The sequence below is a fragment of the Onychomys torridus genome, chromosome 3 (assembly GCF_903995425.1).
Source record: "Onychomys torridus chromosome 3, mOncTor1.1, whole genome shotgun sequence".
Classification (NCBI taxonomy): Eukaryota; Metazoa; Chordata; class Mammalia; order Rodentia; family Cricetidae; genus Onychomys; species Onychomys torridus.
In genome coordinates, this window is record NC_050445.1 from 41,946,731 (window position 1) to 42,068,626 (window position 121,896).

General features: G+C 39.2%; 1 protein-coding gene across 6 annotated transcripts; it reads left to right on the forward strand.

Annotated features, from left to right (window-relative positions):
* The first annotated feature begins 61,755 nt into the window (after positions 1-61,755).
* Znf800 (zinc finger protein 800) lies at positions 61,756-108,085 on the forward strand. 6 transcript variants are annotated; one of them, XM_036180917.1, is made up of 6 exons: positions 61,756-62,186; positions 62,846-62,968; positions 67,499-67,594; positions 77,834-77,977; positions 81,015-82,707; positions 106,741-108,085. In XM_036180917.1, exons 2-6 carry the CDS (start codon positions 62,908-62,910, stop codon positions 106,898-106,900), a joined length of 2,154 nt encoding a protein of 717 aa, XP_036036810.1. In that variant the 5' UTR covers positions 61,756-62,186; positions 62,846-62,907; the 3' UTR covers positions 106,901-108,085. The 6 variants fall into 6 exon arrangements, with proteins under 6 accessions (XP_036036810.1, XP_036036809.1, XP_036036814.1 ...); XM_036180916.1 differs by having other exon boundaries at positions 61,756-61,927; XM_036180921.1 differs by lacking the exon at positions 106,741-108,085 and adding an exon at positions 83,952-85,695 and having other exon boundaries at positions 61,756-62,367.
* Positions 108,086-121,896: the final 13,811 nt, after the last annotated feature.

Consider the following 121,896-nt stretch of genomic DNA (forward strand, 5'->3'; position numbering starts at 1 on the left):
GAACACATGTAGAGAGCCCTGAGATACATACTGAAGGAGATGGGAGAATGTAGGTGTTTCCATCTCCACTAAGACATTGGTGCCTGCAAGCCACCTTGGACCCTCCTGCCCAGCCCAGTTGCCAGCCAAATAGCACACCACCTAGTTGATGCTACATGGGGCAGAGGAGTCACCTAATGGCAATTCTCAAATTGAAAAACAGTGGACTACAACACAATGGATATTGTCTTAAGTCACCATGTTCTGGGGTAGCCTGCTGCATAGCTCTAGACAGCTAGAAAAGCTGGTGTTTAGAGATGTTGTCTGGGATGGCTCAATGCTCCACTGGCTTTCTTCTGGTGAAACAATATTCTCATATTCCAAGAAGGGGAACCCCTGGCCTTTGTAAGCACTAACAGCCCTTCTGACAGTGACTCATGGGCTTTAATTACATGAGGTGATTTGTGGAACTCGGCCACTGAAGTAACATCAATGGGTAAATTGTGAAAGTTTAGGGGACTTCCAAGGTAGTAGCCTCAAAATGTTTAGGATTTTTCTCTGAAGTATCTTTCTTCACTTTAATTGCATTTTATTACTTGTCATTTAAGCTGTGTATGAACACCTTGCCCTTTTTCAGATAAGGCACCCTTATGACAGGTTATTTCCTCTCCTTGGATTTATATCTGGTCTCTTCTAGTTCTAGTATATTGAGATTTATTGGAAAAGCCCATATTCACACACCTATGAATTAGTAGTTGCTCTGTACCCACCATATTCTCATTTGGGCCTCTTATTTTCATAGAATTTCTAATAAAATAATGCTATTCTTTCCCATCTTTAAAAACAATTTCTAAGTATTTTTTGAGGATTGGCAATTAATATACAAGATCAAATAATTGTGTGCTCTATGTTCTGTCTGACCCTGGCTTCCCTTGGACTTATAATTCATAAAGTCTTGGTGAAGATGTGGTGATCCTCTCTGTCTGCTGGTTTCAGATCACTTTCTTGTAGCTGAAGGGTTGCCTGCTCACTTGGTACTAAGGACCCCACAGCCACTTCTAAAATCACTCAGAAGCTTATATTCATTAAAACTATGTGGCCTAATGGCTCAGGCTTCTTGATAGCTAGATCTTACATCTTTTTTTTTTTTTTTTTTTTGAGTTGAGGATCGAACCCAAGGCCTTGTGCCTTACATCTTAAATTAACCTATTTCTATCAATCTATACCTTGCCACGCGGCTTGTGGCCTACCGGTATCTTTACATCTTGCTTCTCCTGGTCCGGGCTGCCAGCATCTCCTGACTCAGCCCTCCTGTTCCCAGAATTCTCCTCTCTCTTAGTCCTGCCTGTACTTCCTGCCTGGCTACTGGCCAATCAGCACTTTATTTATTAACCAATCAGAGCAACACATTCACAGAATACAGAGCAATATCCACACAGCAGTTGCTCCCAAAGAACTTTTGATCGTCAGGCATCCTGACATTCTACCGAGTCATTCCTTTGTAGACATTCAACATGGTTTCTCTCTCTCTCTCTCTCTCTCTCTCTCTCTCTCTCTCTCTCTCTCTCTGGTTTTTCGGGACAGGGTTTCTCTGTGTAGATTTGCTCCTTTCCTGGAACTCACTCTGTAGCCCAGGCTGGCCTTGAACTAACAGAGATCCGCCCAGCTCTGCCTCCCCAGTGCTGAGATTAAAGGCATGAGCCACCACCGCCCGGCTCAACATGGTCTCTTAAAGCCCCTGTTTCTGCTCAGGGTCCTAGCTCAAATAGTAGAGAGACAAATTAATTTACAACCTCAAAACTGTATCTGTTTGACTTTGAACACCACCTCTGTTCAGTGACATTTGCTGAATGGTCCACCCAATGAGATCCAAGCCTCAGGAGAGGCCCTTGAGTTGGAGTTGAGCAATGCTGGCGAACACACTCCATGTCCTTCTATTGAATGCGGCACTTTCAGAAACAGGTCTTCAAGCCCACAGGCTATGCAGCAAAGTTTAGGATGATTTTAGGTCACACTTACCATGGGCAAGTTTTCCCCATGAGACCTAAAAGGACGACCCATAGTAGTCTTTATTGTAGAAATGTTCAAACATACACAAAACAGAGAAAATAGAAAAGTTAGTACTCATCCCTCAGCTTCACCAATCATCAATATGTGTCCAGTTGTGCTTTATTCAGAGCCCCAGCTATTCCCACTCCTGCTCCAATGCACAGTTGAAAAACAAACTTCAGATACAATGTTGCTTCCTCTGTCAGTACTACATTTATTTCTACAATTTTTAGCCATAAAATAAAATCATGTCTATAGCAGTTATCAATAATTTTAGAGACATATTAAGTATCCTAAGAAAATAACTTGGCCCCAATACTATTACTAATGCAGGTATGAATTGCCCTTCTGAAAATGTATTAGCTGCCCTGAGACACACAGTGTAAAACCAGCCAGCCATTCATCTTCATTCACTTGACACCCATTGGCGAGAGGGCTTCAAGGCTCACCTACAAACTGTGCTTTCTACGCATTCGCCTCTTGATATTAGCATTAAAGAAGATCAATTTGAGCTCCACTTTCTGGAGAAGAAAACCTTGTACTTCTTCACCAAGGGGAAATCGCTTTCAATATCTGCCCCCTTTTAATGAAGGCATTTCCCTGTCTACATCAAAATATCAGCATCCTGCTATCCTTTTTGGCTCCTATTTTTAAAAATGAGAAAGAAAGCAGTATTGTCAAGGGGTGTTTCAACTTTATTGAGGTATAAATTGCATGCAATAAAACTCACCCATTTTAAGGAGACAATTCAATGGCTTTTGAGAAAAGGTGTGTAATTATATAAAAGCCACCACAGTCGAACTATAGAATAATCTTATTAAAAAGTCTCCACAATACCCCGCTAATACTCTACTGCTTGGTCTGTGGTAAAGACCACTGTGCTTTCTATAACGGTATACATTTCTAGAATTTCACAGTGGTGGAGGCTTTTGGCTAGCCTATTTCCTGTCCCTCTCCCATAGGTGATGGAGATCAGACTAGGGCCTCACATATGTTACTGAGCCCATGAGCTACACCGGCTTTTTTTTCATTGAACTTAGTACTTTTGTTTTTAATTGTTTGCACTAGTAGTTTTTTATTTGCCCTTAAATGCTGCTGTTCCTTCGTACAGAGCTAGTACAACTCTAACCCATTACAGTTGGCGAATACTCAGATGGCTTACAGTTTAGGGCGTCTATGAATGGGTACACTGTACATTTAAGAATAAATCTTTCTGTTGATTTTTGCTTCCATTTCTTTTGAGCAAATGGGGGAGGGTAGAGGTGCTGTATTGTATGATAAAGATGTTTGATATTATAAAGAACTGGCAATTTGTTCTCCCTATTGGCAGAATCAGTTTGATTCCCTACTAGAAAACTATGGAAGTTGAACTTTTCCCAGTACTGTCCCAGCAGTTATCAGCCTGTGACCTGGGCTTTCCCAGGGCTTGTGCAGCAATAGCTCATAATTTACCAAGTGAGTCGAAAAATCTTTGAAGGCGTTTTATCCTGTGTACTTTCTATTTGTATCTTTTGGTCATTTTAAGAATAGATTGTTCAACTTGTTACTTTTTTATGAGTTATATTTATTCTAGATAGAGTTTCTTATCAGGCTCAAATATTCTGAACATGTTTGAGTTGGTGGCTTATTTTTGCCCATTCCCATCAGGGATTTTTTAAAATTATTTTTTATAGAACCATAAGCTTTTTCTTTGAAAAATTGTGTTTTTCTTACTAAAAATCTTTTTCTAGCTGAAGGTCAGTCAGACATTTTCTTTCTTATAGAAATTATATAGTTTCAGCTTTATATTTAGGCTTCTAATCCATCTAACATTCATATATATATATGAATATATATGAATATATATGAATATATATGAATATATATGAATATATATGAATATATATGAATATATATGAATATATATATATATATATATATATATATATATATATATAATGGTGTGACATAGGGTGGAAGTTCATTTTTATTTTCCATATGGATATTCAATTTTACAGCACCATTTGTAAAGGTCATCATTTCCATATTTAATCATCTTGGCACCTCTGATGAAAATCATGGGCCATATGTGTTTGTATCTATTTCTGGAGTCTCCATTCTGTTTCCTTGATTTATGTCTATTGTTAGTTACTTCCAGTCTGTCTTGGTTACTGTAGTTTTACTGTATAATATGTGAATTTCTACAGAAAATACCTCTAGGTCAGTTATTGGGATTGCATTGACTCTACTAAACAAGTTGGGAACAATGAGAACAGATTAGAGCAGTCATCTTGAGGGTCATTGTCCCCAAGCTGCTGCTGCAATTCTTCTGACTCTTGAATCTCAGTGCAGAATGTCCGAGTGTGCCTGTCCAAATTTCACTTTTGTGCTCAATGGATCTTTGTCAAGTACTAAGGAACTTTCAGCCTTCCTTAATAATGGGGACAGGCCTTTCCAGAAGTTTATAAGGGAGGTACTGATGTATTCACATGCTATTTAATCATTCATTCTGCAAATATTTATTAAGGGTATTCTTTATGCCAGGAACTAGGTGCCTGGGTTGTAGCATCAAGCAAAGTAGATGAACATGCTCCAAGAGTTTGTCTCCTAGTTTTGTAAGAACTACTAGCTAGGCTTGATTAAAAGTAAAATCTTAAAAGCACTCTTCAATGTCTTGACCTAGTACAATTACCAACACTAATTCTTCGTTTGTTTTGAGACAGGGTCTTTCTATGGAGGCCAAGATGCTCTCAAGCTTACTGATACTGGCCCAGAACTTTTAATGCTTCTGCACCCACCTCCTGAATGCTAGTATTACAAGCTTGTGCCACCTTGCTGAGGCCATCTACTAATTTACCTCTAGAAAATCAGGGATGGTGACAAACTTTATGAAAAATGTCTCTGGGAGAATGCTGTTTGTTTATAGAATTAGGCAAGATTTGAAAGGACAGTTTCTTTGAATAAGAATTCTAAAATTTTTTATTTCGGCCAGATAACAACAAGCAGGGAGGTATCCTATGGAAAGTCGGAAATATAGCAGTACACCAGTAGAAGCTTGGGCTGGGAGGTAAGATTTGTACTTTGATGGCAACAAAGCTGTGGGTGACAGAGAGTGTGGATAGAAAATCTCACAGGTAAGAGACGTACATCACCTTAGGGAATAAGTATCACCAGGCAGTGGAACAGGAGCTGGTAAAGAAACTAGGAAGAAAAACTAGAAATCTAAGGGCAAATTTCCAGACAGGGATGGCCAACTTCAATAAATGCTGTTGCAAGCCTGGGAGGAAGAACAGAGGGGAGTTCTTCTGACTTCACAAGAAGGAAGACACCTGTGATCCTTCAGAATGCATCTTACAGAGTGAGGATGATGCTGACTTGTGCTCAGTCTCTCCCTCTCAACAGAATCCTTATCACTGGAATTGAAACACATTTCAGTGTCCATGGGATTGAAAAATTGTGCAAAGTCTTCTATATCACCCTGTCTGCTTCTGGTTCTGTCCTGGCTGTCACAGTAGGCTTTATAGATCCATGCTTGCCTCTACTTTCCTCACTCAATATATATCTTAGTTAGGGTTTCAGTTGCTTCAAGGAAACACCATGACCAAAAAGCAATTTGGGGAAGAAATACTTCCACATCATGGTCCATCACTGGAGGAAGTCAGAACAGGCACTTAAGCAGGGCTGGAACCTGGAGGCATGAGCTGATGCAGAGGCCATGAAGGGGTACCTCTTACTGGCTTGCTTCTCATGGCTTGCTCAGCCTGCTTTCTTATAGAATCCAGGAACACCAGCCCAGGGATGGCTCCACCCACCTGTGGTCCTCCCTCATTGATCACTAATTGAGAAAATGTCTTACAGCTGGATCTCATGGAGACATTTCCTTCACCGAGGCTTCTTCCTCTCTGATGACTCTAGCTTTGTCAATTTGACACACAAAACTAGCCAGGATAATATTCATTCTCCATTCTTCAGTTTCCCTTTTTCTGTCCTTACTCTTTACTGAACTTGCTGGAAACAGGGCCATACAGTGTTCCAGTCAGTCTGGGAAGCTGTAGCAAGAATGTCACAGGCTGACTCAATCAACAAACTGTATTTATCACAGTCTCCATCATTGGGTGCTCAGTGACAACATTTCCCTTGGCTTGTAGAGAGCTACCTTCAGACTGAAAGTGAGAGAGCAAGGTAGAGATAGATAGAGTTGTATCTCTCTCCTATAGTGGCATTAATCCCACTCAAAGGGTTCTATCTTCATAAACTCCCAAAGCTCCCACCTTCTAATATTATACTTAGAAATAGATTCAACAGATGAACTTTGAGGATCACATTTATGCAGTAGCATCAGTGATCCTATTTGTTGCTAAATGAGATAAACACGTTTTAATCCTCTTCACAGCAACAGACAAGGAAGCAGGGAGATGGCGTAGCAAGTCCTGACAACAGGAGCAGATAGTGCTTGTTTCTCAGTACTTCTGTTTCCCTTGGGAGTAAATGGCCTCCCCAGCTTTAACTTCTATTCACTGCTATTTCCAGAGTGATCTCAATGGGCTTAGTAGCTTTGCTGTCTGTTAACCATTGGCTTCCTGCTCCCACCTCCAGCATAGACCACTGTGTTTAAGCCAGAGGTACTGCAAAGTTGCCTAAGGAATTAAAAGGATAGAAAAGTGCTGGGCAAGGATTTTACTGAGATGAACTTAGACATGTTGACTGAAATATGAGGGTATAGTTCTTTTTCTTTGTCTAAAACATTACTCAACTGTTCTAAAGACTATGAATTATTTTTACTTATACAAGTAACTTATGAGCACACTAGTTTTGTAAGTCTCCAACTCCAAACACAACACAACCCATCAAAAGTAAATAGCACTGGCAAATGAATGTATATGCTCCCTAGATTTCTGGGTTTTCCTTTATTTCACACTGAAGATGAAACCAAGGCCTTGCACATAATGGGAAGGTGCTCTATCCCTGATCAACAGCTCTAGTCATTCCCTCACTTTTTGTCTACATGTCCATCTGTTCCATATGTACTTATTCAATGGTAGTGGTATCGTTTTCTGGTTTATCAGCCCCTGTGTGCATTTTAAACTGTCTGTGAGTAGTTGGGAAGAACACATGACTGGCACATGTAGAATTCTGAGAGGTGTAGAGAGGAGGAGGAATATGTCTTTCCTTTCCTTCTAGTCTGGAGGAGAGAGTGAGAGGAGATTTGTGAAGATTCCTATTCCATGTGGAAGATAGGCCCCTGAGCAGAGGGGCTCCCAGAGAAAGATGGCTGGTGAGATAGGAGGCTGCTTGCTAGGGGTGGAGCATTAGTTAGGATGTCATGGGAGTGAAGAATAGACAGCAAATGACTGTGGCTCCGCAGGGGCCTCCAAGCTCTCCCTGTCTATAATTAGAAAATATCAGTTAGTGAGGGTGCAGAGGTACCCTTTACACTTTGTTTTGTCTGGGGACAGGAACCCAGAGACTGAGCACCAGCCAGCTGTGATGCTGAAACCCTGGGGACACAGGTATCTAAATCAGTGGAAGGCAGTGTGCTTAGAGAGGGGCTCACTTATGCAGGCAGTACTTATCTGACCAGGCACCGAAGGCCAGGCTCATTTTGTACTGTATTGTAGGGGAGATGGTGGCATCCGTGGGGGCTTGGTGACGAGCACTCCTATATGAAGAACCATCTTACTGGCCCCGATGATTCTCCCCTGCAGTGACATATGGGCACGGAGGCTCTATTCTCTATCTTAAGGCATTTAAGTAGCTTATTCTACTCCCTGTCGACGGGGGAAGAGCATTAACCTGCATTTGTCACCAGGACGGAAACACCAGAACTATTAAGTCATGTAGTACTTGTAAAGTCAAGTAGTAAGGGATATTTCAGTGACTCCTTTACATGATTTTCTCTACAGTTTTTAGGGTCTTAATTTACTTAATCCCATTATCTTCAGCTCTAAGCTAAAGGCTTCCCCTTTCTTCCGGACCTTAATACCTATTTTGTGACTTTATCTCTTGGTTCTGTCATCTCAGCAGGTTTTGTGTGTGTGTGTGTGTGTGTGTGTGTGTGTGTGTGTGTGTGTGTGTGTGTGTGTGAGCATGTGAGCTAAATGAGGCTCTGAAGACTCCTTTTAATAGGCATGGCCAGATCCTCGGCTAAACCGGTCTCTCGTGTGCTCCATTTGAATGTTCCACAGGTCTCAGTAGGCAGCGAGGAAAGGTTGTCTTTGCTTTCCTACCCAGTCCAAATCAGCTGACCTGCTTACCACTTACGTCATCAGGAACCAATCAGACTTGTGTCCTTATCACGCTGCACTCTCCCAGCATTCTCTGCTGCACCTCCTCGTCCTCTGTTGCTTTCCAGGCTTCTCTATTATTGAGAAACCGTGCAGGGAGGAATTCCTCCAGGGGCACTGGATTATATCTTTTCAAGATTTAAAAAAAGGCATGGTTACAAGTGTACCACATGCACGGTTTGCGTCTGGGCTAGCCGGTCTTTGTAATACTCCTATCGCTGTGCCAAGATAGTACTTGAAATGTAACTTAATGTACCTTAAACTTCCTCTTGCAAACTGTTGTTCAATAGTACCAAAGCAACAGCAGCCTACATTACAACAGCTTCCAGTGGACAGGCCTAAGACATTTTCTTTCTTCATAGACATTTCTATCAAAGCCCACATTTCTTTTTATCCACTTTTCTGAATATAATCCAATTATAAAAATGCATTTTTCTGTAAAACCTAAATCTCTCTCTCTCTCTCTCTCTCTCTCTCTCTCTCTCTCTCTCTCTCTCTCTCTCTCTCTCTCTCTCCATGTGTCAGTGCCTGTGTTATGAATGTGTGTGTGAGTGCACTTACCCATGTAGGCAGGTGTGGAGGAGAGAGATCAGCATCTAACATCTTCCTCTTGTTCTTCATCTTAGTTTTCAAGGTAGGATGTCTCAATAAACTCCCAGTTCCAGCTAGACTGACTGTTGCCATCTGGTCTAAACTGGTTGGCCAGCAGCCCCTAAAATCCACCTGGGTGTTTCCCACTGTGAGTGGGGTTACAGACTTGAACTTTCGTGCCCAGCTCTCATATGAGTGTTGGGGATCTTCACGCTTGTATAGGAAGCATTTTGCCCACTCAACCACTGTAAAATTTGGATGGCTCCTTTGCTGGGGCATACATGATGCACAGATGGAGATTCCTTATCCATGCATGCTTCCAGTGGCTACCAACAACAAATTATTTCCCTTTCTTGGTTTCTTGCCTTTCTTCATCTATACTTTAATAATTTTAAAATTTAACATGAGCTTTGTGTTGATGTAACTTAAATTGGACTTCTGAAAAGTATAATATCTCTATTTATAGACTCAGCATCCTGGCATTTATTGTAAAATTTTCTCTTATACTGATGATATTTAGTCTCTGATTAGTGGAAAAGTATGAGCTATTAAAAATATAACTTCAGCCAGGCAGTGGTGGCACACGCCTTTAATCCCAGCACTCAGGAGGCAGAGGCAGGTGGATCTCTGTGAGTTCGAGACCAGCATGGTCTACAGAGTGAGTTCCAGGAAAGGCACAAAGCTACACAGAGAAACCCTGTCTCGAAAAACCAAATATATATCTTCATTAAAAACCCCCAGGATAAAATGCAAATCAAAATGATTCTGAGATACCACCTTACACCTGTCAGAATGGCTAAGATCAAAAACACAGAAGACAGCTTATGCTGGAGAGGATGTGGAGCAAGGGAAACTCTCCTCCACTGCTGGTGGGAATGCAAGCTTGTGCAGCCACTTTGGAAATCAATATGGAGCTTCCTTAGAAAATTGGGAATCCATCTTCCCCAAGACCCAGCTGTAGCACTCTTGGGCATATACCCAAGGAATGCTCAATCATACCACAAGGGCATTTGTTCAACTATGTTTGTATCAGCTTTGTTTGTAATAGCCAGAAGCTGGAAACAACCTAGATGCCCTACAACTGAAGAATGGATAAAGAAAATATGGTACATATACACAATGGAGTACTACTCAGCAGAGAAAAACAATGACATCATGAGGTTTGCAGGCAAATGGATGGAACTAGAAAAAATCATCCTGAGTGAGGTAACCCAGACTCAGAAGGACAAACACAGTATGTACTCACTCATAGGAGTATACTAGATGTAAAACAAAGATGACTAGACTGCTACACAACTCCAGGGAGGCTACCTAGAAAATGGGACCCTAGGAAAGACCCAAGGATCACCCAATGACAGAGAAATGGATGAGATCTACATGAACAACCTGGATGACAGTGGGAGTAATGAAGGGCAAGATTTGAGGGGAAGAAAGCTTAGCGGAGCAGGAGATCCCAGCTGGATCAAGAACAGAAAGGGAGAATGAGGAATAACAGACCATGATAAATGAAGACCACATGAGAACAGGAATAGGCAGAGTGCTGGAGAGGTCCCCAGAAATCCACAATGATATATCCTCTGTAGTCTGCTGTCAATGGTCGAGAGAAAGCCTGATCTGACCTAGTCTGGTGATCAGATGACTAAACACCCTAACAGTCGTCTTGGAACTCTCATCCAATAACTGATGGAAGTGCATGCAGAGATCCTCAGCCAGGCCCCAGATGGAGCTCCAGGTGTCCAACTGTGGAGAAAGAGGAGGGACTGTAAGAGCGTGAATTGTTGAATCCAAGATTGCAAAAACACAGGGACAAATAGCCAAACGAATGGAAGCACATGAATTATGAACCAAAGGCTGTGGAGCTCCCAGCTGGATAAGGCCCTCTGGACAAGTGAGACAATTGAATAGCTTGATCTGTTTGGGAGGCACCCAGTCTGTGGGACCAGGATCTGTCCTTAGTGCATGAGCTGGCTGTTTGAAACCTTGGGCTTACACAAGGACACTTTGCTCAGTCTGGAAGGATGTGACAGGCCCTGCTTGTACTGAATCCACCAGGTTTAAATGAATCCCCAGGGGTGCCTTGATCCTGGAGGACATGGGAATGGAGGGGAGGGGCTGGGGGGAAGGTGGGAGTGGGGGTGGGAGGGAGGAGGACAGGGGAACCCATGGCTGATGTATAAAATTTAAAACACATAATAATAAAGAAAAAAAACCAGGATAAAAAAGTTGAAATGATAGTAGTTTGTCTGCCACAAGGAATAGTATTTTAAGGCAGAATATTGTTTTTTATATCAATATAATTTCTTATAATTATGTTGAAGTTAACTGTTATCAATATTCAGTGTGTTTGGTTTTAGTCTTTCTTCCTGTATGTTGTTTTCAACTTTTAATAATGGAAACTTGGGACACATAGGAAAAGAGAAAGATCATGAGGAGTATGTGTGCACTGCACAGGGATACAAGGCATGGGGCTGTGCAGTGCAGGACCTGTCTGTCCCTGTGCCTCTGAAACTCACATCTCTGCTTCTCATTCTTTCTGTCTCTTAAAAATTTATTTATTTTATGCATATGAGTGTTTTGCCTGCATGTATGAATATGTACAACATATGTGCTTGGTACCAGGGAGGCCTGAAGAGGGCATCGGATTCCCTGGGACTTGAGTTACAGGTGGTTCTGAGCTGTTTGTGTGTGCTGGGAACTGAACACTGGTCTTCAGCAAGAACAGTGCTCTTAATCTTGAGATATCTCTTCAGCCCTCTTTCCCTATGCCTTTTGGGAAATTGACTCAAGCTATTTAACTTTGAAAACAAAGCATTATGATCAAGATTAATCACTCCTCTACATAACAAAATATCCAGACCATATTTAAAATGTTTCAGATTTCCCCCAAATATCTTTTCAATACAGCTACTTAAAAAAAACTCTTTTAGTGATATTTTATTGATTTTGTGTGCATGTGTGGGGAGGGTCACAAATGTCATAGCACTTGTGTGGAATTCGGAAGACAACTTCCAGGAGTGGTGTTCTCTGTCCTCCATGTGGGTGCCAGAGAGTCGACTCAGGTTGTCACATGTGGTGACAGGTGCTTTTACCCACAAAGCTATCTGGCCAGCCCAAGAAATAAATATGTTTTTAAAAATCAAGAGGCAATGAAGGATGATCATTGGGTTATTATATTTTTTTCATATTCTTCTCAAAACACTGTCTTTTTAAAAGGCTAGCCTTATAGAATGTCCCACATTCTGGTAGGTGATTGTTTTTGCAAAGAGACATTGACGGAGTCTTCTGTTTCTTGCATTTCCCATTCCCTTGCTTTATGGCTTTAGTTATGTTGGGATAATGTTTTGGTGAGGACTGTTTGTAGGTGGCGCTGAGTATCTCCTGCTGGTCCATGTTAGGCAGGACATGTGAGTAGGTTGTTCACTAGAAACAATAACCCTTGCTTCTACAGGTGACATGGAGCACACAACCTCCCCCCCCTCCTTTAGTAACGGGCAGGGTACCTGTCGGGTGAAATCTTAGAACTGGATATCTTAGTATTGAATATCTATTTCTCCACATTTGATGAAGATGGCAGTTTGTCCTGTTCTATTTTTGTCTACATTTGTTAGCTGCAATTATTCTGTCATTCCTCTTGAACAAATGAAGAGTCCCCCACCCATGCCCATACAGGAAACCCTGAAAGTGGGACTTGGGGAGAAGAAGAATTTTGATAGGTGTGGGAGGGTACAGAAAGAGAAGGGGGTTGTGATTAAAGAACATTATATATGTGTAGGAAGTTGTGAAAGAAAAACAAGCTAAACCAGGTGGTGGTGGCACACGTCTTTAATCCCATCACTCAGGAGGCAGAGCCAGGCAGATCTCTGGATCTCTGTGAGTTCAAGGCCAGCCTGGTCTACAGAGCAAGATCCAGGACAGGCACCAAAATTACACTGAGAAACCCTGTCTCAAAAAAAACAAACAAAACAAAAAACCCCAAAACAAACATAACCCCCAAACCCCAAAAAACCCACAAAAAACAAAAAACAAAACAAAACAAAACAAACAAGCAAACAAAATAAGCTAAATAAAAATAAGACAAACTCTCTCTTATGACTTTTGGCTTCTTATTAATAGGATACACTAAGGACATAACTTCTCTTATTTAGTAATTTCAGGGTAAACATCTTGTTAATAGTGCATACTACTTTATTATTAATATTGGTACATTGTGTGTGTATGCCACAGTCCACAAAGACAACTTTTGGAAGTCAGTTCTCTCCTTCTATCTTGTGGGTCTTGGAGATTGAGCTTAGGCCACTAGCCTTGGTGGCAAGTTCCTTTTTTTGCTGAGCCATCTGGTCAGCCCATCCATTACTACTTTCTTCTTCTTCTTCTTCTTCTTCTTCTTCTTCTTCTTCTTCTTCTTCTTCTTCTTCTTCTTCTTCTTCTTCTTCTTCTTCTTCTCCTCCTCCTCCTCCTCCTCCTCCTCCTCCTCCTCCTCCTCCTCCTCCTCCTCCTCCTCTGCCTCCTCCTCCTTCTCTTGCTCCTCTTGCTCTCCTCCTTTTCTCCTCCTTCTTTGGACAGAATGCCATTTTTTCAACCACTGTTATTCACAGTTAGTATAAAATAATGTATTATGTGAAGCACTGGGCAGATCATTTTAAGCAGCTCAAGTATCTTCAATGGACACATGATTTAAAGATTTGTTTTCATTTTGTGTGTTTAAGGGTGGCCAGCATGTATGTATATGTACTGTTTGTGTAGCTTGATGAGGTCGGATCTGTGAAACTAAAGTTACAGATAATGTGGGCATGCTGAGATCCAAACACTGGTCCTCTGTAAGAGGAGCGGACATGCTTATGTGCTGAGCCATCTCTCCAGCCCCAGATAGACTGTCAATTATTGGCACAATGAGGTAGGGAGACTAGCCACTAAACTGCATTGTGCCCTGGGCTTGCACTTACCAACTTGCTGTTATGTGTGTTGTTATCAAACTTGCCAAAGTCCTTAAAGTGGTTCTGGAACCCTGTCATTCACATGTTCCATAAAGTTCTCATGTTCCTCACCTTCCATGTGACTAAGTGACCCTGTTTCTATCTGAACACCTATGAGGCCACCATCTGTTCTATTTTTATCTCAGAGTTCCTGTCTATCCCCAGCCTAGTTTGAGGAAAGAACATACTACTGACTTCTGGAGAACTAGACACAGCAGACCGATGGTGGCTCTGTCAATCTGTGCTTTGTGCTTTGGCTGTGTTTTTGAAATTATCTATGATCTATCATCTATTATCTATCTATCTATCTATCTATCTATCTATCTATCTATCTATCTATCAATCATCTATCTATCCTTCTATCTATCTACCTATCTATTGTCTATAATCTAGCTATCATCTATCTATCTATCTATCTATCTATCTATCTATCATCTATCTATACTTCTATCTACCTATCTATTATCTATCTATCTATCTATCTATCAATCAATCAATCAATCAATCATCTATCTGTCTATCTATCTATCCTTCTATCTATCTACCTATCTATTGTCTATAATCTATCTATCTATCTATCTATCATCTATCTATCTATACTTCTATCTACCTATCTATTATCTATCTAACTATCTATATACCTGTCTATTGTCTATAATCTATCTATCTATCTATCTATCTATCTATCTATCTATCTATCTACCTACCTACCTACCTATTATCTATCTATCTATGACCTATAATCTATCTAATCTATTGTGTTTGTACAACATCTGTGTGTATGTTTGCCTATCTGTATATGTGCACGTATATCGGGGCATGTGTATTCACTTATAAAGGTCAGAGAACTACTTGCAGGAGTTACTTCTTTCTCTCTTTCTCTTCTACTATGCAGGTTCCAGGTCTTGAGCTCAGCTGGGCAGCTTGGCTGTAAGAATCTTAACTCACTGAGCTGGCTCCCCAGTCCTATACTTCCCCCCACCCCCAACCTTTGGATTTATACCACTACTTCTACCCCAGCAAGAAACTTGAAATACAGAACTCCTTTTAGGCCTAGTTGAAAGCATCCCAGGCAAAGCACCCAATATAGACAGCAAACTGATAAAGATGTGGCTACGGAAACATGGGGTGTGGATGTGGACGTAAGAATTCGACAAGGGCAAATTTTAAGCTCTATTCGCAAGACGGACTTTTTTCCCTTTCAGTTGCTCCCTTCCCTGTTTCTGTTGGTTACTCCACGCTACCGAGTGTGAGAGCCGAAAACAATGATGGAAAACTCCCTCTGAGGTTTACTGCAGCACTGTCATCTTTATAACCTCTGGGACTGTAGCTAATGTCACTCCCATTCTACAGCTGAGGAAACAGGACTTCAAAGAAGTTAAGTGATTGTGGAATCAGTAAGCAGCAGAACTTGGGGCTTCTCCAAGGGCTTTTGCCTCCTTCTGTACTACACGTCACTAAATCATGGTGGGCAGACAATAGCTCGGTATTTGGGAAATGACAAAAATGAGCGTAAGGAAAAAGATGACTATATTTGAGATTTCAAATGCTAGTCTAGCAAACTCACATACAGAGTCATTTTCTGGGTGGGAAATTGTAGAGAAATAGAATGCTAAGCTTTCCTTGAGCTCACTAGATTGGTACAAGTCAACCTCATAAAAGGTCATGCTTCATTGCTTTCAAAGATGACAGGTACAACACTACAAAGGATGGGGGCTCACAAAACTCACAGGAAGTACCTACAAGAAATCTAAATGAAGAGCATTTAAAAAGTGAAAACAGTAGTTTGATGTTAAAGAAAACACGTTTTAAAGAGTTAAAGTGAAGGAAATAAAAACCTGCAGTCAGTCATGGCAATGAACAGAGGACAGCTAAAATAGGAATCCTTTTTTATTACAACATAACTGCCAATCAACTGAAGAAGAGCAGCCTATGGAATGGAGGGCCATCAGGCATGATGAGGGCTATATGCAGTGGCTCTGTGTATTACAGAAAGCATTCCTCTATGGATTCCAGAACACTCTTTACTAAGAATGGAAAATGTTTCAACGTTTAGAAGAACTCTATTACAATTAAAAGAAATCTGTTTGGACTCCTTCTCTGGAACAGCTCCCGTCTATTTCCCACTTAATATAGTCAGTCCATCTGCCACCTATGAGAAGGCAAAAGAGAAAGGTGATGGAAAAAATAGCCGTGTTCAGTCCTGTTTGTTAAAAATGCTTTCTACATGAATGTTCCAAAAGCACAGTTCTTTGCCTCTTAACTGGATCTTGCTGTAGCAATCATGAATGATGACTTGGATTTGATACAACGTGTATGCTTATTTAACCTCACCTTAATTTTCTCCCTAAAATGTAAAAATTAATCAAGAAATTGGACTCTGATTCTTTCGCTCAGAGATAAACACTGTTAACATTTTTCATGTTATTAACTTATGTTTAAGAATTAGCATATATTAGTTACAAAAATGATATGTTTCACTGTGATTTTTTGTAGATGCTCATAACATACTTTGGTCACGATCAACCCCTTGTCCCATTAGCCTCTCATAGCTTTTAGAACACTTGGAGTAGATAAAGCTTCCAAAGGATATTTTCATAGAAATAACACTTTTTCAAAGGAGAATGAAAATAAAAACATTTTTAAAAAGTACCTATATTAGTTTAGCCCATGAGGCCTCAATCCTATACAAAGTACTACAGGCAACTAAGGAATATTGAGAGCAGGAGAAATGTTCTTCCCTGAGGACGAGCATACTACTTGGTTATCCAATACCAAATAGTCAGCCCTGAACACATGAATACAAGTAACTTTATTTGAAGTTAGTCTATTCTTGAAGAACTCTCCCCAAATTGAATCCCATTCTGAGACACTGGGAGCCTGACCTTCAGTGGATGAATGAGGGAGCAGAGCAGCTTGAAACAGTGGCTAAGACGCTGTGCTCGATTTTTCCCTGCTCTGGGTTTGATTGAAAAACATGATGAATTTATCTTTAGCTTTTGGGTTTGTTTCTGCCTTGGTGAATCACTTCATGATGAACTTTTGCCTACGCAAAGCAACAAAGCCAAACAAGCAAGCAAATAAACAAACCAACACCCCCGCCCCATATTTCACCACTGTGACAATCAAAACCCACAGGAAGCAATTGGTTGTGACGTAGCTTTTGGTTCTGATATGCCTCAGGACTACAAATGCACACTGTTCAGCTACAGCCAAGGGCATTAGTGACAAGAAACAGTTTTCACATTCCATGCTTCCTGCTGTGGATACCCATTAACCAACAAGTTAATGCCCTGGTGGGCTGTTGCCTGGCAGTGCTCTGTGATTCACTGAACCTCTTTTTCTGCCTCATGATCTTAGTGCATAAGGAATTAGTGATTGCCAGGTCAGCAAATGTGCTTGTTAAGACATATGTGGACACAGTCTATTGGTAAACCAGTAATTCTGCCACTGGAGTTGGAGGAATGCATCCACTTACCTCAAGGTAACACATCGCCTAGGTGTGAAGGAGATTATGTTTAAACACATGCCAAGCTTAGTGCTTGGGATGAACTTGGTGTTCAGGGAATTTTCTAGTTATTGTTCACTCTGTCAAAAAGTCTCAAATCACTATGGTTATAAACATGAAGTGGTTCAGTTGTTTTCAAATTGTACTCTGCTTGGCATAATAGGCTCCTGTGATGCATGGGGTATAATCCTCACAGCTCTGAAGGCACACAAGTTATTAGAACAGTCTCTCAACCATGTGGCTTAATACTATTTCCTACCAGCTTGGTATAGGAAGAAAAATTTAATATTATTAATTTTAAATGTTAAACTCACACTTGACCCAAATCTCTGCTCCTACACTGCACATTACAGGCAAAGCCCTTGACTCTAGTTAGATGGTGCTGGTAGTGCTGGTGATGATATGGATAGTGGTTACAGTAGTAGTGGAAGTGTTGTGGTGTTAGTGGTAGTAGCAGTGGTGGGGTTGCTGAAGATTGGTGATGGTGGTGGTGGCAATAAGAGGGCTGCTACAGAGTGGTGGTAGTGAAGCCACATGGTTACGGCGGCAGTGGAGTTGTTGCTGGTGGTGTTTGTAGTGGTGATGGGACAATGGTAAGGGTGGAATGATTTTGGGGATGGTAACTGTGGAACTGCTGCTGGTTGCTGTTGGTAATAGTGATGATGACTCTGGTGATGGTAACTTTGGGACTGATGGTGGTGATGGTATGAGCTAAAGAATGGTTTGTACTCTGAGTGGAGTGTGGATACTGCCTTAGGTCCCTTAGTCTCCTTTCCTTCACACTGTTTCTCCTCTGCAATTACAGTGGGAACTGAATAGGAAGGTCTGAGGCAGAGGCCTCCCTGTCGAAGGGCTATAGTGGCATACATAGCTGCAGTTACATCTATCAGACACAATCTCTGAGCCACTGTACAGGTCAGTGGATGATTCTCCTTCATGTCACCATTAGGACAACTACTTTATTCTTGTCACTCTGCAATCCCTGCCATCCCATAGCAGTTTTTTAAAAGTCATATTTACTTAGTTGTAATTGTTATACAATACAATCTTTCCTTTTTAGGTGTACAAATCAGAGTTTTGAAAAATCTAGACTCTTGTGGAACCACTTTACATTTGAGGTACAAAATGAGGTCACTGCTCCAAAAGGCACTCAGTATCGTTTTGTAGGAATCTACTTTCTCTCTTTCCAAGTTCTGTCTCTGCAAATTTGACCTTCTATGATAGTATAGATCTTAGCATAACCCCCAGGTTTTCTAAAGTTTATGGTGTCTGTTAGAGACCACTTCCGGAGGTCTCCTCAAGCACCAAACTTCCTTCTTTGAATAACATTTACAAAAGCATAAAATATATGCAAGGTTCTATAATGAAAATCTGAAACTTTGTTATTAAAGCATTAAAGAACTCTTTTTTATGATATGTTAGTATGTACTTTCTACTAACTCCTTAAATATTAAGAACTAGCAATAGGTCTAATAGGTACTGCAACACCAAGAACTGATGGGAATACATTGTATCTTGAAATATGTATCTGTAACAAATATACTAAAATACAACAATACTGGTGGTTTTTATTGTGAAAAAGTTGGTTTCTGTTCATATATTGCCTTGGGTATCTTGATATGGTAGGAAATGGTGGATTTTAAATAGAGGCTGGTCAAATAAAGTTTTAATGATCTTTCTAATCTAAATCATAGATTCCCTGACTTCTATTTATGTATTGTGGCTCCCATGTTTCTGGATTTTCTGTTTCAGGTTCTCTTTATCATCTGTAGTTTGTCAATGTGCAGAGAAAGGGCTGCAGGAGATTTTTCTGGGCCTGGCATGAAAGTGGCAGATGTCACTTCTGCTTACATTCTCTGGGAAAGAACTTGGTCATATGGCTCCACCTACCTGTGAGTAGCAAGAGGAGACCTGCTGTAACACTGCACTAAAAAGGGAGGTGACTGGAATTTGGTAGACAAGTCATGGGCTCTGTCACACTGCTCCTGCTTGCTTAGCCCTTGTAGTAGATCTCCTAATATGACATTGTCTTATTGATAATAGCACGATTTTGAAAAATTTAATGATAATAACTTTCAGTTAGTAAGCCTGAAATTCAGGACAAATGTGGGTCTTCTCATCCAGACTTTATGCTTTTTGCAGGATGTTTTATTGTCATTTTAAATGTCACATGGTTGAAGGAACATTGTAAATATCTACATGGGTGAGAATATTACTTCCTTCTCTACAGAGCCCCCGTGTTTGGGGTTTAATGCTCTGTGGTTGCTGTCTTGAAACTTCTTAACAGTAAGTTTGGTGGAACAATGTCTTAGGGATGTAGAGTGCTGACACACAAAGTGTCTCCCCTTTGTCTCTCTGCCATCTGTTGTTAAGTTTTTCAGCTCTCTGTATCCTGGTGCCCTGGATCCACCTTGCCTCCACAAATGACCTTTGCCACTGTCTTGCTGGGTTAGCAACCAAGTTGCTTCAGGAGAACGTCATTGTTGCCTCCTGCCCAAATAAGGGTCCTGGGTTCGGTGCAAGGAGGCCCAGAGTTTGATGCATGCTGCATATTGTCTCAAGACAGGATAAGGTGTCAGCCATCTCTGTTTTAGAATTATAGTATCATGGTGTGTTTGTCAGGGGGGAAAGACAAGGCGCAGAGCTTATTAAGGAGGTTACAATCCTTTGGATGGTTGCCTGCCTCCTATGAGTTAGAAAGTTGGGTATGGGGATCTACATTTGCTTTAGACCTTAGGTTCATTAGTTCATTTAGTTTGCCTTTCCTAAAAGTCCCAACAAAAGCTATTAGGCTTGATTAGACAAATTATAGGACCCTCCTTCTCCACCCTGTCTTTTTATTTTATTTTATTTTATTTTATTTTATTTTATTTTATTTTATTTTGAGACAGGGTTTCTCTATGTAGCTTTGCGCCTTTCCTGGAACTTGCTCTGTAGCCCAGGCTGGCCTCGAACTCACAGAGATCTGCCTGGCTCTGCTTCCCAAGTGCTGGTATTAAAGGCCTGTGCCACCAACACCCCACATCCACCCCATCTTAGGATTTTTGTTGCTGTGAAGAGACTCCAGTTGAGAGACACAGTTCAGAGGTTCAGTCTGTTATCATCATGGCAGGGAGCATGGCAGTGGGCAGGCAGACATGGTGCTGGAGAAGTAGCTGAGAGTTCTACATCTTGCAGGCACTGCAGGAAAATGGTCTAAGAGTCACACTGAGAAAAGCTTGAAAAACCTCAAAGCCCATGCCCACAGTGACACACTCCCTCCAACAAGGCCACATGTCCTTATAGTGCCACACTCTTTGGGGGTCATTTTCTTTCAAACCACCACATACCCCAAACTGGTCTCTCTCTTTTTTGTCTCCAACAGTCATTTTCCTGGATGGTTTAGAAGGATCTTGGGTGACTTCTTTCTTTGCTTGTATGCCACATTAGCATGCATCAATTAGTTAATTTTATTTTACACAACCAAATAAAACATTTTAAAGAGTCTAATGCCAGAGAAATATCGAACTGACGAACTTCTCTATGTGAACTCCTAATAATAATTCCTAAGCAGCAGAGGCAAGTAGGACCACACATCAAGACTCAAGCAGGTAAGTTAGAGTACTCAAGGTGTGGCCAGAAAGGGCAGACAGGGCACAGAACAAGTCTTTAAGCATGCTAGGGGGATAGGGCAAGACAGGCAGGGAAAGGGACAGCCAGAAGGCAATTCTTCCTTTTTTTTACAACTTTGCTTGCATTGGATTTGGCTTTAAGAAATCGAAATCCAGAAGGAAATGGTGGAGGTGCATAGTAGCAGAGCTTACATGCTCAAAAATGAAGGAGCAGGGACTGAGAGATGGCTCAGTGCTTGAGGGTGCTTGTTGCTCTTGAAGAGGACTTGGATTCTGGTTCCCAGAAGCCACGTGGAAATTCATAATCATCTGTAACTCTAATTCTAGGAGATCCAATGTCTTCTTCTGGCCTCTACAGGTATCAGGCATGTGGTACACTTGCATACAGACTTTGCTAATTATAGACATATTACTTATGTATTAAAAGTAACAGCATAAATAATCTTATGTTTTATGGGGCACATTATGATAATTTGGTGCATATATAGTTGTTATATACTATATGCATTAATTCAGTGGGGACACTAAGTATTTCCAACTCTACTTATTAATCATTTCATGTGAGGGGAATTTTGAGCTCTTCTAGCTATTTTGAAATATATTACACAACTATTGAAAAAAGAAAGTAAGGATGTCTAAATTTTTAAAAAATAATACTATTTTTGAAGATGTAGGTTGGTTGGTAATTTCGCCAGTTTGTTCACAAGTAGTTAAATTTCACGTGGCATTATATTAGCTCTTACGGAAATGCTCCTCAGCTTTCTTCCTCACTAGGTAAATGGAAGGACTAGAGAGTGAAAGCAGAAGTCGCTGCTATACTGCCATTGGAGGCCATTGTTTTACTTCCCTTCTCTTCCCACAGCCACGACTTCACAGACAACAAGCATTATTGCTACAGCGAAAAGGAGTGTGTCATGTATGGCTTGAATTATGTTCCCTTCCTCAAATTTTTTATTTTCAGGTCCTAGCCCCTAGTCCTCAGAATGCGACTTTGTTTAGATAAAGGGTCATTACAGATTAATTACAGACTAAAGATGAGATTATAATGTGTGTCCTTAAGCCACTATGACCAATGTCTTGATACAAAGAGGAGTTGGGACATATGCATACACAGGGGGAGACCACGTGAGGACTGAGGCCATGCTTCCATTAAGTCAAGGAACTCACCAGCAAGTCCACGCCTTCACCAGCATTAGAGCTTACTTCTTCAGGATTCTGGAATATACTGAAGACCAGCTCAGATTCTTGGACCCTCCCCATTGGCAAGCAGCTGTTGTTGGACTAATGGACCACAGCCTGCAAGCCATTTTAATAAATCCCCTTTCTATATATGTATATGTGTATGTACATTTAATAAGTTTGTTCTTCTAGAGAACCCTGACTAATACACTGGAGTTTATAGAATCAGACTTGATTAAATTACCTCCTACCTGGATTAAGCCCTTTTAGTTAGCAGTCATTGATAACATATATTTCAACGTATCTCTTTAAGTTTTGACTTTTTTTTAGCCTTTGAAATTGAGCCAGGGCCTTGCTGTGCTGGGGATGGAAGGGTAGTTACATGATTTTACTAATCTTAATACCTGGCTTGTGTTAGTGAAGATTATCTAGATTCCTTTGACATACTGGGAACCCAGACCACTCACCTGAGCCACAGCAGAGAAGGTGTCCTTCCCTCGCATGAGATCAGGAGGAAAATGTGAAGTAGACTCATGTGCTCTTACCACCTCAGACCTGCTGGCCTACTTCTATAATGAATGTGTTATGAAAAATCTTTTATTACCCTCAAATGAAAGTCACAGATAATACAAATTATCTCCACATATAATTCCCAAAACAAATATAATAACCTAAACCCAATAAAAAAGAGAACCAAGAAGACAGTAATATATTACAAAATAATGAGTCTTTCAATGTGTAAGTGCCCAGGCATGTTCATACCAGAACACATAATGAAGGAGTCAGGTGTGTCTGTCTTATGTGTGGAAAACTTGAATTTAAGGGAAGAAACTGCTTTGAATAAGAAGTTCGAGAAAATGAAAGAGGAGAAGTATGGGTGGAAATAAAAATACCAGCTAGAATTAGGGTGTGCAATAATAGATCATGCTTATTTGAATGTGGTGAGGAGAGGAAATAACCATAATTGAAGCATGGATAATAGTGAGAGAAATGACAGGGAGCTGAGGAGGAGAAATGGGGAAGTACAGTATTCATACAAATGAACTTGGTCTTTCTTCTTAATACACTGGAAACTAAGTCCCTTTATTATGACACTGGAAAAATGTGATAGAATATCATAAGCAGAAGGTGCCTCTCTTAAAATCCTACTATGTCCAATTTTTGGTATCTGAAAAGATTTTAGATATTAAATCCTTGGCTAGGCTAAGAAGAGGGCTGACTGAAAAGCAAAATAGTACTGGAAAGTGGAACCAAGAGGATTTTTTGCAGGTTTCTGGGGACAGGATTGAAATACGGTTCAAAAACAATAGACCACTAAAATTATGTAATTTTAATATGTAACTTTTATACCACATGTCACTTAATCTTATATAACATCAAACAACATTGAAATATTTTAGTTGGCAATGACTGAGTATTTTAATAATGACTCATTGTTACTATTCAGTGAGATATCTATGCTTCTGAGTCTGTTAGAAAGGAGTCTTGAATTCTGTCATGGATGTATGTGTATGACAAGGGGACAAGTGCACACTGATAAGAAAGATGCTGCACTAGCAATTTAAATACCACGAGGACATTTTGCCTGTCACTGGCAATGTGATGTTTTTAAGTAATGAACAGTTCTTCCAAATAAAACAAGGTGTAATTAATACTGTTCATATGGTTCTTGCATCCCTCAAATTCATTGTATGTGTCATTGTGCACATTATCATTCTATGTGGACTGGTGTTAGATGCTGGGCTTAGATAGTGGTAAGGAATGTTTTTACCAGTAGGAAAGTTTACTGGTGTATTCTGGAGATAGGCATGGTAATTCTCCAACAAAGATACACAAATGGGAGGCTGGGAAGATGGCTCAGAGGATAAAGTCTTGCTGTGTCCTCTGAAGATATAGTTTAGATTTCCCCAAACTGACATCAATGCCAGCTGTGGGTGTGATGGCCTACCTGTAATTCCAGCACTTGGGATGCAGAGACAGGGGATCTCCAGGGCAAATGGATAGCTAGACCAGCTGAATGGGTGAGCTTGGGTTCTGAAATAGACATAGAGTCAAGAAGGACTGATCAAAACCCCTGGAGCCAACCTTTACTTCCTCTCTCCCTCTCCCTCTCTCTCTCACACACACTCCCACACACGTGAACATGCACATACATAAGCATACTCACCACCACTTCCACCACCACCGCAACAACAAAAAGATATACAAATGACAAATCAACATGGAAAGATGCCCAGCCTTATTAGCCATCTGGGAAATGCAGATCAGACCCTTTGGACAATAACAAGTATTGGCAATGCTTCAAAATTGAAACCTTCATACACTTCTAACAGGATTGTAAAATAGTACAGTAAATTTGAACAGTAATTTTCCCTAAAAATCTTAATTGTAGAGCTACCATGTGAACCCAAAATTACACTCCTAGATATATATTCAGGAAAAGCAAGACTATTTGCCCCACAAAACTTCTAGACTAATGCTCATAATTAGTATAGAACTTAACTATAGCAACTTAACTCATGATATCCCCAAATGGAGGCAACCTAAGCAGATGTAAACTTAGAGGTATACTGATAAAATAGTATATTATTCAGACATAAAATGAAGTACTTCAAAATGATACTACATAGATGAACGTTAATGGCATTGTCTTAAGTGAAAGAAGTCAGGCACACACTGGATAACTCTTTTTATGTGAAATGCACATAACAGGCAAATCCACAGCTACAGAAAACAGGTTTTTGATTGCCTAAAGACAGGGAGTTGAGGAAAAGTGGGGATTGGTTGTTAAAAAAGGTACAGGGTTAAATGCTCTAAAATTGGTAATAGTTGCATAACTCTGAATATACTAAAAACCTTTGAGGGTAGGGAGGGATGGGGAAAGATTTGTATAGTTACATAGTTAAAGTTATGCTGTTATATTGCATAGTGAGATGACTATTGATAATGTATTTAAAAAAAAAAAACTGGAAGAGAGCTGGAGAGGTGGCTTAGTGGATAAGGTATTGGTGCTGCCAAGCCTGATGACCTGAGTTTGATCCCTAAGATCTACATGATGAAAGGAGAGAGCCAGCTCTCACAAGTTGTCTTCTGACCTCCACATAAATACCATGGCATGTGTGCACTACCAATAAACAAACAAACAAATGAATGAATGAATAAATAGATGTAATACTGTGGTGGTGTGAATAAAAATGCCCCCCCAGGCTTAAAGGGAGTGGCACTGTTAGGAGGTGTGGCCTGTTGGAGGAAGTGTACTGGAGGGTGGGCTTTGAAGTTACAAATCCTCAAGTCAGGCCCAGTGCCTCTTTCTCTTGCTAATGCCTACGGGTCCAGATGTAGAACTCTCTGTTCCTTCTCCAGCACCATGTCTGCCTGTGTTCCACTGTGCTTCCTGCCATTATGATAATGGACTAAACCTCTGAACTTGCAAGCCTCATTATGTAGCTCAGGATGTTCTGAAACTCATTATGTAGACCAGGTTGGCCTCAAACTTATAAAGATCTGCTGGCCTTTGCTTAGTATTAAAGGTGTGAGCTCCAAGACTGGCTACTCAAGGCATTTTAATGTTGAAAATCTGTTGCCACATTTGGGAGAATTGCAATGTCTATGTTAAAGCCAATGTACAGCCTATTAAATATGCATAAAATGAAAAAATAAAAGCTCTTGAATAATTCTTTAAGTAGGTGAATTTTATGGTTTGTGACTTGTATGTCAATAAAGCTGTTACTAAAGAAGTCAGAGCAGAATATTACAAGAGATGGTTCAATCAAAGAGAGACATCTCATGTCACCTATCCTGTTCAAATGAATGCTGACCATACCTCATCCACCACTGTGACAACTAACTGCTCCTCTCACCATTTCAGCACTGCCCTTAGTAAGAACTGCCAAGGTGTAAGAAAATTGAAAAAGATAAACCTACCCATTTTGATGGACCAGAAAGATGAGGACAGAAAGTAGGATGGGAAAAATTTTGAGCAAGTTCTCATGTCTTTATTCTAAAGCTTTCAAACTCCACAGGAGAGAAGAGAGATGCTAGTCTTCTCTTTGATTTTCTCATTATACACAAATGTATTAGTTAAGGAGGAGGAGCCCCCAATGTGGATGGATTATTCTTTGATTTACTGTGTAGATACAGAGAGGAAGCTTCAGGGCAGGGCAATGCCACACCCACCAAAAGGGTAGTGCTGTATGGTCAATCAAAGAGGGGTGCAGTGTACAACCCGATTCTTTCAGTTCTTCAGTGATGTGGGTGCTGAGTTTAGTGTTGTCAGCTGCAGTGGACAGTGTGGACAAATGGCTGAATGGGGCGTGTGTGATCAATGCACCAGTGAGCTCAGAGGAGGTTGAGTGATGACCACATGCATTGAATCTTCGTCCTTCCTCACAAATTTCTGGCCACAATGAAGGACAGGTTAGAAGTTCATCCCCCACACATGTTAATAGTGAACAGTAGTAGAATATTAGCTGGCCCAGGATTCTACTGCTTGGAATACACTCAAGAAAGATTAAAATATATATTCTAAAAGAAACTTGCATAAAAGGTTCATGCCAACATTATTTGTGGTAGTCTATAACTGGAAACAACTCAAATGTCCAACAAAGGATAAATAAAATATGGTCTATATTGAAACCATAAGACTGTATTTGCCATTCATCAGAAATAAAGTGTATGTTGTAGCCTGCATGAACCTTGAAAGCATTACACTAAGTTGAAGAAGCCAGAAACAAAACCATCCCATCCATGGCTCAGGGAACACTGCAGAAGAGGAGGGTAGGAAGACTAAGTAAGAGCTAGAAGTATGGAGGAGGGTAGTGAAACAATATCTTCTGGAGATACACAGTCATTGCAGTCATGAACTATCAACTACTGGGGATGACAAGAATGGGTCCATTAACAGCCAGGCAAAGATGGAGGACAGATTCAGGGGCCAGCTCCTCACAGCTGAACTATTTCAAGGAAAGGGCAAGTCATTGCCTTCAGTGGTGTACTGCCCGGTGACCTCACTAGGCTCTGATATATAGTCTTAATCCAATGGCCATCCACATATATGGCTCTGGTTAAACCACTGGCCACATAATAATACTGAAAGTCATGAATCTGGAAAAGGCACAGGTAGGGCAGATTGGGGTTTAATAGGAATGGGAGGGAGAAAAGTGAAAGTGTGTGAAAATGGGGGGAGAGTAACCAGAATGCATTATATACATGCACAGAATTGTGAAGGAACTTAATAAAAAACAAAACAGAAAATGTAAGTACAAAAAAGAGGAAAGATCATGTCTATGACTTTTATGAAATCCCAGGGTAGGCAATTCCATAGAGGAAAGCTGAAGCAGGTTAATGATTTCCAGACTTTCTCCTCCTGAGGTGGAGAGGTAGAGTGACTGCTAAGGGGTATGGGTTTCTTTGGGGGATAGTTAGAATTTACACAATTAGGCTGTGGATGGTCACACAATTTAGTAAATGTAATAAAGCCCACTAGATCATTCATCTCAAAAAGTGAACTTAATTGTATGCCAATGATATTGCAATGAAGAGAGATATGTATATATGAACATATAGGCACATAACAAAATGATGCTACATCTAATGTACACTTTTGAATGAAGAGTGATGTGTGTGTGTGTGTGTGTGTGTGTGTGTGTGCGCGCGCGCTACACACTCTGATGCTACTATTTTGATCTTTGTTAGGTCTCAAACCTGGGACAAAGGGCTAACTGTAGTGCCTATTTAACATATCAAAGTGGACCTGGCCTCCAGGTTCTCCCAGCATCCCTCAGTCCCTGTCTGTTACAGGATATGGCTGGCACACCTCACTCCCTACACTAAACTTCTGCAGTCCAGATGCTTCCACTTCACTCCCCCTAGCCTGGTCCTTATACAATCCAGTCATTTTGGCTCTGCCAGTCTCTCGGCCTCTTGGCCTGGCCAGCCTCTTGGTCTGTGGTGTCTCTCTTGTTCTCTCCCCGCCCCCACCTGCCCCGTCCCCATTTATTCTGCTGACCGTGTTCTGGCCTGGACTCTTTCCTCTTCCTGTTCTCTCCTTTATATCTACAATAAAAGTCTTCTCCATACTTTAGGAGCACCCATGTACTCCTCCTTTCATTCCATTTTTAAAATCCAATCTTAAGATTAAAGTCCTCTTTACATGGCCTCCGGGGTCTTCTAGCCTCATGTCACATGTGAACCTTGTGCAGCAATCACACTAACCCTCACTCCTACATGAAGACCTTTGCACCTGCCAGAACTTCTTCCTGGGACCTTCTACTTCACTTTCTTTTAGTGTGCTTCCTTGTGACTTCCTTAAAGAAGACTCCCCTGTCTTCCCTGTCAAGGTCAAATCCCTGTTCTAACTTTCACAGGCCGCATCCCTTATCAGGCCACTTAACATATTGTGCACATTAAATTTGCATTTTAATGGCATTGTTTGGAATAATCTCTCCAATTAGACTATAAACTCCTTGAAGGCTAGTATTATAGTGGTTTTGATGATCCTTAGATACATTACAGTATCTAACATCTAGTACTTAGCTGATCTGTAATAATTTGTATCTGTTAAATGAGTTAAGGAAAGAAATGGATCCTCTTTTGTCCTTGTAAGGTCAGGTTAGTTCATTTCTGACAATGCCTGTTCATTTGTTCACCAAAAAACGTCCACTGACTGTTTTCTATGTACCAAGCAGGGAATAGTTGCTTGGGAAGTGATAATCAGGAAAAAGAGTGAAGGAGACATTTTTACCTCAGGAGGATTCAGACTGGGTCCCAGGAAGAATACAGGAGTGCTTACCTCAAGTCATTCTCCCTTCCTGCTCTGCTCATCACCACCAGCTCTCTCTGCTGGGGATTGACTCCAGGATTTTGCACATGCTAGGCCAGCACTCTTCCACCGATCAACACCCCAGTCCCCTTTGGACTCTTTAGTACATTAGTCTTGATAGTGTCAGACAACCAATAACATAACATAATCTTGAAGTTTTTTTATAGGGCTTAACCTAAATCCTCCTGCTAAAATTCCAACTCAACTGCATAACAATTGAATTGTTTTGCAGCAAATCAAGCTACTGGTGTATGTAAGGAGACATAATGCCCAGAAATGTTTCTATTCCTAGTCTAGACATTCTTTGCCCATCTGAAATTGCCAAAAGGCAGCACTTCAGCTTTCGTAATGACGTCTAGTCCTTTGACCAACTGTATTCTTTTAATGAATGAAGTCAATGCAAATTATGTTGATGTATATTGAGTATAGGAAAGAATGACATACACATTCATTTAACTCCAGAAGTGTAAGTAGTAATATATTTTTGTTCTTAATAAATATGCTTTCTCAAATTCTGTGAATTGGATTCCTCTAAGCTGATAACTATCATTTTTCAGCTGAATTTCTCATGGAAGAATATTGCTTCATCCTTTTATAAAAAAGTAGTTTTTGTGCTTTTAATCAGAAAGTAGGTTAACAAAAACATGACAACAGCAGCCTCGATATAATCTATGGAGAGAAAGCAAGAATCATAGCCTATAAATTCTGGGAGGTGGAGCCTCTATCTCTTTTTGGAGTGTGTAGTCCTATGACTGTCATATAGCAGACACTCAATAAATATGTTACCCAAATGAATGGCCATGCTTAAATGACCTATTTGATGCCCACAGAGGGTATAATCGCAATGCCTGACCCCAGTGTTGTACACACCAACAAGTGAAATTATTGGTTTGTGTCTCAGTTTACAGAAGAAACCAGCAAGTAAAAAAAATAAAACAACAAATGTAAACCACTCCTTACTGCACAGTTTATGTGAGACAAGCTTGTTCAGAATTACTGTATTTTTGCTTTTGAGATTAGAGTCTTGGGAATTTGGATTAAAATTTGATATCAACCTACCCCTTCCATTTTTATATAATTCCAGGGTTAGACAGAACTTCAATGTTATTCCCCCTACAACCTCTCACCTAATCTTTACAATAGTTTGCCAAGGACATAGTCCAAGATTTCAAGTGAAGGGAAACTTACTACGTCCCATGATAGTCCGCTCAATTTTATTTCAGTTTAGCATATATTTTATTAAACTTTATCTTTCTAGGCTTCTCACACTACAGCAAGACTATGTACTTAAAATATACCTGTTTCCTTTTCCATCAAACACCCCCATATATATTTGAAGTTAATACTATCTCCCCATTTTATGTTGTAAGGAGAGCATAGTTTCCAGTCTGCCCTTTTCTGAGCTCCCTTTGGGGATTGTGTTCCTGTCCATACCCTTTAAAAAGTTTGTGGCACACACATGCTTGCCAGAATTTTAGGTGTGGTTTGTGTGTAGTCATTATGCATCTGCCATGGGGGTCCAAGATTGTTTTTTCCTGAGAGTGTATTGACAATTCCTATTAATCTCCAACTTTGTCTCATAGACGTGTCAACATGAGAGCAGTTCAGGTTGGGGCAAATGATTCTTTGCTAGATCTCAGAGCAAACTGTGGAAGAGAGTGTGTATTTCCTTTTATCACATGCTCAGAGGTCATATGAAGGTTAAAATAAAGCCTGGTAATAGTTTTCCTTTTGCTTATATGTGGATTCTGAATCTGATGTGTCCAGCCTGCTATCTGGCATAAAAATGACTCCTTTAGTCTTAGCCAGCTTTCTTTTCCTCCTGCCCCTCCTTGTAGTTCTTGGATTTTTTTTTTTTTTCTGTCTCGTTAGCACAAAGGAAATTCAGGGATGAATGAGCAGGTGGTAGATTGTTGGCTTTCCTTTACTTCCCAGAAGATGGGATTTCTTCTTTTTCTTTAAGCAAAATCCTAAGAGCTAGCTAGCCGGGCGGTGGCACACGCCTGTAATCCCAGCACTCGGGAGGCAGAGCCAGGTGGATCTCTGTCAGTTCGAGGCCAGCCTGGTCTACAGAGCTAGTCCAGGGCAGGCTCCAAAGGTACAGAGAAACCCTGTCTCGAAAAACCAAAACCAAAACCAAAACCAAAACCAAAAAAAAAAAAAAAAAAAAAAAAAAAAAAAAAAAGAGCTAGCTAGCTAAATACAAAGCAAGATATACTTCCAATATTTTCAAATGGAGCATTCCAGTTTAACAAACTCTACTCCTTCATCTTACATATTACATACATCCTACATGTGCACGAATGTATCTTTGTCTCTCTGCTGGGTTGTATGTCTTAAATGAGGAAGAACAAGCTTGGAAGGGTTTCAATGATGCCGTTTCTCACCTCAACTCCAGTGTTGTGCAGTTCTTAGTCTAACAAGAGATTAGGAAAAGAGAACTAGTACTGGGGGGGATTTTTGAACACCCTCCAGTACTTGTTTCACTTCTGAGAGAGAAAGAAAGGAAGCAACTTGGTTCCTGTTGTATAGATGAAATCTGGTTACCCAGAGCTCTGGCAGCTCTTCCAAGAATAAGATCATTAAAAAAAAAAAAAAAATCACTGAATGTCAGGGCAATTTGTTCCAGGCAAAGGTATCAACTTTAGAAAACTCCATATAGGCATTCCCCAACCAGGTGCCAGAAGGGTTTCTGAGCAGCAGTGAAATGGTGGTGCTGCCTCCACCCCACAGCTGGGTGTCTCTGGGTGATGTGATGCTGCCTCCATCCCCACAGCTGGGTGTCTCTGGGTGATGTGATGTTGACTGACAATATTAGTTACTTTTGCCTTCAGAAGTTTGACCAAAACACTTTTCAGAAACAACCTAAAGGAGGGAGGGTTAATCTTGGCTGCTGGTTTTGTAAGTTTCAGTCTGTCCTGGCAGAGAAGGCATGGAGGAATTTTCAGAGACAGGAAGGATCGTGGTGGAGACTCCTTACCTGAGGATGGAACAGGAGGCAGAGTGGCTGGGCCTGGGGCTGTGATGTCAAAGGCCGGCCCCCAGTAACTTGCTTTTCCCAGCCAGGTCTTGCCTCCTAAAGGTTCCTGTTTCCTAAAATATTGCCACGCACTGGGATATAGGCATTCAAAACAGAAACCTATGGGGATAATTCAATTCCAAGTAATATTCAATGCATAAGACTTGCAAGGATCTGGACAATGGTTTTACGGGGCTTTCTCCTACCTGGAAGGCTTCCCTGATCCCCTTCTTCAAAACCCTTCACTGACTTCATCTTTCACTCTGTAGAGAGCAATAGCTACACTGACATTGCTGTATGAAAAGGATGCTGACTGTCAATAGCTAATGACTTTCAGGTGGAAGAAGTGCTCTGTAAGCCCCTGACTACATATGAAATACATTCTTATGCTCTTATTCTAGAACTTTCTCAGATGCAATCTTAATTGGAAGAAAGTAGGAAGTTTGAATGAGAAAAAAATTTAAATTTAAAAGATGAAAATGGTCATTTTGTAAATGGAACTTTTGAAAACAGAATTGTGATGCCCACAACCATGCATCATCAAAGTGAAATGTTCTGTTAGTGGAGGGTTTTGTTGAAAATTGTGATTTTATTTTAGTCAATGTGTTCTTCTGGACTTTTGAGACCTGAGACATGGGTATGATTTTGAAATCTTGACTTTATGAGACTGTGGAAAGACATCCTTTCTACTTTCTAAGGAAGATCCATCAAGATGATAAAGAAATTAGAGTAACAAGTCCATGCATGTGAGAGCCAACTTCATTGTGTTCCACACCCTTGAACTTCCACTGTGCAAACAGATCTCCTTGCTCATGATGAGGAGCAACTGGAGAATGGATGAAAAACTCAAACACCTTTTGATGACATGGGGTCCAAACCTTTGTAGTGATTACCCATTTGACTTGAATCACAGCATTTCCAAGTTATGTACTGGGATGAACTACCCTATAATTTATAACAATAGCTAGGATTATTAGGCAGGTATCTACAAAACACATTTCGCTAACATAATATTTACTTTGAAAGAAATAACACATTGTCTTCATCACCTATTATTATTTCTTTTTTTATTCAAGTGGGTTGAAAAGCCAGTCCTGCACGTTTCCTTCTCCGCCTTTCATGACCAACCTCTTAGGTACCTTCTGTGTTCCATGGCTTCAATCATCTTTCTTGTTCCTATGCCATGTGATTATCACAAAAACATGCAATTTTTCTCACCTTCACTTTTAGGCTGGGAGTCCCTCAACCATTGTATCAGAGTCTCTATGAACAAGAACCTCTTTATTTATGGATATAGTTGTAGGATCTAGTACACAGACACTAAGGGAGTTTTGTTTCCTGAAGAGACTTTCTTATCCCTTAATATACTCTCAGTCTGGCCATGGCATTTGAAATATGACATTTAGTAAATGTTGATAAAATGGATTTGCTGATAATGACTCAATCCCTATGGTAGATGTAAATTTTTCTAACTTCATATTATATGAATTAACTTGAAAAACTTCTGATTCTATGATGTAACATTGTTTCTTATAATATTACACATTGAATTCAGTCACTGTTCACTCTTTTTTAACTTCTTTGACACAGATAAGTACTAAAAATTTAATAGCATCATGACAAGCACGTTAAAAAGAACTTTCTAAAAGCATTGCTCCTCCTAACAAATTGCATAGTAATAACAAAAGGAAAAATTAGTAAGTGTGTAGTGTGGAAGGGTGAATGATACCTTGGAGCAGTGGTTTTCAATGTGTGGGTCCTGACTGTAGTTGGACTTCTTCATTGGGACCATTGGCTCCCCAATATTGACATGGAGACTTATTAATTATAAAATCTCAACTGATAGCTTAGGCTTGCTCCTAACTAGTTCTTATAACTTTAATTAGCCCATATCTTTTAATCTATGTTCTTTTATGTGGCTCAGTTACCTTTACTCTGTACTCTCCATGCCACTTCCTTTCCATCTGGCTGGTGACTTCAACTTCTTCCTAGTGTTCTCTCTGTCCCCCAAAGCCTGCCTAGCTATTGGCCATTTAGCTTTCTATTAAACAAATTACAGTGACATATCTTCATACAGTGTAAAGGAATATCCCACAACACATGCTCCCTCCCTACAAGGGTTGCATATTAGATATCCTGCATATAAGATATTTACATTACTATTCGTAACAGCAAAATTACAGTTATGAAGTAGTAGCAAAATAATTTTATGGTTGGGGGTCACCACAATGTGCGGAACATTAGAAAGGTTGAGAACCATTGCCTTAGAGCCAGTGATAAAGATATCAAATACATATCATGCTGATTCTGCACGTGACAATCCGAGAAAGCTCTATCTTCCACTTTATTAAAAGTGCATGAACTCAATCTAGTCTTGAAGAATCATGAATCCAAAGTGACTCATCCTATAAAACAATTTGTTTCAATTCTTTCAAATGTCACAAAGACCAAGAAAGGCCAAAGAACTGGTATGATTAAAGGATAGTACATGTACTAACAGCATGCCCAAGTTTGGCCTTACATCAAAAGAACAACAGGAATGTCAGCAAAACTTGAAAAATGGTAAGAGGCATCATCACAATTATGATACAGATGGTAGGTTGAATAACAGCTCCACATCAATGTTAAGTTTTCTAATTTGTGGACCATGCTGTTACATAAGAGAAAATAACATCCTCCTTTCAGTAAAGACTTATGGAAATGAATGATAGAATGCAACCTCCTAGACAGGGCTGGGGGAGAACTCTTGGGTTTGAAGTCTCAGTGGGAGGTGTGTAGTGAGGGGTCCATTGTCACTGTGTTTGACAGATCATAGACCTTGGCTCCAGGGACTCGGGGCCTATGCTGAAGCAGAACACTGTGCCAATGAGACTACCTCATGGCAGAGAGAAAGGTACACTCCCAATCATTGGCTTCCTTCAGCTAGGCCCAACCTTCTAAAGTTTCTATTTTTCTTTCATTGAAAACAGATTTTTTTTTCACAAAATCTATTCTGATTATGGTTTCACCTCCCCCAAATCCCCTGAGATTCTCCCCACCTCCCCTCCCATCCTAATCCATGTCTTTCATGTATGGATTAGGATGGGAGGGGAGGTGGGGAAAATCTCGTGGGAGTTTATTTCTCTTGTTAGAAAACAAACAGGTATCTAAAGAATAATAATAAAATAAAATAACATAAAAGAAAAAAAACAGAATATGTCAAAACAAACAAACAACAAACCAAAGGAAAAACACAAGAAACACATAGACATAGAGACATACAGAAATCTCAGAAAAATGCCAAACTGGAAATCAAACTATATATGCAAAAGATCTGCAAGGTAAAAACAAAAATGCCCTGACAAAACATTATGAGACATCAAGCTCTTTTTGCATTGGTCATCTACTGCTGGGCATGGGGCCTGGCCTTAAGAGTGGTTTGTATACAGTGAGACACTTTTGGTGAAACTTAATTTTTCATTTGCGAGTAGTTATCAATTGGAGATAACTCTGGGCTAGGGATGTTGGCTGTGTCCACTTCCCCTCTCAGTACGGGGATCCATCTGGCATAAATCCCTGAAGGCCATATGCTTGCTGCCTCAGTCTCTGTGAGTTCATATGTCCATTGGTCCTGCTATGTTTAGAAGACCTTGCTTCCTCAGTATCTTCTGGCCCCTCTGACTCTTAACACTCTTCCTGCCTCCTCTTTGGTAGCATTCCCTGAGACTTGAGGGATTTGATGGAGACATCTCATCTGGGACTTAGTGTCCCAAGGTCTCTCACTCTGCTCATTGTCTGGTGGTGGGTCTCTGTATTTGTTCCCATCTATTGAGGGAGGGAGCTTTGTTGATGATGGTTGATCAATGCACTGATCTATGAGTATAGGAGAATGTCATCAGTAGTCATTTTATGGCTACATTTCTTTAGGAGAACAGTAGTCTTTGTTCTCCTAGGTCCCTGGCCTCTCTGCTCTCAGATTCTTAGTCACATGAGCAGTGTTATTGATGGGTTCCACCTGAGTGGGCCTTACATCCAATCAGCTGCTGGTTACTCTTGTAAGTCTGTGTGCCTATTGCAGTAGCACACTTTGAAGGCAGGTCATCATTGTCAACTGAAGGGAGGGTTTGTTGCTGGGCTGGTGTTTACCTCTCTCTTTTAATAGCATGCCGAGTACCTTCCAGTAGCATAAACACTAGTTCACAGGGGTGAAGACTCTAGGTAGGCACCAGCTCAACTTTGCTGTGTTCAATGAGTTGTGTAGGTGTTGTTTTCAGGCCTGTCAGTTTGCGGAGAGCAACCAATAGCCTTGGCAACAGCCTATTGTTTGGGAGTTTCCATGGGAACCCTTTGGCCAACAATTTGAGTAGATGTAACACATTCCCAGCACTGGAAGCTTCATTTGGTAGTGAGAGATTTCCATTTGGGGTTCTGTCCCATTATTTGGCAATTTCATTTAGATCACCTTCATACATGTATATATTTTAGGAAGATTCTACTGTATTATGTTTCCATATAACCTCTCCAATGGCCCTTAGGTTTAGCTGTCCCTTCTTGTATTTCCTCCCTTGTCTCCCTCTCCTCCTCTTTCCACTTCGATCTTCCTGCTCCTACCCCAGTTCATCCATAACTGTCTATTTGCTTTCCCCTTCCTAGGGAGATCCATGCCTCCTCTATATTCCCTTACCCTATACCTAACCTCTGTGACTATATGAATTATAGCTTGCTTATTGAAGTCTTTAACAGCTAACACATACATATAAACAAATATATACCACATTTGCATATTTGTTCTTTTAGGTCTGGGTTACCTCACTCAGGGTAATTTTTTTCTAGCTCTATCCATTTACTTGTGAATTTCATTTTTTTCTCCTCCTCCTCATCCTCTCTTTGTCTTCTCTCTCCACCTCTTCCTCCTCCTCTTCTTTTGGTTTCTCGAAACAAGCTCTGGCTGTCCTAAAACTTGCTTTGTAGACTAGGCTGGCTTTGAACTCATGTAGATCGACCTGCTTCTGCCTCCTAAGTGTTGGGACTAAAGGCGTGCACCACCCACCACTTTTTCAACAGCTAATACTCCATTTTGTAAACATACCACATTTTCTTTATTTTTCTAGGTTGTTTCCAGTTTTTGGCTATTATGAATAGAACAGTAATGGACATGGTTGAGCAAGTATGTCTGTGGTAGGATGAAGTGTTCTTTGAGTATATGTTCAACAGTGGCTTTAGGTAGCTATTTTCCTAGCTCCCCGTGGATTTGCCACACTGATTTCAGCAGTGGCTGTACAAGGTTTCATTCCCAACAGCAATGGATGAGTATCCCCTTACCCCACAGCCTCTCAGCACAAGCTGTAATTTGTTTTATTGATCTTGGTCATTCTAAATAGTGGAAGATGAAATCTTGATCCAGCTGGGATCTCCTGCTCCCCTAAGCTCTCTTTCCCTCGAACCTTGTCCTTCATTACCCCCACTCACATCCAGGTTGCTCATGTAGATCTCGTCCATTTCTCTGTCATTGGGCAATCTCTGTGTCTTTCCTAGGGTCCCATTTTCTAGGTAGCCTCCCTGGAGTTGTGTAGCAGTCTAGTCATCTTTGGTTTTACATCTAGTATACTCCTATGAGTGAGTACATACCATGTTTGTCTTTCTGAGTCTGGGCTACCTCACTCAGGATGATTTTTTCTAGATCCATCCATTTGCCTGCAAACCTCATGATGTCATTGTTTTTTTCTGCTGAGTAGTAGTCCATTGTGTATATGTACCACATTTTCTTTATCCATTCTTCAGTTGAAGGGCATCTAGGTTGTTTCCAGGTTCTGGCTATCAAGAACAGAGAGGGAGAAAAAGGAATAAGAGACCATGAAAATGAAGACCACATGGGAATAGGAAGAAGCAAAGTGCTAGAGAGGCCCCCAGAAATCCACAAAGATATCTCCACAATAGACTACTGGCAATGGTTGAGAGAAAGCCTGAATTGACCTACTCTGGTGATAGGATGGCCAAACAACCTAACTGTTGTGTTAGAAATCTCATCCAATGACTGAGGGAAGCAGATGAAGAGATCGACAGCCAGGCCCCAGGTGGAGCTCCAGGAGGGATTGTATGAGCGAGAATTGTTGAGAACAAGATTAGAAAAAGCACAGGGACAAATAACCAAACTAATGGAAACATATGAACTATGAACCAATAGCTGAGGAGCCCCCAACTGAATCAGGCCCTCTGGATAAGTGAGACAGTTGATTAGCTTGAACTGTTTGGGAGGTACCCAGGCAGTGGGACCTGGACCTGTCCTTAGTACATGAGCTGACTGTTTGGAACCTTGGGCTTACACAGGGACACTTTGCTCAGCCTGGAAGGAGAGGACTGGACCTGCCTCAACTGAATCTACCAGGTTGTGCTGAATCCCTAGGGGAGTCCTTGTCCTGGAGGAGATGGGAATGGGGGGGTGGGCTGAGGGGTAGAGGGGGAGGAGGGAGGGAGGAGGGAGGACAGGGGAATCTGTGGCTGATATGTAAAATTAAATTGCAAAATTTAAAAAAAGTTAAAAAAAAGAAAGATGAAATCTCAAAATAGTTTTGATATGCATTTCCCAGATGACTAAGGATATGGAACATTCCTTGAAGTGCTTCTCATCCATTTGTATTTCCCCCTGTGAAAATTCTGTTTAGATCTGTCCCCCATTTTTAAAAATTGGGTGGTTTCTTGATGTCCATTTTTTTTTTTTTAGTTCTTTACATATCTTGGATATTAGCTAGGCCTCTGTCAGATTTGTAGTTAGTAAAAAATCTTTTACCCATCTGTGGCCTGCCATTTTTTTTTGAATGATGGTGTTCTTTCCATACAGCTTTTCAGTTCTATGAGCTTCCATTTATTAATTGTTTAAATGTGCATACATTGAAAAAAATGTACGGTTGGGGATTTAGCTCAGTGATAGAGCACTTGCCTAGCAAGTGCAAGGCCCTGGGTTCGATCCTCAGCTCAAAAAAAAGTTAGTGGTACAATTTTAACATAAACAATCACATAACTAATACCTCTATCATATTTCTTCCTCTAAAATTCTGTGTCCCATATTCCTTTCCTATCCAGTTTAAATGTTGCTTCAAGTTCTCCAAAGGATAAGAAATCTAGTGGGTTTGGAGGACTGAGCATGTGAACTTGAGGGAGTACAATGTGCAACATCATATGGTGTGTACGGTGGTTTAGCTCTGTGGGAGTTTCTTCATTAACTGATTTCTCATGATCCTAAAATTGGCTGAAGCTTGAGAAAAGCTTCACGTGCTTAGAATAAAGAACAAAACCAAAAAACAAAAATAAAACAAAACCTTGGGATGAAGATAGAACTCCCAAGTTTGTCTGTTTCCAAAACAATTGCCATTTAAAACTAATGCTTCTTGTCAATATCTACCTTAACTATGTATGCTGTTGGCAGCCAAGGGGATTTTTTTGAAGCCAGGTGTAATTATACTTGGGAGCCTAAGGCAAGAGGATTGTGAGTTGGAGGCCAGCCTGGGATACATTGTGAGATCCTGTCTTAAAAAAAAAAAAAATAGGGCAGTAACATTAGACTCTTTTGGACTGTAATTGTGTATGTTGACTGATGGAATATCAGAGTGATTGGTGGTTACCAGGACCAAAGAGGTGTTTATTTCAGTGGCCTAGAAATGAAATTTGGGTAACAAAAATGATGGTGCATATTTGGACAGGGAATTTTATTTTAATAACCAAGAGCTTTCCAGGTTAGATGTCAGGGGTTAGTAGGAGAAAGATCTTGTATCAGTAATTTTCATTGCTTTTACAGCCTTACAATATTTCCTGGAGTCAGAACTTGGCCTTAAGTGGCTGAATGGATAGCATCACTATTATTAAAATATGGAAGGGGAAGAACAGGTTTGGTGAGAAGATAAACTTAGTTTTGGATGTGCTTATTTTGAGATGTCTGTTTCATGGGCAGTTAGAAACACATCTCATTGGCTCCAAGGGCATGTCAGAGCTGTAGCTAAAATTTTAGGAACTATCAGATTATAGGTAACTTGAAGCACAGACTCTGAATTTGGTATTTAATGCTAGCTCTGACATAGTGTTTCCTTATTTATAAATGGATACTATCTGACTCAGTATCTGAATCTGAGGGTTCAGAAAGAAAAACATAAGTAAGTTGTCTGAATCTGGTGATGAATTTTCCATCATTATGATTAGATTATGATAGAGGTACTTATGAAAAATTCCATTATAACAATTTTCAATTTTTAATGTTTGTGAATTTCTTACATGCATGTAATACATTTTGATCAAATGTATTCCCTATTCTCTTCCCTCCATCTCCTTTCTGATAACCTCCAGCCACCATTTTCCCTCCCAATTTTATGTATATATTTTTAGAATGCACTAAGTACACTTAATGCTGCCGGTATGTACATGGGTGTAGGGCCATCTACTGGAGCATGGGTAGCTTCTCAGGGGTCTCATCCTTGAAGAAATGTTTCTCTTCCTTGTCCATAAGCCATTAACTGCCAATAGCTCTTCAGCTAGGAGGTAGGAATTCATGAGCCCCATCCTCTGTCCATGCTGGGATTTTTGGCTTGCTCAATCTTGTGCAGATTGTCACAATCATTCTAGTTCATAAGTGCAGCAGCCCTGTTGTGTCCAGAAAACACTGTTCTGCTGTATCTATCTATTCCTCTGTTTCTTAAAATTTTTGATTCCCTCTTTCTGAAATAACTTCTGAGCCTTGGGGGAGAGGCTCAGAGGTTATTGCAGAAAGGGGGAATGATATCTCACTTATGGCTGTGCATTCCACAGTCTCTTATTCTCTGCGTATTGACCCATCTGGGTCTCTGTGTTAATTGCTCTCCACTGCAAAAAGAAGCTTCTTTGATGAGGTTGAGAGATACATGAGTTTATGGAAATAATACATCTTAGAAGTTGGTTTAAGACTGTGTCCATTTAGCAGAATAAAAGTAGCAGGTTCTCCCTCTGGTCATATAACCTAGCCACAGGTTCTTGTCCCTATTGACAGTACCAGGAATGAGTACTATTTTGTGGAGTGGGCCTTAAATATATCTGAAAATAGCTGCTTACTCCCATATTATTCATGCCACTATTGCATCAGAGGGCCTCTTTTTCCAGGGAAGTTGTTACAGTAGCTTTCAGAGTTGACAGGTAGGTAAGAGTGATGATTATTTTTTCCCCCTGGTGGCATGCACAATACTATCTATCACTGAAAGCTGGCCAGTAGAGATAAAGCTTCTAGGTCAGTACCAGCTTGCTTTCTTCACACTGTATGACTCAAGTATGTGGTGTCTTTATCAATAGGGTCTTACTGTCAAGTTCTGGGAGGCAACCAAGAGCAATGACCTGTAATGTATGAGTTATAGACCCCACAGACCAACAACTCTAAAGGAGGTAACTCATTTCTGGCATTGAACTTTTAATTTGATAGCTTATAGTGTTTAGGAGGGGTATTATACTCCTTGTTATGGTGTTACTCCATTTAAATTCTTTTCATATATGTATATGTTTATATTTTGGGAAGTTTCTACAGTAGTAGGTTTATATATGGTATTTCAAAGGTCCTTGGTGTTAGTTATCCCTCCTCACATTTTCTTCTTTACCCTGTACTGCCACCCTACATCCCACTTATTTCTTCTTGCTCCATTATTCCCTATTCCCTCCTTCATTTTTCTTAACAGCTAAGTAACATTCCATTGTCTAAATTTACGCACTTTTATTATACATTCATAAGTTGATGGACAACGAGGCTGTTTCCATTTCCTGGCTACTGTGAATAGAGCATCAGTGAACATGGATGAACAAGTATCTGCATAGTAGGACATAGAGTCCTTTGGATATATATGCCAAGAGTGTTATAGTTAAATCACTTGGTAGATCTTCTAGCTTTTTGAGGAACACCCACATTGAGTTATATAGTGGCTGCAACAATTACATTCCTACCCAAAGTGCAGTATTACCCCTTTTCCATATCAATAGCAGCTTCGTTGCCATTTTTTTCTTTTAATTTTAGACATCCTGACTGGGGTTAGATGAAATCTCAAAGTATATTTATTTATTTACTGTTTTATTTTATTGAAAATAGATTTTTTTTTCTCACAGAATAGCTCCTGCTTATGGTTTCCCTCCCTCTATACTTTCCAGTTACCCCCTACATCCCCTTCCACCTGGATGCAACCCCTTTATGTCTCTCACTAGAAAACAAATATGCTTCTAAGGGATAATAATAAAAGAAAATATAATAAGATAAAACAAAAACTAACACACTAGAATAGGCCAAAAACAAGCAGAAGGAAAAGAAGGCAAGAAAAGGCCCAAGAAAGATATAGACTCAGAGATCCACTTATTCACACACTCAGCAATCCCACAGAAACACTAAACTGGAAGCTATAATGTATACACAAATGACCTGTAGGTTAAAAAAGGAGAAAAAATAATATATATAAATAAAATAAAAAGATAAGAAAAAAGCTCTAACACACCATTATGAGACAAGGAACCTCCAAAGGTGCCATTGAGTGCCTTTTCTACTGGTCTTTTACAGCTGGCCATGCAGCCTACCCCTAAGAGTGGTTTGTTTCCCCGTGTCACTCCCTTGGAGAAAACTAACTTTTCATTTGTAAGTGGTTATCAATTGAACATAGCCTCTGGGTTAGAAATGGAGGCATGTGTTCACTTCTCCTTTTAGCTCTAGAACCTAATTTGGGGCAGACCTGTGCAGGTCATGTGTCCTCTGTCTGTGAGCTCTTACATGCATTGATCATGTGAGTTAGAGGGCCAAATTTCCTTGGTGTCCTCCATTTCCTCTAGCACTTTTCACTCTTTCCAACTCTTCAACAGAGTTCCCTGAACCCCGAGGGAAATGATTTGATGGAGACATACATTTTAGGGTTGAGTGTTCCAAGATCTCTCTCTACATATATTGTCTGTCTACAGGTCTCTGTGTTTGTCCCATCTGTGGGGCACATGGGCTGCAATGATGGCACCAAGAGGAAGTTTGACAGGTGGAGCCCAAGTTGTTTATGCTGAGATTAGATTGAATACAAATATAAGACAAGATGATGTCAACACATAAACATTGTGGACAAAGGAATGAGTATAGGGTGACCTTTAAAATGACTGGTTGGTTCCTTCCACCCCCTCCTAGGGTTCTGCAGTTTTCTGCTTTAAAAGATGCTTACTGCTTAATAATAAATGAGTTCCTGCTTGACTTGACTCCCTTCAGTGTCTGATTGTCTCTGGGACAAAAGGGTAGCTGGGGAACGAGTGAGTGGTGGTGCACTTACCTTTCCTTGGACCCACTCCATCCCCATTCAGGTGGGCTAAGACCCTACACCCATCTACTTGTGGAAATTTCATTGGTCATAGCTGCTTAAGGCAGTCATCTATGAGTATAGCAAAATGTCATTTTATGGCTATGTCTCTTTAGCAGAACAGTAATATTTGGTTTCCCCCTAGATCCCTGGCCTACCTTTTCTCATATTCTTAGTCACCCAAGCAGTGATGGGTATGGGTTCTACCTCATGGAGCGGGTCTTAAATCCAATCAGACGTTGGTTGGTTATTCCCACAAGCTTTGTGAAATCATTGCTTTAACATATCTTATAGGCAGGACACTATTTTAGATCAAAAAATTTGTGGCTGATTGGTGTTCATGTTTATTTTCTATAAGTGTGCAGAGTTCCTTTCTGCTAGAATGTAGCATGAATGCTTTATGTAAGTACCAGATTGACTTCTCCATGTCCAATGAGTTGTGTATCGGTGTCTTCAACAATAAGGCCTGGCCATCAATTTGTGGAGAGTAACCTATAGGCTTGATTGACATCAGCCTGGGTTGTTTGGGGGAATCTCATGGGACCCATTTGGCCAACAATTCAATTAGATGTAACACATTCTCAGTTCTGAAAACTTCATGTGGGGACAAAAGATGGCCAGTTGGGGCTCTGTCACCTCCACCATTTGGTGATTTTATTTAGATTGCCTTCATATATGAATATATTTTAGATAGGTTCTACTATGTTAGGTTACCATAATACCCCAGAAATGGCCCTTAATTTCAGCTGTCTCTCTATACTCTCTCCCTTATCCCCTCTTTCTTCCTCCTCCTCACTTGATTCTCCCATTCCAATCCCTTCCCTATCCATCTAGAAAAACCTGTTCTATTTATCTTCCCTAGGAAGATCTATCTGTCCCCTACTCCCTTACTCTGTACATAATCTCTGTGGTTTTATGGATTATAACTTGTTTATCACTGATTTAACAGCCAATTTCTACATATAAGTAAATACATAACATATTTTTCTTTCTGTGTGGAGTTACCTCATTTAGGATGATTTTTTTTAAGTCCATTAGTTTACTGCAATTTTTTTGTTTTTTCAGACAGGGTTTCTCTGTGTAGTTTTGGTGCCTGTCCTGAATCTTGCTCTGTAGATCAGGCTGGCCTCAAAATCACAGAGATCCACCTGGCTCTGCCTCCCAAGTGCTGGGATTAAAGGGATGCGCCACCATCACCTGGCCAAATTTCATTTTTTAATAACTGAGTAATGTTGCATTGTGTAAACCCATCACTTTTTTTTAATTCATTCACCTGTTAAGGAACATCTATGTTATTTCCAATTTCTGGCTATTAGAGCAGTGATGAACACAGTTGAACAAGTGCCTCTGTGGTAGGATGAAGTGTTCTTTGGGTATATACCCAACAGTGGTATAGCTGAATCTTTAAGGTAGATCTAATTCTAGCTTCTTGTAGAACCACCAACTAATTTTCACAGTAGCTTTGCAGTCCCACCAGCAGTGAATGAATGTTCCTCTTACTCCACATCCTTGCCAGCATGAACTATCATTAACTTTGTTGATCTTAGCCATTTTGATAAGTGTAAGTGAAATCTCATGGTAGTTTTGATTTGTATGGCTAAGGATTTTGAACAATTCTTTAAGTGTTTCTCAGCCACATGTCTTTCCTCTTTTGAGAATACCCTGCTTAGATCTGTGCCCTTTTAAAAATTATTTATTTTCTTGATATCTAGTTTTTTGAGCTCTTTATATATTTTGAACATTAGCTCTCTATCAGATGTACAGTTAGTAAAAAATCTTTCCCCATTCTGCAGGTTGCTGCTTTGTCTGAATGATGGTGTCCTTTGCCATGTACAAGCTTTTCAGTTTCATGAGGTCTAATTTTTAATTGTTTATCTTACTGCCTATGGTGTTCTGTTCAGAAAGTCCTGTCCTTGTGCCAATGAGTTCAAAGCTATCTCCCACTTTATCTTCTATCAGATTCAGTATATTGGGCCTTAAGTTGAGACCCATTTGAGTTGAGTTTTATACAGGGTGATAAGTATAGATGTATTTGCATTCTTCTACATGCAGACTTTCAATTTGATCAGCACCAATTGTTAAAGATGCTGTCTTTTTTTCCAGTGTATATGCCTGGCTTCTTTATTAAAAAAAACAAAAAACAAAAAACTAGGTGTTCATAGGTGTGTTGATTTGTGTCTTAGTCTTCAGTTAGATTCTATTCATCAACATGTCTGTTTTTAATGCCAATGCCATGCTGTTTTTATTATTTTAACTTTGTAGTACAACTTGAAATTGAGGATGGTGATACCTCTAGAAGTTTCTTTATTATTCAGGATTTTTTCAAACACCTGGATTTTTGGTGTTTGCATATGAAGCAGAAAATTATACTTTCTCAATCTGTGAAGAACTGTGTTGGAATTTTGATAATGATTGTGTTGAATATGTAGATTGCTTTTGGCAGGATCACCATTTTTAGTATATTGCTCCTATTACTGAGCATGAGAGATCTTCCCATTTTCTAATGTCTTCTTCTATTTCTTTCTTCAATGTCTTAAAAGTTTTTTTTTTTAAATCATATAAGTCTTTAAGTTTCTTGGTCATAATATTTATATTACTTGAGTCTATTGTGAAAGGTGTTTCCTTGATTTCTCAGTTCATTGTGTGTATATAGGAGGGCTACTGATTTTTGTGAGTTAATTTTGTATCCAGATACTTTGCTGAAAGTATTTATCAGCTGTAGCAATTTCCTAGTGGAATTTTAAGGGTCATTTAATGTATACCATCTTATCATCTACAAATAAGGATACTTTGACATCTTACTTTCCATCCCCCCCATGCTTGATTTCATTTACTTGTCTTATTGTCTTATTGTTCTAGTTAAGATTTCAAGTACTGTATTGAGTAGGCATGGAAAGAATCGATAATCTTGTCTTGTTCCTGATTTTAGCAGAATTTAATTTGATGTTGATTATAAACTGCCTTTACTACATTGAAGATTGTCCCTTGCATCAATATCTCTAGGGCTTTTATTATAAAGGGGTGTTGATTTTGCAAAAGGCCTTTTCCTCATCATGTGTTTTTTGTCTTTCAGTTTATTTATATGGTGGAATACATTTGTTTATGTTGAACTATCCCTGACTCTCAGGGATAATGCCTACTTGATAATGGTGAATGAACTTTATGAAGTGTTCTTGCATTTGGTTTGCAAATATTTTATTGAGTATTTTTGCATCTAGTTCATAAGGGCCTGTATTTCTCTTTCTTCCTTGGGTCTCTATACGATTTGGGTATTAGGGTAACCTTGGCCCCATAAAACAAATTTGGTAATGTCCTTTCTGTTTCTATTTTGTGGAATAATTTGAGGGGTATTGGCATTAACTCTTCTTTAAAAGTCTAGTAGAATTTTGTGCTAAAACCATTTGTCTCTGGGCTTTTTTGTTTGTTTTTTGACTAGAAGACTTTTAATGACTGTTTATCTTTCACGGAGTGTTACAAGTTTCTTGAATTTGCTTATGTGATCTTGATTTAATTTTGGTAAGTGGTATGTATTGAGAAAATTATCCATTTCTTTTAGATTTTTCAATTTGGTGGAGTACAGATTTTTAAAGCATGTACTTATGAGTCTATGAATTTCCTCAGTGTCTGTTGCTGTGTTCCCCTTCTTCATTTCTAATTTTGTTAATTTGGATATTCTCTCTCTGCCTTTTAGTTAATTTGGATAAGGGTTTGTTAATCTTATTTTTTTAAAGAACCAACTCCTAATTTTCATTGATTATTTTGTTTCTATTTTATTGATTTCAGCCCTCAGTTTGATTATTTCCATTTACTCCATTGGGTATGATTTCTTTTTATTCTCAAGCTTTCATGTGTGCTGTTAGTATGAGTTCTCTGACTTTTTTATGTGGGCACTTAATCCTATGAACTTGCCTCTTAGAATTACCTTTACTTTGTTCTTTAAGTTTGAGTATGTTGGCATTAATTTTCATTCAGTTCTAGTCTTTAATTTCTGCCTTGACCTGTTTTTAATTCAGTATAGAGTTTTTCAGTTTCCATGAGTTTGTAAGCTTTCTGTTTTTGTTTATATCTAGCTTTTATTCATGGTGGTCAGATAGGATGAAGTGTGTGTGTTATTTCTGTTTTCTTTTATGTGTTGAGACTTGGTTTGTATGCAGTTAATTTTGTAGAAAGTTCCAAGAAGTGCTGAGATGAAGGTATTTTATTTTGTGTTTTTGTAAAATGTTCTGTAGATATCTGTTAGGTCAATTTGGTTTATAATGTCAGTTACCTCCAGCATTTCTCTGTTTAGCTTTTGTCTGGATGACCTGCTTATTAGTGAGAGTGGGGTATTGAAGTCTCCCACTATCAATGTATGAGGGTCAATACATGATTTAAGATGTAGTATTGTTGTTTTATAAACTTGAATGCCCTTGTGTTTGATACATACATGTTAAGAGTTGCAGTTTCATGCTGAACAGTGATGGCACAGGCCTTTAATCCCAGCACTCAGGAGGCAGATCTCTGTGAGTTCAAGGCTAGCCTGGTCTACAGAGAGAGTTCCAGGTGAGTCATCTTGGTGAATTTTTCCTTGAATGTGTATGCAACATTCTTCCCTAACTGTTATGATTAGTTTTAGCTTGAAGTCTATTTTATCAGGAATTAAAATGGCTAAATCAGCTTGTTTCTTAGGTCTATTTTCTTGGAATATCTTTTTCAATGAGATGATTTCTATCCTTCATGTTAGGTGTAGCATAAGAATAGTTCCTGTTTTCACACCAATTTTGTTAGGCTGTGTCTTTTTACTGAGGTAATTGAGACCATCTCTATTGAGAGATATAGAATGGTATTTGTTGATTCTTATTTGTTTTGGTGTGTGTGTGTGTGTGTGTGTGTGTGTGTGTGTGTGTGTGTGTTACCTCTTTTGATTTGCTGGTCTGGGTTATTTATTCCTTGTGTTTTCTTGAGTGTGAGTAAACTTTTTCAGGTCAGCACTTTCCTTCTAGCATCTTCTTTAGGACTGGGCTTGTAGATAGGTATTGCTTATATTTGGTTTTATCACAGAATGTCTTTGTGTTCTCCTTTTATTGTTATTGAAAGTTTAGCTGGGTATATTAGTCTAGGCTGGCATCTGTGGTCTTTCAGGGTCTTAAACACATCATTTTAGGCCCTTCTTGCTTTTAGAGTCTCCATTGAGAAGTCAGGTGTTATTCTAATAGGTCTGCCTTTATAATGTTACTTGGTCTTTTTCCCTTGTAGCTTTTAATATTGTTATGTAAGTTTAATGCTTTGGTCACTATGTGTTGAGGACAATTTCTTTTCTGAACCAGTCTATTTGGTGTTCTGTATGCTTCCTGTACCTTACAGGCATGTCCTTCTTTAGGTTGGGGAAATTGTCTTCCATGATTTTTTTTTAAACAATTTTCTGGCTCTTTGCCTTTGGTTTCTTCTTCCTCTATTCCTATTATTCATAGATTTGATCTTTCCTAGTGTCCCAGACTTTCTAGATATTTTGTGACAACATTTTTTAAAATTTTGATTTAACATTTTCTTTGACCATGGTATCCATTTCTTCCATTGTGTTTTCAATACCTGAGATTCTCTCTCTTACCTCTTCTATTCTGTTTGGGCGCTTGCCTCTGAGATTCCTGTTTGAGTTCCTCAAGTTTTCATTTCCATTTATTGATCCTATTTTCACTTTCAGGTCTTGGACTATTTCCTTACACTGTGTTTCCAAAGATTTCTTTAAGGTGTTTATTCATTTTCTCTTTACAGACCTTTATAGTATTCATAAAGGCTATTTTAAGGTCTTTGTTTTGTCCTTCTGGTATGTTGCAATTCTAGGACATACTGTGGTAGGGTTGCTGGGCTCTAGTGGAGACAGAATGTCCTGGCTGTTATTGTGTTTTTAGGCTTGTCTCTAGGTATCTGGGTTTGGGATAACTGTGATTGTAGGTGTGATATCTGGTCTTGTCTTTGTTGGGTGGATGGTTTTGTTCTTTGTTTTTTGTTTCCCTCTCTGGTTCTTAGGAAAGTGTGGTGGCTGTGTGTTGTCTGGTAGGAATTCTGTGATCCTTCTATTTGTTGCCTCTCAGTGTTCTGAGCAACATATATTTCTAGGTATTGAGATCTGATGCTTAGGAATGGGTATGGGCTAGAAGGGGAGGACTGAGGTGGATCCACAGGAAGGAGGAAAGCAGGATGTTCCATCAGGCCCTTCTTAGTCCCCTGTGATGAGGGCAGAGTAAAGAGAGACCATGACAGGTAGTCTGTTGTAGAGCTGGGGATAAAACTGGATGACTGGGTTTGGAGGAGAGGTGGTCGAGTGAAGATCTGATGCTTGCCTACCTTCTTCACTGTCCTCCCTGCTTCTCTGGCAGGCCTGGGTGTAAGGTTCCTAGGGAATGTCTGCTGGAGTTAGCAGCTTGGATAATGGGATGAATGGGGAGGGAGCTTTGAGATTAAGATCTACACGGTCCACTGGAGATGGTGTCACAGAAGACGGGGAGGCTTCAGCAGACAATCTGCTAGAGTTGGAAATGAGACTGGGGAACTGGATTTGGAGGAGAGGAGGAACAGGTGAAGATCTGCAGTTAACCTATCTGCTTTCCTGGCAGGAGAGTCAAAGTGGTTTTAATTTGTATTTTCTGATGGCTAAGGATATTGAACTTTCAAAATAAGATTTCTGTTATTACTTTTTCTTCTTTTAAGAGTCCTGTTTAGTTCCATATCCCATTTCTTTCTTTTGGTTTTTCAAGACAGGGTTTCTCTGTGTAGCCTTGGCTGTCCTGGAACTCACTCTATAGACCAGGCTGGCTTGAACTCGGAGATCCACTTGCCTCTGCTTCCTGAGTGCTGAAATTAAAGACATGCTTCACCATTGCTTGGCCATGCCCCATTTCTTACTTGGTTTGTTTTCTTGATATTTAAGGATTTTTTAATTTTCATATTCTAGATACTAACCTTTTCCCAATTGTGTAGCTGGTAAAGATTTCCCCATTCTTTATGTTGTAACTTCACTTAAATGATAGTGCCCTTTGATATAAGAAGGTCTTAGTTCCATGAAGTTCCATTTGTCTGTTGTTGGTCTCAATGCCTGTGATACTGGAGTCCTGTTCAGGAAGTCACTTCCAATGCCAGTAAGTTTAAGTGAATTCCCCACTTTCTCATCAGATTTATGTTGCCTATGTCTTAAGTTGCAGTCCTTATCTATTTAGAATTGAGTTCCAGGGTGAGAAGGATCTAGTTTCATTCTTCTACATGTAGTTATCCTGTTTGACCACATCTATTTGTTGAAGCTCTTTTCTTTTTAATGTGTATTTGTGGCCTCTTTATCAAAAATCAGATGGCTTTAGGTGTGTGGTTTTGTATCTGGGTCCTTAATTCTATTCTATTGATCTTTGTGTCTGCTTTTATGCCAATATTAGATTTTCATTACTATTACTCTATTGTATAACTTGAAATAAGGGACAGTGATACTTCCAAGAATGATTTTACTGTTCAGAATTGATTTGGCCATCCTGAATCTTTTGGATTCCAAAATTTCAGGATATTTTTTCAATTTCTGTGAAGAATTGCATTGGAATTTTGATGGGGATGTTGAATCTGTAGGTTCCACTTTTCACAAAATAAATTTTACCAATCCATGAGCATGGGAGATCTTTCCATTTTCTGGTGTCTTCATTTTCTTTCATCAATGCTTTAAAGTTGTATACTTCTTTGGTAAGATTTTTTTCGAAGGTATTTCTTTTTTGGAAGCTATTGTACATGGAATTGTTTCCCTGATTTCTTTATTATTTATAGTTTGTATATAGAAAGCCTAATGACTTTTGTTTGCTTGCTTTTTTTTTTTTTTTTTTTGGAGACAGGGTTTCTCTGTGTCATTTTGGTGCCTGTCCTGGATCTCACTCTGTGGACCAGGCTGGCCTCGAACTCACAGAGATCCGCCTGGCTCTGCCTCCCCAGTGCTGGGATTAAATCATGCACCTCACCACCTGGCTTGTTTGATAATTTTTTTTTTTTTTAAGATTTATTTATCATGTATACAGTGTTCTGCCTGTACATATGTCTGCAGGCCAGAAGAGGGCACCAGATTTCATTGCAGATGGTTAGGAGCCACCATGTGGGTGCTGGGAATTGAACTCAGGACCTCTGGAAGAACATCCAGTGCTCTTAACCACTGAGCCATCTCTCTAGCCCCCATTGTTTGCTAATTTTTATACAGTTACTTTGGTGGATGTGTTTCTCAGCTGTGAGAGTTTTCTGGTAGAGTCTTTAATGTACAGAATAACATCAGCAAATAAAAATATGTTGACTTCTTACTTTCCTACTTGTACCCCCTTTATATCTTTCATTTGGCTTATTGCTTTAGCTAAAACTTCATGTGCCATATTGAACTGGAGTGGGGAGAAGAGACATCCTTGTTTTGTTCCTGATTTTAGTGGAAATACTTTTTCTCCATTTTGATGCTGTTGGTTGTGGGCTTGTTGTATATTGCCTTTATTATGTTGTGTCCTCTATATCTCTAAATTCTTTTTATCATGGAAGGATGATGTATTTTGTTCTAGGCCTTTACTGTATTTAATGAGATGAACATGTGGTTTGTGTCCATTAGTCATGTTATGTGATGAATTACATTTGTTGTATTACATGTTGAACCCTGCATCTGTGATGAAGCTGAGTTGTGGTAGATGATCTTTTTGATGTATTTTATTGAGAATTTTTGTTACTGTGATCATTAAAGATATTTGGCTTATATTTTTTTGGGGGAGGAGTCTTTATCTGGTGGGCTATCAGGACAATACTTGTTTTGTGAAGATAATTTGGAATGTTTCTTCCTTTTTTATTGTATGAAATAATTGGTGGATTATTTGTGTATATTAATCTATGAAAAATCTGGTAACTCTGTGCTGACTTCATCCAGCCTTGGTCTTTTTTTCTTAGTTGAGAAATTTTAAAATACTGCTCCATTTTGTTAATATTTTTTACTCATTTAATCTTTAACTTAGGTCATATACATCTATAAATCTATCCACTTCTTTTAGATTTTTCAGTTTAGTAGAATATAGATTTTTTTTGATTTTCTTGAGACAGGGTTTCTCTGTGTAGCTTTGCGCCTTTCCTGGAACTCACTTGGTAGACCAGGCTGGCCTTGAACTCACAGAGATCCACCTGGCTCTGCCTCCCCAGTGCTGGGATTAAAGGCATGCACCACCACCGCCTGGCAGAATATAGATTTTTAAGTGTATCCTTATGAGTCTTTGTAATTCCTCAGTGTCTGTTGTAATTTGTCCCTTTCAGGTGAAATTTCCATAGTTCAGGGGTGAGAGTAATGGTTTTGTAATCTCTCTCTTTTCTAATTTTATTATCTTGGATCTTTTCTTTCTTTTGGTTACTTTGGCTAAAGTTCTGTCAACTTTCTTAATTTTATCTAAGACACAATTTGTTTCAAAAATTCTTTGATTTTTTAAAAAAAATTCAGTCCAATAAATTATATCTTCCCTTCTACATATTTTTGTGCTTGTTCTTTTTTAAAAAAGGTCTTCAAATGCATCATTATTAATTTGAGATCTCAATTTTAGGAACTTAAAAATTTCCTTCTAATAACATATATCTTGCCTAACACAGAGAAGTTAAACTGATGCCTATCTAGAAGTTTACCTCTCCTGACTAGTGTTCATGATACTTGAAGTTATTCTGCACACCAGAGGAGAAAGGTAACCATCAACCAAGGTACAAACCTGATTATCTACACTAGTTACCTGACTGCAAGACATGCTAGTGCAATAATGACACAAATTTGTAGGAGTAACCAACCACTCTCTTGATTTAGGGCTCACTTTATGAGATGGAGCCCATGCCTGTACTGTGTGGCCTAGATCCTGAGATTGGATAGGGCATAGGCCTAGGGGAAAACCAAGTATTACTGTTCTGCTAAAGGAACATAGTGATAGGATAAAATGACATTCTGCTATATCCATAGATTGGAGCCTCATTCAGGCACTCGTAGAAAAGCTTCTCCTTGAAGTAGATGGAAATATAGGGACCCACAACTGAATAAAGTGCAGAGAGTAAGGGACTTTGGAACACTCAGTCCTAAGTGGGAGGTCTTCATCCAGTCACTCCCCTCAGGGCTATGTCGAAGAGGAGGCAGAAAGAGTATAACAACCAGAGGGGAAATGGTGTCTTCCAGACACAACAGGAAAGATATACATATGAACTCACAGAGCCTGTGGAAGCATGTATAGGGTCTATACAGGTTCTAACAAGATGAGGTCCTAACTCTGAGAGGGGGAAGTGGACATGGGTTGCCATCCAATGGAGTCTCACCTAAAGGTTGGCCCATGCTCATCAGTAGTGGCCAACACAAAATGAATTCATTGGTATTTTTGTAGACTTTCTACCTCATACTCCCTTGTTTGGGCATTTCTTGTCTTACTTGCCTGTTGCTTATATATTATGGTTTCCAATTTTGTGTTTTTATGTTGTGTGTGTGTGTGTGTGTGTGTGTGTGTGTGTGTGTGTGTGTCTGTCTGTCTGTCTGTCTGTCTGTCCGTGTGTACATGTTTCTTTTCTTTAGTTTTGTTTTTTGTGGGGGGAGAGGAGGAGGAAGGAGGAAGAAAGGGAGTGGAGTTGGGTGGGTGGGGAGATGGGGATGACGTGGGAGGAGTTGGTGGAAGGGAAACCATGATCAAATATATTGTATGAAAATTTTTGATTAAAAAAATCCTTGACCCAATATTCATTCAGTAGAATATTCATTTCCTTAAATTTTGGTGCTTTCTATTGCTGCTGCTATTTATTTTTATTTCATTGTGATCAGATAGAATGAAAGTTATTTCAACTTTCCTACATTTGTTGAGACTTGTTTTGTATCATAATAGTTTTGTCAACTTTGAGAAAGTTCCATGGGCTGCTGAAAAGAATATGTATTCTTTAGCATTTGGGTGGACATTTCTTGATGTCTGTTAGACCTACTTGATTTATGTCATTTAACTTCAATGTTTCTTTTAATTTTCTCCCAGATGACCTATTGGTAAGAGTGTGTTATTGAAATCACTATCACTGGCTTTGACATAATATATGATTTTTAGATCTAATAGTATTAAGTGCTTGTGTTTGGCTCATCTGTGGTTTGAATTTTAATATTTTCTTTTTTTTTCCTTAAATGAGTATGAAGTGACCTTCCTTATTTCTTCTGACTAGTTTTGGTTTGAAGTCAACCTTGCCAGATATTGAATTCCATTTGCTTGGAACACCCTTTACTCAACTTTATTTTACCTCAAGGTGGGTGCTTATTATCAATATGAAATCTGTTTCTTGGGAGCTAAAAGATGACTTCTATATTCCAATCCAATCTGTTAGTCTGTGTTTTTTGTCTCCTTTGTCTCCCCTGAGGATTGAGGCCATTAAGAGTTATTGAATAACATGTTAATTCCTATCATTTTGTTGTTTTGTGTATTTTTCTTAGACTTCTTTTGATTAACTGTTCTAGGACTGTTTCCAATACCATCTTGTATCTGTCTCTTTAGACTGATCTATTCTTTCCAGTATCCTTTGTAGAGCTGGCTTAGTGGGCATAAATTCCTTCAATGTTTTAATCATGGAAGGTTTTTATTTCTCCTACTATAATTTTGCTGGGTGTAGTAGTCTAGATGGCATCTATGGCCTTCAGAATGTATAGAACGCCTATCATAGATGTTCTTGCTTTTAAATTGTATTATGTATGCATTGAAAAAAATCAGCTGTTCCATTGATGGCTCTCCTTTACATGTGACTTGGTCTTTAGCTCTTGTGGCTTTAAAAGCTCTTTTTGTTCTGTACACTTAGTCTTTTGGGTATTTTATATGTGGAGTTTTTATTTGGTGTCCTGTATACCTTTTAAATCTTGATGTGCATCTCTTTAGATTTGAGACCATTTTTTTCTATGATTTTGTTGAAAATATTTTGTGCATTTGACCTAATATGGGGTTCTTCTCCATATATATATGTATATATACACATATATATGTATACATACACACACATATAATTAGTTTATTTGGTCTTTTATTGTGTCCCAGATTTTTTATATTTTCCATTCATTTTTTAACATTTTCTTTGAATGAGTGATCCAATTCCTCTACTATTTCTTCAAGTCCTGATATTCTGTTGACCACTTGGATCACTCTATTGAATTTTTTCATTGAGTTTTTCATTTAACTTACTGATTTTTTCAAGTTATATTTTAGTTTGCACTTCAAAAATTATTTTATTTTCATATCTTGTTTTGTTGCTTTGTGTCCACATCAGCATTTATCATATCCTCTATGAGTTCCTTGAATATATTTATATAATTGCTATTTTGAAATCATTGTGAGTCATCTAATTTGCTTTGCTTAGGGACATTACTATGAGAGTACTATTTTTTCAAAGCAGACATATTGTCTTAGTTATTCATATTGTGTTTTTGTGATGAGACTTAGGCCTTTGGAGTTAGGCCACTGGTAGTGTTTCTTGGTTTATTTATCCTACTTTTGTTGATTTTTTTTTTTGTCAGGTAGTGGGCAAGCTGAATGGTGCTTGCTTCAGACTTGGGGCCACTCAATGTTGATGTGCAAATAGGGTATCAAGTAGTCTTAGCTCAGCTAGGGCTAGGTGCAGCTTGTGAGCACAAGAGAAAACCTTCTGTAGGGGTAGATTTTTATTGCAGATCCTCAGAAGTCTGTAGAAGGCTCACAGGGTCTTATAGGTAGTCCTTAGGTGTCAAGGGCTAGGGTCCAAGTGGGAGTGAGTGGTATTTATTACCTGAGGGAGGTATGCAGGGGTGGAACTGTAGCAGAGGTGGGGGCTACCTGGGGGTGCTCAGGACTATTGGTCCTCAAGTGGCAGATCAGGATCATAGTGGTGTGAGAGTCATTTCCTGGAGGATGTGCATTCAATCTTCTGTAAACTGTTATCATAGAAAACACTGTTTCACAATGGCATTTTCATAAATACGTATTATTAAACTCTACCCTTGTTCATCCCTATTGCCTACCCAATCCTCTTTCCATCTTCTGCTTGTGTCACACACATTATCCTCTTTCCATAGTCCCCTTTCCTTTAGACTTTAGTCCATTTTCAGTTCTATCTATCTATCTATCTATCTATCTATCTATCTACCTACCTACCTACCATCTACCTACCATAGACCTACCCACCTATCTATATACCTATCCCTGTCTGTGTATACATTTAAATCTAGATTCTACACACGAGAAAACATGTGCTAGCTGTATAAATCTAGCTTATCTCATGTAATGATCTCCAGTTTTACTCTAGTCTAAAACTGTCATTTCATTCTTTACAGCTAAATAACATTCCATTGTATATATGTACCACATTTTCTTCATCCACTTGGTGATGGATATCTAGGCTGATTCTGTAACTTAGCCATAATGAACACTATCATGAGAAACTTGATGACCAGATGTCTCTATAATATGCTGACTTATATTCCTTTGTATATATTTCCAGGAGTGGTATAGGTGGATCACAAGATTTTAGATTTTGTGGAACTTCCATAGTGATTTCTATAGATGGTCCTGGGAAAATTGGATATCTATCTATGTATAGAAGAATGAAACTAAATCCTTATTTTTCACTATGTACAAAATTAAATTAAAAAATATGAAAACTGAAACTATCAAACTACTCTAGGAAAACACTTCAAATACAGGTATAGACAAGAACTGTTTGAAAAGGGAGCCAAGCTGGGCACACTATAGAGCGAGATCCAGGACAGGCACCAAAACTACACAGAGAAACCCTGTCTTGAAAACAAACAAACAAACAAAAAAAAAACAAAACAAAAAAGGGACCAAAAGCTGAGAGAATAATTACAATAGGATTGCATTAAAAAAGCTCTATACAACAAAGAACAGAGTGAAAAGACAGCTGCGGAATTGGAGAAAAATCTTTTCCAGTTACACAGCTGACAGGGGACTAATGTTTCGACTACACAAACAAGCAAACCCCAAGCTCAAATAATCCAGTTAACAAACTGACAAAATATAAGATGGTGAATCCATACATGAAGAAATGCTAAATATCCAGTCACTATGGAAACACAAACTGCTGAGGTTTTGTCTCGCCCATCAAAATGAGTATCATTAAAAACAACAGCAAACACTGTTGAGGTTGTGGGAAACAGGAACCCTTATACATTGCTTGTGGGAATGTAACATAGTATGCTGGACTTTTGACCTGCTTTGACTAAAAGCATGTGGTGGACATGATGTTATAGAACTTCTGAGGTCCTACAGCTCTCACTGGACTGGTGTGGCATGCTGCTACTGCATGAGGAAGTCCAAGCTACTCACCTTGACGATGAAAGGCTACACTGAGGGATTCCAGTCATCATACTAGTTGCCAGCTATGTGATCCATTCAGTCAAGCCTCCAGATGAGCAGCAACTTGGTGACTCAGACAAGGCTAACCCAAATTACTGATCTACAAATTGTGAGCATATACAATAGCTTGATGCTCCAGTGGTGGCTTGGTATGCAACAATTAGGTGTGTGAATGTGTCTTAGTCTCTAACACTGAGAATAAGAAAGAGTAACTTTAAACCATACAATAGAAATTTAGGTTACTCAATAGGATGAAGTTCTAGATTTTTAAGAAGTAGTACCAGTTTGAGCCAGTGAGATTCTGTCTTAAAAAAAAATAAATAAAAAAAATTAAGGCTGTTATAATTTATGTAGACCACTCATTTCTGTGACCAAATATCTGAGATAACTTAAACTGCAGGGGGTCTGTGGCTCATATTTTCAGAGGTCCCACTTCATACTTCTTGGCTTTGTTGGCTCTGGGACCCAAAGTGAGGCAGAACATCACAAGCAAAAGCATATGGCAGAACTGTTCATCTCATGGTAGGCAGGAAGAACAGAGAAAGAGACCTGAACCAGATATAACCTTCACTGTCACATCTCCAGTGATCTTCCTCCAGATGGACCCCGAGTCCCAAAGTTTTCACACCTCCCTAACCAGTGTCACCAAATTGGGAAAAAGTATTCAACATATGGACCCCTGGGATATAGGTCACATTCATACCTGGGATGGTTTGTGAACACTGTCTATAAAGGTAGGCTGAAATTTCTAGGTATCCAAATTTTCTTTAAGTTCTAGAGCACCATGAAATTTCAACTAAGTTCTTGTGATTTAGCCACTCCATTTTGACTTCATATATGTACAAACTAGTTTTGTTTTGAGACAGGTTCTCATGTAGCTCAGGCTGGCATCAAATTGTCATATACACAAGAATGGCCTTGAACTCTTACCTTTGCCTCCCTGGATCACTATGCCCACTGTGTACATAGTATCATACCTTTCAAGCTGGCGGGATCTATTGGTTCATCTTTCATAAAGCATATGATGGATCCCAAACAGCTATGATACAGTAAGGGCAACATAGAAGAGTACTAGTGGCTACATTCATGAGTTCCCATGTCAAATTGCTTCAGATGTTGGCTCAACTGCCTGCCAGCTGCAAATTTATTTTTTAACCTCAGTTTCACTATAGAATGGAAGAGGGAAACATCATTGGATTGCTGATGGGATTAAGAGTTAGTACTAAAAACATTTAAACTAAGATCTAAATGCATTTTAGATATTAGTACTGTCATGATAGTAGGGAGCTACCCAGGTCTGGAAAGCAGTTAGTACTGGTCACTTAGTATTTCTGGGTCTTTGTCTTCTTAGGTATAAAGTAAGGTTTACCACACAATTCCTACAGTTTATTTTCATTTTTAAAATTCTATGACCCAGTATTTAGGGTCTGTTTTTATCTACATCTCAAATTTGTATTTTTCAGATTTTTAAAAAATTTACTTAGCAATTATAGGACCTTCTAGTCATGACCAGTTATTTGCAACACTGCACTTATAAGTGATAATTTCTATTAAAAATTAAAAAAACATTTATAAGTGTATGAGTGTTTGCTAGCATGTATGTAATTTAAACCACATGTATCTGGTGCTTATGGAGGTCAGAAGGGGGTTGGATCCTCTGGAATTGGAGTTATAGTTGTGAGTCACCATGTGGGTGCTGGGAACCAAACCCAGGTCCTCTGCATAACAACCAGTGCTCTTAACCACTGAGCCATCTCTCCAGCCTCCATAAAACATGTTTTAAAACTAATACCTGGCTAGAAAACATTTAAATTCTCATACATAATACTTTCCTGGCTTAGAAAAATTTAGTATTTATTTTTATGCATTGGATAAATATTTATTGTGTAAAATTAAGGAAAATATCCTTTGAAACAAAAATATTTTACTTCAAATTTTACCACCCAACTGTGTCCAACATTGATAGTCTTGTCTTTCATTTTTTTTTCATTGCAGTTTTGAGTGGTATGTATATTTTTGTATTAATTTTGTTTTACTATTTTATATAATTTCACATAATTATAGCCATCTAAAAGAGTGGAATTTTAACTATTTACGGAACACTGTAAGATAAGTTAACAGCTTTCCTTTTGACTGTTAACTTATTAAAATTTTATCTGCTTCAGACAAAAGCATCCATAATTATAGCTCCATTACATTAAAAATACATAATTTTGGTTCCATACAGCTAATATTGAACAAGATAATTTTTGTGCATATGTGGATATATGGATTGTGTGTGAACAGGACAAAGGTCCATGTTGTGTGTCTTCAATTGCTCTCAGGTCTCTAACTGAACCCAGGCCTCATCTGTTTGGTTATGCAGTAAGCCCCAGGATTCTTCTGTATTGGTCTCCTTAGTACAGAGATTGCAGGTGCACTGCCACCACGGACTTGGTATTTTTTTTTTTTTTTTAACTGATTCTTTGTGAATTTCACATTATGTACCTTACCCCAATCACACTCATTTCCTAGTCCATCCATATCTGCCCTCCACCCTTGTGGTATTTTTTTCTTTTTGTTGAGACAGGATTTCTCTGTGTAGCTTTCTTTCTTTGGCTGTCCTGCAACTTACCCCGTAGCCCAGGCTGGCCTCGAACTCAAAAAGATCTGCCTGCCTTTGCCTCCTGGGATTAAAGGATGTGCCACTGCCGCCGACCCGACCCTCGGTATTTCTTCTAATATGGGTTCTGGGATCAAACTCAGGTTTTCTTGCTTGCTTGCAAGCACTTTACTGACAATGTCATCTTCCTAAACCCCAAGTACGAGTCTTAAAGGTTGTATACTACCATCATATAGAAGCAGCAGTTTATAGTATATTGACCTATAATCTCCATTAGTTTCTCGACAGTAGAAGCTGCAGATCATTTTTCTATCCTATTCTGTTCCAATTGGACAGGACCTATGCAAGCATTCTATTTAACAATCCTACTAATTGTTTACAAACTCCATTTGTTTATAAACTTTGTGATTTTTCAAAATGATTTTGGTGATTTTCTTCACAAACACAGAGCTGAGTGTGGTGGCCAGCCTGCAACCCCAACTTGGTGAGAAGGAAAGCTCAAAGGCAGGAGAATCCTGAGGTGAAGGTCAACCTAGACTACTCAAGAGAGTTCCAGGACAGCTGAGTGATTTAGCAAAACCAAAAACCAAACACACAGAGCCTACCTTCCTAAACTTTACTGTTTCAGAAGCTCGCAAACTGGAAGCTTAAGTTAGATAACTGTGGTTTTCATTAATCTTATTAAGGGCAAATGGGCGCTCTTAAACTATCCTGACCAGTAGTACCTGACGCATACTTGAAGTTAGCAAGGACAAGAATTCCATTCTCAGAGTTGGGAAGTTAAGGGCAGCAGCAGCTCGCCCTGAGAAGCAGCTGGAGGTTTGCAGACTTGACAGAAGATGGTCATCTTCAACCTTGGGGGGATTTTTCCAAGCAGGAGGCTGGGGCCAAGGAAGGAAAGTGCGTGCTAGCCAAGCGATCCAAAGTCACTTTCAGGTTTGCACCATCAGGACGCTGCAGGAGTACCAATCTCCTACCAATGGTTCTCCTCCTCGGAGCCTGATGGAGACTCTTGTCTCCCAAGTTCCAGAAGGCACACTTTCCACAACCGTTGGCTAGCCAACACCTGACAGCCTTTTCGGATCCAGTCTACTCGGCGTCGCCTTCCCAAGGCTGCCTGGTTCGGGCCGGCCGCCGAAGCGCGCGGCGCGAGCAACAGTTTGGTGCCCGAGCAAGAACAGCCCGGGGGAGGACGCGCCCCGCGGCTCTCACTCACACCTCTCCGGACGCACGCAGCCTCGGGCCGGGGCTCCGCAGCCGCCGGCGCCGCCGCCGCCGCCGGCGGGAGGACGCACGGGCGCGCGCCGGCGAGGCCCGCCATCCACCCCGCCGCCCGCGGCGCCGCCGGCCCCGCAGCCTCTCCTCTCCCCCGCCCGCCCCCCCAGGCCGGCCCCCGCGCGCGCGTCGCCTCCCCACCGGGGCTGCCCGCCGAGCGCATGCGCGCCGCGCTGCCGGGCGTGCCGGCCACACTCCCCCCACCCACTCCGTGAGCTTGTCACTTCCTGCCCTCGCCCCATCTCCGTCCGGGGTCAGTCAGTCGCTCCCTGTCGCAGCCGGAGACTTGTCTGCTTCCCCCTTCCTACCCTCTCCACGGCGGTCGCTCGGGCTGTCCGGGGAGGGGGCGGCCGAGAGAAGAACGGGACTGACTTCAATAAAGTTTCCCGAAGCATCTGCTACCCGCCAGGCCCCAGGTGGGGGACCCGCGCAGCTCCCCGCCCCTCTCCAAAGCCCGGGGGACCGTTGCAGGTGGAGCGGCGCTGAGGGGAGCCGGGCTCGGCGCGGCCGTTGCTCTGGCGAGGGGCGCCTCAGTCCTGCCCGCTCCGGTTCCAGCTCCTTGGGCTGCTGCGCCCGGCGGTTCCTCCTGTCAACTGCCTGCGCCCGCGCGCCGCCAGCTCGCCGGCCCGGAGCGCGGAGGGCCGCCTTGAGCCGCCACCGCGGCCCGGGGACGTGGTGAGCTCTGGCGCTTCCGCGTCCGCGCCGCCGGGGGACTCTTTGGGAGCGCGCCGGGCCGCAGCCCGCTCGCCTTCGCGCGGTGCGCCGGGGCTGCGCCAGGTGGGGCCCTCCGCCGCGTCGTGCGCCCGGCCGGTGCCGCGGCCCGCTCGCCCGCTCGCCCGCCCGCCCCGGGAGTTGAGTAAGTTGGGCGCACTTGGCGGCGCGGACCCGACCTGCTCCGGGGAGACCCCGACGCACGTGCGTGGCGGGAGGGCGCGAGCTTGTCCTCGGCCGCGCAGGGGCTCCGGTCGCGCCCCGCTCTCCGCGCGCTCGCCCGGCCGGCCCGGCCCGACTCGGCTCGGCTCGGCCCAGCCCGGCCAGGCCCGGCCGGCGAGGCCGCAGCCGCCTGCGCAGCCCGCCAGGCCTTGGCCGTGCGCTGCGCTGCGCTGCGCTGCGCGCCGGACGCTGCGTTTCCGGGTAGGGCGATGAACCTGTGCGGGGGACTTGAGGCTTGGGAGGCCCGGGCGGGCGTCCGTTTCTTTTCCGAGCGGAAGGTGCGGGCCCCGGGGTGGGAGAGCCGGGAGCGCGTGCTGGGCAGGTCTGTGGAGATTGCAGCGGCGGCCACCCACCCCCGGGGAAGTTCAGGGTCGGTGACGGGTTTGTGCTTCTGTCCACAGCCGAGCCGCAATGAAGAGCTTCTCACAGTGAAGAGAAAATAAATAGGTCGTACCCATTAAAAATGCCTTTGAGGGACAAATACTGTCAAACCGACCACCATCATCACGGATGCTGTGAACCAGGTAAGTCCGTTTCCTTGCCCAGTGTCTTTGCTCTCCTCCATCAGAGCCACTTCGTCTTCAGTGTTGTCTCTAAGAAAGTCTTTCCTAACTAACGCGGGGTCTGTTTCTCCATCGTAAAACTAAAAGCCTGGACAAACTAGAGATCTCCCTTGCTTGATTCCCCCCGGAGAAAGTGCTGCAAGTGTCACCGTCAATCATTTCCACGAGATCAGTCAGCTGCTTTTCCTTTTTCAAGGCTTTCTTTCAGTTAGTGGTTTACTTCACTCTCCGAATGTTTCAGAGGGAAGGAAAAGGCAAAGCTGGATAGGTAGGTGGTGGAATGCTGGCATTCATCTTTATGAAAATTGCTTATCACCGAAATAAGTTTCCCATGCAGTTTTTTTTTAAACCTTAGGAGAATGTGTATGCCCCGGCCCCTCAACCCTCAAATGTTTAGTTTGGGTCAAGAAGATTGCACTTGAAGGGATTTTTTTTTTAATTTAAAAACATTTAAAATGGGATAGAATTTATTGTATTGCATATTACTTAGAGTACTTAAGTATATTTCAGGTATTTTCAGTTGAAGTGATTCGGTTAAATTTATAATATTAAAACTTTTTGACTCATGAAGAATATTAGTGAATTTTAATTTGATAGACATTGTACTTGTAAGCTATTGATGGTTCTTAGAACTTTGGCCTTAACTTAAAAGGGCATCATGGAAAACATACTGTCACTACAGATAAAGGCTGTTTTATTCTAGTTCAAAGACAAGTGTTTATCATTTTTACTTAGAAGTTACTAGAGTTGGTATGTTTTTTTCTACTTTGGCTTGTTTTTAATTGAAATATTTTAATGACACTCATGTATCTAGGTTTTTACCATAGTTTATTTTAAATAATTTTTTGAGAAGGCAAAAATGATAGTAGTAAAGGGGAAGAAACTTCTTTTAAGAAAACATTGCTGAACATGACAATAACTATTTGGCTCCAGCCTTATATCTGTTGTATTTTGTTGTATCAGTAATAACCTAATAGAACAATTGCCTCTAGTTAGTTTTTATTCAGCTCCTGGCCCATCTAACTTCAGTGCCCTTCGTGCTGACATCTTGTGTGTCTGAGGTGAAGATGTGTTGCTTACATATTCTGGAGTTGAGTAGCAGTTACTGTTTGCTCATTCATTTCTTCAACAAGTCATTATTGAACATCTCTTAGGTGCCAGATGTTACCCAAGGCATTGGGGATATAAATGGTGAAGAAGACAGTGCTTCTTTATAGCTTTTGAGTGAGACGAGATAGATTTAACAAATAAATAAGGTAATTTCTGAACATGATTTATGTTAATTAAGCATTGAAAAGACTTACTGCCTTTAAAAATGCTTCCTGGAATTTAATTTTTAAATGTGGATTGAATTTTTTCTTTCCCATTAATAAGAAATCAGTAAATACCATTAATTAAAAAATTAAAAGTTACTGCTTATTAATATTTTCTTCCTTAGGTAGAACTAAATACTTTGGAATATTTACTTCAGTGGAAAGCTAGACATTTGCTGACTTTTAGGTTAGTTCATTGTCATTATTTCAGGGAAGGCCTGTGCTGAGTGAGGACATTTCCAGATCTGAAAGAAGTATGGTGATGAAGATGTCCTCACAGGGAGCAATGGTGATGTGATGTTTGGAAACTCTTGAATGGGCTTTCCTGAGTGGTCTGTCTTCATTTGCATTACGAACAGAGGGTGAGACCTCAGATGAGAACGTTCCTGAAGAGACCATTTTGTTTTGATGGAATGGGTCAATTTAGAGTGAGAGGTGGCATTAGAAGTCTCAGTACACACACACACACACACACAATTTAACAACTTTTTTAAACAGAAGTTTTCAGCAGTTAAAAGTACAATGGTACAAGGAATCTGATGTAAGCATCATGCAGTTAATCATTTATCAGTACTTGGAAAATCTCTTTTCCATCATCTTTTCTTCACCTTCCCTGACAATTCCTTTTTCTGTTCTCCAACTGCTCCTTCACCTTCTGCATTTTGGAAATAAATCCTGGATATCATAATTAGAAAGATCTCTAAGGAGCTTATTTTAAGGCAGGCAAGAACTACAAAAATAGATAGGTGCTCTTGGAAGAGTATAAAGTAAAATATTCTGAGGGTTTGGGTGTTTTTTGTTGGGGGAGATAATTTTTTAAATGTTTATAGCATGGATGGGTCTGATCATCTGATCTTGGAACAAGCAACAGGTTATGTAAGAGGACGTTTTAGAATGTTATATGTAAGTGTGCGTGTGCGTGTGCGTGTGTGTGTGTGTGTGTGTGTATACACACACATGTATACATATAGATGTATTCATATACATATATTTGCAAACACATTTCAAATGAAAAAGTACATTTTAACAGTGGGAGCTACACAGATATGTCTGCTAAGTAAATGTGCCCGTACAGACAGGGCCAAGACATGAGGCTTATTTAGAATATTGTCTCAGGGTGTTTGTGTGCTCTAGTGGAAGTGTTGTGAGGTGGTTGATAAGAACCTTTGCTCTAATCCTGAAGTTGAATATTGTCATATGGAAGTAGAAGTGGCATATTACAGAAAGTTTTCTGGAGCACACCCCCAAATGAGGAGCTCTGACAAAGTCTCTTTCTCCTCAGAGCTCTCTTTTACTGTCTTTGTTATTTTTCTTTCTCTTTTTCTGTTCTCTAATTCTCTGCTTCTTGTCCCTTAGAAAGCTAGACCTTAGTTCTCTACAGTTGGTAGATTTTCACTCTCTTTGTAGCTAATTATGCTTAATAGTTATCAATTGCTATCATATACAAATACTGAAAAGCGATCCTCTAACTCAGCACTAACAGACTGCTAATAAACCTCTGCTCTTGTCTCTCTTAAAGGTTAATTTGACTTACATTTTGTGAAAAGATTGTTTTTGGTGCAAGGAAAACAGTTGTACATGATATTGCTGATGTTGCTGGAATGTTTACTGAGCACTTGCTATATCCCTGGCTGTGTTTGATTAATTTTCCTCATATCTTATTTAATAATTACAAAGTTCCTTTTTTTTGGTAATTTGTTAGCTCCGTGTTGGAGACAAGGGGAAGAGATCTGAGCATTTAGCTGTCTTAGTGGCAAAGAGCCACACAACTGACATGCAGGAGTGTGCACTGGAGTCCCAAATTTCTTACTGCTGCAGTTACTGTCAGTGTCCTCAGCCGAGTTAGTTGTCTGTGTATATTCTTTTGATGTACGTAGAGTGTTTAAGATTTTATTTGGTGAGGTGATACTGTCCTGAGAAGAGGTTCCTCTCTTACTTGAGTACTTGAAGTGTGAGGGAGAGTCTAGGGCTGCATCTGTATGCATAGCACCATGGCCTCAGCTAATCTGTGTCAAAAATGGAGTTGCTCTCCAGGCCTAAGATGCAAAGCAGCAGTAGCACATCCAGTTGAAGGGAACTTGCTGCCCCAACCCCTATACAGAGAGAATGGTCCCTGGGTTATGGTGGCATTAGTTGGGTAAGCCATTATGTTCTTAAAAAGTAATCAAATGGCCAGTTTTTCTTCACTATAGCCTGCAGTTTGACAAGTGACAGAAACACAGTTGTCCTTTTCAGCTGCCTCGTGTCACATGATCTCATTTTTCTGCTCATCTGAGAATTTTGCAAAGGGGAGGGGGCAATAATGCTACTAGATTTGAAAGTGAAAATTTTTATTTCTAAAATGGAAAAGTTATCTTACTTTACTTCTAAAATGCCTAATTTCTATGCTCTGATGTAATAGAAATGTGAGGCAGAAAGTGAACATCATCCTTGATAAACCTTTGCTAAATTCTTTCAGTACCCTTCCAAGATAACTTTCTCTTATCATCTACACACATACCGATATCAACTAAATTTATGGATTTCAGTATCTGCATAAATATGTGTTAATGTAAATAAGTCATAGTCTATACCCTTTGTTGTCAGTACAGTGGAGCTGGCTGGTGCTTTTCAGCTATTATGTGACTATTTCATAGCTTTTAGTTTGGTCCCTATAAAGAGACTTTGAAATTTGAAGTTTCTCTCAATTAAATACAGTGCTACTACACAGTACTTCAATGGAAGTCTTGATGCCTATGATTGTATACTTGTCTATTTCTTTCTTAGGCAGTTGGGTTTGAGTTTTGTTCTCATGAGTGTCCAGGGTGCTTGACCAGGTGATTTTTTTAAAAAAATATTTTATTGTATATATTTTTTAAAGGCTTTTGGAAGGGTTTACTGGGTATGGTTAAGCCACCATAGCCTTAAGGGTTTTTGTTAAATGTAGTTCTATAAGGGGAATAAAAAGGCAAACAGTATATTCTGATGCCAAGGCAGTAAGCGTTGGCTGTTAGCCCTAACAACTGGCCTTGACTGAGTCTTTAATGCTGAGAATGATTGAGGTCTTCCCTCCATTGCTTCATTTGTCTTATAATTCTCATTATTAACATGATTGTGGCAAACTATTGTTTGATTTAATAGTAAGTGATTTAAATAACCCTTTTTTGTGGGTTGGGGTATGTGTTTGTCTCCCATGTAGTTTATATCCTGGAACCTGGAGATCCTCCTTTGTTACAGCAACCACTACAGACATCCAAATCTGGTATTCAGCAAATAATTGAGTGCTTTCGATCAGGTATGAACATTTTAGTTATATTTTTCAGATATCACACAGTAATTAAAACTATCTAGAAAGCCTGTATATTGGTTTTCTCTATAGTATATTTGAGTTGTCATGTTTTTAAGACAAATGAATAAATATTGACCTAGTCTGGAAATTTTTATTCAATACTACCTACTAAATAGTAATTAAAAATTTTCTTTTTACTATGGTTTAGAGGAATCTAGTGTATTTTAAGATAAAATGCTCTTATTCTTAAGGCAGTCAGTTATTTTAGTTCTTTATAAACTTGGGTATAAATTGTATTAAATTATGTGAGATATCATAGATTAATTTCTTATTTCTGTTTTAAGGGCTTACCTCCTGCCAAACTCTGGAGTTTTCATTATCTTCACTAGAGCACAGAATAGAAAAAAAAGACTTGTTCTAGCCTTGATATCTTCAGATATGTTTATTAACTTTTTATTCCTTTTCTTTAAAATCTTATTTTACATAGATGAATGTTTTGACTACCTGTATGTCTGTGAACTACTTGCATGTCTGGAGCCCACAGAAGCCAGAAGAGGGCATTGGATTCTTGGAGTAGTATAGTTATAAACAGTTATGAGCTGCCATGTGGGTGCTAGGGAATTGAACCTGGGTTCTCTGGAAGAGCAGCGAGTGATTTTAACCTCTCAGCCACATGTCCAAACCCAAGCTTCTGTTTCTTGTAGATTTTATAGGAATTGGCTATGTTATATTTGTGTAGTTACAGTTCAATGCTTTAGAATAGGTGTTATGCATTACATGTAAGTGATTGAGAAGTGAGGACTCCTGTGTTATCAGTGAGATCATAGATTGCTATGATTCTTACAACTCCTTATGTATTTTTCATAGATTTATGTTCTGACATCACTGTTCAATCAAGCATCAATAAGCAGATAAATACAATGAATTGGCACCTAATTAATGCATAGTAGGATCTCATCATTATTTAAAAAAAAATAAGTTTCTTGAAGTCTGTTTTAAAATAGTATAGGAAGGGATTGGAGAGTTGGTTCAGTGGTTAAGAGTGCTTATTATCCTTGCAGAAGACCCACATTCAATTTTCTGCATCCATGTAACAGTTTATAGCTGCCTGTAACTCTTAATTCCAGGGGAACCAACATCCTCTTCTCATGCAGGTGACTTCATACATGTGATATATATGTATGTATGTATACATACACACACTCAGGCACACACAAACAAAATACATTAATAAATTGTTTTTAAAGAAAAAAATTGTAGAGAAGTGAAATAAACATTTGCTTTATTTTATGATTCAAAGAAATAGGTTAACTTTTTCTCTGAGTTTCAAGAACCATTTTGTAGACTTAGACATGGCTTTTATGTTTGTTGTCTTTACTACAAGAAGTGTCACAGTACCTGTCTTACGCCTATCTTTATGCTAGGTGTCTACCTGATTTTGAATATTTGTTGTTACTTTTGATACCCATCCTTGATTAACAGAATAATCTAAAATCAAAGTCGCCTATGATGAATAAACAACTTTCATTTGTTAGGAGTGGTTTATATTTCTTGCATAAGAGAATATTAGTTCATTTCTGTTTGTTTTAACAATTTTAAGACAGGTAATTTTTTTTTGTTCTTTGTAATGAAAATGAGAATAATAGTTTTCCCCATTTAGTAGTATAACTTGGTTTCTTTTAAAAAATTCAAAATTTAGAGTTAAGGTTACTTTTTACTGCTTTAGTTTATTACTGTATTTTTTTATGATTACTCCATAAATGATTTATCTTATAAAATGCTTTTCAGAAGGTTATGTATACTACAAAGTTTGTGTGTTTTTTTATTTTGGAAGGTGTTCTATTGCTGTAAAGAGACACCATGACCATAGCATTTCTTACAAAAGACTTTATCAAGGCTGGCTTACAATTTCAGAGGTTTAGTTCATTATCATCATGGCAGGGAGAATTGAGGTATGCATGATACTAGAGCAGGAGCTGAGAGCTACATCCTGGTCCACAGGCAGAGAGAGAGAGATACACTGGGCCTGGGTTGGGCTTTTGAAACCTCAAAGCCCACCCCCGTGACAGATTTTTCAACAAGGTCACACTTCCTAATACTAATCCTTTCAGATAGTGCCACTCCCTGGTGACTAAGCATCCAAGTATATGAGCCTATAGGGGCTGTTGTTGGTTGTTTTTGCTCTTTTGCAGGGCTTGCCACCCTCCCAAATAAATACACAGGGAGACTTACTATTTCTTTGAATGCCCAGGCTTAGCTTGGCTCATTTCTAGCCAGCTTTTCTTATCTTAAATTATCCCATCTATCTTTTGCCTCTGGGCTTTTCCTTTCTTACTTCTGTAAATCTTACTTTCACTCTTACTCTGTGGCTGGCTCCTTTTCTCGCTGCTGCTTTCTTGCTGTTTCTTCTTTTTTCCTCCCAGATTTCTCCTTCTGTTTGTTCTCTCTGCCCACCAGCCCCACCTATTCTTTCCCCTGCCTGGCTATTGGCCATTCATTTCTTTATTAGACCATCAGGTGTTTTAGACAGGCACAGTAACACAGCTTCACAGAATTAAACAAATGCATCATAAAAGAATGCAGCACAGCTTTGCATCATTAAACAAATGTTCCATAGCATAAACGAACACATCTTAAAATAGTATTCTACAACAGGGGCTGTTCTCATTCAAACCACTAAGAAGGAAACTAAAGATGGAATTAGTGTTTTCTTCCTGCACTACAGTCATTGGTTGTCTGTGTTTACCAGTTTTTTACTACATAAGCTAAAGATGGGGCGGTGAGATAGGTGATTGGAATTGATGTCATGCCACAGCTGTTTGTGTGTCTTTTGAAATGTGTTTGTTTTAGTTAGAGATTTTATTGCTGTGATAAAACACTATGACCAAAAGCAACTTGGTTAGGAAAGGGTTTATTTCATCTTATACTTTTACATCACAGTCCTTCATTGAAAGAAGTCAGGACAGGAACCTGGGAACAGGAGCTGATGCAGAGGCCATGGAGGAATGCTGCTTCCTGGCTTGCTTCCCATGGCTTACTTACTCAGCCTTCTTTCTTGTAGCACCCAGGCCCGCCTGCCCAGGGTGGCACCACCCACAGTAGACTGGGCCTCCCATATCAGTCACCAATCAGGAAAATGCTCCACAGACAGGCCTAGAGACCAATTTAGTGGGGACTTTTCCAGTTGAGGCTCTCTTCTCAGATGACTCTAACTTGACATACAGTTGATATAAAACTAGCTAAAAGTGCTTTTAAAAAATCTCTCTAACACATTGAGTTATTTTTTAATATAGAAAAATTCTGAAAATAACTATAATTTAGATTAGAGTTGATTTAGAAATATGCAGTGTTGTGTAGAGAAATTAATTTTGGATTAAGAGAGAATTAATTCATTATTGTGTCCCATATGTCAGAAATTTTAATTTCCTCAAGACAATAATCTCTTACATATCTAGTCAATCTAAAGTCTATTGAAGCAGCTCTTTGTAGGACAAAGGTGTTTCAGGCTAAAGTAAACCTTAGGAGAATGACTTAAGGTTTAATGTCCATTCTAACCTGAGATTCAGTTCCTCCCTGACCCAGTCTTCTATAAGCACACCCTCAGTGACTCATCTCTTTCCAGCCTCTTTCCACTGTATCTAGGTCACACACTTTGCGTTGAAAAAAACTATCCTGGTAGTGCTGTGTATCCGATAGGTACTTGACAGTACAACTGTAAAGTTCATGAGTCTGCTTAGTAAGTGACAGGCTAAGTCAGGTTGGATAGGAGTGCTGTAGGATCTGCCTTCATCTTCAAGCTCAGATGTTGGTCTTCAAGAACTACTGTGCCATCTTTGAGTTTCTTACTTTCTTCCTTCCACACTGGCCTGTCCCTGAGCTGATACGAATTCCTACCCAAACTGGAAACCCACAAAGACCTCTGTCTGGAGAAGGAGTTGACTTATCTTCACCAGCTCATGTGTGCTGCATTGACTGCTGGGCAGGTTTTTTTTGTTGTTGTTGTTTTGTTTTTTTTAAAGATTAATTTATTATATATACAGAAGAGGGTACCAGATCTCATTACAGATAGTTGTGAGCCACCATGTGGGTGCTGGGAATTGAACTCAGGACCTCTGGAAGAGCAGTCAGTGCTCTTAACCACTGAGCCATCTCTCCAGCCCCTATGTATATAGTTTTTTAAGTGTTACAAATTAATTTTTTTTGTCATTTTTGAGGAAGGTTCTTATGTATCCCAGGTTGACCTCAAACTTGCTGTATAGCAGAGAATGACCTCTGGAAGAGCAGTCAGTGCTCTTAACCTCTGAGCCATCCCTCCAGCCCCCAGATAAATCCCCCCCCCCCGGGGGGGGGGGGTGAGGACCGAACCCAGGGCCTTGTGCTTGCTAGGCAAGTGCTCTACCAGTGAGCTAAATTCCCAACCTGCTGGGCACTTTTTAACCCATTCTTACTGTTTTAGATTTCAGTGTTTGTGTTTGCTTTGCACTAGTTTCTTGGCTTTAAATAAAAAAATTCTTTCTGACCTCTGCTATCTATTTATTTCTCACTGCTTGATTTGTAAAATTTAAGTTGTTTTTTTTTGGGGGGGACGGGGGGAAGAATTGATATTGTGGATATAACAGTTTATCGGTCAAAAAGAAAGCTTCCCTACCCCTTTGCACAAGTGACTACTGGTGCCTAGTTGTGTCCTCTTACTTTTATCCATACATAAGCATATTCTTGTTTCCTCCAGTAGAAATGGTAGCAGATGTACATTCTTGTCTAGCTTTGCTTTGTGGGTAGATTTGGTTGTTGAAATTACTGTAGAGTTAAATGTGGCTCTAGATTTTCTACTCTGAACCCTGATGGATGACTTGAAACCTGCTGTTTGCTCTAAATACTAGCTTCTGGTACTACCTCTTCTATGTTCTATGCTTTCCAGGAGTCTTATCATGCCTGAGTAAATACTTGTAGGATCACACCTGGGATGTGATGTCCTCAGGCTTCCCTCCTTTTTCTTAACATATTTGGCTGATCTTCCTTCCTCTCTCACTCCCTTCAAAACATAGTTTTGAAGAAAAAACACACAATACCTTTAGATATTTACTGAATATCTTTTAGGTATTTATTTACACTGATTTAGTTGAGATTATATTCTGTTAGACTCTTAATCATCTTACAGAGGCAAAAAAACTGTAAAATGCCCTAAATTAGAAACAGGAAAGTGAGGGAAGGTGTTCATCATTCAAACAAAACTAGTCTTTAATATGAAATTGACATGTTAAAACTTAAATGTATTATATCAAATTATAGAGAAAAGGTTCTGTACATATAGAATATACTATACTACTATATGCAAGGAACTTCATGGTCCCCTCCCCAGGAAAGAATAAATTGTTAATTTGTGGTATGCTGGTAAAAAATAAGTATTTTGTGTAACGGTTCTTGTCGTTGCCTTCCTAGATTTTATCATCTCAAAGTTACTTTTTTTTTCTGATTGAAGTAACTTTAGTTGAAGTTAGTGTAAGCCATGACTGAATTTATGATGCTGTATTTTTAATTCTAGATAATCTTAGCATGGAAGTAAGGTCTGTGAAAGGTGTATAACAGAGAGTGCTCTATTCTTTGATGTGTGTGTGTGTGTGTGTGTGTGTGTGTGTGTGTGTACACGTACGTGTGTGTACCTGTGTACATGAATGCAGTGTCTGAGGAGTCCAGAAGAGGGCATCCAATCCCCTGGAACTGGAGTTATAGGCTGTTGTGAGCCACCTGACATGGATTCTGGGAACTGAAAGTAGTCATTTGGAAGAGCAGCAAGTACTCTCAACCCTGAAACTATCTCTTCAGCCTCAACCCTGAAAACATATTCATTAAGATTTATATATATATATATATATTATCTTAAAAAAAAAAGACCACTGCCCGGCAAGTAGATAGAGTTTTAAAGTAATCCTGCTTATAAATTTATGTGTCAGTATTCCATTATCAAAACTCTTACCCTTTGGTGTTTTTTTGTTATTGTTTTTGTTTTTTTTTAGATCCTGGTTGATGATCTATTAAACAGTTAGCAGTGACTTCTAATTTAATTTAAGAATCTAAGCAAGAAAGAGATTAATTTTTTTAAAAAAGGAATTGTTTGGAGAAAATTGGCATGGCTCTGTTTCTCAGGATTCAGACTGTAGACAAACTTTATGTTGCTGTCTAGATGACCATGCCTGTTTCTCGGGTGAGGAGGAGTTTTAGTATGACATACATAGGCTGTGTTTGTTTTGACAAAGCAGTCAGAAAAATGGTAGCTGATTTTGAAGAAATCCATTGTGTTCTGATGTGAAAAATATAACATCTTAAATGGTGGCTGAAACTAGAGGAAATCTTTTAATACCTGTTTATGCAACAAGACATATCTTACCTTTTCCTTTGTAAAATGTTTGTATGTGGAATCAGAAAACCTTTTTGGTTATCAAGTCAACTCCACATAGTTGAAAACAGTGATATCATAAATATATAGAAACTTTATACTAGAAGTCATTCAGGCATTGTCCTGAGGACAGACAGTAGTACAGGTGAGTGTCAAAGAGAACTTTTCTCTTAGGTATCTTAGCACAGTAGGTACATAGAACAGTAACTCCTGCAGGATAGTGGGAAAGCTGGGTAGATGTAGGGGCACTGAGTGCAGGTGAGAGTGTTGTATAGGAAGGTCAGAGAAGGCACACTGGCAGAAATGACCTCTTACCTGGGTCTGAAGTATCGTAAGTGAGTCAGACTAGGGAAGGAGACATTATAGTAAGAATAACATGGGTGATGCTGTACAAAGGACAGAGGAGCAAGAGAACATTTGGTGGATTTCTTACCAAATTTTAAAAATTTACCAAGCAGTTTCCCCTCCTTCCTCTCTCTCATCCACCTTCCTTCTATCCCCTACCCTCCACTCACTCCTTCTCCATCTCCATTCGGAAGGGTTTATTGTATTGCTGACCCAAAAGAAATTGGTGTGCCTGAGTCAACAGTAACTGGTGGGCTCTGTGTGTGTGTGTGTGTGTCTGTGTGTGTGTTTGCATTTTGAGGGAAGTGTTTATAACTGATATGTTAGAGGAGATACTTTTTTTTTGATGCCTATTGGGAGTAAGTAATAATGCTCACTACTGAACCATTAACTAGGATTAATTAAGAAATTGATGTCTTTTTCTGTGATTGAGAGATCATAGTGAACAAAGTGGTTACTTAATTTAAGGATATAATCTTTTATACTTCACTGTTTTTAAACTAATTATAATCATGTTTATATAAGATGGGTAATGTTTTCAATATGCTGCTATTCACTTATTTAAATTTAAAGTTGAATTAAATCTTAGTTTTTTATTATTTTTAATTATTATGTCTGTGTGTGTGTGTAAGTGTAGGGGTATACATGTGAGTGTAGGTACTTGCATGGGCCAGAGATGTTGGATCCTTCGGGAACTGGAGTTGTAGGCAATTGTGAGCTGCCAAATGAGGATGCTGAGAACCAAACTTAGGTCCTCTGCAAGAGCACATGCTCTTAGTCACTGAACCATCTTTCTGACTCCTTTAGTTGCATTTTTTTAGTTAAATAGATTCCTTTGTTTTTCTTCAATATTTTTTCCTTCAATGTTTTGACTATTTTTAAAAAAGATTTATTTTTATTTTATTTGTGCAAGTATTTTGTTTGCATGCTTGTTTGGTACCATGTGTATGACTGGTACCTGCAGAAGTCAAAGAAGTTGTTGGATCCCCTGGAACTGGATTTATGGATGGTTGTGAGCCTCCACATGGGTGGCAGGAACCTAACCCAGGTCTTCTGCAAGGGCAGTAGGTACTTTTTACTGCGGAGCCATCTCTCAGAATAGTCCAGATTGCCTTGCTCATGAGCCTCTTGCCTCTGCCTCTTCAGTATATCCTGCTGCTGGTCTATTTGCCACAGTAGGCTCTGTTGACAATTTTTTAAGGCAAGATTCAATCTCTATTTTGAATATAGTGGATCTTTTAATTTATAATTAGTATGTAAAATTTTCATTTTTTTTTCTTCCCACTAGTCTTATATTCAGCTACATTTTGTGAAACTAAATGTGCATCTGTTATAGAGGTTTAGCCAAAGTATTTCAATCCCAGGTTTACTGCGTCTAGTTTGTTAATCACTTTGGGGCTAGTTAGGAACCAAATATAGCTGTCGATCATGAAGTTCTTTTGTAATGTGAAAGGACTAGTTTTGGTTTGTTTCACTCTATGATACAAGGTGGATGAACCAAAAATGCAGGTATTATATAGCTCTTTAAGATAATATAACTAGACTGGATCAGATTTGTTATCTTTAAACACTTAGTAATGTTCTAATAACCCTTAAAACAACATTTTGCAATAGAATTTTGAGAGATGACCCATCTTTAAAATGATGATAAGGGGTTGGGGATTTAGCTCAGTGGTAGAGCGCTTCCCTAGCAAGCACAAGGCCCTGGGTTTGGTCCTCAGCTTTGGGGGAAAAAAAAAAGACAAAGGTAAAGTGATGATAAAATATACTCTTAATAGTTAGATGTAAATAAAAATAGATTGCTAAAGATTGGGTTAGACACATTGAACTTTTATAACTCCTACAATGTTTTTCTTTTTATTTATTCTTCTCTTATACAATATATCTTGACAGCAGCCCTCCCCTTCCTCCTCTCCTCTCAGTTCCCCCTCGCCCCTCCCCCTCCTCCAGATCCAAGGCTCCTTCCTTTCCCTTCAGAAAAGATCAGGCTTCTCAATGATATCAACCCAACATGGTGTAACAAAATGCAGTAAGACTAGGCACAAACCCTCACATCAAGACTGGACGAGGCAGACCAGGAGGAGGAAAAGGGTCCCAGGCAAAAGAGTCAGAGACACCCCACTCCCATTGTTAGAAGTTCCACAAACACTCCAAGCTAAACAACTACAGCATGAATGCAGAGGACCTATAGTAGACCCATGCAGGCTCCATGACTGCTGCTTCTGTCTCTGTGAGCTCCTGTGACCTGCTTAGTTGACTCTGTGGGCTGTGCTTTCCTGGTGTCCTCCACCCTCTGGCTTCTACAATCCTTCCTCCTCCTCTTCCGAGGGGTTTTACCAGCTCCATGTAATGTTTTGGGTGTGACAGACCTTATAGTTTCAATTTCACTATGTTAAGGTAGTTTATATTCTTCAGTAGTACCAGAGCTTTGTAGACAGTCAAACTCGTGTTAAATGATAGAACATTCAGTAATTAAGTGTTCTTAAGGGTATTATGCAGGATACCTTGTCAATGAAAATAACAAAATTAAGGTATTTATTATTAATTAGTAAGTTACTATAGCAAAGACCTGTAGGAAGTCACAACCAAAAGTCTTGTGCTTTATTCCTTGTGGATGCTTTAAAGAGTTGATGATTTTTGCCAATTATTCTATGTCTGTTGATCTTCCACCATAATGCTTAGATTCCCTAGGTCAGTAGCATCTCTCTGTTAGTAGAACTGAACACCTTGTGGTTATAAATATAGTAAGCTTGGTATTGGCTGCCTTGAGGATTTATAATCAATGGATAAGACAGATACTGGACTACAGTAATTATATTGATAAGTAATTGGAATTGGGGTAAGAGTTCTCATGGATAAAAGATTGAGATATATAAATTGATAGCACTATCAAAAAGCCTGAGCAAAATTCAAAATTCTCTTTCAGTAGGGAAAGAGATTCTCTGCTTTATCACAAAATAATATAACTCTATATTGGCCCAGAGCCTGAAGTAATATAACTGAATTTTAAAAGGATATTCATAAATAATCCTGTGATAAGAATTTGGAGCTTTAATGAACTGGGAAATGTGATAAAAACTAAAACCAAAACTTCTTATTTTTCACTTGCAGATTTAGAAAAAATCTGGCTGAACTAGCAGAAAATTTTCAGGAGTGATGGGAAACATTTTCTTACCCTGTTCCAGACCTACTGACTTAGAATCTCTAGAAAGGGCCATGTATATCTTTATACTCATCTCACTTGAATGCTCAATCAGGTGTCAAAACCACTGTCTTGGGATAGCCAGTGAATTGATTGGCTACTGAAGTAGAAAAAGGGCATCATTTTTGGCTGTCTAAATTGCCAAATCATATAATATTTGCTTAGAACTTATTGTATCACTTAGTTAATAGACATTATTTCTGTATTTTATTTTTAGAGTAACTATTTTTGAATTATCAACAGTTAATATCTTATTTAAAAGTGCTGATCCGAGTTAACTTTCATGTATTTCTTTTCCCTCCAGGAACCAAACAACTTAAACATATTTTGTTAAAAGATGTGGACACTATTTTTGAATGTAAATTATGCCGTAGTCTCTTTAGAGGATTACCAAATTTAATTACCCATAAGAAATTTTACTGCCCACCAAGTCTTCAAATGGATGACAGTAAGTTTGCTTTATATGCATTTTAGAATTAAGTATTTTTTTTACTGCTTTTATGTATTTTGCACTAAAGTGATATTCTAGTTGTAGATAATTTAGTGATGGAGAATAAAATGAAACACTTGACATTGTTATGTTTAGTTCTTTGGATAGTCCTTTAATATCAGTGTTTTCCATTTGAATTTTCCTAATCTATGAATTTAAATCTGTGAGTATATTTATTTGTATTGAAATATTGAAGATTGTTTTTGAATGTTTATGTGGTTCATATAGTTTAGTTAGTATTTGAAAGTTATAATATTAAGCTGTCTTTAAGGGAGCAATTTCATGGTATATTTCTTTTAATTTAACAACTTGTTGCTAAATATGATTGATCACTTACTTAGATTCTCCTTAAGTAAATGAGAATGCCTCCAATAAATAGCAGAGAATGAGTAAATTAGTTGATATTTTGGGAATGGCAGAGAGCATTAAAATATTTATTAATTTTTCTAGTGTTTTATGGATCTTAATTTGAAGGGGTCAGATTTGTTCTTAGTGGAATTTATTTAGATGTCACATAATCAGTGTTAGAGTATATCTAGACTAACAGGATTAGTAAGTACTTCTTGTGATGAAGGCAAGTGACATGCTAATAGTCTTTGTAGAACTAAATGTCTGAATTAAATGTACTTTTCTTTGTATGAATAAATAAGTAATATGTATAGTGTTATTTTCTTGCTTTAAAGGATTAACTCATTCTTTAAAACATAGTAATACTAGGTAACTTCATTATTTCTTGTTGAGGGATTTAAACTTTGTGGACTTAAAAAAATGAGATACTTACGTTATTAGCCTGATACCATAGATACATTTTGGATCTTTTGCATTTCTCAATTCACCTTTTTTATTTTTAAGTTTTTTGGTAGGGAGATATAATGCAAAAACTGAATAGCAGAGTATTTTTAAATTATTATCAAACTTTGTTAAGTGCGCTATAGGGTATAGGTAGAATAAATGTTTCATATTTGTCTAGAAATTTTTACATGAAAAATATGGTTATATTTTATTGAAACTCATTTATAAGATAATTCTTCATGGTGTTTTATTCATCATGGGTTATGGAAACTTCGGGTTGGTTTTGCCAGTCTAAAACTTTGAGACTAAAAATAGTAACATTTTTAGTGTTTAAATCTTTTTCTTTTTTTTTTTTTTTTGTATGTGGAGCTGAGGACCGAACCCAGGGCCTTGCACTTGCTAGACAAGTGCTCTACCACTGAGCTAAATCTCCAACCCTCTTTTTTTTTTAAGTTTTTTATTTTTATTTATTTATTTATTTTTCAAGACAGGGTTACTCTGTGTAGCCCTGGCTGCCTTGGAACTTGCTCTATAGACCAGACTGGCCTCGAACTCAGAGATCCACCTTCCAAGTGCTGGGATTAAAGGTGTGGGCCACCATTACCTGGCCATTTTTTATTATTTAAGACAATCTGTGTACTTTTATTTGAGCTTACTGAACTTTTTATTATTGAGCTATAAATTAAAAAGTATTCTAGAGGAATCAGTTTTAAAAAATCTAACATTTTAATTAAAGTAGTATTTTATTTCTTGATGTTCTTCATTATATTATATAATTAAAATTATAGCCGGGCGTTGGTGGCGCACACCTTTAATCCCAGCACTTGGGAGGCAGAGGCCGGTGGATCTCGTGAGTTCGAGGCCAGCCTGGTCTACAAAGCGAGTTCCAGGAAAGATGCAAACCTACACAGAGAAACCCTGTCTCAAAAAAAAAAAAAAAAAAAAAAGTGGACTTGCCAGATTATTGTGCATTCTTCTTGGCATTTCTACACGTACTTTGTTTTGGCAGTTCTACATATACTTTTATGAAAGTATTACCACGCTGCTTTACTATTTACAAAAACAAAGAATGGCTCTTGTCACACAAGGTTGAGGTCAGAGTTTGTGTCTCCAAAACTCACATACATACAGGGTGGGCATGGTGGCCTGCTTGTAAGTCCAGCCTCAGAAAGTAGAAACAGGGGAATTGCTAAAGCAAGCAGACATATTAGGGAGTTGTAGGTTTGATTAAGAGAATTTGCCTCAATGAATAAGGTGATGTTGATGAGATGATTCCCAGCATCAACCTTGGGCCTCCATATGCATACACACACACATATACCCCCCATACACACACATATCCCTACACGCACGCACCCACATATGTAGACATACTCACACTCAAACACACCCATGAAAAATGAGGAAAAAGGGAAAGAGGATTAGAAGAACTATAATGGATTATGTTTTGGTTTCTAAATAATTATTAGATTTAGAATTTTATTCGTAACTGGATTTTAGATTTGTATGTGGAAACATAACTGATGCCAGCCAGTCTTGTAGCAGACTATTTGGTTGCCTATAGAGGGGGTTGCTATTGTATAAGTAAGTAAAACTAGCTCTATGTGTAGACTAATAGTTTCTAACTGGTTGTTTCAGTAAAATTTTGTCATGTTGAGAAAATTGTTTAAGACTGGGTTTTTATACCTCAAGCCATTTATGTTGGCTTGCAGACATTTTTATTTCTGTGAGATATTCAACTGTCCCAGTAGAATAGTTATATTGCTTATTAGACTTACATTAGCTAGAATACTATTATATTGCATTAAAAATCATTCATATATGGTAGCATCCTTCCTGATATTTTATCCATCCCAGGTTGTAAGAACTTGAGTTGGCTTTGGTTCTCTAAAATTTTCAGACTATAAATAAGTAATAGTATTTTTATTGTTTAGGACTATCCATGTGCTTATGTATTTTATAATAAGGGAACTTAGAAGAAGTAACGCTTCATATTTTACCATTCTCATCTGATGATAAATTAAATCAAAGTTTTAATTTAGTTAATAACTAGGTTTTATATTTATAAAATGCTGAAAAGTAGATAATGCTATAAAAAGAAATGTACTACTAAAAGATAAACTTCATTATATTTTTTAAAATATTAGAGGGTTAGAATAGGTTAATCATTTCAGGTTAAAAACAATTTTTTTTTCCTTAACAGACCTTCCTGATGTAAATGATAAGCAAAGCCAAGCCATAAATGATCTCCTAGAAGCCATATATCCAAGAGTGGACAAGAGAGAGTATATTATTAAGCTAGAACCCATAGAAACCAATCAGAATGCAGTGTTTCAATATCTTTCAAGGACTGATAACCCTGCTGAAGTCACAGAGTCCAGCAGTACCCCTGAGCAAACTGAAGTACAAGTCCAGGAGACAAGCACGGAACAGCCGAAAGCAGTCCCAGACACAGATCCAGATGTGGTGGAAGCCGTGGAGCCTCCTCCTGTAGAGACTGCTGTGGATGAAGCTGCACCTCCCTCTGAGGAGCAACCTCAGGAATCCCAGGCTGACTTGGAAACGTCTGATAGTTCTGACCTTGGTCACCAGTTGATATGTTGTCTTTGTAGAAAAGAATTCAATTCTAGACGAGGCGTCCGTCGTCACATTCGGAAAGTGCACAAGAAAAAGATGGAAGAACTGAAAAAGTACATTGAGACACGGAAGGCTCCAAGCCAGGCTTCGGAAGGACGCAGTAGGAGTGTTCTAGTTTCGTTAAGCAGGAGCTGTCCGGTTTGTTGTAAATCATTTGCTACAAAGGCGAATGTCAGGAGGCATTTTGATGAAGTTCATCGAGGACTGAGGAGGGATTCGATTACTCCTGATATAGCAACAAAGCCTGGGCAGCCTTTGTCCCTGGATCCCACTTCTCCTAAAAAATCTTTCAAGACTCGAAAACAAAAGTCTTCAAAGGCTGAATATAATTTAACTGCATGCAAATGCCTCCTTTGCAAGAGGAAATATAGTTCACAAATAATGCTTAAGAGACATATGCAAATTGTCCACAAGATAACTCTTTCTGGAGCGAACTCTAAGAGAGAGAAAGGCCCGAATAACCCTGCCAGCAGTTCTGAAATAAAAGTTAAAGTTGAGCCAGCAGAGTCTGTAGAATCTTCACCCCCTTCTATCGCCCATTCTCCACAGAATGGATTAAAGGGAACCAACCATTCAAATGAGAAAAAGAACACACCGGCAACACAGAAAAATAAAGTTAAACAGGACTCCGAAAGCCCTAAATCAGCTAGTCCTTCGGCTGCAGGTGGCCAGCAAAAAGTCAGGAAACCAAAACTTTCAGCTGGCTTTGACTTTAAGCAACTTTACTGTAAACTCTGTAAACGCCAGTTTACTTCCAAGCAGAACTTGACTAAACACATTGAGTTGCACACAGATGGGAATAACATTTATGTTAAGTTCTACAAGTGTCCTCTCTGCACTTATGAAACTCGTCGGAAACGTGATGTGATAAGACATATAACTGTGGTTCATAAAAAGTCATCTCGCTACCTTGGGAAAATAACAGCCAGTTTAGAAATCAGAGCTATAAAAAAGCCCATTGATTTTGTTCTAAACAAAGTGGCAAAAAGAGGCCCTTCAAGGGATGAAGCGAAACACAGTGATTCAAAACATGATGGCACCTCCAATTCTCCTAGTAAAAAGTATGAAGTAGCTGACGTCGGTATTGAAGTGAAAGTCACAAAAAACTTTTCTCTTCACAGATGCAATAAATGTGGAAAGGCATTTGCCAAAAAGACTTACCTTGAACATCATAAGAAAACTCATAAGGCAAATGCTACCAATTCCCCCGAAGGAAACAAAACCAAAGGCCGAAGTACAAGATCTAAGGCTCTTGTCTGGTGAGGAACAGTTACAGAGTTTTGTTCCCCCTCCCCCGCATCGAACTAAAAAAAAAAAAGTCATTTGGCCATAAATTAATAGCTGGTTCCATTTTAACATTTTCTTTGATAAATCATATAGCAGTAGGAACTGGAAGAGGGATGGTTATTGCTTTTATCTCTCAGTGACCTTTATTCCAGTAGCTCGGGAACAAAAGTTAATCTCAATACTTGCCTTCCAGAGGACAATGCAATGTAGCTGTAGGTAGATGACACAGGGTCAGTGCTTTTGTTTTAATTTGTAAAGTACATTTATTTTGGTCTATGTTTACATAGAAATCTCATGTTGAACTAACTTGCACAGGTTTAATTTGACTCAGTCTACTAATTTTCTTTAGTCTACTAATCATAATGCATTGTAGGAAAGTTAAGTATATCAGAATAAATTTATGAAGGACATAATTGTAGGAAAAACATTTTAAGGCACTATAATTATAAAAATTTGTAGGTTAAATAAAGTGTAGTACTTAGGAAAAAAAATCCCCAGATGGAATTTAGAAGAATTAGCACTTGTTACTTACTTTTAGCTTCCAGAGGAAGGGGGAAAGTTAGCAAACAAAAGTTTGAATTTTTTTCTTCTCTTTGGGAGTATGTGTTAGTGAGTTTTTAAGTTTTGATCTATAGGGGAAAGATTTTTTTAGGTACATACACTCCTGTTTCCCTTTCTGTTTAATAAACTTATCAGTGATCATTTCAACATAGTTAGTATTATTCAGTAGTAGTAGTAGTAGTATGTGTGTGTGTGTGTGTGTGTGTGTGTGTGTGTGTGTGTGTGAGAGAGAGAGAGAGAGAGAGAGAGAGAGATATCAAAGGAAGGCAAAACCCCCATTTGGAAGAAAGAACAATTCTACTTTTAAAGGAAGGTTTGGAATGAATTAAAGATTTTAAAATGCAACATAAAATAAGGAGTAGACTCCCAATACTTGTTTTTGTAAGTCTATGTATTTTAGGGTTTGCTTGTAGTACCTTTGCCCCTTGCAATTAGACTAGTGTACTTAGTACTAAACACACAGATACAGGTTCTAGAGCAGAGGCCTTAGGTTTGAGTGCCTGGATGTTAATGTGGTTTGATTGTCACATTGTTTTCACTTGTGTGTAAAACTTGACATGAAGTCATCCTTAGAAGTCATTTACTGTTGTGTAACTTAAGACCAAGGTTTTATTGGTAAACTCAAAAGTGTTCATTTATTCCTATTTCTCCTCAGATAACTTCAAGTGATGTACGAAAAGGTTTGGAGTTCATTTTTGTGGAAAGACTTTAAGTTGTTAGAACCACTAAACGTCTTCACATGGTACTATGAGGAAAAAAAAGAACATTTTCATAAATTTTCAACTGTAACTGCTGATTTCTGAGTTAAACAATAACCATCTACCCAGTCCCTAAGGCAATGCCCATTCCAGCACTTTTGAGTAGCTGTGATATTCTCTATTGTCTTCATAGACCCTGTATATATGGTCTACAATTTCTACAAAAATGTTGGGAATTTTGCTTTCCAAATAATTTGTTGATTAAAATGATCAACAACATGAAGAAAATAATAGTTTTTAATTGATAGAAACTTTGTATTTTTAGTGGTTTAAGTTTATTTCACTTTACATGCAAAATTTTAACTAGATTGTATAGGTAAATAAGATTTTTTTGTAGAAAGTATGTTAGGATCAAAAGACAAATTAGTATCAATATATTATGAATATTTAGTAACCTACTGAATATTTATAATTATTTTGCATCCATTTATATTTGAGTTCTTCTTTAGCACTTAAATGTTTGAATGTTTTATTCTAAAATATATACTTCAAAGAAAAGTTCCAGTTCATTTTATGCATAGATCATTATTACATTTATCATTTGTAAACATTAGAAGTTTTTATGAAAATTAAACATTCCCCTATATTTCTTTAAATTTTATATAAAGCACTTTAATGATAGATGTGATCTTATTTCTCAGTTCCTATTTTTTTAAAGAACACACATTTACTAATGTTTATATGAAGGTAATAAATAGCTTACTAATATTTTATAGGGGCAGACAATCCATATGCAACCACTTCTTGTGTTTCTAGTTTATTTCTTTAAATGTTGCTGGAAAAGGAAGATAGGGGTGTCCATCCTAATTTTTTTTTTCTCCCAAGGAAAAAATTTAAATGACCACTTTAGATAATATTTGATTCCTACTGTAAAATTGAAAATAATGAATTCTTGTCCATCTTTTGTAATCAAGATTTTAGGAAAAAAGAAATACGTCTATCTTTATGAAATTTTGGGCAGGTTTTTGTGTATCAATATTTTGTACTTTTAGGGAATATTTTATTTTTTAGTAATTTGTGTCAAATTATTTTAAAAGGTACTGAAGAAAATATACCATGTTTTTATGTAGGTTCACAGCTGTACTTAGAATGGACCCTGTCCATCTGTATACTTTTTGTATAAATTTTTAAATGTTGAAGATCTAGAAGGTCATAATAAAATGCTTCTATAGTTAGAAAAACATTTACCCTTCTAAGTGCTTTGCACTAAAATATACTGTGAAAGGAAATTAGAAAGACTGTAATTGTTGCTGGAAATGTTCTATATTGAATGTACATGTTTTTGTTGGAAAAATGTACTATATGTGATGAAAATAAACCAGACTAAAAGTTATTTCAGCTAAATGTGCTTCAACACAGGTACATTGGTTGAAATTTAAATGTTTTATTATCAAACTTACTCAGTGACTATGAGCAGCTACACTTGAATTATATCCTGATAGTTTTATTTTTAAGAAGTAATGATTTCTCTTTAATTTAAAAACAGATAACTTTTCCACAGATTGAGAATTTGTACTTAGAGGTCTAACTTTAATGACTAATAGCATAATATATTTAGGGACCAAATGTGTTGTAGGGGCATTTAATTTATAAACCATCTTCATTAGTTGCACATTATTAAACCTGTATTTTTGACATTTGCAAGGTGTTATTTTTTTGTGCATTCCTACACACAATACATACTCCGCTGACCTTTTCCAGTCTGTTTGACTTGTTAATTATTGTAGGAAGGAAAGAAAAATAGCTTGATGTTGGAGCGGGGGAGACAACACTGGAAGTTCTTTATTTACTACCCTCACAAGGCTATTTACAGTGTGTTTCCCCCTGAGTAAGTATTGTGCCACAGAACAGGACCTTATAAGTAGAAAACACATGTGTCTTCAGAAAATTTTTTTCTAGGCCATTATGGAAAAAGCAGTGCTGTGTCAGAACTTGCCTAAGGTGGGGGCATTTTGTCATCATAGACATAACAGGCTAAACTGGGACCAGTGTAGAAAAATAAGGGTATTTGAAAGTCTTTGCTTTTCCTGTTCCTGTCTGACTTGTGTATCTATCTACCTTCTGGGTTTATTGTGCCCAAAGCTTTTCTGCACATAGTCTACATGACTTTCATATGACTTTCTGTTAGTGTACTGTGAAGTGAGTTAGTAGTCATCCAAACTGGTCATTTATATTTAGACCTGTCTCTGGTTATAAAATTATATCCACTTTAGCTGCTATTTGATCAAGAGTTTCTTCCAAGTCAGATACGATGGCACATGTCTATAACCCAGCAATTAGGAAGCAGTCAGGGGAATTTTAAACGACCGCTTTAGATAATACTTGATTCCTACTGTAAAACTGAAAATAATGAATTCTTGTCCATCTTTTGTGATCAAGATTTTAGTAAAAAAGAAATAGACCTCTCTTTGTGAAATTTTAAAGGAATTTTTGTCTAGAGTTTATCTTCCTTCCTAAAGACACCTTCTCTTCCTGAGGGTAGGCAAAAAGAGAAACAGTAACCAACACAGTTATACTTCACCTTGTTTGGATTGGATAGTGCAGGTGAGAACTGGATGAGGTCTAGATGACAGTAGGCAGGTGTTCATTAGACGGACAGACTGACAGTGAATATACAGGTGGATTTGCTGTTCATCATTAAGAAGAACCTCCTGGAAAAACAAATTCTCTTTTAATTTTTAACATAGTTTTATTTGTATGAACTGAATTCTTGGTTTGCACAGGTTTGCACTGCAAAGTACTTTCACGTTTTTAAAGAAATTATTTATTATATTAATTTGTAGGCAATAAATTCTACTCTGCTTTAAAACTGTGGATGCAGCAGTGGAGAGCTGTGTGGTTTGCTATGACTATGTTGTGGAAACAGGGAAGTTATCCTATAGGTATATGGCAGATATGTATAGAAACAGGCACGATATCACTCCCTGGTGTGACATTGCAGAAGGTCTTCAAATAGCATGGCTACTGAAAATGACATAGAAATGACCTTATGATTTAGAAATTAGGTTCCTAGGTTTTCTGCATTGGCCCACAGGAATGTTTTAGATCCTTATTTTGGAGTTGTAGAAGTTACTTCTCTAATGGAATGGAATTCATAGTCTATGAGGATTATGATTTAGCCATGGTTCTGAGAGCCAATTCAAAGCCAGGCTGTAGGATACATTGTATAATGTTGACTCTGCTCTTAGACAAAAGTCCTCCTGTGCACTGTGCTTTTCTTTATACTCTGGTTTTATGAACTAAATATGTAAGGATAGATGATCTTAGAAGCAGCCAATTGGTTGGTTTCGGAGGCGCTAGGCACATGGTAAAATGCACAATAAAAACATGTTTCCTTAAACTTACTAACCAGTATTTTCCCTTCCTAATTCATTTTCCTCTCTCTACTTTGCATCTTTATCTCTTCTGAGCTTCTAGCTCCTACCTTGCCTTTCCCCTTCTGTTTGATTAAAAGAGATCATTAGTCCCAGATAGCTAAACCATTTGGGGAAGGTAAGGATAAGAACATGCAGTTCATTTTCTTCTGAAGCTTCAGTATTTCACACTGAATTTGGGAGGGAGTTTTCAAGCTTCTCCACCTATTTTTGCTACCACACCTTCAGAAGCAAAGGAAAACTTAGAAACCATTTGTGCATCTGGTTAGGGAAAAAGCTCAAAGATAGTTTTTGGTATTTGTGTCTATTCTGCAATTAGTTAGCTTGATTACATATTTTTGATGTCAGAGGATTGACTGTAAGTTCCTACAATACCTAACACATTCTTGGGTTTTGCCTTGTAGCTTGTGCTGGCCTCACATTCACAGTCCTTCTACCTTAGCCTCTCCAGTGCTGGGGTCCATGTGTGTGTTACCATGTGTGTGTTACCATGTGTGGTTCTAGGTCTCTTTATTATCCCAGTGTTGGGGAGATTGGCTTAGGAAATACTACCTCTAAAAAGAGTTTATGAAAATGAAGATAAGTCCTAGTGATAGCGAATAATATGCTGTACTTGTATACCACGCATTCTGTTAACACATCACATATCGATAGACATAAGACCTGTTTCTTCATTATTCCCATTTTATAGAAAGAAAACTGAAGGTTGGAAAAGTTCAATAACATATTTATGCCACATAGCTACTAGGAAACAAAGTGTACACTTTTAGTTGACACAATCTTAACATTTGTACATTTTATCAAATGCAGAGTGATTCACTACATAGTCATCTTACTGGTAGCTTATAACAATGAGCTGGAGCTAGACTAGTTGGTAAAATTTTGGGTCCACAAATTATATCCCTCGTGACCTTTGCAAATCTACTCCAATGTTCTCTGCCTTAGTTGTTTCACCTATAAAACAGGACTGGTGATTTTACTTAATGGGTTTTTCAGAAGACATGAAGACTACATGCAAAATTCCGAGAACAGTGCCTGGCATGTTACCATAAGTGTTAGATATTATTTCTAGAAAAGGCTTGAATGACAGTCAGTTGGGAACTTTATCATTACTACTAAATTAAGTTTAGATGGAAACTTGGGCATTGGAAGAGAACTTTGTTACACACCAGATCTGTTGCTTTTGTACTTAAAATTGGATGTTAGTAGCTTATCTTTCTTACGTTTTTTTTTTTTTTTTTTTTTTTTTCATTTCTCTTGAAAAGATACTAGGGAGTTTTAAAAAGCATGTTCATTGTAAATTAAGCTTTGTTTTTATGGCCCTCCCGTAACCATCCATCTGCTTCAAAAATCTCATTGGCATCTGCTCTGTCCCACAAATATTTTTGGTCATGTGCAAACTACTGACTGGGAACTAATATTAAATAACATTGTTGGATTTTTAAAAATAAAACAAGCCTTATAGCTATATAGTACTGTTTGAAAGAAGCCACTCACTTAAGGAAAGAATAGATTATTCAGGGGCACCCTATTTATCTGAGTTGGGAATGTCTGGTGAATGTGCTATGAAGAGATAAAGAAACAAGCCCATCCAATGGCAGTCATTAACTGTTTTTGACCTTGGAGCTTTTGTTGGTTCAGTTTGCTTCTCTGAGAGCCTAGGTGAATCTTTGATCTTAAACTAAAGAAATGTGACTGCTTTTGTTGTTTTTGTAGTGGTGCTTGAAATTGAGTTCAGGGCATATGTTACACAGGTGTCTACCACTGAACTGCCTTTTTAGCTCTTTCTATTTTGAGATAGGGTCTCACTATGTACCTTAGGCTGGCCTGACACTTGCTATTTTATTTAGTCCAGGATGGACTTGGGTTCACGATTATCCTTGTCAGCCTCCTGTGTGCTGAGATTACCTTTCATGATGATTCTGATACTCAAATGCTTGTGTCTAGTATCTGAGGTATATTTATGGCAAATGAAATAATATTTAAGTGATAGAATGATATGGTTAAATTAGCCACCTCTCAAAAAACAAAAACCCTGTTTTGGATGCTTGAGCAATAATAACCAGCCTCTGCCTTTACTGCTCCATATAATCTGGCAACACTTTGAGAGTACCTAATAATGTTATGTTCAGATGAGATATTACTATGTAAGAATGTACTTTAAGAGCATGTAGTTTTCATTACAATTTAGGTTTTGAATATGGAACTTTGCTACCTACTATCTGGGAATATATTGAAAATAAACTAGCTCTGAGAAACAGAACTGTATCATTTAGTCAGACATTCTCATCTCAGCAAATGTTTTTAAGAAGTAACTGAGATTCTTGTTGAGTGGTAAGGTGCCTTAGCAGCCCTGAACTCACAGTATGTGCTAGTTGTGACTGGTAGCTCTGACTTTGAATGGGAATAAGAAAGGAAGGAGCACCTCTAAGAGAAGAAGGAATGAAGAACTAGGCACAGTGTGCACAGGTAACTGGACTACAGGGTGAGGTGGGGGTGGCTAGGGAAAGGAGTGTCCTCTAGTTTTTACAGAGAGGTAGTTTGAGAAATAGGAGTTTCTGTAGGGGAGTTATTTTCATAGTTTTTGCTTATTAGATATCTTGAGTTCCATGGTGTGCTGCCTACTGGGCATCATGTTGAGAATATTTGAGCATTACCTTTTGTGTGGGCAGGATTCAGGGTGTGAGATAGGCCAGCGGGTCTTACTTTTCCACAAGATATTTTCCAGTTATCATGTCTGTGCTTGACTACCTTGACTAATTAACATTTATTCAATATGATTCTAAGAAAACCAGTTCACTCACCACAAAAATCTTCACACATACATTTATGCACACATAGAGCAAGGAACTTTTAAAGGATATGGTTTTGTTTCTAATAATTGCTCTGGAGCTCTTGTTAATGTTGAAGTATGGAATTTATAATGAAGACTTTTTAATTTTTTGGTGTGTGCACATGTGTGCATGCCGGGGTGTGTGTGTGTGTGTGTGTGTGTGTGTGTGTGTGTGTGTATCTGTTTGTGCATGTACATATGCATGTCAGAGGTTGACATCAGGTGTCTTCCATGATTTCTACCCACTTTAATGTTTTGAGACAGGGTCTCTCATGAATCTGGTTCTTAATGCTTGGATAGACTGAAGCAAGATTAGGGCAATCTACCCGTTTTCCCAAACTTCCACCTCCTGCACTAGAGTTACATACACAGGCTGCCATGCCTAACTTTTTATGTAGGTGCTGGGGATCTGAACTCAGTCCTCATGCTTGCAGACTAGGCACTTTACCTATTTCCTCAGACCTAAGTCATTAATTTTTAAGGTTTTAAGCTCTTTTGGAGCTCTGAGACTAGGTAAGTAGGGCTCAGTAATATAGTATCTGAACCACAGATGCTGCAAAATAGATGTGGGAATCAGAAGGCTTGGCTTGCCAGCTACCACCTGGCTTGTCTAGTGTCTAGAAGCTGGTGTGTGAGTACATGTGCACTCAGTAAAGAAGCTGTCAGGATCTTTCATTCCTTTTTGGTTGCAAGCACATAATTTTGTTTGGCTTGTATCTGGTAAGGCGAGGAGGTTTTTCTGAAAGTTTTATGTGGGTAACATAAGGGAGAAGGAAGTGGCCAGGTCTTGTGGAAATCCAGTTGAATTGGCTTCACTAGATTTCCATTAGGTAGGTGATACGAAAACTGGAGGGAAATCTAGTGATTGGGTGTTGCTGTCTTGGCAGCAAGAAGTATTGTTTCTTTTGTAGCCCTTCTAAGACTCACTTAAAAAAGATACCTCACTCTGTCTTCTCATTATAGTTGCAGTTGCCCATTATTTCTGCTTCCTGCCTTTTCTGCACTTTTTTTTAGCTGCTTTCCTTTCTCATGTAGCTTGTCAGGCTCTTAAGGGAAAGTGAGATTGGTTGAATTAGGTATATTTAGCAAATTTCTCTGTCATGGTAGGTTTCTTCATAGGTTGTTGGCTAGTCTATAGTGTATATAGTCTTTGGACAGGTTTTTCTCTGCTGGTCCTGTCATGTGATCATCTTAGGAAAGTCAGTAGCATAAAACATGCTCCTGAGCCCAATAGAAGGAATCTTTCGATGAGAATATTTAAAGGATAGTGCTAGAATATAAGGATTCTAATATACATGAAAACCTTAAAGGCAGCCCATGTTTTTGAATACATTAATAGTCCTAACGATACTAAGAAAATATGAGATAGTCCTTTGATCAGTGTTTGCTGTTTCTTCTGAAGTGTCTGATGCATTTTCATCTTTGGCTTTGTAAAGTCATAAAAATCCTGCTATTTTAATGGAAAACACCCTTGTGTTTCCTATAGCAGCATTTGGGTTGTTCTGTAACAAGTTGTTACTATTTGCCAGACACTCTGTTACACTGTATAATTTGAGCTGGCAATTTAGTGAACCCTCCATTTCTCTCCCTTCCTTCCTTCCTTCCTTCCTTCCTTCCTTCCTTCCTTCCTTCCTTCCTTCCTTCCTTCCTTCCTCCCTCCCTCCCTCCCTCCCTCCCTCCCTCCCTCCCTCCCTCCCTCCCTCCCTTCTTTCTTTCTTTCTTTTACATACCAACCACAGTTTCCCCTCCCTCCTCTCCTCCTGTTCCTTCCCCCACCTCCTTTCTGCCCCCCAGTCCATTCCTCAGAAAGGTTAAGGCCTCCCACGGGAGTCAACAAAGCATGGCATATCAAGTTGAGGCAGGACCAAGCCCCTCCCTCCTGTGTCAAGGCTGAGTGAGGCATCCCACCATAGGGCGTAGTAAGCTCTACATTTTAAAGGCATTGTTCTTGCTTTTCTGTTTGTGTTTTTGGAATTTGACTTACTGTGATAGCTGCTTTCCATTCTGTTAGTCATTCTTTCACAACAGATACTATGTAGTATCCGTGATGTACCTGGCACCATTCTGCTCTTTTGGTGAAAAGAGAATAATGTCATTGTTAAAGCATGGAGTTTTCAAACTAGGGTTCAAGTTCAAGTCTTGGCTCTTTTTTTTTTTTTTTTTTTTAACAGTTTTGTAGTTTGAGCAAGTTACTTATTAACTTGAAATTTCTTGTCTATAAAACAATAATTTTAGAAACTATCATCTACATAGGTTTGGTGTGGGACTTTTATAAATTAATGATAGTGTATACAAAGACTTCACATTAAATTGCACGCAATATACTTGATCTTCTTTGTCTCATTTACTAGTAAAAAATACTTGTGTATTTTGTAGTGATCGCTGAAGTTGCCATCAAGTTCCTGCTGAAATACTTTCTAGCACCTAGTTTCTGTGGTTATCTTTCCTGGCCATTTGTTGTTCGTTGCCTTCTGAGGGGGCATTACTCTTAACTGTTTAGTGAAAAGTCAGATGTAACATCTATGATAAAGCCAAGACACATAGCAGTTTATTAAGTTAGAGCAAACCATTATGTATGGACTGGAGTGTGGTGGAGTGCGGCAGTTTGATGCCATTTTTGGCAGAACCACCTGATAGTTTGCTTCTTGACTGGTAATATCTTATTCAACAATGTATCGTTCTAAGTCATGAACTCAGGGAAGCCCTCCCTCCCTCCTCCCCTCCCTCCGTCCCTCTGTTCCTCCCTCTCTCCACTCACCATTCCCACTTCTTTTTCTTGGTAAACGTTACTGTGGGTGCATGAAGGTATTTAAGACAAGTGTTGCCTTGTCTTTGTACGGCCAGTGCTTTGTGCTATACCTGGCACATGACAGCCGTCAAGAGATGGTTGAAGGAAGGGAATGAAAGAACAGAATGTCATTCATTTCGGGTTTACCAGTAGTCCACAGTCTATCTTGGCTTTCACTTTGTCATCTAATTCACACAGCCTCTAACCATGACTTCTGCCTTAATAAGTTTTTGATAATTAAGATTTACCTTTAATTTATACCTACTGAATTTTATAAAATGCAGCTCACCTTTGTAATAAATCGAACTTATCGTCCTTTCAAACTCATTCCTCTTTTGTGTGTTCCCTGTTGAATAGTTCTCATCTTTGCCCTTCCAGTTACCTGGCTAATCAGAATCCTGGAAAGGATTTTGACATTTCCCCCTTACACTCTTGCTCTCATCACTGATCAGTGTGTATCTGTCTGACTTTTAAAAGCTTCACGTTTGACTCCTGCTATCTCTCCCAGTAGTAGTTTAGTGTAGACCTTGTCTCTTACGTTCTCTTTTGTAATAAATAGTCCTTTAACCAACCTCTTTTCTCACCTTGCCTCTGTGCTGTTGCCAGAGCTGATTTCCTAAAACAGGTTTTGCTGTATGTCCATTCCTTGTCTATTATCAGCTTAAATGTTGCTTCTCAATAAAACGTCTCTCCCTGAAGTTCAATATCCTCTTTTCCTAGAGTCCTCTAATAGAGTTTGTTATCATGCTTATATTGTGAATTTATTCGTTTAATGTGTCTCTTTCCACTGAAAAGATTTATGTAAGATAGATGTACACTTCCACACTTGCAGGTTTAGCACAGTAGTTAGGACAAGGTAGTTGTTAAAAACTGTTGAAAAAGTGGGTGGATGAGAACGTAAGGTAAGAAGAATATTACAGGATCCTAAAGTCTTCTACATTTTCATAGACCTTGGTTGTAGTGCTATTCTTTCTGATATAATAGTGGGCTTCTTCCTTTTGTCTTTTACATTTATTCCCCCCCAAAATGGGACTCAGTAATTACATTGCCCCACACTACACTGCAGTGAAGAAATGTGTATCCTTTCCTGACCATAGGGTCATGATTCAGTGAAGGCAGCTATAGAGTCATTCTTAATCAGACAGGTAGCAGGTCATTAGATACTTTTCCAGTGTGTTTTCTTCAGAAATCATTTTGGAATAGGTGGCTTTGAAGGTGGGGCTTCGAATAATTGTGTCTGTATAGGAATTCCATACTTCTGGAGGTCAAAGAACTCACACAGGGCATTCAGTGTGTACCTTCTATTTACTTAGCATCTTAGGAGATAATACATTTAGTTTGTTATAGTGATAGCAACTTTCCCTCAAGTTCAAAGTTTAATCAAAAGGACTGAATGATGACCTTTTCAAAAGGTGCACTTCCTTTACAAGCCTTGTTTGTTCCTCCGGGATCACTACAAGTAGGTAAAACTTGGAACATACAGAATAAGGGAGTGTGAATGAACTCATGCATTCACTTCATTGGTTAAATCTGTGTGGTTTTTATCCTTTGAAAATTCTTTTTTGAGATTTATTATTTTTATAAAATGTATATGGGTGCTTTTTCTGTAAATATGTCTGTGTGCCATGTGCATGCTTAGTATCTGCAGAGGTCAGAAGAGGGTGTTGGATCCCCTGAAACTGGAGTTACAGATGGTTGTTAGCTGGGAATCAAATCGGGGTCCTCTAGAAGAGCAACAAGTGCTCCTAACCATTGAGCCATCTCTCCAGCTCCTCTATTCTTTTAAGTATACTTGAGTCACTACTTTGTGCCAAGAGGTCTGTACCAAGCATTTTAGGGCTTGAAAAAAATACCATTTTGTTATTTTTAAGAAAAAGTTTAAATGTAGACTTTTTCATGTCTTTCATTTGAGCTGTGTTTATATTTCCTAATCTTATAAGGTTTGAATTATCTCCCCTTTAAACTTTATTTCCCTTTATATTCTCCTTTACCGTGATGTCCTCCTGGTTATTCACTTTAGAAATGAGAGCCTGACTTCTTCCTGCAAACCATTTCATTTTTCTCTCAGCCACTCTAACCCCTTACCATCTCAGCCCTGCCCTCCCTGTTCTGGGCCTGCCCTTTCTTGATCGGGGTCACCTTTGTTTCCTACCCGCACTAGCAGCACGACTAAGGTGATAAAACTGTTCTCACGACCATTTTGTGCTTACATGGTGGCTGCCTCAGCCTGGAGCCGGGTGCTCTCTGAAGTCAAGAGCCCTGAGCCACACTCTGTAGAAGACACTGTGGCCTCATGTTTGGAGCTTACCATCTATTACCTTCCCATCTCCTCTCTGAAGACTTGCCTTCCCTGTCTCCAGGGCAGTAGTAGCTGTCTCCTTAGTGTCCCACTTTGTGTTTTTTCCTATGTAGCAATTACTGCAGTGCTTTATAATTACCTGTGTGGTGGGGTCTCCCTAACTGTACTCAAAAGGCCATGTAAGGGGGCTATATCCTTTTGTCCCATGTCTTAGATGCCCAGTACAGCAGCTGCTACTCAATATGTAACCAATAAGTAGTATTTGGGCAAGAAATGAGTTTTGGATGGAAACTGTGAGTTTAGTGAGCTGAAAAACTGCTACAGAAAGATCCCATGACCATTTATTTATTATTGAGAGAAGCATTGCTAATTTCTGTCTTCATTTATGACTTAATTTAGGTTCTAAACACATTTGCATACTTGGATTTCATGGCTCCAATTACAGCCTGTGAAACTTTTTTCATTTTGGGTTGAGTAGTATGAATACTATTTCACTCAGCTAATTCTTACCATGTTGTTAAAAAAAAAATCCCACAAATTTGTGCTAGCAGTACTTTATGATTTAGAATGTATTTTTTTCCAACAAAGAGTCAGTGTGGGTGGATCTCTTTATTTTATGTGTTTGGGTGTTTTGGCTGCATGTATATCTGTGCACCATGTGCATGCTTGGTGCCTATGGAGGCCAGAAGAGAGCTCTGGATCTCCTGGAATTTGGAATTACAGTTTGTGAGCTGCCATGTGAGTGCTGGGAACTGAACCTGAGTCCTCTGGAAGAGCATCAAGTGCTCTTAACCACTGAGCCATCTCTTCAGCTGTGGATCTCTTTAGAGCAGTGGTTCTCAACCTTCCTGATGCTGCGGCCCTTTAGTACAGTTCCTCATATGTGGTGACCCCCAACCATAAAATTATTTTCGTTACTTCTTCATAACTATAATTTTGCTACTGTTATGAATCCTAATGTAATAACTGTTTTCCAATGGTCTTAGGTGACCCCTGTGAAAGGGTCCTTTGACCCACAAAGAGATCACAACCCACAGGTTGAGAACTGCTGCTTTAGAAACAGGCATTCTTCTGTGTTGACCTCAACTTTTCTGTAGAGGGAGGTTATTCATCTTGTGTAGAGGAGTTTCTATAAAGACACAAATCACTATTTGCTGTATCTTACACTACAGAATGCCTGCAGTACTGTGAATACATATCTTACTTTCAAAGTGCAGGAGGAGTTTGGTATTTAAAGGAATTATCTAAAGCCAGTTTCTTGGGTTATGTTAGTGGGTGGTTGTTTAACCAGGATATGAACTTGAATTTCCTATGGAAAACTGAAACTGGAAACAACAGATACCTGGGCTTTTTCCTTGACTATATACTGTCATTTCTGGTGGTGGCGGGTGATGCTGTGTATAAGTTATTGTCTTAAATGCTTGAGACCAGAAGTATGTCAGATTTGGGATGCTTTTGGGTTTTAGACGTTTGCGTATTAAACAATAGGATACCTTAATTATGGGATCTAACATCAAAAATGAAGTTCGTTTGGGTTTTATCGACATTGTACAGATAACCTGCAGGTACTTACTATTTTTAATGTGGTTACATTTTTGTTGTGATCCATCATATGAGGTCAGGTTTTGGAATTTTCTATTTGTGTTGTCACTGGCACTCAAAAAGTTTCTGACTTTGGATTTTGGATCAATATGCCTGTTATGTGTTTAAAAACTGTATAAACTTCCTGTCATTAATCAATAGGCCCAGATCCTTTCAGCTTCCTGTCTTCAGCTCACATGAAATTAGGTTCTTTCAAATTCCTTTCTTTTGTTTGCTTGTTGTTTGTTTTGTTTTTCTAGACAGGATTTCTTTGTGAAGCTGGCTCTCCTGGAACTCACTCTGTAGACCAGGCTGGCCTTGAACTCACAGAGATCTGCCTGCCTCTGCCTCTGAGTGAGTTCTGGGATTAAAGGCGTGTGGCACTACTGCCTGGCTGGGTTCTTTTAAATTCTTATCAGCAAAGATAATTTAGTGAAAGACTGTAAAACTATGTCTACCTCTCTACTGAACACATCTGAAAAATCTGGAAGCAAAAAAGAAATCTAGTTTTGTTTGGGGACTGTGATACATGATTGGAAGTTTACCACTCTGTCTGCAGGGTAGTGGGTTTATAGGGTGGTGCAGAAAGTTGTTTACTTGCTGTTGATGCACAGGTCGTATCCTAGGCATGTACTCACACAGGTGTTTGCTAGACCCAGTTAACCCGGATTCCTGACTGATGCACACTTTTGTATCACATTAATGAAAGAGTTTATTACTTGTCAGACTAGTTGGGTCCGAAGTTTGGTATTTATTTCCCTTTCAGAGATTAAAATTCTGTTTAAACGTTAATGAGTAAAAGGTGAAAGAAACTTTAAAGTATCAACAGTGAAGTTAGTATTACAGTAATAAGTGAATTATACTTTCTTTGTTTTGATTTTAGACAGGATCTTGTTGTATAGTGCAGAGTGGTGTGGAATATACTGTGCTGCTTAGGCAGGACTTGAACTCAAATCCTCCTGCCTCAGTCTTTCACTGCTGGTACTACAGGTATGCGCCACCATGTCTTGCTTAACACCCCCACCCCCAGCAGTTAGTCGTTCAGCTATCGAAAGCATATTGTACAGCTTTTGCTGTTTTGTGTCATTCATCTGTAGACACCTTGAGCCCAGCTTTCCATGTGGTGGACTCAGGTGCTGGCGATACAGGTCTGCTGTAGCTCCTTTCAGGTCTTGAGAGTGAGGAGTGGTGCACTGTAAGGACACAAGGTGTCATCTCAAGGCACGCTGGGGTTGGGAAAGTCACTTCTAATTCCTAAACTTATCCTTGAGTTTTGAAAGAGTTGGGCACAAAAAATTCCCAGAATCTAACTACATTTAGATTAAATGAAGGATATGAGACTAGACAGTGGCCAAATTAAGATGTTATAGACCCAGTAAGTACTTTGAATTACATTTTCAAGATAGGAGTAGCCATTGAAGGATTTTCAATGGGGTCTTCTCATAGCACTGAGGAGACAGATGTGGAGTAGAGTGCAAAGACGTATGTGGTGGAAAATTAATTATGAACAAGCTTCAGCACTGTGAACGTAATGTGCATAGGCAATGGCAATGAGACTAGAAAGAAGGCTGCCAACACAATTTCAGGAGTGGAATTTTCTGAACAATGGAGACAAGAAACGCACCTTGATGATTTCCAGTTTCAAGCATTCTGGTTGGGCAGAATTCTCCAAGGTAGGGAATTCAGAAGGAGGAGAGAGAATGAATTAACTTTTCAATGTGTTGAGTTTGAGGTTCTTCTCTAGATCATTCAGGTTAGTGGTCAGGAGAGACTGCCGACGGCAGATGTTTAGGGTCCATTAGTATTGCTGTAGATGTGGAAGCCACAGGTTTTGAAGAAATTACCAGTTAGAAAAATAGAGTCAATGTATCTGCTACCTCTTGCATTCTTTTGGTTTACTTGGTCATTGGGGTAACACCTAGTTTCTGTTTCTATCTTAATGGTTCATTTGAGAAATGGTGTTTAACAAGAACTGGTTATTTCTGTGTCTGCCTCCCCTTATATAACAGTGTATTTGATACTACCTTAAAAGTGGTACATAAATTATAGTAGCATGAGATATGAATTAATTGATGCATTTTATTCAGAGGGCTTTTGAGGTAAATCTCTGACACTTACTTTAAAAGACCACTCCTTTAAAGAGTTTTTAAATAAAACAATATGTTGGTGTTCTTAGAATGAACAATTTGTTGTTGTTGATTCCCACAGTTTTGAACTGTAGGTATTTTCCATGAACAGTCTCTATGCCTCTGACCAGACAGGAATGGCCTGTGTTTCAGCTTAGGCAGCATCAAGTAGGGGCAGGGCACAGGGACCTAAATTTGAGTCCCAAGGACCCATGTAGAAAAAAGCCAGGAGTAGCTGGATGTACCTGTAACCCTGTATTGTGAGGTGGAAATAGCTAGATTGATTCTAGTAGCTGCCAGCCAGCCTAGCTGAAATTGCAGACTTCTGGTTCAATTGGACACCCTGTCCCAAGGCAATAAGATGGACAGAAGAAGAGGAAGACAGCTGACATCCTCCTCTGGTCACTGCATGTGCATGCATGGCCACATACTCCTAAAACTCATATACAACACACACCATACATGCGTACTTAGAGTATAATCCATATGATTAATTAGTATCCATAGCCAGAGTATAAGGGGAAAAGATGCTATTAAAAGCTGAACACATGTCTGAAATATACTAGTTTTATTTTTCAGAGCTGCATCTTTTGGGATGATGAATTCTTAGATGTTAGACTGTGGGTCATACATTGTCACATACATTCCTCTGGACTTCACTATTCTTTCCTTGTTCTACCTTTCTGAAGGAAAAACCTAGCAATAAAACTTGCCTTGATCTTGGAGCTGAACAATACAATAGTTCAGATGGATATTTTTGTCTCAAGACATGAAGGAGCTTGTTTACCCTAGGCCAAGGTCCTCAGGAAGATACAGCTTTTCAGAAGTCAGCAACTCTGTGTCATGAACTCCACTCATTTAATACAGGAAGTGCAAGCCTGCATACCTTTTGAGTTATCCACTTTTGGGGACTGACTTTAAATATCCGAGTTTAAAGGGAAGAACTCCCAGGAGACTGTGTGTGTGTGTGTGTGTGTGTGTGTGTGTGTGTGTGTGTGTGTGTGTGTAAGTCCCAGTAGTAAGTTTTATGGATGAGTTGAGACCCTAAAACTTAAGCTCAGCGATAGAATGCTAACAGACACGAATTAGATGACAGAGTAAAGCTGCAGAATCTATAGAAAATTATAACTTTCTGTTCTAATGCCTTGAAAATGGTTTCTTTTATGTTTTAACTTTGACTTAATCATTAAATATTAGCATAAAGGCCTGATATCCCCATCACATAACACAAGGCAGACTGCTGTATCATTGAACTGTATTATAACTATAACCTTTTACTATAGTTTTAAACATTTAATTTTGTGAACACTGATCCTGTCCCTCCAAGCAGGCTTCCATATACCAACCCACATTCCAGCAAAGCATTAGGAGATGATTATAGATGTAATAGTATGCTTAGGTGTTCAAAGTATAACAAAAATCCGTAGAGTCAAAGTTTAGAGTATATTTTCTGACTTGAAGATAACACTTGCTTTGTGGCATTTTTATACATGCTGTTCTTTCTCACCCATTTGCCAACATTCTAGAGTGAAATTTCACTTGGAAATTTCTTGCAAGGTTTATCAGTATGTAATCAACAATAGAACACCCACTCTTTGTCCCTTTCATAGTGAGCACCACCATCAATGTGTAGTTTGCCCATACTTGTTTATACATTGTTCTTTTCTTTTCTTTGTAAGATCAACAGATGACAAAGACAGAAGTTTTGTTGTTGTTGTTGTTTTATATTAATTTAGATGACTTTCTTTTTCATGTAGTAAAAACCCAGAGTTTATTTCATTCAGCAGGCCCAGTACATAATATTAATGGAAAACTGGCACCACTTGATTTCCTGGTTTTGTGCTTTTTGGGTGGAGCTGATTTCTGAGTATGAAGGTTATGACAGGAAATAATATGAGGTACCTGCAAGAAAACACTGGGAAAGGTTGCCAAACATTCTGTGTAAGTACAGTTTTCTCATGCCTAGGGTTCTGCCCTATTAAAAAGTGGATCTAGGTGCATGCTAATCTTGTAGTTGAATTACACAGTTGGTTTCTTTAAAAAAATATTTTTTATTTATATTTATGTGTATGTGCTTATATGTACACATGCATGTGTGTATCTTCAGGCTGGATGATGGGTGTTGAATGGCTTCGAGCTGGGGTTACAGGTGGTTGTGAGCTGCTCAGTGTGTGTAGCACTAGGACCCAAGCTCACCTGGAAGAGCAGCAAGTGCTCTTAGCCACCGAGCCATTTCTTCCGCCCCTGGAAGTCAGCGGAAATCTATTACTAGCATGCCATCATTCTCTAATGAAAATTTGAGAAAATAATTTTGAACATTTTTAATGAGCTTACTACTTAGAAGCAAGCCATGATAAACTGAATCATCATCTTAATACTGCTTCATCATATTAGAAGAGATTCCTGTTGTTGATTTCTTCCCCTTGTTCCTGGTGTCACCATCGCTCTGCTGATCATACAGACTTCAACGCCTGTTTTCTCTAAATCTGTTCCTGACTGTTCTAGCCCACAGAGCCATCTTCCTCCATTGATCTTTCAGTATCTGCCTTTCTGTTTATTTTCACTTTTACTCTTAGTAATATTGTATTCATATTAATTTTGCTGTCCTTGTGAATCTAGCCCTTGGAGACCAAGACTATCCATTAGTTTAAAGCAATGGCATATGTGGTTATAAATGAATCAACCATCAGGCCTCTTCCCATTTTCCTTGCCTTGCAAGGAAGCAGCTGAGTTTTGGTCTCTTTATAGTGCCTTCTTCATACACTGTTGTTCTTAGTACTATCTTTATACCTTTCTACCTTTACTATCTCTTCAGTTATTATCTTCTGTTTAAGAAGATTATAAATGGTTTTAGGAGATTCTGGGGTATGAAAAGGGTGAGTTTCAACATTTTCTTATTTTAGGATTTATTTTAAACTATCATAAAAGTCAACCTCTTTGTATGTACATCTATGATTTGTTCATTCATTGGGATGTGTATGTTGGAGGCAATAGTTTGGATGTACACTTACCCACAATTTACTTGGTACAGACTAGAAAGAAGGAAAACACTGTCAAGTTTGCAAACCTGAATTTTCTTCCCGACTCTTGATTACGCTGCTGTTTTTATAGCCTTCATGGAAACTGTGGGCAGAAGTGTAAATAATGACATAATGTAAGCTGCCACAAAGTAAGGTGTATGGTTTTCTCTTGCCAGCTGGCATTTCATGTACACCTGTTGAGCCATCATTCTGTTGAAATGGAGATGGAGATGTAGAAACTTAGTGTAACTTAATTTTTAAATGGAGAAAATTGATTGCCCAGGTCATGTGTAGTTACTGAAGAGAAAGAAGCTGTCTTGTAAGGGTTGTTTCGTTAGGTAATAACATTATGTCTGAAAAAGCACATTGCAGAAAGGATGCTGAGGAAGATAAGTTTTCTTTCTACCACATCCATTCTCTTTTTTTTCCTTCCCCAAGAGGCAGGCAGTAACCAGTGTCTAGGGCTTTTGAGAGCTGTTTTATATAATGCAACCATATATATACATGTATACATTATCCTAATGCAAATTACACTGTATCATACATAGTTTTGGCATCTTTTTTTAAGAGACATGTTCAAAAGTATACCTGAAAATTATAGAATCTAGGTATTTTTATTTTTTGGTCCATGAACTTTCCACTTACATATCATTTAGGCACTTGGTTTTTGCTAAGCCAAGTGAATACACTTTAAAATAATGATTTATTTCTAGTATATCACATCAAATCATTTCCTGTTTAATATAATGTACTGTTCACATTTCTTTTAGAGACAAAGAAGTCATGGTTGTTGATTTATTTTATAATGAATCATGCCGATGTTAAAAATTAAGAGAAATTTATACAGCAGCTATTACTGCTAGTTACCAAAATTTTAGTTTCTTGTACCCAAATACTATATTCCCATATTTCGTCCATCTATAGTATTAATTTGTTGGGATATGTGATCTTAATGTTATTTCTTGGCTTCATAATATATTTGATTTTGTGTTTTATTTGAGTAGATATTCATTGTGATTCTTCCATTGAACCATATTCATTTTTATTTCAAGCTCTGCTTCAATTCTCTCTTATATAGTAGAGAATTATTTTTAAAATGGAGGCAGTGTCTTAGAGTAGCGAGTTGGCCACACTGTTGTGAAGTAATGATTGGAATTCTAAGAGTAGAGATAGCACATTGGTTGGTTAATTCATCAGGCAACAATGACATTGCTGATCTGGCAAACACAGTAGGCAAATCAAAACTTTCTGTATGAATATGAATACAGAAGAGATGATTCAGATGAACCAGCCAGACATCACCCTATCAACAATAAATGCTGTTAGTGTTCTTCTCCACACATCTAGAGGATTGACTTGTTTTATTTTGTTGTTGTTGTTTTTTGTTTTTTTAAGTAAAGCAAAATAGAGTGGGAAATGGTAGAGAAGAAAATGTGTGTGTGTGTGTGTGTGTAGGGGCAGCAGGACGTAGAGAGAAAATGAGAACTTGTATAGTAGGAGGACCCCTCCCCCTTTAATGAGTTAAGTAACAAGGAAAGCACACAGGTGGGAAACATTTAAGGGAAAAAGAATAACATATTTTGGCTCAAATTTTCTAAAATAATGATCCATAAGAGAAAACTGATGTAGGTTTTTCTTTAGCATGTAACTGAATGAAACTTGATGCCTCCCAGTGCATCCATTTTGTTTCCATGTCTGTTTTAGTATCAGCAAATAAATTCATTTCAAACTGTGGGTATTCCACAGCAAAAGACTGTCAGCATCCTCAAATACTATTTGCTCTAGCTTTCAGTCCCACTTAAGTAAATATTCCAATGGAGGGAAAAAGGCATAATAGATAGACTCAGGTGCACCAGTGATGCCAGGCACATAGCATGGTTTTCCACTTTGGTGAGCAAAGGACTGGCACACATTATTGTATCTCATTACTTTGCATATCAGCAGCAGCCACTGTCTTTCCAAGAGGTCTTGCCAAGAAGTAGGACAGAATATATTTTCTCTGTAGCACACAGAAATTTTCTGACTTAGCAGAGCACTTATTTGAACTTGATGGGAGAGGATAAAAAATGTGTTGATTCTAACATGCGTCTGGGAGGAATTTGGTTGTCCAATTCTACAGGCTAACTTAACTTGGCAAGAACACTGTATGACATTCTGTTTGGGCTTTACATACCTTGGTGAGCCAAGGTTTCTGGTACTTGTTGCCTCAGGGGGAATGGCCCAATTGACGGTAAAGATGAAGGATATTTACAGTATTATAGGCCAGATCACAGATTTAACTAAATCAAGTAAATCAAATCTCATCAAGACTTAGTACTGAGCAGTTAAAACCTTTTAAATTGCACACACCCCGCCACATATGAAAAGTAGCAATGTGAGGGAAGCAGCTGTTTGTTCTCACATGTTTGTGTTCAGGAAGTCGGTTTCTAGTTCCTTTCTGTGCAAGCTTCTGGAGGATGACATTTTTAGGCAGAGCCTCAGGCTGATCTTTGGCTCTCCTCAAAGGTTAACAGCTATTGATTCATCTAGTGTGCAGACAGTGGGATGCTTTTATGAATCCGAGCAAAGGAATGAATGACAGGAAATGAGAAGGTTCATCTGAAGAATATGAGAAAAAAAAGCTCTGGCAGGTCTGCAGTGCGCTTTAGGGATTCAGGTTAGCCTTGGAGTCTGACTCATCCTAATACTGGGAAACTAGTTTTCTAGACAATCCTCAGAAATAGGGACCTTATGTTATCTACCTTCCCTCCCTCCCTATCTATCTATCTATCTATCTATCTACCTACCTACCTACCTATCTATCTATCTATCTATCTATCTATCTATCTATCTACTGTTATTGTGTGGGCAGAGCCCCTAAGACATAATACACATTTCAGAATGTTAAATTAAATTGAAGTCAGGGCTGGTGAGATAGCTCAGCAGATGAAGGTGTTTGCTAATCCAGCCTGACATATCAGCCGGACTTCAATCTTTGGAACCCAATGGAGGCAGTAGAGAACCAACTCCCAGGCGTTGCTATTGGACCTCCACATGCCCTGGACTACATAACAGTAAACAATTAAAAAAAAATTAAAAGTAACTAACTTGACATATTTTGGTGATGGTTAGATTTTTAAGACCTAATGCTTTCTTCTGAAGCTTTTACAGCCTTTGTTTTGTTCAGGAAGTTGACACAAATGTTTGGCTTCTTAGGATTTGTTCTCTTTGTAAATTTTATTTCTGGTATGTGATTTTTTTTTTTTTTAAACTAAAGTTATGCCTCTGGGCATAATTCTATCCAAAACCTTGAGAAGGCAGGAAACTTCGCGGTGGTGTGATTAATTCTGTCATTAACTTAAACAACAGAGCACATGCCCATAAACATCTAACCTTTGATTTGCTTATCACGGAGTAAAATCCATCTGACAAATCTGAGGTTGCTTTTTAGTTTAAAACATTTTTGAAGCTTATGTTACAATGGATTTTCTATCTAATAACAAAGCCTGGCACACATTGATATTATTATCCCCTTTGTAGTTCCCTGGAATAATTTAGCAAAACAGATTCCCTAAAAGACCAATAGTTAGCCAATAGTTCATGTAATATTTTACTTTTTCTTAGATTGAATGCTTTCAGATACAGGCACCATTACTGAAACTGAAACACTGATATCTAAAATGTTTGTTCCAAAATCATGGTAGATTTTTCCATTTTCTGGCTTACCATGTTCCGAAGTCTGAGGAAATTACAAGTTGAAATTAACCTGTCAAAAGCCCAAAAACTTTTTTTTCCTCAAAGTAGAAATGACCAGAATATAATAAGGTGTAATTTTATAAAAGACAGTTATTTTGATTAACTGTTAAAAGTTTAAGGGATAAAGTACTCTGTAATACTGTGATTTCTACAGAGCTTAGAGTGAAGGTAGGTGATCTCAGTGAGCCCATTCTTTAAAATCTCCGTATGCCTACCACCTTGCTACCCTATATGACTTCATAAATTCATAAGCGGAATAAAATTTAAACATCATTAATTTTTTATTTTAATGGTGGAATATACTTATTGTATAATTTTGGGAGTCATAAATAAAATGAAAATAAAGACTGTCTTCAGCCTACTACCTGAAAATAACAACACACTGTTGTGGTTTTTCTCCATCATTTTATAAATTTGTGTTGTCTGACCACACAAGTTCATACGCTCACACTCTACAAATGCAGATAAAATGGATTTTGTCATTGACTACTTTCCCATATTGTTAGCTATTATCTCACAGCATTATTTTATTAGTAAGTTAGTTCGCACTGCAATATTATAGTACTTTATTGTTGGATATGAAAAATTTTCAATTTTCCTTCCTCCCCTTTCCCCGTTTTCTATTATGGATGTTGCACTGAACATTCTTTGAAATTTTATTTGCATTCATAGCTATTCTTTAAGGGAACATCTTAGAAAAGAATTTCTGGGTCAAGCTCACGGCGGGTTTGGTGACGGCAACCCTGCCTGTCGCGGGGTGTCGCGGGTGCGGCGGGGTGTCGCGGGGTGCCGGGCTCCTGGACGCAGCTTTACCTGGTGGGTGCGGGGGACGCGCCGCCTCCGCCCCGGGCCGCGCGGTTCCCGCTCGTTGCTAACCGGCGTGTCTTTGTCTTTCCTCCCTGGGGTCCGCTGCGCCCGTGGGGGCCGAAGCCTGGCGAAGCCGTCGCCCCGCAGCGCCGCCATCCTGCGTCCGCCCGCGGGCGCCGTCACCACGCGCCAGGCCGCCTCCAGCTGCCGCGCCAAGCTCCGCGGCGCCGCCAGGGAGCGCCAGCACGCGGCGCGCGCCCTCGGCAAGTCGGCCGCCCCGTGACGCCGCCGCGCGCTCCCGCGGCCGCGCGCCCCGCCGGACCTCAGGCGCCCGGGTCGCCTCCGCAGACGCCGCGTCCACCGTCGCCTCGGCGGGCGACGTCGCCGGCCCCCGCTGCCGCCGCCGCCGCCTGCCCTGCCCCTCGGGACGCCGGGCCACTCAGTGCTACGTGCAACGCTCTTCTTCATGGAAACTCTCAACGCACACGACTCCTTCTCCGTAGTCGTCCTTGTGATGACCCCCTGTTCCCACACAGGTTCTTTTGGTTATTAGTTCTTCGAAGCCAACTTCGTTTTCTTCACCTTCAGGCCCCATCAAGCCCCACCTCCCACGCCCATCTGCCCAAGATTCCTGCTGTCTAAATTCTCGTTGGCCCTTGGGTGGCCAACAAATACAGACTTGTGACATGCACAACAGTAATTGAACATGAGGCTTTCTCTTCCCTGTAACTTCAGCTCCAATTACCCTTCCTCTCTTTGGAGTCGGTCCTTGTTCCAAGAACCTAGCTTGTCACCTTTAGAAACGGGATCCTCTCTAGAACATTGTCCAGGGGTGATCATGTGCCTCTCAAAGCTGCCCCGGGAAGGCGCGTTGGCCGGTCCTCTTGTTTTCCCAGGGACTCTGCCCCTGGGTTTACATCGAGGCTGTGCTTCTCCTGGGCTATTCCCCGAGACTGGTCATAGCCAAGGTAGCCTTGACATTCATGGTCCCTCAGTGAACTATTTTGGGGTGGGGGCCCCTCAACTCTTGGCGGAAATTTCCTTAGGACTGCTGGCTTCATTCTGTAGTCCCTCTTGCTCTCCCTTTCACAGGTGAGTCAGACCTGCCTTACGGCGTGAAGGCCCTTTTCTCTCCTCTTGTTTCCTTTTGTCTTTCTCAGGTGTCCCCTCAACACAATTGCTGCACAGTGACCTCTGTCTTGGTGTCTGCTGCTAGGACCTGAACTGACACACCAGACATTCCATTCTCTGATCACCATCCTCCTGTCCTGAGTTCTTTGTTCGTTGACCTCATTTTTCTTCTGTTGAGCAGGCCGTGCCTTGTGTATATTTCCTTGGCTAGCCCAGATTCCATAGCCCATTATAATCATGCCTTTCTCTCAGCAATTCTCTCAAACCTCAGTTTTGTCCAAGTTATTTTCCTAGCCAAAACAAAACAAAACAAAACAAAACAAAAAAACAAAAAAACCAACCCTGGCTGTATGTAGCCTCTGCCTCGCACTGGCCTGACCGGAACAGCTGACCATTTCCTTTAAGAAAATCACAAAACCCAACCAACCTCTTCTACTTTCAACGCATTATTGCAAATCTTTTCCCTATGGTCATCTCGGTCCCCGCGTCTAGGCCTACTGTTTCTATGCATGTATCGCCTCAGAGTGTCCCTTTTCTTTCTTATTTCTCTGAGAAACAAGAGTTGTATACCGACCTCCTCATCTTCCTGCTACAGTGTATGGAAATGACCTTCCATTTGGTGACTGTGAAAAAAGCTTGACGGCCTTCTCCCAGCTCTGTGCGTCTCTTTCTCTCTGGCCTTTTGAGTAGCTTCAGGTTCCCCTCTCCCTCTTGTTACCATCTTTTTCCTCCTCTTAATCAGTTGTTCAGTTGAATAAATGGCACCATGTTTCAACAGTTTATCTAGTCAGAAACCCAGAGTCCACCTCTGCTTCTCTATGACTAGTTCCTTACAAAGTAGACCATCTAATTGATCAGTTTTATTACTCAAATAGTCCTTTTTGTTTTTCTGAGAAAGAATCATTCTGCATAGTTCTGGTTGGGCTGGAACTCACTATGTAGAGTAGGTTAGCTTTCAATTTGTGGTGATCTCCCAGCTTCTGACTCCTAACCTGGAATTGTAGGTGTGCACAATCATGCCTGACTCAAAATTGTCTTTAATCTGCCTCCTTCCAAATTCAGTACTATCACTTAGTCCTGACCAACATTTTTTCTCGTGACCTCTGTGTCAGCTAGTCCTGCATGGCCTCTCAGCTACTGTTCTTGACCTACTTTAGTACATTTTTGATAACCTGGTGGTAGTGACCTTTCTCATCCATTAAACCAAATAAATTGTTGGTTGTAGAATAAAATTGAAACTCTTTACCATGGCTCACAAAGTCCTTCACTATCTGACCCTTTTTTATTTCTCTGACATCTTGTGTATTCCTCTCACTGTTTACCATGTGTGGCCATGCCAGTTCCACCAACCAGCCAAGCAGGCTCTTTTCTGTACCTCAGGGGGTTAATAGATGCTACGATTTCTAAGTTGCCCTTCATGGCCACGCTCTCCTCCATCACAATGCATCCTCTTGATGGGTGCAGAGTTTTGAGAGAGGCCTGCCTGGAGCACCATATTGAAAGTAGTCATGACCTCCCAATCATTTCCTGTCCCAGTTTATTTGTAATCTTATTTATTTGTTTATTCTGTTTTATTTCTTTCTCCCCACACTAGAATGTATGAAGAAGAGACTGTGTGGAGATGTCTGGATTCTTCAACACTGCATTCTCTGCCCATAGCAATTTGGTGCATATTAGATGCACAATAAATGTCTGTTGAAGGGATAAATGAATACATATGCTAATTTTTCTGTTGGAGATTCACTCTCTATTGACTTTGTAAGAGGTATTTATATATTAAAACCACTAATCACTTGTTTATTCTGTTTGTGTGGACATTCTGCTCCTTCTCCAGTATGTGCCAGTTGAATTCTTGATGTCTATGATATACAGAAACATTGTATTTTCCACAACAATAAATATCTTTTATGAGTCCTGCATTTGGTGATATGTTTAAAAATATCTTCTCTGTGTCAGTGTTACATGCATATTTGCTTGTTTCCTTGTATTTTCATTTTTTTTGGATTTAAATATTTTCTCTAAATGGAATTTATTTTTGGCATAGGTATGATTAAGGGCCTAAATATTTATTTAGTTGTTACAGCATCACTTATTGAAAATCCTTTTACTGTTTCGAATAGTTGGCGTTTATCAGATAGTAAACTCTTCTCCCTAGAGTGGTTTCTGGATTTATCACGTGTTTGCTGTGCTGGAGTCTGTTAACCATTGCCGTGGTATCAGTTGCTTTACTCTGTTTACAATGAAGTCATATTACTCTTACTTTAAAAATATTTTTGTTTTTTGGCTATATTTTTTTCATTTATTCTCCTCAATAAGCTTTAGTTATATTTTGGTAAAATCCAAAAGAAAGTCTACTGTCATTTTCTTTAGAATTACTTTAAGATTCTGGGTTATTTGAGAAAGAGTTGTAAAGTTTGTACTCTGAAGTTTCCTATTGAGGAACTTGTCACGTGTCAAGGTTACTAAAGACATCTTGTGTGTCCTTCAGTTTTTTTTTTTTTTTTTAGTGTGCTGTAAACTTATTTGTTATATTTTAGCTGTTTTAGATTTTGTTGCTATTTGACTGTGATCATTCCCCACCCCCCCACCCCCATTTTTAAGAGCTTTTATGAAAGTTGTTCCTTGTAGGGTCAATTGATTTTTGTATTTGATAACATTTCAGAACTCTCACTAATCCTCACTGATTCTTTTCTACATAGCTGGTCACTTTAAGCATAAATAATAATTTCATGCTTCTTTTGCTATGCCTATACCTCATTGAATAAGTGATGGTAATAGCTTTGCTCTTTCCCTGACTTTTTAGGATGCCATCAGTATTATACCAGATTTTTTTTTTTCTTGAGCTGAGGATTGAACCCAGGGCCTTGCACTTGCTAGGCAAGCGCTCTACCACTGAGCTAAATCCCCAACCCTATTTTTACCAGATTTTAACATTAACTACTGGACTCAAATGCAGGCCTTCAGTCAAAGGAAATGATTTTCTGGTTCAAATATACCAAACATTTTTTGGGGAAATTCTTGTTGAATTGTATTAACATTCTTGGCAACTAGAGGTTATCATTTGGTTTTATTTTGTGGTCTATTACCCCCAATACACTATTATTAACAGATTTCTTAATACAGAGCTATTTCTGCATAAGATAGAGTCTGTAATCATGGTGAGCTTTCCCACATTTTAAGTATAATAATGTTAAATTCAACTCCCTACATTTTAATTGGGATTATTACATTTATATTCACAAAAAGTTAGATTACAATCTTATATTTTTATATTCTTCTTTCTTAGCTTCAGAAGGGGAATTTCTCTATTGTTTTAGGTATAAATTAGTAATAATGTAGGAGCTGTCTATTCCTTGATGTCTTGGAGAAACCCCCTCATAACACTGTTTATAAGATAAAAGATAATTCTCTGAAAATTTTGAAAATTTTTATGGTTTTGTCCTATACAGGCAACCATGCTTCTTGAATAGCAACTTTAAAATTATATTTTTTAAAAAAAATCATGCATTTTCATAGAATTAAAAAATATGTTAGATTTCTGCATATATTTATCTTATAATTAAAAATATTTTTCTCTGTATCTGTGGTTGTAGTGTTTTTCTTATTTCCTAACTTTTTAGTGTTTAGTTGTATCTTTTCTTTCATTAGACTTGCCAGTTTTTTTAAGGCACCAACATTTAAATATTTTATTAACTCTAGTTTTTCTGCTTATATCGATATAATTATTTATCTCTAATTTCTTTCTTATTATTACAAGTTTAGTTGTTGGTTTATGAGTGTTTCTTTGTAATTGATGATTTAGATAATTTTTAAATTTCTTATTTAGTAATAGGACATAAGACTATAAACTTAACCTCTGGGCACGGCTTTATTATGGAGCCTCTTACTGTTACAGCGGCTGTCTCTATTCCATTTTTAACTCGTGTAATTTACGGTAGTGTTCTGAATTTTTTCCCTGTTAATTCTGCTTTCTTTAATAAAAATAAGTTTATTAATATTTATGTTGCTATTTTAATAAAGAGCCAATTTTATTTATAAGAGGTGAGCTTAACTGTGAAATGAGTTTATCTGAAGTAGTATACAAGCACCACCATAGAGTTCTCCTTTGGAAGATGCCACCAACAGGGCTGGCTAGTGTCGGCTCTAATTATAGGCAGCAGAACTTGGAGACATCACTACTACCAATGATTTATTGAAATAGCAATTTCTTCACTGACCTAATTACTCATGTAAAAGTCAAGAAAGATCTTGAAAATGTTTATGGTATCAGTAGCCATCAAGTAACATGAAATTTAAAAGGTCATCTAATAATTAGAAGAAATCAGGAAGGATTGCATATTTTTAATATAGATGTTGTCTCAAATTTTGTCATTAGAAAAGCTTTCTTTTAGACTTAGAAAAAGTAATTTTAAAATGTTTATTTTTTAAAAATTATATTTCATGTACAGGAAGTAAATAAAAGCTGCCCATAAAGCCATTATCTAAAGAAAAGCACTGTCAAAATTTTGCTTTATTTCCTTCTGAGACAATTTAGTGCACACCTCGTCTCTTTCTTTGGGACAGAAGCAGGCTCAGTGTCTTCCACAGTAGCTTCTGTTTATTCATGGACATTTCCTTAAAGCATAAGGAAGTGGAGATGGTGGGGACACTCATCTCAGTAGTGGTGGAGGAAGGAGGGGGCTCTTTGCTCTGGTTGCTGGCGTCTGTGCTGCCCGTTGCTCAGGTGTGGTCCTCTGCTTCTGGCCCCTCATGTGGGGCCCTTGAAGACTCTTCCTTCTGCTCCTTTTGTTTAGTTCCTCTGCTACTTAAACTTAGCAGAAGTACTACTGTTATATTCCAGAACTACTCTCACTGAGAACAGTGATTTTGTTTGATTACATTTATAGTATTCTCAGAAGTCTAGGACCAATAGATATATGGATACGCACACATACCACTCAAATTTGGAAATTTTCTGCTTACTTACAGATCTGGAGGTTCACAGACTACTCTTTATAGACAAGTCTTTTAGAAATTCTGCATTACAAGAGGAAAGTCTGTTTTAAAATAGGTATCTCAAACTTTTCCTTACGCAGTACTTTCTTTTAGTAAGACTTGTTAGTTTTACATTTTTCATTTTAATTTGTGAGTCTGTGTGTGTATCTACATGAGAGCCTCATGTGTGTGTAAGTGCCTGTAAGCTAGAAGGAGGCATTGGGTCCCCTGGAGATGGAATTACAGGTGGCTATGAGCTGCCTGATGTGGGTATTGGGAACTGAACTCAGGTCCTCTAGAAGAGCAGAAGTACTCTTAAGACGTGAAGCCATCATCTCTCTATCCCTATTTGTAGTTTTTATGAAGTTTTGGCAACAGTTTGCTTTATCAGCTAAGTGATTCTTAAGGTAGTTAACTCTTGGTGGTTTAAAACACACATAGAAAAACTTTATTTGGGCTGCCTCTTGTTCAGGGAGGAGTTAGTTCCTGGATTGCCTCCAGACGCAAATGGGGGTCCCTGATTTGGGCACCATGGTTATAGGGCCTTATTCAGGCCCTTTGGTGACAAGTGACAGTGAGAAGATCCTGTTGATTGGAGGAATTTGTCCACCTGGAGCCTGAGCCATCTTTAGACTTCATTTTGGGCTCCTGGGATCCAGGGAAATCTTGCCTAACAGCATCCCCTTCCACTTTATCCTGATGAACTCACCAGCTCAAAGTAGGGCTAAAGAAACTGTAGGTCTAATTGGGATTGTAGAGGTATCTGAGTGGCTGTTCCTCCAGAAGTGCTTAGTTCGTTCTTGGTACCTGCATGGTCTCAGAACTAACTCCAGGCCTTCTGGGTTCTGCAGGCACCAGATCACAGGCATACATGTGGTGCACAGACATTTATGCAGGCAAAATTATATATATGAGATCTATCTGCTGCTAAGGATATGTTCTGCTGTCTGCAGTATAAAAAGAGAATGTCAGTGTTTCTGAGTGACCCACAGAGGGGTTTTCAAGGACTGGTGGGTCTGAGTTTTAACTGAGTCAAATGGAGTTTACCAGTCGATGAAAGGGGGGAGCCTAATGGAAAGAGGCAAGGCAAAGTCTGGGCATAGAAATAACTCAGGATGGATGGAGTGTCAGGTGTATAGTGAATAACTTGGTTATTTTATTTCCAGTGATGGTGGATCTTTCAAGACTTTAGGGAAAAGATAATTCTAAAATAATGTGGAAAATGAGCTTGTGGGACATAAACCAGGCAAAGGATGACAATGGAAAGTTTATTGTCATATATGGGTGAAAGTTGCAATCACTGAAAGAGAACTGGTGTTGAAGGCTGGAGAGAAGATGGGCTCAAAGGATGTTTTGGTAATCAAGGAACCAACAGGTTTTCCCAAGATCTTTGTGCCTCTGATGACCAGAGGACTTTTAATTTGAAGAATAGGGGATAAGTAGTGGATGTACTGAAAGGTAGAGTTTCTGATGCTTTGGGTCTTGATACAGAGGTATCAAGATTAGGTGAGTGACATCAGGAAGCAGTGTGCTTCCCCTGTAACAGTGGCTCTCAACTGGGAGGCATGCATGTTTAGCAGTGTCTAGAGACTGGGCTGACTGTTGTGATGAGGTAGGAGTGCAGTTGAATGTCCTATAATTACAGGACAGGAAATGGAAGTCCTGCACAGAGAAGACCTATTGAGTCCAATGCACCAAGGTTGAGAAGGCCTGCCTCAAATCATGTTGATGTCTTTCCTAAGAAGCCTTGGCTGATCTCTGAGAGTTACATAGTGTGATCATGAGGTATGATACCATAAAGTAATTTCTACTGTGGTATTCAACTGCTTTTAAAATGGCTCGGTATAGGCTTATTCTTTCCCTGTTCTTGTATGAACACTTGGGCAGAATCCATGAATTATCACTCATGGTTATATAATAAAGAAGGCTCCTTATTCATTTTAAACCACCTAGCACATTCTCAAGTCAACGTCTTCTTCTCTGAAGTAATGGAAACTCCAATCTCACCTTGAAGCTGAGTCTCCTTTGAGCTGCAGAATGAAGGTGTGGCAGGGTCCTGCTCTCAAAGCTGTGGGTTGGAGCATGAGGAGAAAGGGACCACGAAGGTTCTCAATGGACAGGAAGTATAGTGAATCGGCTGAGGGACCACTGGGTGTGGCAGGTATTTATAGTTGATTTTCTCTTCTTAATTATCCTTAGATCTTGCACTAAATGTTCCTTTTAGGAGTCATATACTCTCCTGCAGGGTTCCAGGGCTTCCTGAAAACAAAACAGCTGAGAAACCATGATATTTTTGTTTTTTCTCATTTCCAAGGTGCCATAAACTAACATATTTGAAAATGCACGTTAAAAAAAGACAAAATGAAAGGAAAAGAAATAAAGAGAAGCCCACATTTGAAATGTTAACCTTAATAGGCAAAAATGAATCCATCCAACTGTAGTTAGAGTTTCCTGCCTGGCCCAGAGTCAGAACAAATCTCTCTCACCCGCCAGGCCCATAGATGCTCAGACCCAACCAAGTAAGCACACAGAGACTTACATTGTTTACAAACTGTGTGGCCGTGGCAGGTTTCTTGTTATCTACTTCTTCTATCTTAAATTAACCCATTTCTATTAATCTATACTTTGCCATGTGGCTTGTGGCTTACCGGTGTCTTTACATGTTGCTTGTCATGGCGGCGGCTGGCAGTGTCGCCCACTCCAGCCTTGTGCTTCTCACAATTCTCCTCCTCCTTGTCCCGCCTACCCTATCCTTCCTGCCTGGCTACTGGCCAATCAGCACTTCATTTATTTTAACCAATCAGAGCAACACATTTGACATACAGAACATCCCACAGCATCCAACAGATACAATACTTTCTAAAATTTAAGGGGCTTTTGTACCTTTTCCATTATAGACAAGCAGAAGTTTATGGATCAACACCATCCTTCATCTCCCACATGCAGAGCGAGGGTCTGGTAGCATCTTGCTTGTTCCTTCCTTGGGGAACAGGAACATTTCATCTTTTTCCTCCAAAGCTGGCTTTCCTCGGACAGTGACTTGATCTCTCTCCCCCATTCCTGCTCTCTATGTTCCCTCCCTTTCTCTCCATGACAAGGAAGGCATCCTGTGCCATGGCATAGTCTTGCAGCATGGATTGCCCAAGGAGGCTCACCTCTGGTTCACTTCCCAGCTGCAAGCCAGTAGATGTTCTTCAGGGGTCAGTAGAATAATTGTCCACTTCCTCAAAGATGTTCCCTGAAGCCTATTGAATCCCTGAGGTCTATGATTCTGGTGCTTTATGAGGAAAATAGGACTGTGCAGCAGATTCCCCTCACTCAGGTTCTTCTTTCTCTAATCATATAATATAAATGATAAAACAAAAACTAACCCATCAGAATTGGACAAAACAAACAAAGAGAAGGAAAAGAGCTCAAAAGAAGGCATAAGAAATGAGACCCATTCATTTGTTCACTCAAGCATCCCATAAAAAACACCAAACTGCAAGCCATAATATCTATGCAAAGGCCACTCTTTCTACCTCCTCTTCCACAGGGTTCCCTCTTCCACAGGGAGAGGGATTTTATGGGCTGAATGTTCTAAGGTCTCTCATTCTCTGATCATGTCTGGCTGTGGGTCTCTCCCATCTGCTGTAGGAAGAAGCTTCTCTGATGATGGCTGAGTAAGACACTGATCTATGAGTATAGCAAATGTCATAAGGAGTCCAAAAGGTTTTTAGAATGGGAGATTATACTGGGCAATCCAGGTGGACCCAGTGTAATCATAAGGGTACTGGTAAGTGAAAGAGGAGGCAGGAGAATTGGAACAGGAGACATGACGACGGAATCTGAGGTTCCAGTAACGTCCTCTTTGGTGCTAACAGTCTGCGGAAACAGGAAAGGAAGGAAGACTCTTTGAAGAGACTCCTGGAGGAACAGGCCTGCTCACACCTTGATTTTTGCCTAATGAAACTTTGGATTTCCTGAGTGTACCTTAGGGATTTGTGTTGTTTTGAGTGGCTAGCTTTGTGGTCATTAGTTATGGCAGCAGTAGGAAATAAATGCAAGCGAGAGTCAGCCCCAAACACTGCAACCCCAGACTTGAAGCCCCAAACAATCACAATTAGTCTGGTTGGCCCCTGTAAAGGACATGAAGTCAGGTTTCAGTTTTTATTCAGCGTGGCTTCCTCATTAGCACAGGTTCCTCTTTAAGCAGCTTCTTTGCTTATAAGTGGGGGTAAAAAAATTTAAAGCGCAGACTTTAACTGCTGGTGCTTAATGACCAGCTTGCTAATTCTGAGCTGAATTACAAAGATTTCTCAGATTAGAAACCTTACCTTTGCAGTTTTACTTTGATGCCATTCCTGAACATCAATTGTTTCTAACCAAAAGGGATAAATAGCAATCTCAAACCTATGATGGCTTTCATGATTTCCTCTGTGTAGAAATTATATTTTAGGCAAATAGTATGATGAATGCCCCATGCAGGTTTCTTTTTGGTAGTATTAGCAGGGGTCCGAAGATGATATATTCACACCCAAGTTTAAGATGAAATAACACCGAAACTTAGGTAATGTTTTACTTATCTGCTACTCCAGGGTCTATGATTATATATCACAAACAAGATTATCTAATACTCATCTTCTGGATGCACTTTTGCTATTACCTATGAACATGGTACTTGTCCTTTCAATATCTGTACCCATAGAGACAGGCTGTGAAAGAAAGAGCTGTGAGGACAAGACCTGAAAGCTCCTAGTGCTCAGAAAAGTTCCATTCCACACTCCACGATGTATGTAGCTGTGTGCTGGCTGTTTGAGAGAATGGCAGTGCATTCAATTCAATAGGATGTCAGAAATTACTTCTCTTGATTAATTGCCCAGGAAACATCTAGAAGTAATTGGACGAGCATCCTCTTAGATGCCAGTATCTCCAGTAGTTGCCCACATCAGCACTTTATTATAGGCATAAAAATCAAAGAACCCGATAAGGAACTGAGGCTGTGTAACCTGAGAAAATCCATTATAAAATAACTGATTTTTCTGACTAAAGCAACTGTTTTAGAATTCTAACCTAAACCTAACTCTAACCTGTGGTATTGTGTCACCAAAATAAACTTATCTGGGGTCAGAGAACAGGATGGCCACAATATTAAACATGAGGATAGGCAGTGGTAGCACACGCCTTTAATCCTAGCACTTCAGAGACAGAAACACCTCTAGGATCTCTGAGTTCAAGGCCACATTAGAAACAGCCAGGCATGGTGACACTGTCCTTTAATCCCAGAAATCCAGCCTTTAATCCCAGGGAGTGATGGCAGAAAGATAAAGATATATAAGACGTAAAGACCAGAAACTAGAAGCATTTGGCTGGTTAAGCTTTTAGGCTTTGGAGCAGCCCAGTTCAGCTGAGAGCTATTGGAATGAGGATGCAGAAGCTTGCAGTCTGAGGACACAAGACCAGCTGAGGAACTGGTGAGGTGAGGTAGCTGTGGCTTGTTCTGCTTCTCTGATCTTACAGCCTTCACCCCAATAACTGGCCTCAGGTTTGTTCTTATTAATAAGACTATTTAAGATTCATGCTACACTAACCCTTATTGGTGAAATTATTAAGGCCACTCCACGTAGTTAAAAGGGAGGTTTATTTTGTGGGGTAGCTTACAAATGAAGGGGTAGGTTGCAGGGTCTGGCAAAAGTATAGGGTAGTCCGGCGGTATTCTCTGGAGAACTCTGCTCAGTCCACCTCCAGTGTCCGGCGTCCCAGAACCAAGAGCACGACCTCCTCTTGATCCTCGGTCTTCTGCTCCCTCCTCTGCCCCGCCTTGTGGGCGTGATCATTACTGAAGCCTCAATGGGGGTTGGAACTTCCAGGCCAATGCTGGGATGGCTATCCACTACATCCCCTAACCCAGTCCATCCCCAATAGCCTCGAAGCCCGCTAGTGTCTGTCTAGCCAACTAACACTGGCCCCATCCTCAGGAGATGGTATAGCAAGAGGCTAAGACCAAGGACTTTGAAGGAGTCAGTCAAGGACATGTGATCTCACAGACTTGTGTGGCCTCAATGAAGTTACTACCTAAGTCTCAGTAGCTTTATTTGTAAAATAATATTAATAAAACAGTTCCTAGTCAAGGCATTATGTGTTCAACACAGTATCTAGTACCCAATAAGTGCCTGGTAAATATTGCATCAGCTTCGAAAATAGAAGGAAATATTGTTTTTTTTTTCCCTCACAATGCTCAGAGAGGAAAGCAGATAGGGAATTATGTGAATGAGTTTTAGCAATCAGGTTGAGTAAAACTATAAAAACCAGAATCGTTGCGGATGGAGAGATACCTCAATAGTTAAGAGTAACAAGTTACTTCTTGTTCCAGTTAGAGTTATTCTTGCTGTGATGAAATATGACCAAAACAACTTGGGAAGAACTTCATTCTGCTTAGAGATTTAGGTCACAGTCCGTCATTGAGGGAAGCCAGAACAGTAATTCAAGCAGGGCAGGAACCTGGAGGCAGGAGTTGATAGGCCATGGAGGGGTGCTGCTTACAAGCTTGCTCAACATGCTTTCTTATAGAGCCCAGAACTACCACCAGTCCAGGGATGGCACCACCCATGGTGATCTGGGCTCTCCCCCATCAATCATTATTAAGAAATTGCCTATACTCTTGCTAATAGCTTGATTTTATGATGGCATTTTTCTATCAGTTGAGGTTCCCTTCACTCTGGTGACTGTAGTTTTTGTCAAGATGACATAAAACTATCCAGCACACTGCTCTTCCAGAGGACTTGGTCATTAGAACACTAGTACTCATGTCAGGTCACTCACAACTGCCTGTGACTCCAGCCTTTTGGGGCCTCTGTGGGCATTTGTACCCACACAGCATATATATACATCAATAAAAATAAAAATTAAGAAAACTCCAAAACTAGAAATATTAAATGTTGATGAGTATATGGCATAATCAGAAGTATTTATTTACATTTATTGTCAGTGGGAATGTAAAGTTGTTAGGAACGTAAGTTAAACCATTTTGTGTGGCTTGGAATAATGTAAGACTAGCAAGATAGAAGCCAGCCACCAGGCAGGTCTGATATGAGCCAAGCCTAAGGTAGGCTCTGATATGCTAGTGAATAAACCCCTGGGTGGCATTGCTATGTCAGTGAACCAGTCCTAAGCTGTGAACTCCAATAGCATAGCACAAAACTAACGTCCACTGGAGTAATACAAAGACTGGAACTTCAGAGTTGGCTGTAGTTGGAGTTTTCCTGCCCGGCCCACAGTCAGGACAAATCTCTCTTACCCATCAGTCCCACAGCCACTCAGACCCAACCAAGTAAACACAGAGAAACTTACATTGCTTATAAACTGTATGGCCATGGCAGGCTGCTTGTTATCTACTTTTTCTATCTTAAATTAACCCATTTCTGTTAGTCTATACTTTGCCACATGGCTCTGTCTTACCGGTGTCTTTACATGTTGCTCTCATGGCAGCGGCTGGCAGTGTCTCTTTTCCCCAGCCTTCCACCTCCCAGAATTCTCTTCTCTCTTGTCCTGCCTATACTTCCTGCCTGGCCACTGGCCAATCAGAACTTTATTTACTCAGAGTGACATCCACAGCAGTTGGCCCTTAGTAGTGCATTACCATGTTCCCAAGACACCTTCACTGAAACCTATAGGCATGGGGACTTTGAGACTGGCAATTGTGTGTCTCTAGCTTCAGTGGTCCTTGAGTATCTGTCACTGTTGCTAAGTTCACACATACCTCCAGTCAGTGCTAGCAACTGGCCCATGCTCTCAAGGATCTTCTTGGATCTCCAACAGTGACATCCTCCAGTTGAAGGACCTCATAGCAAATGGAGATTGAGAAGATTCCTCAGTGGAACCCTGCAGCAGTCTCTGCCTGTCAATCATTCTTGTTTGGCAGGATGTCTATTGACATGAGATTACCACAACCTTTATTATAGCATGGTATTATAAGGAATGTTTTTGTGAATAAACTGTGCATTTTCAAAAGGCAAATTTTGTGTGGATACCCTAATTGCCCAGTGCCTCACAGCCCACTGGCTGTGATCTCTGCAAAAGTGTAGTTATAATTTTGAAAAATTTTTGGTTGCTTATGAAATTAAATATAAATATATCTGATGTCTTAGAAATTTTACTTCTAGGTAATTACATAAAGGAAATCAAGGCATTTGTCTACTTTAAGTCTTAAACAAATCTATTTGAATAAGCTTTACCCATAATAGCTAACTAGTGGAAACAGCCCAGGTATTATGGGAGAATGGGAAATTGTGGTATGTACATATAGTGGGATACTACTTGAAAATAAAAAGGAAGAGAACTCAGGAATAGTACCCACAAAACATGGATCAATCTCAAATCATTATGTGGAATAAAACCAACCTCATACAAAAAATTTAGTAATGCATGACTCTATTTCAGCAAAATTTTAGATAGGCAAAAATTGATGTATCATGAAAAACTCAGAACAGTAGATTCCTCTCATATGGGGGAAGTATGTTAGCTGTAGAGGGATCTAAAGGAACTCTCTGAAATGAGGATAATGATACATAACTTGTTAGGGGTTTGAGTTAGACAGGGGTATGCACTTGACAATATGCAATGAATGTCTTAACTTTTCACTTTGCTATATATAAAGTTATTATCAAAAAGAGAAATGAGCTAGAAAAAAATTGAACTTTACTTGATGATATGTACACTAATGGTGTACTCAGAAGTGACATGTACTAATGTCTGAAACTGACTCTGAAAGGCATTAAAAATAAGATGAATAAATCAAGAACAGTGGCTGATTACATGTCTGTAGACCTAGCACTTGAGAGGCAAAAGCAGGAAAATTTATACACGTTTAAGGCTAGACTACTCTACATAATGAGTTCTGGACCAACCAGGGCTACATAATGAGACAGTGTCTCAAAAAGAGCAATACCATTTTCTTCATCACCATCATCATCATCATCATCAACAACAACAACAACAACAACAACAACAGCAACAACTAGGATGAATAGAGTGTGGATGTAAGAATTAATATGTCAATTTAAATACAACAAAATGTTAGGGTATAAAGCAGAATTTGAAAATCAGAGGGCTTGGGGAGATGGTTCAGTCAGTAAAAGGCCCATAGAGTAAGCATATGGATATGAATTTGGATCTTTAGCCATCATATATTAGCCA

Excerpts from the sequence above, each read along its gene's own strand:
- Znf800 (XM_036180917.1), top strand. The coding sequence starts at position 62,908 with ATGCCTTTGAGGGACAAATACTGTCAAACCGACCACCATCATCACGGA. Across the intron at positions 62,969-67,498 it reads TCACGGATGCTGTGAACCAG|TTTATATCCTGGAACCTGGA; the intron begins GTAAGTCCGTTT and ends TCTCCCATGTAG. Across the intron at positions 77,978-81,014 it reads AAGTCTTCAAATGGATGACA|ACCTTCCTGATGTAAATGAT; the intron begins GTAAGTTTGCTT and ends TTTCCTTAACAG.